General features: G+C 40.5%; 5 protein-coding genes across 5 annotated transcripts; 3 read left to right on the top strand and 2 right to left on the bottom strand.

Moving 5' to 3' along the window:
• The first annotated feature begins 6,209 nt into the window (after positions 1–6,209).
• Positions 6,210–29,683, top strand: LOC128357955 (fibulin-2-like). Its single transcript, XM_053318389.1, has 17 exons — positions 6,210–6,303; positions 8,706–10,155; positions 16,479–16,593; positions 17,021–17,150; positions 18,467–18,668; positions 19,322–19,540; positions 20,297–20,407; positions 20,970–21,071; positions 21,869–22,000; positions 24,465–24,602; positions 25,823–25,963; positions 26,232–26,360; positions 26,952–27,077; positions 27,467–27,583; positions 27,692–27,820; positions 28,207–28,330; positions 28,599–29,683. The coding sequence occupies exons 2-17, from the start codon at positions 8,778–8,780 to the stop codon at positions 28,954–28,956; spliced, it is 3,651 nt and encodes a 1,216-aa protein (XP_053174364.1). The 5' UTR covers positions 6,210–6,303; positions 8,706–8,777; the 3' UTR covers positions 28,957–29,683.
• Positions 29,684–60,549: 30,866 nt separating this feature from the next.
• Positions 60,550–67,460, bottom strand: LOC128357063 (protein Wnt-7a). The gene is made up of 4 exons (XM_053317296.1): positions 67,390–67,460; positions 66,321–66,547; positions 63,322–63,593; positions 60,550–61,244 (listed from the first exon to the last, which is right to left on the bottom strand). The coding sequence occupies exons 1-4, from the start codon at positions 67,458–67,460 to the stop codon at positions 60,762–60,764; spliced, it is 1,053 nt and encodes a 350-aa protein (XP_053173271.1). The 3' UTR covers positions 60,550–60,761.
• A 952-nt stretch (positions 67,461–68,412) lies between these two features.
• On the top strand, positions 68,413–73,247 carry fbxw12 (F-box and WD repeat domain containing 12). The gene is made up of 10 exons (XM_053317793.1): positions 68,413–68,620; positions 68,727–68,764; positions 69,182–69,348; positions 69,455–69,579; positions 70,170–70,376; positions 70,452–70,616; positions 70,782–70,992; positions 72,127–72,308; positions 72,616–72,746; positions 72,931–73,247. The coding sequence occupies exons 1-10, from the start codon at positions 68,519–68,521 to the stop codon at positions 73,028–73,030; spliced, it is 1,428 nt and encodes a 475-aa protein (XP_053173768.1). The 5' UTR covers positions 68,413–68,518; the 3' UTR covers positions 73,031–73,247.
• A 294-nt stretch (positions 73,248–73,541) lies between these two features.
• ptpdc1b (protein tyrosine phosphatase domain containing 1b) lies at positions 73,542–77,412 on the bottom strand. Its single transcript, XM_053317985.1, has 10 exons — positions 77,376–77,412; positions 76,771–76,936; positions 76,501–76,581; positions 76,278–76,396; positions 76,066–76,203; positions 74,820–75,392; positions 74,371–74,717; positions 74,013–74,195; positions 73,776–73,886; positions 73,542–73,682 (listed from the first exon to the last, which is right to left on the bottom strand). Exons 1-10 carry the CDS (start codon positions 77,410–77,412, stop codon positions 73,542–73,544), a joined length of 1,896 nt encoding a protein of 631 aa, XP_053173960.1.
• A 6,331-nt stretch (positions 77,413–83,743) lies between these two features.
• Positions 83,744–128,627, top strand: LOC128356803 (protein bicaudal D homolog 2-like). The gene is made up of 10 exons (XM_053316933.1): positions 83,744–84,285; positions 102,576–102,788; positions 112,103–112,255; positions 113,161–113,375; positions 113,456–113,702; positions 115,441–115,698; positions 115,865–116,068; positions 116,158–116,706; positions 117,237–117,388; positions 122,655–128,627. Exons 1-10 carry the CDS (start codon positions 84,043–84,045, stop codon positions 123,007–123,009), a joined length of 2,589 nt encoding a protein of 862 aa, XP_053172908.1. The 5' UTR covers positions 83,744–84,042; the 3' UTR covers positions 123,010–128,627.
• Positions 128,628–132,068: the final 3,441 nt, after the last annotated feature.

The following is a 132,068-nucleotide window of genomic DNA, read 5'->3' as shown; positions in this document are numbered from 1 at the left end:
TCAGGGTTAAAAGTGATGAAATATAGGGTGGCAGAAACTGTAACAAAGCTTTATATATGAATAAAAACCAATATTGATCTTGCCTCACTGCCAGTGATGGCCAGCCAACTTTCTGGTACAGAGTACAGTGGTGAGTACTAGAATGAACAAAATTGAATTGAATTGAACTGAATTGAATTGCAAATTTGTTTGTGAATATTCACCACTAAATTACAAAATCAATTGAAATGATGAGGCTCTTGTGTTATGACTTAATCTTGAGACCTTCTTGTCAAAAGTTTGTCACAGAAACTAGATTTTCAATATTTGACGGAATGTGTTTAGTGCATTTGTGAATTAATTTCTAGTTTGCTTACATAAGAAGGACATAATAAATACATGTTGGGGTGGTTGGCAGTCATAACCCAGTATTGCATCTTCATTCCCTTTTGGCACACCTAGCGTAATGCTTTTAAATTTCTCTCACAGTCCTGTTGAATCAATGCCACAGAATTACAATCTAGGCCAACCCAAAGTCCATAAATGTATCCATCAAGTTTAATGTAACCTATAGTTTTACTGACACTATTTCAGAGATGTGGACATTCATTTCTATTGTAGGTTTTAAGGCTATAATAGTGACGTGGTATTGTAGGCTATATCATAATAATTTTGTGTTTGTTTGTTTTGTAGTGTACAAATGGACAAATTAACAAAAACCATTAGAAACACCTGCCAAGATAATGTTAGCTAATACAACACTTTCACTAAAAATGTCCAAAGTTGAACCAGCACTGCTGATATAGTGTCAACAAATACTATTTGTTCATCCACTCAATGGATTACCTGAGTTTGATAACTTTGTATATTCTTGCTCTTGTGTTTGATTAATCCTTGACATGTCTTGTAGTCAATAAATCTACCTGTTCATGGACTACTACTGTATGACAAATGAAAGTCATTAGGATAGTTTTTGAATATGACACAAATAATTGAGGAAAATCTGTGCAACATGAGTTTTTTGTTTCTTTTTATATAAATCTATAACATTTAACTGTATTATCAGACAGCAGATCATGAAGAAAAGGTTGCGAGTCATTCTAGGCTTGCTGAGATTGGCTGTATTGACAGATTTCAGTCAAATACATGCAGTGCACAAATTTTCACCCCTAGATGTCACTGTATATTATTCTCACCCAAACATGGATCAAGACAATGTGTAGGAGGCAAGTCCATATTGTGACTTGATAAAGAAGGGATATGTCATCAATGCCCTTTACACAATGCTGTGCTTAACAAAGAAAATATAGATTAGAGACCATGGCTGCAAATTTGCTATTAAAAAAAACATGTTTAAAAGAACATCAATCCAAATTTTCCCCTTCTTCTATTTATGTGTGAGATCATTGTCTGGCATTAAAATTGTTCCTGAGATAAAACATGAATTGGTAACAGGATGATAGTCTGAGTTCAGTTGGCTGTATTATTTCTGAACTCTCATCTGCTTTGAAGTTATTACAGCAGTGCTCCTCCTGGATTGTGCCTCTGGTTTTCTAGACACAGAGAGATGCACAGCTTGATTAACAGATACACAGTGGTTTTGAGGTGTTTTACGTAATGCTGCTTTGTGCCAAAGGTGACAAATTGTTTGAGTCAGAATACATTAGCAATGAAAGCCCATCACTGCCTGGCGCTGTGTTTTAATAGGGTGACTTTAAAGACAACCATATAATTGCAGCAGTCAGAGATACATAGTCTGAAGCATTGCTCTTCCAACAATCAGTCAGAGTTTTTCAAGCTATTTTGGGTTGAAATTAAATGACATATCTTTGTTCAGTTCAATGACAGTGGAAAAATGAAACCTGAGAAGACAAGAGTACAACTTTCATTTATTTTGACAAGGCCACTCTGTGTGGGTGTCGCTCTACACTTAGTTTCATCTTTGTACCCTATCCGTGAGCAGTTCGTGTACAAGTGATGTTAGGAGTGAATGATGTAATGTCTGAGACTTTGGAAAACAATACCTGAATGTCATGCTTTGAATCTGTTAGCACTTCACGTGGAGGCTCAAGTCTAGACAACACAAAGTGTGGCACCAGCCTGAACTCATTCAAAGGGAAAACTGCTTGTAATGTAAGTTGTTTCTGAGCCTTGGATAGATGTGATGTGATTTCCTCAGCCCGGATCTGGTAGTGTTGGAGCACAGCAACCATTAACAATATCCAAGGACAAAAAAGGGGAAATTCTCAAATGGCTGGAATTTTTTTTCCTTAGATTGGCTGACTTTAAATGGTCATAGACTTTCAAAATAACTGACTGCAGTCCAGTTAATCAACCATTGTTTTTTCAAGGTTGTCCTTTCAGATTCCAATGTGTTGTAAACCTGCCATCCACTTTTAATATTGGGTAATCATATAAGACAAAGGAAAGCAGGAGATCTTAATATTTGAGAAGCTGGGGAAGATAATTTGGGGGCTTTTTTTTGGCTTGAAAAATAGCTTGCATGATTAATCTTTGCAGCTCAACTAAAAGTATTTCACCATAGACTACTCACACCCACATGTTGTGTGTAAAATATTTTCCTATATCACAAATGGCTGCAGCTGCTTTGCAATGCTGCCTAGCATCTCCTCATCTGGCATGCATCAGCAGTCACATCCTTCCTGGTGTGAAGACGGGAACTTTTCTTGGCCACCGTGCTTGGCTTGGTCCAAACAAGTGGGTGCAGAAGGCCATAGCAGTTACGCTTACTCAATGGCTATGTTCTCAACTTGTGGCTCAGCTTCCATCAGAAATGTAATAACCTTTAGAAGGGTCACTGCTTCAAATCATTTGGGAAGTACACAGCTTAAAAGACCCCAAGGTGTGAGACACAGTAAAAACTGCTGTAGGTAGGCATAATAAAAGATGTTATAATCAGCCTTTGCCTCTATCTTGTGTGTTCCCAGAAATCTAAAAAATGACTGATGATGAGGTGGGACTAGCTCAAACAATTACCATGGTCTGATAATTTTGCAGATGTCCAGAGGGTCTTGACTTTTCTCTGCAATCAGTAGAATTTCATGATGTTTTTTCTCCCTTCTATAAAAGGGAAAAATGTTTTTTCTTAAATATCAATTTTTCCCTTAAGAGGTAATACACCTTTTCAAATTAGATGAACCTCCACCACATAAAATAAAACAAGAAGAACAGGGTGAGTCTACAGAGGTGTACTGTAAATGTGAAATTGCTTTACACGGTCCTAACTACATGCTTTAAATTCCCTTGCCATTTCCCTGGCATAGGGATTAGGTGGATAGAGCGGAGTAGGTTTGTATTTACTCTATGCATTCATGAACATGGACAGTGGAGATGTAATCTTTCCTAAATGCTTCCACATGTCCCACATTTAATGCACTGTATACTTACTACCCTTTATTCACAAGTTAAGAGACTCATTTCTCATTTCAATTAACACAAAGAAACATTGCACATATATAATGAAATCACACCTGAATCAAATATATTAAGTATTCAATGCAGGAATGTTGCAGAATTCAAAATTTTGCAACGCCATAGCTATAAGCCAAAAGCTGTTGTACTGTAGGGCTGCAAGCCTTCAGCAGACACACCATTTAACCACACCCTGGAAAGATTTTACAAGACACAGGTGGGGGATCACTTTCACCATACTGCATTTGGGTCGCAAACATGTAGCCCCCTGCGGAGTCACAGCACCCTGCCTTTGCTGCTTTACTTTAAAGACTTCCTCTCTTCACTATATGTTGTGGACCTGCAGCAGTGTGGTGATAGAAAACATATTTGAGTTAAAAGAAAATTTCATTTAGAGAAGCTCCACAACATTTATTGGTCATTTGCCACATGTGACGTATGTCACTGCTAAAACAAATTCACAAACACTCATTGTTAGAAGACTGAAAATGAGAATCTAACAAATTGTATTTGTATATATTGTTGCTGGGTTTCTTGCTGATAATGTATTCCATAATGCTGTCATAGGATGATTTCATATTCACATTTCACATTCATTCTAAGTCCCTGTAAAATTACTCATGAAATGAACAGGCATTTAATATATTAGTTCAGACCATCTCACACATACCTATGTGAACTAATAAAGGTCCCAACAAACAGTATGAGACTCAGTCCACCTGTTTAAACAAAGGCAGAAGATCAGGACAATGTATCACACAATGGACAGATAACATTAACGCCAGCTGCATTAGGGGGGCCCAAGTAGACAATGATGTCACTATCATTGGCATCAGCTTTAATGAACACCCTGCAGAATACTAAGTCTATGCTTTTGTCAAAAGAACTGAGGCAAGAATGACTTCACTCTGCTCTGAGAACAAATAATAAACACAATGTTTTATACTTTAATTCAATATTGCTAGTGTGAAATGGAGAAAGTGCCCATTAGGTAGATTATTGCGCGGCAGGGTTGCAGTCAGTGGGCCTGGACAATTAGTAGTGGCATAAGTCACCATTCAAACATGCATGAATGAGAAATTACAACAGTGTGGGGTGAAATTACTTCTTCCAAATCAGTGTGTGTCAGATGACATTATCTCGCAGGCTGAGAGCCATTACTGCACTGAGGGTTTCTTGCCCCAGAGGGAGAAAGGAGAGGTCAACTACTGTGGGGGAACAGGCCATTTGGTCTGTGCCTGCAACATGAGGACATCTCTCAAGAGAGGCCCCAAATGTTCTAAACCTGCGAGGCATGAAGTGTAGGAATTCATTTCTGTTCAGTCACTGATTTTTAATTACACAGATGATTTATGTTTTGTGCAGAGACTATTGTCAGAACTGAATGCAACATGCATAGTTGTTAAAATGACACAATAGATAACTCACTTCTGAACTTGTAATTGCCAGAATATTCCAGTGCATTGCGACAGACATGTCACTGCAGGTGGCCATGGGTTATGTGTGTTATGTAATCTTTTTCATCTGTACAACATCTGTGGAAGATGTCATGTATTTTTTTTTTTTTTCATTCAAAGTGTTTGTACTTGGTTACCATTCTGGGGGTCAGCAGCTTTTATGGGCGTTGCTTGGTTGTGTTTTAGGGCTACACAAAAGAGTGATCACAACCTCTCTGGGGATTAGCCAACTCCAGGGCAACTTAGCTCTTGTTATTAATGATGATATGAGAGGGTCAACTGCAAGCTGAACTTGTGTTCTGTAGGCCTGCGTCATACATTTGTCTCCTGTAGAGTAACACAGCCCAAATACTAGGCATAGGTCAGGCTGGGGTAACATTTAATATAGAGAGTTGTTAGATACTGTATGTCCTTTTTTAAAACTGATTTGATGTATATACTGCACATTAATATGAAAATAGTGAGTTTTGTTTGATTTGTTTTTTGCTGAATTGTAAATTAGATTAGAGATACATATTTCATGCATTCAGGACAGACACTCAAGAGAACATGGGAGGTCTTTATATTGTGTGACTTGGGCAGCTTTGTGTGTATTTGAATATAATGAAAAGAGAAAACTAATAATGGGACCACTGACTCATCTCAGTCATTGATTAGTCACGGGAGACCCCTGAAACAAAGTGGCAAATGGCCCTGCTGCCCCTGTGCCTGTCTGACCACTCTATTCATCCACTGAGGCAGCTTTTGTCTATATCTATTCTCACTAGTTACTCAATGACGCTGAAGATAAAACTAGAGTTATTTAAAATTCACTAGTCTCTTTAGAACAGAGACTTGAACCCCTTGCAGTGTACTAAATGTCTAACTCTAAAGCTGTGACACGATTAACCTAATCACATCGATTTTTTGACAAAGATCACAGCATCATGTGATACTTAATACAACTTGATCTTAATTTATCAGTAGTATAGCCTGATAACAGCGCACCAGTCAATAATTTGGCACCTAACTGCAGTCTGTGTAGATGTAATTTGAGGTTAAACTTATCACTGTGAACATGCAATAAAAATAAACATTTGTGCGATGTTCGTGTCACTGTAATAATAATAAACGGCCTTGTAATGTTGTTAGTATCCTATTATTAGGATTACTATTTTAGTTAACCTCATGATGGTCATGCATTTCCCGCTAAAGTAGCAAAATGTCATTTTTCGTAATTTGGATGAGAATAAAGGAAGTGAAATGATTTCGAAAGCGTTTAAAATAGTGGAAATATTTCCATGGAAGTTTGTCCCGCCCTACAGAGAAAGAGAGAGAGAGAGAGAGAGAGAGAGAGAGAGAGAGAGGGCGCTCCCTGCCTCCCAAGTCGCTCTCAGAACTTTACGCACAAGTTTCCTTCAGGAGCTCACCAGCACTGCAAGATCAGGGACACAAGGTAGGCAACGTGATTTTCTATAAATAAATTATTCGGAATCAGTACACGATTTGATGCGTTGAGCAGTTTGGTTTTCCCCTGACATATAACAGAAGAGGGACAATTATTTAAATTATGCGCTGAGAGATCAGTGATATTATATTTGAAATCTTGTTTAATATTTTTCTAATGTATCGTATAAGTGCTTTTTCTGGTTTAAGCCTGACAAAAAAGGGGAATGAAATAAGTATGTGTGCCTTTACGACAACTGAGTTCAAATGTCGAAGTTACCTCTAAGGCAGTCTTGTTCAACACGCTGAAAAAAATGACTGGTTTGATCACAACAGTTAATTAAATTATTCATTGATGCACTTTCAGCAAACTTTCTAAATATCTTCCTCAAATGGCAACTCATTCTTTAATTCATTTCCCATCACTGAAGTTTGCAAGGACTCACGTTTCAGCGTGTTTGCTTATGGGTTGAGGAATTAATAGATGCTGAAAAAAACAATGTTTGCACGTGTGTGTGTGTGTGTGTGTGTGTGTGTGTGTGTGTGTGTGTGTGTGTGTGTTTGTGTGTGTGTGTGTGTGTGTGTGTGTCATGGTGGGCAAAAGGATAAAGGTCAGTTTTTGGCTACTGGGATGACAAGACACACAGCCCCTGTTTGAAATGCTTTGAGGGACATTCCCTGATAGCTGAACAAACAAGCCTATTTTTCATGCATAGAAAACAGCCCTATCAAGGCATGTAAAAGGTTCAAACAAATGGGTTTCATGCTCACACCACCTGATTTCATTACCCACCAGCCTCTCTGTGTTACATTTTTTTCCTTTCACTTGCTATGAATGTTGTATAAAAACGCAGAGTTTGGGTTTTGGTGCTGTTTGGGATGAGTTCAACGCTGTAAGTTACCATAGCAGTGGGCCATGTGCCAGTTAAAAGACTGCAAGATCTGGTAAAATGATTTTGTACCAACAGCACACAAAGACATCATTGATTCTCTAAATGGAGCTGCAGTGCACTTTGTTCCTCTGTTGTTTTGCCTGAGTTATGAGAGAAGACAGAGCTACAGATGTTACATTTATTTTGATGACCACCAGATTTTATTGTTATAACTTACTAAATTGATGCATTACGTGTTTTACATGGACTGGAAATAGATTTCCCAACATCAGCACACAGTCAGGCAGATGCGCCATCTTCCCAAAGGCTGTTTTATTTCCCCAAAAGATGATAAATAATACTGTAATAACTATACCTATAGATGCTGTGTGTTGCAGCAAGATCCCTAGACCCTCAAGCACCGTTTGCTGTTTCCATTGAAGAAAAAGTAATATGTAAACATCTACCATTCTTTGCCTTGTGTAGCAGCCCCTCTTTTGATGGGAATCTATTCCAAGGACATGTAGTTTGGGAAAAATGTGATAACAAAACAGGCTGTGGAAAGTGAGTGAAACTGGCTAGAAACACTTCAGGAGGAAATGTCTACAAACAAGTTTGTCATGCAGAACGACTTTGGGTTAATCTCTGATTTTGAGCCAGACTTTTAGCATGAAATGTCACATAAGTCTCCCGCAACTGGCACAAATGCAAGCAGTGAAGAAAAAACAGGAAAAGTAAAATAGAAAACACCTGGTTTTCAATATGCTTTCTGATTTGAAGTCAGATCACTTACTCCACGGATCAAGCCTGTCACATTCTGACTTGGTGCTGCCAGTCTGTCTCTATACAGTGTGACATGCAGTGAAAAGCTCAGAAATATCATACAATGTATCCATTCCTATCATTATATTACAAATATAAATTACACCATGTCATATTTTCTGATAAAAGTACTGCTGCTACTTTATACAGAATTAGTTGTGTGTTATTCTTACAAGAGCAGCGTTTACTGAAACAGTTTCTGCTCCACCAGTTATTACAAGGAGAAGTTAACAATGAACTCTGACTTTCACAACATTCCCACCATATTCAGCAGAGGCAGTCAATTTTATGAGAGTGAAATTGATAACTCAGATAAGCAGTTCTCTATGAAACACAATCAACACACTGTTTTTGCATGCCAAACTGTTATATTATCATAAAAGGGGGTGTTGTTATTTCAGCATTGTTTTTTCAACAACTAACAATTTTTGTTGGGTTCTAATTGTACATATTTCCTTCAGTCAGTGTTACCTTTGACCAAATTTCCATGTGCAATCAAATATAAACCACAGCCTACAACCCCTGTGGTGCCAAAAGAGTAGGCATGGAAAAACATATATTTGGCAGGCAGTCAAATGTAACCAGACAGGTAATTAAGTCAAAACATGTGTTTTGGATCATAACTGTGAAATAAAAAAAAATAAGAGTAAAAAATGATTGGTATCAAGCTGAATGAGTGTGTTATAAATATATCATTAACCAGTGTTTACTTTCACAGGCTAAAAGACACAAATTCTTTCTCCTCTGGACACAAATCAAGCCTGACGAGAAGCTTACTTTGAAGACTGAAATGTTTCAATTTTTTGGTACTTTTTCATGCAAAATGAACGTTCAGAGGGCAGCATTGTTTTTGTGTTGGATGATGCTGTGTGTGGACATCTGTCTAAGCCAGAAAGACTGCACAGGTGTGGACTGTCCTGTTCTGCAGAACTGCATCGAAACGGTTTTGGAAAAAGGTGCCTGCTGTCCCACCTGTACACAAAGAGGCTGCGTCTGTGAGGGTTACCAGTACTACGACTGTGTCCAAGCAGGCTTCCAGAAAGGGAAAGTCCCACAGGGGGAATCTTACTATGTGGATTTCGGAAGTACAGAATGCTCCTGTCCCCAGGGAGGAGGGAAGATAAGCTGTCGTTTTATTCCTTGCCCTGAAATTTCCCCCAACTGCATCGACATTTTACAACCTGCAGATGGATGTCCGGAGTGTGAGCGAGTTGGCTGCTCCCATGGCAACAAGAAGTATGAGGCGGGACACTCCTTTCAGATAGACCAGTGCCAGGTTTGCCATTGTCCAAATGAAGGTGGAAACCTAATGTGTTCCCCCATCCCCGACTGTGACCCACATAGTGTTAATAAGCCAGTGTGGGTTACAACCACTGAGAACAACAACCCTTTGAGAGACATTAGCAGCCATCATGACAGCCGACAAACGAGTCCTGGACCATTTTCCAAGCTGGCACTGGGAAGCACTCTACCACTGTATAAGCCAGACCCACCCAGTTTTGGCACAGAGGATTATGACTATACATTGTCGGAGCCGACGTCTTCCACTATCCAAGATCTGGCCCGACCACTGGAATCTACTACAGTACTACCAGCTTACCCAGAGTCAATCTCTACATCTTTCAGCTTGTATGATGACAGAAAATATGAGCTGCGAGACACACAAAAAAGCTCTGATCCACAGAGGAGCAGCAAGGATGAGATCACACATAACATGGATCCAACCACTACTGGCGCTCAGAAAGAAACATCAACATTGTTAACGACTACAATAGCACAGAAAGTGACTACAGGGAACCACAGGCCCCAACAGGAAATTGGAGAAAGGACCATTAAACACAACAGCAACAGAAACAGAGTGGTACAGGACACTTCTTTAAGAGACTCAGCATACACTACCCGTGTCAACACGGGGAGCAGGCACTCTGGTCATCACAGACATAGTCATGGAAGCAGCTCCCACTCTGTAAACCGTAAGGGACAAGAAAAAGTCTCAATGGAGCCAAGACGGCCTCACGGTAAAGAGGAACAGGCTTTATATCCGACTATCCAGTTCAGTCCCACTAGCAGACCTCCAGTCAGGATGAGGGATGATGGAGAGCAGCCTGAAAGACAAGCACAAACCCTCCATAACTACCAGTCTCAGGATGAAGAAACAGTTGCAGATGGTAAGTAAAATATTTTGAGTCTCTCTTAAAACAAACATCAGATGCCCATGTGAACACTGAAACAGACTTGTATTGCTTGAATCATTCCTCCTGTTCATACCGACCATTAGATGATTCCAGCCAAATGTGCTTACAATGTAAGTGATGGGGGACAAAATCCACTGTCCTCATTTTGAGCAGAAATGTACAAGATAATGTCGCAGCCATCTGAGTTTGTAGTAAAAAATTCCCTCATTGTATCCTGATAGTGTTTTCCTGTTTAACTGCAGTGGAAGGATCGTAACAAAAAGAGGGAATTTGGACAGCTGAAGTTTCATATTAGAGATCTCTTAAAGGGCCAGTATGAATGAACAGGAGGAATGATTACAGCAAAAAAGAGATATCACATCAACAGGTCAGTTGCATTAATATGTTTTCAGGAATTCAGAGTTGACATCAGAATACATAATAATGATTTATAGCACACTGGTTACAATGTTAACTTATTACTTGTTCATGAGACATCTCCGTCTTCCTTCTCTCACATCCTGTTTTATGAGGAGGAATTCATAATCACTCTATTCAAGCTGGCAGTGGTCCAGGAAAAACAATTGTCCATGGAAAGTCTGTTTTCCCAAGATAGCATTTATCTACCTTGCTCAGAAGAGGGAAGCCCTCTACATAGTATGTATTTGTTTTCAGTTCATGTTGAGAGAATGGTTTATTTATTCCTCTAGAGATTTGCAAATAGAGAGTAATATTAAGCCTGGTGCCATATATACAATATTAAACTACAAATATAGCCGATATATCCTGTAAGAGCAGATGAAATTTCAATTTCTCTCTCTACTTTGCTCCGATGAGAGCCCTGACGTTATGCCTCCTGCCTGTAATGAACATGTTCTCAAACAAATCAGTCTCCTTTTAGGGCACATAGGCCAATCTTCTGCAGGCACTTGGATGGAAAGCAAGTGATGAAGTGATTGAAACAATGTCTAGATTTACACTGCACAGGAAAAAAGAAGAAAAGCACCATGGATTGTAACAAAAATATGAAGTTGTTCAGATCCCATATAGTAATGTATAATAATCCAAATTTGTGTTGCTTTACCTTCAAAGAAGAAAGTGATTTTAAGCAGGTCTCTAAAAATAATAATGATTAACAAACATCCTTCCTAGAAAATCATAATGTTGATCATCATTTTCTCCACATTTTATAGCTTCATGACACAATATTACATTACCTAAGTGGTGAATGAATTAAGTTATGCCTAAATTAAGAAACTGGTTTAGTATTCAGAGAGTTCTTCCTTCTTTTTTTCCAGCAAACAGCAATCTTGAGGTGTGTAGTTAACCTACTTTAAAACACTATTATTTTCGTTGAGACCTGTCAGGACTCTTCTTTCCTTTCAGCACCTGGCCTCCATAGGTATGTATAGTATATGTTGAATGCATGTATGGGGTGAACTCCGTTGGTGCCTGTCAAGTTCATTCATCAGCCTAAAGTTGGAGAATATATAACAGTTTGCTGTTGTTGTTTGGCATTCACAATTTTGTTAAGTGCTGCTACAGGGGAAGGTCAAGTCTGGGTAAAATGTAAAATTGTTTGTGAGATGTGATTTGAATGATGTCCTCAGTGTGAGTAAATAGCTTCATAGGAGAGGGTTTGAGTTGAAGTAGGAGGTAGGTTTTTTTGTCCTCCTTGCAGCTTGATGTAGTTGTTCTGGCTCCTCGGTATGTTGGGAGTGAGTGACACTGACTGAAGGTCATTGGACTAAGAAGAGATTTCCAGAGCGGTGACATGTTAAAGCCCAGACAGGAAAAACCCAGCTGATAAAGGCCTTGACTAATGCCTGTTATCAATGCAAAAGATTAGCAAAGGATACCGAAGTTTGAGGAGGGAAAGAACCAGCATAACAAGAACACAACCATTTTTCACTAAACATTCATGGTCTGTCTTTGCTTGTGGAACACATCCCAAAAAAATGTTGTTCTTTAAACTCTCAGTCAATAACTCCTGCTCATTTGCCCTCTCCCTTTCAAACCAGACATTGTGTGTGCTCAGAAGGGGGAAGGGATTGTTTAGGCTTTCCAATACTAGGCTGGACCTGGTATAGGATTTCTTGGGGGTTGTACCTGTGAGCGGCATAATACCCATGTGATGAATGAGACCACTGTTGTGGCTTGATTGCCAGACGCTACTCACTGCTCCCTCATGAGCCAGTGTGATTACCCGTCTCCCATTAGGCTGTGGGCTTCCTAGTCCTCCCAGTAATCATCTCATCTGAAGCACACCTCCACTCACGCTCATCTCAGTAACTCCCCTTCCAAGCATCAACCATAATGTTGAACTAATGTAGAAGAATGTTAGACATGGATACATTGATAGGACAGTTGTCTGAAATCACCTGGATTGAGGAGATAAACACTGCAGCTCTTGTTTTTATCAACAGCACTGTCACAATATGCAGCATATGAGAGTGGGCTGAACAGATATATAATTTTCCCAAGCATGAAAAGGAGGGTGAATTCCAGAGCTGGCCATGTGAGAGTTCAATCCTCATGTAAAGAGCAGATTGAAGAAGATAGCTGGTTAATCTAGGGTGCCTTCTTGGTCATTTCCATTCATTTTGGCACATCTCCCATCCTCAAACCCGTTCTTACTGAACCACATGTCACCGATGCTGCTCAGAAGTCAGACTCAAAAACATCTGCTCCAGATGCAGGAAACCACTCATAAAAAAGACCTACTGTATATGTAAAGGGAGATTGGTGATAAATCTTAACACAATAACAGATCTGTCTTTGCATTTCTATCATTAACATATGAGCAAAGTGCAGCTATATACAGATGTTCAAACATACAAATATGAAATATATTATTATGATATATTATGTGTATGCTTTATATGTAATCATAGATGCATGTTTATCCATCACTGATATAATGATTTCCAATCCTGAAAATAGTCCAATAATTCTAATGGGACTGCCAATTAGGTAATATTTCTTTGGGATCAGTGTTATTTTTGTCAATCAGATCCAAATTCAGGATTTGGATGGATTTCCTCTGGCAAGAAATGAGCACATTTCCTGTGTTCTGGTTTGTGAACACACCTTGGAATATATAAGGAATAATAAGGCAATGGGAAACAGGTTCAAATTACAGGACTGTGGTTGATATTTTGTCAGAGACATGTAGCTGAATATACTCAACCAATTTACTCTAATGCTAATGTTGCAATGTAAACAGTTTACAAAACATTGTAGGTGTGTCCATGCTTGGGTGTGTCAGGGAAACACGTGGCAACTGTAGGAAACGCAAGCTATACAGTATACCTCAATAAATCAGTTCATCATTAGTGGCAAGTCCTGGCAGTATGTATTTTAGTGTTTCGTTCAGGTTATCTAACCACAAGGAGGTGTAATTGGATTGGAAGTTACTGTGTGAACCCATCAAAGACTAAGGCAAGCCCTCTGGGTTTACATCAACTAACTTTAAATCCAGTTAAGACTACAAAAAGATGTTGGCTCAAAGTCTCAGGGAGATTAAGACAAAAGTCGTCAATAATTGAAACCTGAATTGGCCAAACTAGAAATGAAGTCATGGTGACAGCAGGAGAGTCCTCCCTGTTATGTCACAGCCAGCTGCTCTTGGACAGTGATTATTTGTTTCAAAGGCAAGATATCTCTCCAAGTACTCATGTTGAAGGTGAGAAGAACATTGTGTCACTCCTTGAGCTTAACACAGGACTGCACACTCACACTCACACTCACACTCACACGCACACATACACACACATTCAAACACGAACATGCTTTTAAACTTTCAGCATCAATCATCTCACATGTTCAACCACATGAGTTCAGATGTCATGGACCCATGGCATGTGCTGTTATTCACATTGTTGGTCCTGTTCTCGCCAGCCCTCCTGTATTGTAAATCACTGCCAAGTCCACAAAAGAAAAGACACATGAGCTTTGATTAGTGGCAGCACACTGCTTTATGATACCTCCAGACATGTTGAGAGTTGCCCTTTTTGGTTGTTATTCTAGCTCTATATTTTCAGAATGTGATGTCACCAGTTTTGGATTTGGACAAGAGCAAAGCATCTGGTGTTAATGCTAGTCTAATGGACGGATATAATGACAGGCCTGGGAGAGAGAGAGAGATGTTCCTCAGCCACCTTTCAAGCTTGTATCTGAGACCTCCATTGTGCTAACAGGATAAATCAACTTAGCTAATTACTGCACAGCTGAATGGCACAAATTGCTATATAGGCTTGATTAGAAGGTATGTCAAAGAGACAGGAAGAGACCTGGTTAGAGATCAGATATAGCTCAGCTAAGTTTATCATTGTTTTCATACCCAGCAGCTATTTTGGTGAAATGCACCCTCTCTCCAAAGTCCTCGCTGATTCATTTACTTAATCCTTAGTAAACATGGCCATGAACTGTATGTATTCTAACTGTGTATAGCTACATCCCACATTCTTGGTAGACATATGGAGCAAATTTGAGTAATGTTCATGACAAGTGAGCTGATTACACCTGGAGAAAATGAATGGGTGGCAAAAAGAAGAAGGATGAATAATTATGTTCTGTCTTTTAATATACAATATATCCTGTCAGGTTCAAAGAGACTTGTTTAAATGTGTGGCTGGTGAAGATACTGTAGTTTTGTATCAAAGAGTCATTGTACCTTTCAAGGTTTACATTTTCTCATTTCTAAACCTTTAAATTATGCACATCGCAGCTGTCACTTGCTCTGTTCTGGGTAATTGCCTTGTTCTTATTATATATAGGTAAGTCGAGGAGAGGTATTTCAACAAAAATAAAGTGGATGTGGAAGTTCAAATGCTAAAATGGCCTTGGGCAGTGTCTGATGACTGTGCTGAGCTTCATCTGTTTAGAACTGCAACAAGATTTGTGAGTGGTCTTTCTTCATTATGACTTCCACCCTCATGTAAGGCTTAAAGTGACCATCCTACGAGAAATGTGTTATTTAATTTTAGATGGCTTCTCTGATGTTTTTTTGGAGTATAAAGATGTTCGTAGTTCCCGGAGGATGAATCCTTATCCAAATCTGAGGTGATCCAAACCGCTTTCCCTTAAGTTGACATTTTGGTTTTTACTGAAAAGTCTTGACAATTATTAGATGGATTGCCATGAAATTGGGTTCAGTATTTATGTCCCTTTGGTGATCCACTAACTTTTCATCTAGTGTCGTAGTGTCATAATCAGGTTTTTATTTTTATTTTCTTCGGTTAATAACATTCCCATTCGACTCAGCTGCACTTTTAGTACTACTTAGCATATGTGAGCATGCTAACATGGTACATATAATACCTCTTAACAAGTTTGCATTGTCATTGTGAGCATCTTATCATTCTTCGCATTTAGCTCAAAGCACTGCTGAGCCAAAGACAGTACTGCTGTAGACTCTCTTAGTCCTATTATCATCAGTTTCCATCTGTCTTATCTTTGTGTGATGTGCCACAGCTAGAATGACGACACACACTTACTATGCTATACCTCAGCTTGTACATGTAATCAAATATACTGTATATTCACTATGGGCCTATCACTCTAGCTTGACAAAGCAAAGGTCAAAACCCAGCAGTAACCTTAATTATACTATGATCATGTACTATAGTCATAAATCCATTCAGTGCCAGTGTAATCACATAAAACATAACAATAAAAACTTAAGATGATTATGTTTTGTGTAAATCCATTTTTACCTGTATAATGTGACTAACTTGGAGAACATACTGTAAATGTCATGACTCATGTCTTCTACGGTAACACAGGAGCCACAAATCAAAGCTGGAATGTGCTGCCCTGTTATTGAAGTAACATGTATATATTTTCCCTGTAAACTGGATAATGTGTTTTTGCTCCATCTGTGCCATGACCCAGTTTGAGATGAAGTGCTAATGTGGTACTCTTTCCTTTGCTCCAGCTCTGATTAGCCAGAATGTAACAAAAAAAGGATAGTTTTACTCCAAAGGTAAATTTTTTTCTAGAGTCTAGGGTTTCGTGCTCCTCTCTGCCAATGAAAGTGAAAGCAGAGTCGAGGAGTCTGAAAAGAAAACACAGATTGTACTTGCTATTCTCAGGGTGTCGTCACCAAAGCCAGCTCTAAGTCTGTTTCTATGAGACAAGCGTTCCACGAAAGATGAAATTCAGTTCCACTTCAAATACACATTAAGCATCTCTGTGATGGTACATGTTAACCAACCTATTCCAGCTGAATTCACATAGCAACCATTATTTCATGTAAAACCCTGGCTGCACTTGGTGGGATAAATCTGGACGTGGGTGTTTGTGTTTCATTACAGTGTCTGCCAAGGAGCTGATGAAGACCTGCTGTGAGACAGGGGAGAAATGGGCTTCAGCTAATGGTCGTTGTAACAACATGGAGCCACCCACTAAAGATAGGCACTCCATCTGCTGGTAAGGCCATTATTAAACGCCCATTCATATCATTTAACTTAATTCTTATAATTAAATTCATCACACTGCAAATCATCCTTAATAGCCCTCTGTGGAAAGGTAACATTAATGAAATGTGTAAAAGAAATAAAGACAAAAACATTTTAATTTTGAAATGATGGTGTGTTTTCTTACAAGATCCATCACAAAAAATAATTTTTCCTTGGAATCACTGAATGTCTTCAGGGCTTTGACTGGTAAATGGTCAAAAATTCCACAGCACAGCACCTTCTTAAAAAAAATTAAATCAAATAAAGAAACATAAAAACACAGTCATCTCTGTAGTAGCTCTTGAGCGAAGAATAGCCAGCCCACTCCTTGCTGTAGGGCCACAGTTGCAGTCCAAACACTTCTGCAGTCCATTCTCCTGTGTGCTTTTCTTTGCCAGGACTGCCCAACAACAGTGCTGCTTTGGTTCCCTGAGAGAAAGTCGGTGTTTGGCTGGAATTAATGCAGCCAGAGGGGGAAATATCTGCGAACAGGATGCCAGCGATAAATGTGGGATCGATTCCTACAAGGCAAGTATCTATGACCAGATACAACAGGAAAGGGCAAACACAGTTCACTGGGTTCGCATTCAAACCTAATGACACTGTAAATTTCAAATTAAGCTTGCATTAGTCACAGTAGAATTGAAAACATGTGTTGATGGCACTTGTCTGCAGTCAGGAACAGTGTGTGTGCAGCATCTGAGCAACTTTATTCTTCTTATCTCCTCTGTGGTTTACTGCTGTGGTGCCAATTCCTGGTCATTCAATTACCTTATTTAATTTAAGTATATGATTTAGAGCCAATTACAACTGAAAGTTCCCACTGTCCTACGAGCTTTCCCATCTTCCAAGAAGACTTGAGCAATTGGAAATGTCAGATGTCAATTGTTTTGACCTTTCTGAATTTGTGGAAACATGTTCTGATAATTGATGTGGTCAAACAGTAGCAGTGGCAGACATTAGACTATAATGGCATTCTGCGAGGGTCAAGTCATGGTGTAACTGTATTGTGTTCATCCAGACTCCCAAAGCCACTTATTTGCCTCCTGACCTGCATGTTGAAGGAAACTTACTTACCTACTAGGAGGCCTGTAAGCCGCATGGGGCAATTATCGACTCTTTGCGGCAGCACAGCTGTTAAATTTTGGTTTTAACCACCATTTGTAGGACCCCTGTAGATTTAGTAATATTATGCCCTCTACAACCACCAGGTCATTACTTCAGTTTAATGTTTCAACATGCCCCCATGCACTCTCAGCTGAGAGCTACAGGGAAATAGAGTGAGACTCTGTGAGCAGCGGGAACCTAAATTCAGACATCTAACTATCAAAGTTCAATTGCACAAGACTAAGACAGACTAAGAGTCTGCAGCCATACTAATGGCTCTGTTAGGCTATTTAGACACAGAGTTTTGAGATGAATGCTAACGTAAGCCTTCTTATGTGCCTTCTTATGATATTGTTGACATGCTGATGTTTAGCAAGTGTGTAGAATGTTCAACATCATAGTGTGCATGCTAACATTTTCTAAATAGCACTAAATCCAAAGTGCAGCTGAAATGGATGGAAATGTCATTAGTTTTGCAGGAGATATTACTACAATTCATTCTGTGGTGACTGTGGATTTGTGCACAAAATTTCATGGCAATTCATCAAATAGTTGTCAAGACATTTCATGTCATCACAAATGTCAACCCTATGTTGGTGCTAGAGGACATTTTTTGATGATTAACGTCAGTACGATTCTTCCTCTGGGGAAAATGAATATTTGTACGAAATTTGTGAGTGAGTGCAGACTTTTTATTTCTTATTTTATTTATTTTCACATGACTGTTTCACCTTCAGGAGTGCTGTGGCTGCTGCTCTCTTGGTCTGCAATTCCGCCACGAGGGGCACCGCTGCGAAGCCCACCAGTACCTGGGCTACCATTGCAGACACATATTCCTCACCTGCTGCGAGGGAGAGGAGAGGCGGGAGGGGAATCGAGATGACTTGCACATCGTCAGAGAGAGGCCTGCTCTCGATTCCACTCCACCTCCTAAAAAAGGTATTGTCAACAAATTCACACACAAATACACAAACCCTGAAATGCATTACAAGCTTCTTGTCAAGGGAGGGGGTAGTGTTGGGTGGGGACATATAACTGATGCAGTGCCAGTAAGAAGTACAGATTTAAAGCAAAGACAATCCATTTTCTTTATGGTCGCTGTTAAAAGAAGCATTGTAGTAAGCCCCCCCACCCCCTGCCCTGCTGAAAAATGATGCTCCTCTGTCACCTCCCAGGGCAAGGTATAATAGCCCAGTTCACCCATCTCTACTATAACTCTAAGAGATGTAGTACCTGCCTGCTTCACATTGCATTCATTTCAAGATTTGGTTGACTATGAGACAGAAAACTGGGCTCATTTTAAATTCATGTTTTTATGAAAGCCCATCAAGGGCGTTGCAACTTGTTTAGGATATGAATGATGTGGTATATGGCAATAGTTGATGCCTTGTACTTATCTCTATAAAAATACACATTACAATAAAAACAAACAAAACAAGAAATGATCCTTGGCATTGTGAACTCTAATTATTATATTTAAAATGTGTTTTCGTTTAGTGAAATGTATGTTACTATTTTAAACTTAGTTATTCATATCATTATACAGTTTTATTTCCTGTGAGAACAATAGCCACTCTCTTCTTGTGCTGTAGTGTCTGACAGCCTGTATCCTAATGAGGCCTTCTCCATCGGTGAGGAGCGGGACGGGGAGAATGCAGTGGAGGGTCCTGTTGAGGTGGAGGACATGGATGAGTGCCTGATATATGAAGGCAACATCTGCCACCACAGATGCATCAACACGCCGGGCTCGTTTCGCTGTGAGTGCTTCCCTGGATACGTGCTGCAAGAGGACGCTTTCACTTGTGCACAAGGTAAAGTGAAGACCAGCAATTTTATTGTGTCATACAGTGCTGGCAGATATTTCCAGTGATGCTAGTAAACAGGGACTCTCTTGATCTTTTGAAATTTACAGTCTGCATTCCCGTCAGGAAGACCCCATTTATCGTAGTTTGTCTATGCATTCATAGTGTATTATTTTCCTGCTCTCTCCGAGTTCCTTCCTGTCTGCAAGCCCTGATACTGCCTAATAATAGTTATTCAAATCACACACTTGCATCCCTTTCCTGGACTGACAGCGATGCTCAACTTACCACACCTCTACTGTTGTTTAAAAAGCTTTTCCAGTTTAACATTTTCACTGTTTGAATAACATTCTTTGCACAAGCTTAAAACAGGAGGTCTGCTCAGATGTACAGTATGACATTTATTTTCTGGTAATACTCCATGACTTTACTGCAGTGTACCAGACTTTAATCAACAGTGGCTTTCACCGACGCAAGCCTGTCTCAACAGGATACTAAGAAAGCCAGAGCTCTCCGCAAATTACAGTGAGGGATGGGGCTCACTAATAAACCCAAATGTTTGTCTGCAGGCTATGTTTTTTCCTGTCTCACCTTCACTGCTGTTACAACTTTCATCTAGCTGCTAGCCTCATATCGTTAGATGAAAATGCAGGAATTGCACACGGTTTAAGCCTCTAACTAAGGCTGCAGTAGATGGCAGAGGTAGAATTCTTGATTACAGTGTAATGCCACGCTCCTGTGATGAGATTATTTGTGTTTCTGCAGAGACGGTGGAAGAGGAGAACAGACTGAAGGAAGATGACAGAGCAGCGGTGGAGCCCATCTCACCCCCTCCAATCCCCACCCAACCCTCTGTCCCACTCAACCCCTGTGAAGGTTAGACAAGTATGGCTTAATGAGGGGAGCGGGAGCTACAGGCCTGACAGCTCACTATGAGCACTTTCATTCATCGTTACGTTTAAATCAGTGACTGGAACATGCATCTTGATGTAGTTGAATATATTTAGAAGAGAAGCCGCACAGGCTGCCATGGACTGATATGTTATTATTTCAAACTCGTCATTTCCATGAAATGTTATTGTGCAGCAAATGTCAAACAAAAGCAATGAGATGGTATCAAAGGCTGGTTTGTGTTCAGCATCAACCACTCATTTTCATGAGTTTGCCATATCATCATTTGTGCAGGGTCGCATTTGTTTCTCTTGTTTGGTTTCCATGACATTAGGGTGGAGGTCCACCACTCTGTGGGCCAAAAGTAGGAAATACAATATGACCAGGTCAGGGATCAACCTGGAAAAAGGAAATGACCAGATGGAAATACAGAAAATACTGCACTGTCTCCAACGAAGGCCCACAAAGCTCTTCTCTGTTTCACCCTAAGTACTGTATGGAGTAGCACTACAGTATATTTCATTTGAACTGACTGTGATATTTGCAGGAAACAGCCCCTGTGAACAACAGTGCACCCCAGTGGGCGGAAGGCCGCAATGCTCCTGTTTCCCAGGATTCTCTCTGATGTCTGATCAACGCTCATGCGAGGGTAAAGAACTAAAACTTAGATATAATGCTGAAAACATTTTCTTACATCACACCATGGTAGCATGTGGAAAAATTTGTGCAATCACTAAAGTGAAGAATGGGTTCTAATTTCAGCTCAGTTTTCTTCTATGGCCAGAGTTTGGTTCCAGTCGAGGAGAGTTTCTTGGCAAGAATGTGTGCCACTGATTTGTCTCTTTCTCTCATCAGCGCCTCTAGATTTGCAGAGGAGATATGGTCCTAATCCCCTTCACTGCAACACACTGTGATGCAGACCAAAAAAAAAGAAAACTGAATCTGAAGGGTTTTTTTTCTACCAGAGGGATTATCCCAACAATCCATGCATTATCACGATACATCTTTCCAACTGCATACTCTATACCTTTTATTTCCACTCAGAGTGGCAGTGGATCTTGTGTTTTATCATGTGGCTGATCAGCAACCACTATATGTCTGTGTCTGTGGGGATACATCTTTAAATAAGCCATATTCACCAGTCTGTCTCCAGCTTGACAGCAGCCAACTGTGGCGGTGACACAGAGAGCAGCTCAGTGTTGGGACAAATTTCTCACTGTGTAGATGTTATACCCAGTGGCCTTTCCCCTATTCTGTCTCTCAGAAGAGGGTCTGACCTCTGCCTCTAACTTCTGAGTGTGAGACACACATCAGGGCTCAGATGATGGTATTTTTGTACATATCTCCTTATTTATGCAGCATCTTCTACTGTGCACTTTTCATTATTCATTATCTTTCTTTGCACTGACACATTTCTCTTTTATTCTTTCCTTTTCCAACATCCAGACATAAATGAGTGTTTGTCTGCACACGCCTGCCAGTTGAATGAGCGCTGTGTGAATACTGCAGGGAGCTATATCTGTCAGACACTGATCAGCTGTCCCCCAGGATACCAGATCAACAGTGACATTTGTGAAGGTACAACACACCTTATAAGTGTTAAGCAGCATCAAAGTGTTCACTTCCACCCACAGTGAACATGTTGTAAATAGCAGCAAGAGACTACTAGTACTACTACATGTTCACAATGTAAGGAAAGCACATTGTTCAGGCAAACAATCACTTTTTCCACCCTTGAGAGTAAGTATTGAAAATTAGATTTTTTTTTAAATTCTTCACATCCAGTGATTATGTAATTTCACATGTGAGCGCACACACAAGAGGGAATATTAAATAAATATTACTCGGAGCATTTGCTTGTACGAAGAACTAGCTAGCTCTTCTTTCTGTAGATGGTGCCCAACTTGCAGTAATAAACCTCCCAATACGTCTCATTATTTCCATGCATCATAAAGTGGGCCTGCAGCAGCAATGTTCAGGAAGAAGAGCCCTTAAGATGAGTATTAGATGTGCTCTAAGTGCTGTTTGCTACTGCAGATCAGTTTCTGTGGGCTCAGGCAAGGAGACCCAGCTAATCGTCAGCTCCTTATGAACATAAAAAATGTTCACTCATGCAAAATGAGCATTTGACAAGAAAGTGTGTTTAACCGTGAGCCTCCAAACAGCTGCCACATCAACTCCTTGGCATAAACGAGGAGCCAAAAAAACATCTTTGTGCTGTGCTACCTATTCCCTATTCATGGCTTACTAAGAGCCTGTAATGAAACTCTCCTTTAGTCACTTTCTCACAAAGTCACCACACAGGAAGAAACTGAATTGTGTTACTCTCCTCTAAACATAATCAAGTTAAGTCAAGACAATTTTATTTATATAGCGTCAAATCCCAACTGAAGTTATCTCATGGCACTTTTCACATAGAGCAGGTCTAGACTGTACTCTTTCATTTACAGAGACACAAAATTCCCTCATGAGCAAGCACTTGGCAATAGCAGCAAGGAAAAACTCCCCTTTAACGGGAAGAGACCTCGAGCAGAACCAGGCTCTAGGTGGGCGGCCATCTGGCTTGACCAGTTTGGCTGAAAACAAAATGACTCAGTTAAGACCAGGAATTAATTTTGATATCTTTAATACTCAGCACCAAGATGTTTGCATCAAAAATCACACTGCTTCTTCTCAGTGTCATATTGAGACATCATCCACATACAATGTTAGCAAAACTCACTCACCAACTCCATGCACTTCCTGTTAACATCACCCAAAGCATGGCAGTAAGGGTAAGGCCAAAAAATGATCATTAAATTATAATAAAAAAACCCAAGAGTGACAAAATGTTTATGTTTTCTTAAAACAATTTTTACCCATAACAAGTGTGATTGATCTATCTATCTATCTCTCTATCTCTCTATCTATCTATCTATCTATCTATCTATCTATCTATCTATCTATCTATCTATCTATTTTGTTGTATTGTAATTTTTTATGTGTTGTTGTATACACCTATAAATTATAAATTCAGTTATTTGGCAAATGTCAGTTTTATTGAAAATCCACTAAAAAAGAAATAAAATATAACTAAATTGTTCTGAAAATTACAATGCATGACATGGCAAAGATCTGTTGTGACTTAAGTCTGTACAGAAAGGGAGTGAAAACAGTGAAACGAAATTAAAGATTCTCACATACTGTACAGTAAGTGAACTATTTGACCTATTTAGGCTCTTTGAGTCCTTTGGCTTCACCGACAGGGAGGTCACTGCAAATCTCACATACATTTATCCTGCTTCCTGGCTTTTCTCTCTTTGTCTCCGTCTGTGTTAGATATACTCAGCCTTTGCAGACTTTGCCAGGCTTGTGTCAGGAGCAAGATGGTCAATCACTATCTGCTGTTTAGAGATTTACCCTATATCCACAGGGCTGCCTGCCAAAGCTGGTTCAGGCCTCTATATAGCAATTATAATGGTGAAATACTGCAGGCCTGTTTGAAAACATAGCATGAGACACAATATGCACTCACACACCTACCATGTGCACCACAATTTGTGCTCTTTTGAGATTGTGATTTCCCTCCAGCTCTGGTTCTTACTATGGCAACAGATGTGGAGGGAGATGATTGATAGGAAGTAAATCCCTTTGCAGACAGGTGTTACAGGACTCTAGGGGCAGATATTCTCTAACATACGACACAGGAGGTCCTGCTGGTTTTACTCATTAGAGATAACCTTCTCGTTATAATAACAAACTGTCTGACTGATTAGTGATTAGTTAAGATAATATTCCTAAATCGTAATACAATTCTTTTGTTTTTGAGTAACCACTACTATTGGCAGCAAGACTGAAATACTGGAAGTGAGTCTTACAATCTGCCGTTGCACCACAGTGCCATCCAGTGGTGAAATACCAGATTACATATATGCAGCATGCAGTGTAGTTAACACATCCAGTGGACTATTAGACTGAAACTAATGATGTTTGATTTGTGTGTTATTTGCAATTAATCTTTTCTTCAGTCCTCATTAGCTCACTTATTCATCCTCTTCCACAGATATCAACGAGTGTGAGCAGGGGAGCCATAACTGTGGGCTTGGCTTTGACTGTGTGAATACTGAAGGCTCATTCAGGTGTGACCCAAAACCCAGCTGTCCTGTGGGCTTTAACCAGGACACACGGGGCAACTGTATTGGTAAGATACCTCCTTTTTTACTGACATTATTGTTAAAAGATATGTTCACATTTTTTCAAGTCTGTCCCACATGCCTACATGGACATTTAAAGAGTTATTAGTTGCAGTAATCATTCCTCCTGTTCATAATGACTATGTAGGCATCCCTTCTTTTCTGTTCCTCCATCATTGCTCAGTATGTAAGCAATCACCCTCTATGAAAGTGAAACAGAAAGTAGGACTCTATATAAAAAGAAAAGTAACTTTGAAAAATACCCATTTGTTTTGGATCATATTAGCTTAAGCCTCATATTATCCTCCACTGAACTTTGGGATGCATTTGGATTTTGTCTTCCATTTCTTACAGTTACATTAGGCAGGGATCTTTTTATGGCCCATTTAACGAAGTAGGTATGATTATAGTGACCAAAAGCTATTTCAATGTACATATGGGCATGTAAGTATTAAAAAAAAACTTGGAAAAGGTGAACCAATCATTTAATGTCTATTCCAGTGCTATTTCCCAAGGGCCAAAGATTGAGGGGGAAATTTACGGTAGTGTAAATTAAATAATTATTTATTTTTGAATTTGCGCCAATAGAGGGAATGAGCTGTTAAATGTTTGTTTGAAATTGAAAATCTTCATTGAGTTTATTAAAAATATGTAATGGTTAAATCTAACATAACATGCAACCAAGGTTCTTTAACCTTGTTTTATAGAACAGTCAGTAGTAGTTTAGTCTTGTTCCTAAACACAGATGATTAAGCAAGGCCAGGCAGAAAATTTCCCCACAGATGAATCATTGTCCGTTTGGACACATGGTTGTGCATCGCGCAGGTGAATCAGCAGGGTGGCAGTGACAGAGGGGTTAAATGCCACACAGACAGGAAGATCAGAGTGGTTGCTGTTAGGGGCTGCAGAGGGGTGGATAAAAGCCAATCCTCTGTCCTCCTCCAGTACAAACTGATGCTGTGGAATTAGCCCCCAGGGGCAGGAACTGGGGCATGTCGAGGCAGCCGACGCCACTGTAAAAGGAGTGTAAAAGAAATGCTCTGAGAAATGAGAAAATGTCAGACACACACACAACAAAGTTATCCACGGGAATGCCACTGTGTGATGTGTGTTTGCTTTGATATAGCAGTGTGGCTAAAGAGCTGCCCTCTGGTCTCCCATGCCTTGCCTTAGTGCCTTTGGGTCTTCCCTCTATCTCTCTGTTTTTCTTTCTTTCTCTCTGTACCAGACATTGATGAGTGTGGTGCTGTGGCCCAGCCATGTAGTTCAGGATTTAACTGCATCAACACAGTGGGATCCTACATGTGCCAGAGAAAGATCATATGTAGCCGTGGCTATCATGCCAGTCCTGATGGAAGCAGATGTATCGGTAAGATTAGTGGTTGTTACATATGAAGAACATGCAATCATATTTGATATATATAAACATATTAATAAATATATTGAAATTGTCAACACGAGATGTAATGCATGCAGACAAGAGACGTTACACAATGACAGATATTTTGATCATGTACACAATTAAATGGATAATCAAAAAGTGGAGAGTTATGTAAAAAATTACATTGATGAATGTTTTTATTATTTAGTATATATTATTTTATTTTATCTCTTAATCGTTTCTGTGTGTTTTGTAGATGTGGATGAGTGTCAGAGCAGTCTGCATCGATGTGGAGAAGGCCAGCTATGCCACAATCTGCCTGGTTCCTATCGTTGTGAATGCCAGACAGGCTATCAGTATGATTCCTTCAGGAGGATGTGTGTAGGTATGTTGGAAGTCATACGCATCATCATCACCATCAAATGGTTTTTGGAGCTTTTCATGTTTTGTCTTTCCCTAAACGGTCACTGTTTCACTCTGCTCTCGCCTTTCCTTCTTCTCCCCATTCATTGCTTTATGAATCTCTTGGACTACTGTACTGTGTGTCACTCCTCTTCTTTGTCTGCCTTCTCTGCTGCCCTTGTTTATTATTCTACGGTGGGAGAGCTGCTGCTGTTTCCTCGGCTCTGCTGCTTGATCCTGCGGTGGCCACTGGGTTACCGATCATGTCTCCTGCTGCAGAGTACTCTGTTATGCCCCTGCTGCTGCTCACTCTGTTTGTGATTCACTGTGTTGTGACTCTCATAATAATGGACTCTGCTCAAGTGTTTAGACTATCAGCAAGCAGCTGGTCGCCTCACATCACACTGTCGTTGACATACACACAAACACGCACAGGCATGTGCACGTACACAGTCGTGTAGGTCATTGAACCCACACATGCTTGGTTGCACACTTGCGCTTGCATGCATGGATGCAAACACACAAATGCAATACACACTCATAGAGGTCTGATGACACTGCTTCTTCCTCTCAGATGTAAATGAGTGCTGGCGCTACCCAGGACGCTTGTGTGCCCAGACCTGTGAGAACACCCCAGGCTCCTATGAATGCTCGTGTACCTCTGGCTTCCGCTTATCCGGCGATGGCAAGAACTGTGAAGGTGTGTGTGTGTGTGTAAATGTCTGCTTAAGTGGGTGTGTGTGCATCAATGTGTGCGTGCTGGTGCTTGTCGTTGTATGTTTTTGTGAATTTGTGCGTGAAAATATGCCTGTGTCTATGTACATTATGTGTTTGTGGGTGGACCAGGCTTGTGTGTGTGCATGAACAGTGCAGAAAAAGCTGGCCACTGCACAGCATATTGCTGAAGAGGGATGGCGGTTAGTGGTATTGATCTATTATACTGTATATCATGCAATGCCTTGAAGTACAAGCCAGTAAAACATAATTGGCTTAATAACAACATCTTGTTTATATGTTAGGGTAAAAATATTGAAAACCCTTTGCTCAAACAAACTGTGACAGTAATGAGCTCTAACCTCTAATCTCCAGATGTGAACGAGTGTTTGGCCAGCCCATGCAGTCAGGAGTGTGCCAACATCTACGGTTCCTACCAGTGCTACTGCAGACAGGGCTACTACCTCAGGGAGGACGGGCACACCTGTGAAGGTGGGGCACGCTCTATTACACATCACAAATACCATGTTTATACCATGCTTATGTTCAGACAAGTTAATGAATCAATTTCACATGATTTACCTCCTTCTTGTCAACCAGATATTGATGAATGCTCCCAGAGCATTGGCCACCTGTGTACTTATAAGTGTGTGAACGTTGCTGGCAGTTACCAGTGTGCTTGTCCTGAATATGGATACACCATGTCACCAAATGGACGCTCCTGCAGAGGTGAAAACATATATATGTATACTGTACTATAGTTTCGATACTGCAAGTGTGCCTCATTGAGCTCTGCTCTGAAGTAGATTTTAAAAGGACTCTGCACCCATTTAACTCTAGAGTGTACAGTAATAGTTATGCTCTGATAAATATAATTGGTACTTTTACACTGGCTCAGTAATTACACAGTCTATAAAACTTTATTGGCCTAAAGATCTTGTCATGCTAATTTGAATTTTATACTTGAGCAATTCTTTTCCTGTAGAAGGACAAAATTTTGTCTTACATGTTTCAGCAGTGAGGCTTTTCCCCCCAAGTTCAATTGTCCTGTGACTAACACATTTCCTCTTCTCCAGGCAGTAAACCAGCCTTTGTGCATTAACTGTGTGTTTTAGATATTGATGAGTGTGCCACAGGGGCCCATAACTGCTCTCTAGCTGAGACATGCTACAACATCCAAGGAGGGTACCGCTGCCTTTCTCTCAGCTGTCCACCAAACTACCGCAAAGTGTCCGACACGTAAGTGATAAAATCATTTCAAAAAGCACACCAGTGTTCAATATGATGCTTCACTGATCTTTCAAGGGGTTGACATTCTGTTATGTTTTTGTAATGGATTTGAGATTGGATAATTATACTATCTAAGATATGCTTTATCTTTGTTTTTGGAGATTTGATTATGTAATGTTTCATAATTTTCACAGCACTTCATACTGTAGCCTTAAGTGTTTGAAGATGTTGGAGGATTATCTCTTAACATCTCTGACCTTTCCTGTAACCTTTGTAGGCGCTGTGAACGGATCAGCTGCCCCAACTACCTGGAGTGTCAAAACTCACCTCTGAGAATCACCTACTACTACCTCAGCTTCCAGTCCAACATCGTCATCCCTGCTCAGATCTTCCGCATTGGACCCTCCCCTGCCTACTCTGGAGACAATGTTATTGTCAGCATCACCCAGGGAAATGAGGAGAACTACTTCAGCACCCGCAAGCTGAATGCATACACGGGCGCTGTGTACTTACACCGACAGGTTGACGGTCCGAGGGATTTCCTGATTAACGCAGAGATGAAGCTTTGGAGACAGGGGACGTTTACCACTTTCCAGGCCAGGATTTATGTCTTCATCACAGCCAGCTCACTCTAACAGTTGGCTCATTTGTGGCCACTATGGACCAGTTCAGGATGACTTTTCATATCACTATTTAACTATGTCATAAATATACAATTGTCTGTTATGATGGGGTTTAGTAGTTAATCCTGCATATGTCTAATTGAAATAAATATCAAAAGACTGCTGTAAGAGTAGTAGAATATTCAGAAAGAAGCTGTCTGCTTTGTGCCAGTTTTAGTAATGCTATTATTTCTCATGGCTCAGAAAACACAAACACATTCAAAAATCTGAATCTAAAATATAAACTTTGATAACACCATAACGAAGATACCCCCATAACGAAGCATTTTGCCTTTGTATTATCTTAACCATATGTGAGAAAAGCATAAAAATGATAACAGGCATCTTCTACCGTACCTTCTGCCCAGCTCTTCTTGTAGTATCCTGGTTTCCTTCTCATATCGTCCAGTTATCAGATGGCGATGTGTGATTTGATAACACTGTGGTGAAAGCACAGTGAAATTGTATTATGAGAGTTTCCATGTCTCTTTTCTGTTACCCTGCGCTGCTGTTTTATTTTGTCTTTGAAGTATTTTTATAACTAATTTAATATTACTCTATATAGTGATTTTTTTGTATCCTTGTAATCAGACATATTATGGATGGATGTATCATATTTTTTATGCTTGATTAATAAGCAGCAAAGTATTTTAGTAAAATATTAAAACACACCAATGTGGTTTGGTGAGTATTGACTAATTATATTTATGAAGAGGAATATTATTTCTTGAGGAGTGTGGTGTGTGTTTTTGTTTTATGATCAACCATTTTCTCTTGACAAACTTGTTTGATTTTTGTTTTTTATGTACCAAACACACTGAATTCCTGCTGATGCACTTAATATAGTGAACATTATTCTTCAGTGAAGCTGTTAAAGTATATAATCCATTCTTGTCAGGGCATGCCACACAGTAAATATACATGCCTATTTACATACCTGTTCACACCTTGCTTGTGAACTCAACATAAGCGTCATCCATCAACACACCTCAATGTGACGCACACACATTTTATGGCGGCTGATGAATTGTATATGTTCTAAAATAAATAATTATAATCTTCATATATTTATGTGTAACATCTTGTGGGCACCACACAGAATAACGCCATCTGCTCTAGCAGTATAGAAAGAGTTACACTCCCACCTACAGGATGAATGATGTCCTACACTCTTATATTTTGCCTTTCTTCCTTGGCAACATTAGTGTATACAACACAATAGTCTCAAAAAATACCTGGAATGGTTCACAAATCATTTAGAAGAACTTTAAACCCAATTTAAATATAGAAACCATATGTACAAAGGGGATGAGTTCAGTGAACCTCTCAGACCTGCTGTAATCATCGGAAAGGGTGTGTGTGTCTTCATGACAGCAGTATTAATGCATGTTGCACATCCAAACAGAGCTGCTTGCCAGTTTTCTGTTATCTCAGATGAGTTATACTGTCGAAGGTCATTTCAACAAAAGAGACTGATTTCTCTGATTTCGTCACTAATTTTAGTCCTCTTACTCCTTGCATTGTGTAAATGGATAGCAGCTGTTTAGTCCCAAGAAAACAATCAATACAGCCCTCAAAGTCTGAGATGTTCCTCCTGACATAACTCATAATAATAGCTATGTGTGTATGACTGGCTCAAGCTTTCAAACACACCCAATGACTGGGATGCCACTGTTGGTATGTACAATACAGAACAAGCCCTAGAGCTGTGATTGATGTCTCTTTCCCCTAATTAGCTTTATCTGCTCTTCAAGATTAGGTGGTGCTGTGTTTCAGGGACAGTGAATCACGCATCCCAGACAGGGGAAGATACACACATCTATTATGGGTTTAGTGACACTGACAGGAAGTTATGAAATGTCCTGTTGAAAGGAAGAAGGGCTGTTTAGAGAGTTATGGGATTGGCCAGTCACAGAAGAGACAGATATAGTACTGCAAGGTCACTGCACGAAAGAAGAGCAGGTAGCCTGTCGTGTAGCCTCAGAGTAATCCCAAATATCTTTCTACTGATATCAATTCCTATTAAATAAATCTTGACAAAAGTAAATTACACATGGACGTGGAATTTTGACTTTAAATTCATTCATCTTTTGGTTTCAGTAAGGGACTATCTAGTAAAATCTGGGTCAATATAACACCTACCCAAGGCTGGGTAATCTTTAACTAGTGGGGAACTAATAGAAAACCACCCAGGACGTAAGATTGTTTTTGACCCAGCTTATATTTTTTAATGTTACTTTTGGTTTATTTGCCTCAACTAAAATATGATAAAAGTGTGGTTGCAAACAATTTTTTATCTTTTCCTAATTAAAGATCCCCTCCAGACACGTGGTAAGCTTTATAAATAATCCTGTGCTTGGTATGATAATATGTGTCAATTACCTCATTAAAAACTTTAAAATTCCCTGTGTCCCTTCTGCCATGGTCAATGAATATTGTTGATATACAAAATGTAACAGCTGGACATAAAATGTCTACTACTCCACTGAAAAGTCTATTCTCAGTGTATGTGCACTGGAGACTTCAAGTTTCCACATCAGCATACTGGACCACGATAAGCCTCCAAACTAGTTACGGTGTCACAAATCATGCTTTTGGACACCCCTCCTAAGCTAAAATTATTTAATGAGCACAGAGAAACTTTCCCCCTTCAGCAGACGAATGTGAGAACAGCCTTCTAGTTTCAGACTCTGCACATACATCGTTCTGCACAGCAAAGCCCAAACATTCATCTGAAGCAACAATGAGCAAAACACATTCTAAGTATTATAACAATTGCCCATAGGTGTGAATGGGAATGGTTGTCTGTCTAATCTATGTGATGGACTAGCGACCTTTCCAGCAGTTTGGAAAATGAATGAATGAAAACGAATAATATGTAGAAGGAATACAAAAATACCATTTGTGCTACACTTAACTGCCGTCAATCCATACCACGGATAAAAAGGACGTTTTAAAAAATATGACAATGATGGTGATGGTGATGATGATACACAAAATATTTAATTATTCTTAAAAGGCCACATTTGAAGGGACGACAAGCACAATGTATTGTGCTGCTGACTGTACAGCATGTGTCTGGGTGGAGGTCGGAGCAAGGCGGGTTGTGGATGGAGTGTGTTGAGGCGGGGGGTGGGGGAAGGTGGTGTTACAGACACACTTGCCTTTGATAGCTCAGGTGGTCATCACCTGAGGGGGAAAAGAGTGTTAATGGGCATTCTAAGCAGCAGACAAGCACAGGCTAGCGCTCCCTCTTCCCTGGCTGCCATAAACAGTGGGAAGTATGCATCATTAGATTAGGCTGAGGCTAACTACCTGCAGTTAAGCCTGCTTCATACAGTAGCTAGCAGTGCAGAGTGCACACACTCAACTTCCCGCCTCCCACTCCTCAGTATCATTGGCTGGGCCAGATGTGGGTCTTGAAGGACTACAGTGTGATTGGTCACTGTGATTACCTGCACCTGAGAAAGAGTCATTATTGTAGATTATGTTAAGTGTTGACATTTCTATTATAACCACTTATACAGACAATAGGTTATGATGATTGATCATTGACAAAGCAATTTAATTACATTCAGTGACAATAGAAATTCATCTGAGAGCTCAGTCTTTGATGTCCTATGCTGTCATTACTACAAACCCCCCAAAACAAAGAGTTTATTAAAAGGTTAAAAAAAAGGAGAGGTAGAATAATAATTAGAGGGGAAAAAACTATGGGTGGGACACAAATATTTGGCCTGGGGACCAACTATGAAAAGAAACAGAATGAGCACAGAGAACTTGTCTGTAAGGTTATACATCACTGGTTTAAAATAAATTAAAACAAAAATAAAGACACAGGATAGAAAAGCACATATAAAGATACCAAGATTTGTTTTCAACTCATATGGAAAAGGAAGAAGAACAAAAAGTGAGAGAAGAGTTGAAGCACATGGAGAGACAGCGAGAGAGGAATTTGCCTGAGAGGAGAATGAAGGAAGGTATGTAAGGTTGTCTGTCACTCTGAGGCGCCTGATAGCTCAGCCTGAGTGTCATCTTATCACATTTTCAGCAGATATTGCACCATATCCCCAATAATTCATTTTTGAGAATGGAATTGATCATACTGATACTGCATGTAGAGAAAATTTGAACTAAGCCCTTAAAACTATAATATTTAGCCTCAAGTTGGACCTGTGAGGCAGCCAAAAGGAGGAGATCCAGGTTAGAATATGAGATTTATCCCCAGGGGCAGAAAGAGAGGAAAGAAAAGCTCTTCCCTGCAGGAGTGTATTGACCAGGGGGGAGAAACTCCTCTCAGATGCTCTCTGGATGGGAAGATTTACTGGAGCCTTAATCACAGGTCGACACCTTGGCAACAGGTTCTCTGACCAATAAGAGAGGAGCCACAGATGATGCGTTGTCTTGTTAACCGCCATTTTGACAGAATGTAATGCCAGACATCTTTGGCATGTATGACCTTTGACACGACAAAAAATGTTTTCTACTTTATGGATGTACTGTACTGATTCACTCAGGCTTGCATCTGTAAGACTGTATGATATATATGTATACACACTATATATATATATAAATATATATATATATATAGTGTGTGTGTGTGTGTGTGTGTGTGTGTGTGTGTGTGTGTGTGTGGCTACATATGGTTATGTTTGTCAATTTTTGAGATGTTTTTATCTTTGATTTATATCTCCAACCTCTATTAAGTGGAGGTGAGCTACATTTAGTTTGTGGTACTCTCAGCACTGTATAAATGACTTTAAAAACTTCCACATCGACATTCTTGTTAACTTTCTTTCTACCAAAGTAATATAGTCTAGATTAAAACTGCTTACACTGAGTCCCTCTAATTATCTAGATTAACAGGGATATTGCAGTTTTAATGTAATTTTTAAAATCAAAACAAAGCCTGTGAGTGAATCACCATATCCAAATCCAAATATGAATTTTTTAACTCAACTTAACTTTTATATGTTTCAATTCAAAAGCTTGGTAAATAAAAAGAAATCCAACAAATCTGCATGGATTAACCTCAACAGAGGAAAGTGAGAGTCACCATACCAGCGGCTTGACTCTATAGAGTCTCTATGTCTGTCAGTTTTAACACAACTTTAGCCCAGACTGAATTAGCTATTAGATGGATATCTAAACTTTTGCAGTATGTATAATTTAGTGGCAAGTGACTATTCATAAGTATATTTTAATTCATATATAATCATCCAAAAATAAGAATTGTTGTGTTTTTGTTGCCTTAAAATGAGCCCTTTATATGAACATAGGGTGTGGGTCCCCTTCCTTGGAGCCCACCAAACACTGGCTCTAGAAAGGACTTTTTGTGTTTTCCACCAGTTTCACAGCCACTGTAGTTTCTCCTACACACTTAGAAAGGGAGGGCGGGAGTGGTGAAGGGGAGTATTCAGTTTGTTGCAATCTGCGACCTTACTGCTAGATGCCACTAAATCCTACACACTGCACCTTTAATTGATTGACATTTACATTCATTGTTTCCAGGTAATGCATCCTGATGATTTGTTTTTGAGTGAAATGTCTCTATAGCTATTGGTTGGGAGGCATTCTCAAATATTGTCATCATCCACTCCATCTGTCCATGAAGAACATGGTAAACATCACCTGCTAAGCATCACCATGTTAGCATTACCAGTGTGAACATGTTAGTATGCTGATGTTAGCATTAGTTAACACTATACAGTATTTGTTTACAGCCTTTTTTGTAGAAAAAATATGATTTGATGTGTACACAAGCATATTCACATACTAGAAAAATACAATTATTTCTTAGCCTCAGTCAACACTGTACGTGGGAGATGTTTGTTTAAGATGTTTCTTAAAAGCAAACAAAGATCATGACTAATGGAAAAAGTGCAAGTTTCAATTCCACAAAACAGCGTCTCTGTGTCTAAATAAAACTTCAGTTACATTACTGGAACATAAATGAAGATGACGTTGTTTAGACTGTCTAGTAGAATATGAAAAGTACAGTCTGACAGACCACTAGCTTAGCATCTTGTTTGTTATTTGTGTGAGTTATTTAACAACCAGATTACTGTTAATTTGCAGATATGCGACCAGGGTTAAGCTGAAGTAAAATCTGAAATTATTTTATTGACAGTAATAGGAATAGAAAATAAGCATTCTGGGATTATATAGTGTGTATACTTTTGTTCAAACTTATATTTACCAGATTCCACAGAGAAATGATTGGTGCCATTTTACAGATTTAAACATTATCATTATCATTAAATGTCTTTGTTGGCTCTTTGATGATGATGCAGCAGCAGTAAACCAGTGTATATCAGAAGATCATCTGTAATCCAAATCATATCATGTTTATCTAACCGTACCAACAATTCCTTGACTTGTGATTAAAAAAAGAGGGCCTCCCCAATTTAAGCGGTGAAATTTCACAATATTCAGCAAATGAATTTGCAAGATGCAACAGGTACTGCACTGCTTTCATGACTGTCTGCATACCAATGTGACCGCAGTCTAACTATTACTCTCTTTATCTCTGCCCCCTCCGGCACCAGGTTAGAAAACCCTGTGTTCTCTCTCCAAAAAAACTCTTTTTTAAAACTTCAGTGGTATATGTACAGTACATTTGTTTGTGTTTACCCCTACAGCAAAGTCTTTTTTATGACAGGTCTTTCATTTATAAAAAAGCAAAGTGCCTATTCTTTTCCATGTACTGTAGTCTATCTGCTGTTGTACTAAAGACAACATTCTTACTCAGTTGTGCTCTCTTGCCCACCACCTGAGCGCTGGTAGTGTTTTCTTAAAAAGATTGATGCCTGTGTGTTTATCTGGAGTAAATCCTGTTGTATGAGGCAGTAAGCAAGTTCATTCTGACTGACAGCTGCTCAGTATTCTTATTCATAAACACAAGCAGCAATCAGCATAAATCATGTCATTCACAGCACTTTATACGCTTCAAGAAATATTTTTTTAACGACAGGTTGATTTGTTGTTATTTCTGTCTAATTGTCTAACTTGTCACTGATGCACACGCTTATTACTCACAAGCAACACGCCCAGATAATGGTCTTGTTGCAGTGGGAAATTTCCCTAACTCTTCACTATAACTCGCAGCTAGCCCTGGGATGTATGTGTATGGATGCCCATTTGTACTTGCATGTTTAAGAGATTTCCATTTCAGCTTCACCTGACATGCAGCTGTTTCTCTGGCTGACAGAAGAAGAAAAAAAGAAGCCACAGAGCACTAGTGGAAATTCTCATCATGTTGAAACAGTGTCACTGTAAAGGTTTGACAGAGAATGAGTTCAGAGTCTTGCCAGATCTGTATTCCTCAGGCACAGAGTGGACAATACCATCAGACGATGTATGTGTGTCGTTTAAAACAAGTCATGGCTGATGTTGACAAAATTAAACATAAAATCATCATCATAGGGTGGAGCTGTGGTGCAGTGGTTAGTACTGTTCACTCACAGCAAGAAGACTCTGGGTTCGAACCTCTCAGCTGGCTGTGTGCAGTTTGCATGTTCTTCCAAGCATGTGTGTGTTCCCTCCGAATACACTGGCTTCCTCCCACAGACCAAAAACAAAAAAGTCCTCTGTAGGTGTGAATGGTTGTCTGTTTCTCTATACTGTATTTTAGCTCTGTGATTGACTGACAACCTGCTTACCCTGCCTCTCGTCCAAATGTTAGATGAGATTGGCTCCAGCCCCGTCGTGACCCTCCAGACAATAAGCAGTAAAGAAAATGAATGAATGAACCTTCAGTAGAGCCAAATAACAGAATCATTTTGGGGTTGTTTTTTTCATTTATGTTTAGTGGTATATCTAGCAATACATTTCTCAGGTTTCATAGAGAGCGATTCCTCAATAGAAAGTAGTTCCAGTGAAAATATTTGCAGTGTTTGCAGTCAAACATCAGCATTGTTTCTAGAAACAGATGCTGATTTGATGAATATACTCTTTCAATATTTTAAGCACCGCAAACAAAATCTCATTCACCTCCATTGTATTGTGAAGGCAGGAGGAAGCTTACTGACTGATATCTTAAAACCTTGGTAAATAAACCAAAACTATTGGCATGAACAAGATGCCACTTGACAAGAGTGAGAAAATGTTTCTTTGTAATTTGAGTGAGCACATTGAACTGTTTAAAGGGCTGGTTCAAAAATGTTCAAGTCTGTCTCAAGACAACAGTCAGATGCTGATATGAACACCATTAGAAGATCATGTCCTAATGCATTTTCAATGTGGATAAAAATATCCACAGCCCTCATTTTGAGCAAGTTAATCTTAAGATAATATCAGGCTTGAGACAACTAAGTTAGTCAAATAAAGTGGGTTTTTTCTCCACTGTTACAGTCATTTTAGTATTTATTGTTTAGCAGCACTGGAAGGATAATAACAGAAAGAGGGAATTTCTTTACTAGAAAGACAGTGACTTTGAAAGATGTTGACTTAATTTGACTTATTCAGATGGCTAACACCTCATATTATTTTCTAATAAATGTATATTTTTTTATGAAAAATGTATATCAACCTTTGGAAAACTGTCATGTTTCCAAGATACAACTCCATATCTGTGTTTCAAACCACTGAGTCGCTCTTATTTCTCTCTGTGAGTCCCGTCCCTGCTTATATCTCCACCCCTTGCCACACTAAATCTAAGTTACAGGTGTGCTTTCTCACAACCTTGGCACATCACCATCCACCTGACATCTGATCATGAATTGACACATAAATGTGCCACAGACAGCAAACAGCGCCAAGCACACTGGTTATTTCCATGTGAAGATGAAGACTTTCTTGGCCTTACTGGTTCTCTGCTACCTCTGCAGAGCTCAGAAACACAGCAGTGACATCAATGTCTTGCTTCAAGCTCCTAATATCGACAGCAAGGAAGGCGTGACTGAGACACAGAAGCCGAGCACTGAGGCTTTAGCACTGAGCTCAACCCAGGAAGATATCTGGGTTGAGCTGAGGAATCTGAGAGACATGGTGGTGGAGCAGAAAGTAGAGCTGAGGCACCAGAGTAACAGCTGCTGAGAGCCAGGTGGAGACCTTGCAGGAGGAAAATACAGGTAAACTGTAAATATAGACTCACTTGAGAACCAAACAGAAGCACCTGAGCTTACATGAGCACTCTTGTTACAGCTATGGAGGCAAGGATGACCGCTGCAGAGAGCTTGGCAAAGGAACTGCAGATGGAGAATGATGGTAAACACTGTAACCTGACTTGTAAATGTTTCCAATATATTTCTACCTATCTCTCACATTTACTGTGACTTTTAGCTCAAGCTACTGAATTCAGCACTCTGCGTCAAAGGCTAAATGTCAGTGAACATCGTGTGGGGGAGCTGGAGACACAGCTGGAAGGTAAAGTCTAAGGTCTTATAATTTCTATAATAAATTGTATGCATATGGACATGTGCGACTTGTGATTTCAGAACAAAAGGAAGCAGTTCAGGAGCTTCAAAATACCAACACAGGTAAATAATTTTTCCTTCTCGGTATGAGTGTTATGCATTTGTGAGTGTGTGTGTATAGGACAAACAGAAAGTAATTCAGAATTCATTGTGTGTTCTTTAGATTTGCCACAGTGATAAAGGTGGCTTTTTCTGCCTCCCTGCTGACATCTGGAGCAGGTAACACAGGAAATGGAGATGTTCAACTTATCTACAAAAATGTCATCAGCAACATTGGAAACCGCTACAACTCACACACAGGTAGCTATATATATTTTCAAATTTAGCTCTTCTTTCTAAATATAGAAATTGATTCATTTAATTTTATCAGATGTGACTGTGCTTTTCTGTCTCTGTTTTTGGTTACTTCATTGCACCAGTAAGAGGAGTGTATTACTTCAGATTTACTTCCCATATAACACACTCTGATTCAAGTTTGACGATGTTTCTAATCAAGAGTGGAGATATGATGGTTACTTCAGGTGACCGTTTCACCACATCAGAAGATGCTGAGGACAGTATATCCAATGGGGTTGTGTTAGAAGAGGGAAATGTTATTTCAGTACATACATGGGGAAAGGTTTGGGATGACCATTACCACAGAACAACCTTTAGTGGCTTTCTGCTCTTTCTTTTGTAAGTCATTACAAACTGCCAACATATATGTAGGGCCCAAGTGTCACATGATAAAGATCTGGGTAAAGTCACTGCTCCTAATGAGCATAATGCAGAAAACAGACACTCCACACACTGTTCTTGTTTAAGCACAATTAAACATACAAACAATTCATGTAATGATATGATACATAGCCTTTTGTTTTCCCACACTTCATTGTTTGACAGTTTATTTTCTCATTTGAGTGCTCATTTGCTTTAAATCATTAATGATTATTCTTTTACATGGGTCCCAATTAAGTCATGAATAAAAAAGCAGTTTTGCTTTTCTGCTTGGTCCCTGACATCATTTTTTAAAACTTTTTGACATGACTATTCCACAATAGTTAATTATCAAAAAGTGATCTATGAATGTGAGAGCAACCCTCCAACAAGTCCTTATACATAAAGGAAATAACCAATGCTGTTGTTTATCTGTACAGTAAGTATCCAACCTTTACTTATTTTGGCCCTGAATGTAGAGATGTGTCATTTTAAGCTGTTTGAACATGGTTATTCACTGCATCACATGACTCTCAAACATTAAGCTATGAGCCTCTCACACTCAAATCAATGCAAGTGAAGCACTATAAGCCAATGTACAGGTAAGGAAGGATAGTCCTGTAGAGGTAACTGACCTGCACCTTATTAGTGAGAATGAGGTCAAGCTGCCTTTTGACAAAGGCCCACTTTGGGTAAGGTGGACACATTACGCTATGAAAAAAAACCCAACAAATTCCTCAGATAAAAGTGGAAGAAAATGACATCCTATGAATGTGATCATTGTTTCCTTCCCTTTGGTGTTTCACATCATAAACCTCCCGGAATGCAGCTGCATCAGCGTTTGAGCTTTGACTAAATCCATTCAGACTCCTTTGTTGTGCAGTCATTCAGATCGCATAGGCACACACACACACACACACACACACACACACACACACACACACACACACACACACACACACACACACACACACACACACACACACACACACACACACACACACACACACACACACACATTTACACAACACCACACCTAAGTTATCAGTCATCTACTATGGCTCTGATAACCATGATCAACACACAACACAGAGCAATGCGAGCTACGTATACCTCTTTTCAATGTCAGTGTCTGTGATGAAGTCTTTCTCTCTCGCTGCTGCTCTCTATGCTACCTGTTGTATCCCACAATGCACAGAGAATTGCTATCAGTCACAATCGAGTTACAAGCTATCAGATGCCCTCACGGTAAAGTTTCACACCCTAGCTGGAAGATATGACAGTGACAACCATGAAACACTGTGGGCAACATTATTTAACACTGTGAGGTTTGTTATGATGGTTGTTCTGCCTTCTTAAAGAAAAAATGGAGGCCAGTAACAAGCAAGGGTGCTCAAAGAAATAATTCAGCTGTGTTTATGGAAAGAGCCTGGAGTGCATTGGAGATGCGGTGTCTCCTTTGAATCTGATGAGGAGTTTAGATCAGACCTGCAGCTACGGTACAGCTAAGGAGCGCTGTTAGTCTGATCAAACAGCTGCCAATATGAAAAGGACTGCCATATCCTCTCAGCACCTGGGGCTGTGTGAAATGAATACAGCTTCTCTGGTCTCTCTCTTACATTCACCTCTTGGGTTGGAAACATTTTTTCATAATTGCATTTAATTCTATGTTAGGTGTCCCCACAGTGCCACTATTAAGGTTAATGCTAAGCTGAAGAAGCTTTTCAACCTTTGTCATCAGGGCTTTTGCTCATTTAGGGGTTGTATCATTGATCCGACTCTAAGAACGCAAGAAAACCCACAAGATATGAAGTTGTATCCCTGTCATTGTCAAATATTCCAATTATCCCCATAGAAACAGTGCTTTTTAATTGACTATGTGTGTGATATTCTGAATTCCCCTTTGTTTTGGCATAATTTAGTAGCTGATGATTCGGTCGGCTTGGGAAATGGATCTTGGTTTTGAGTCTTTAATGAGAAAGGGAATTCCCGATTTAAAAACCTTAGTCATTGTTTCATTTAGGTCGTCTTTCATTAGATTTTTTTCCTTTGGGAAGCTTAAAGTGTGAAGGCTCATTAAATCTATGACAGCGCTGGGAAGGTTGCATGCCTCCTCTATCTTACTTACAGCTTTTACAGGAGGATCAATTGAATTATGTATGTTTTGGTTAAGGCTGAATTCACCAGAAAAGGCTGCGTAAAGTATCTCTGATATAACTTGCGGGCATCTTCTTAAAAAGGTCGGGATTTTTGCAGGATCCTCGGGAAAAAATTCACACAAAAAGCAGGCAAAGCACAGCAGCATTTTCTCAAAGTTGGTGAAAGTGCACAGAAACACTCATGCCTCCACTTGCATGCATGTGTTCTCTCTCACACACACACAACACAGTACTTCTTTTCACTTTAAAATTAAAGGGGAGATTCATTATAGGATTAAAAAGTCAGCTCGGGTAAAAGAGAATCAACATTTTGTGAGATTACCAGCAAATCTTCATAGAGAATTAAACTTCAAATATATTGTCCATCTAACCTTATTTTCTACACGTTCACGTTCAGATGTGTGGTGCTTTGGAGATGTGGTGGCCATGCAGGTGTGAAACAAAGTAGCTTAAAAGCAAATAAAAATAACCTGATTATGGTGCATTTAAGTGAATCAAGCCTTTTATCATCTTTATTTAATGCCTTACATTTGTTAGCACATGTAAGGCATTCACAGGTTGTTAATCATTTATATATGATGCCATAAAATATAAATTCATTCTTATGGGAGTACTTGGAAATGTGCCATAAGAGCAGTTTATGATACACCTACCCCCAGTGGGTGCTATTCTTCTTTTCTCTACTCCGAAAACATGTTTGGTGCAGGCTAAGGCCCCAAGGCAAGCTGAGAGTAAATGTGCATTCCTTTCTGCCTGATTTAAAAGAGTCTAATCAAAAAGTCTCATCTTTTTTTATGCACTTAGCTGATCAGAGACGAGCAGGAGGCATTCCTTGATCAGAACCATGACTACAAACTGTAGCGGTCATGTGACCATTCTTGAAATGTACCTTTAATTTCCAGGGCAGGAAATTAGAGGACATAGTTTAAGACCCCCGTTCAGTGTAGGGGACTGGAACATTTTATTGGCAGCAGTGTGTGTTGTATCTTATGCATGACATATTTGCATATAGCAGAACATTTTCCAGCTGTACAAAAGGTCCTGGCACTAAATGTTCATATACCGCCACTTCCCTGTTTGCATGGTGCACTTCTTAAGCTCTGTGACTCAGAAGTTATGGTGCAGGCAAGGTGTGAGCCAAAAACACACAAAGACACACACACTCATGCAGAAACTCATGCAAAAGCACAGGTATGCACACAGAGGGCAGCTCTGAGCCAACAATTCAGTCGAAATGAAGCCCTGCACCCTGGCCAGAGCCTACAGATGCATATCTATTCAGAATCCTGAAAACGCCTGATTGTACTCAGGCTCAAACGCTGAACATTGTAATTGACCAGACAACAGATGGGCTGCATGAAGAAAAACACACGGGAATGTTTTCAATTGCTCGAGAAACCAGAAATAAGTTGCACTATTAAGTACAGCTATAGTACTAAGGTTCCAAACTCCTTGGAAATCATGACACATATTATAGTACTGACTGTGAGTTTGTGCAGTTGTTTTGGTTTATGATATTGCCTGAAACAACTGGGCTGAGCCAGTATCATCCAGTTGCAGAACTGCAGTGCCAGCAGTTTCAGACCTGCAGTTCTGGACTTGCAGTACTGCTGAGACCTGGTCCACCTTCGATAAGAAAAGTAACAGCAGCAGCAGTTCACACCTGCAGATGCTGATGTGCCAACATCCACCACCTTCAGGTAGGGAGAGTAATAGCTTTTGCAATTTTTAATTTCCTGCCACCTGCAGGCAATGAGCTGCAATATCCCTCTTGTTTACATGTAATGTGTATGTATGTATGTTTATGTATTGCATATTGCTGTCTTATTTTCAGCCTTACACTGGGAGTAGGTCGTAATGATCCGGTAAAGTATGAGTGACTGTTTGTCCTAGATAGGTGGAAATCCTGGCCAGAGGTTATTACTGAAGTAATTTATTTTTTCTAAAAAATATATATCATTTGTTGTTACACAGGTGGGCTGTTTTTACAAATTAACACTAATATTCACATGTCTAAAATTAAGTTTAATGTACTGACTAATTAAATGTGACATTTTAAGTATAAACTATAAATGATATGTAAAAATTGATTGTTTTACAGCCACAAACTGTGATTTCTATTTTAAAATTAACCTTTATATCCATTTGTTATTCGATTTTAAATATTTTTTATGTAGTACAAGCATTACATGTAAAACCTCCACCAGACAATAATAATAATAATCATAATAATAATAATAACAATAATAACAACAATAATAATAATGATGATGATGACAATAATAATAATTGTAGTCTTGGAGTCATTGTGAGGTTACTAGGCAACCAGTGAGACTCCATGAAGTGACTGCACCTACCCAAGAAATAATTCTACTGGATAATCAACTGATACATTTTTTAATTTTCATACTTTTTACACATTTTTGTATGGATCTAACAAACAAGATATTATTTAAGGGGCTTTAACATTTATAATTTAAATACAACAAGGTATTATTTCTGCACCTGCAGACTGAACTGCTGCTGATATCACTCTGCTTTCCTATAGTTCATCCTACTGATGACCAAACAGCTCCTCTTTGTGGAGAATGAGCAGCCTGCTGAATGTGAATGAGAGGGTTTGTGAGTTAGACTTAGGATTTAAAAGCAGTGATGCAGTCTTATTTACTTTGGCTTGGTGCTTATCTTTGATGACATTTGTTTGATGAAGCACACTTTTCTGGGTGGCCAAAGGTTCTTGAGAGTCAAAACCCTGGATATGAAACTGTGACAATCTACTTCATGTTAATCTCTGTCAGGCTTTGATGTTGCTGCTAACTTTTTGTTTATTATCTTAGGTTAAACCTCTCTATTCAAATCAAGTGACTGTTGTGGATGACGTAAACTCATGATGGGAATAGATCTTTCATCCCCTAACAGCTTGTTGAGATATATCATATATATCACCCTTGACACAGGCCGTTCAGCTTGGTTTGAATGATGAAATATTTATATCCATCTCTCATCTTGGAAAACTCATTGTGAGTCGTGCTCCAGGTGCAATGACTTCTGCTCACATAAAATTATGCATTTCTTCCTGTTCTGTAGACATTTAACACCATGGCCTTTTCCCTTTTTGCACAGAAGTCTATTCAACCAGTCTGAAGCTTCCTCTTTACATGTTCATGAGTATTTTTACCTGCAGGGCTGTGTTTTCTGTGTTTTTGTTCTACTCTGCCTCATTGACTCTAATATGGGCTTCCTGAATGGGTTATCTTCAGACTTGTTCCCACAGGAGCTGATGACTCAAAATGATTTCAAAGATGCATGATGAGAATCCAAATCTTTGTGGTCTGAAACAACCGTGTTTGTTGTGATTTAACCTACAGACCCTAATCAAACTTCAAACACAGGTAAATGTGGCAAACGTGGAAAATAGAGGTCTTCAGAAAGTTTACAGCTGTGTTTCTCTCATCATCACTTTGTGTTTGATTTGAAGCCCTTGGGTCATAAGGCTAGTCCACACCCAGGCATGTTCCCTCCCAATCAGATAGGTTATGCAAACAACACAAGCCTCTGAACATAACTATAACTAACATAACTAAATTAGTATGCAAATTAATACTATACCATAAAAATGTCAATATTAGCAAACGCTGCATTGTCAAAAATATGTTGTCATATGGATTTGAACTTTTTGCCATGCTAGCAAAAATTGGTCAGCCCATTACTTTGCTCCAGACTGAAACATCTCAACAATTATTGGATGGATTGCCATGAGGATGTATGCAAATGACTTTGGTGATCCCCTGACCATTTCTTCTGTGCCACCATGAGGTTGACATTTGTAGTTAAGTAAAATGTTTAACCTCTTAACGTACGCTGTTCCGTCTACGGGACGGGACGGATGTTAGGAGGTAGCGACACGTTCTTCTGAATGTTTTAAACAGCAACCCTTAAACATATATATTCATGCCGTACATTGTTGGAAAGCTTAGATTCTCCTGATTCATTCAAGACCACTCACGACTTATATGGTTGCTCACAGCCGTAATAGTATTAGCGATTAGCTCGGCTAGCCACTCAGCTAAGTGAGAAAAGCTATTATGCCTACATACCTTCAAAGTCTTCTCTTTATCCACAACGATCATCTTATGACTCAGGACTTTCTGTACAGTTCGCCAAGTATCCATTCTTGTGAAATATGAAATCCGTTTCCATAAAACCGAAATACTTTCCTCAATATGTCCATGTATTTAGTCCAACACGTAACGTAATAACACAAATAACAAACCATATACGGTCCGTTTACGTCATTTCCTGACCTGCGCGTCCATCTCAGAGTACACGTGACTAGATGTTTACGACCGTGAGCCTCTCCTGCTTCTGACGACACCACACACAAACCAATCGGTGCTTTAGATTAGGCAGTACATGTCTCCAAAGCCAATGAGGACATGTGACCGACAACAATGACGACATGGCTTTGATTGACAGCTGTTCCAGCCTATGGAAATATTTGGTGAAATGATGATAATCATCACATAAAGAATGTTGATAATCTTTTAGCCAATAGTCTGAGGTTTCCAACGGCGTATGACACTAAGCTATTAAGTTTGGCTGTCCATAAACAAACTCTAAGCGTAACCGGCGTGCGCCCGGTGCGTAAAAGAGTTGAACCATATATCATTACGCACTCGGCATTTTGGTACACGGTTGGTTCTTCTTCGACTTGACATATGACTTATACCAAAATAAACAGATAGATAGATAGATAGATAGATAGATAGATAGATAGATAGATAGATAGTCAGTCAGTCAGTCAGTCAGTCAATCAGTCAGTTAGATAGGTAGATGGATGGATGGATAGATAGATAGATAGATAGATAGATAGATAGATAGATAGATAGATATGGCCAAACAAAAAAAATGGTCATATATAATAATATAATATTTAATAATAATAATAATAATAATAATAATAATAATATGGTGTCAGACCAAGATTTTGATTGTAGGCAAAGGGGTTGTAAAGTTATAGGTGCTTGATTGTGGTTATACAGCTTTGGTAACCAAGTGTCCATTTGGAGTCTCCAAAAAGGACCTAAGGAAAACACATGGACATACCTGTTGAAAAATAACTCTGAAAAATTCATCTTTTGGTCTTTTGACTCCAAATTTGGACTGCATGAAGCCAAGACCTGTGGCTGTGGCCTCATTGTGTCTATATCCTGCTGAGAGGTCCCTGAATGTCTGTACACATGTCATTGTAAAGGCAAACCTATGGGCGAGTAAACAACCCCATCATTGTAACCTCTGCCACTCTTTGTCAGTAAGTCACAGAATCACACAGACACTTTTACAAGAATCCTGAGAGTGTTTCCTTCCAATGATACCAGACACATCTCTGAGTCTCAAACTATGTGGGATCTGTGCTGCTCACAACTTGGGCATGTCGTTTAGGCTAACAACATAAAAAATAGGGGCGTATGTTAAGTGTATAATTAATTACCAGTGCCATTATGCAATAAACAAATAGATAAATAAATAATCTAATACTTTGTTTTACATCCAAATTGCAGAAAAACTAATACATTTTCATCAGCTTCCGCTTTGCTTTGAGTTTAGTGTTAATTAGCAAATGTTAGCATACAGGCATTAACCACTTAACACACGCCCCTGTTTTTTTATGCTATATATATATAGATTAAGATGAACAAATTTAGATTTTAATAAAGAGCTACGTTTGGGATTGTCACTATTATATGTTATACTTCATTATTATGATAATTTTTTGCTATATTAGAACCCTTTTGTCTGTTAACATAGCATCCCTGTGTTTACCTTTTCTCTTGCTTCCCTCTGTGTTTAGAACAATACTGGAAAAGATGGGCATGGAGGGGAAGGTCCAGCCCCACCAGGCGAAAAAGAAGTGGTGATTTTATGTTAATGTTATAAAATAAAAAATATTGTCAATTGTTACACGTTGTCTATTCCATTTAGTATTTACAACTTAAGTACAATTTATAACAGGGTTAACAAACGGCATAAAGTGCTACTGTTCAGGAAGAACAAGGGATTAAATATTTTCTTTTATTATCAAGTGATGAAAAATGAAACATTTAACTATTTACGAAAATTACATCAGGAATAACTATTTACAGATTATTATTATTTTATTATTCTTTCTCTTGTGTGTTTTCCTTCTTTCTTCTCCTTTCCTTTATTCTTCTCCTTTCTTCTCTCTTATAATTTTGTCAGCTTTTTCACCTTATTTTCGGTCGTGGCGTCTTTCTCGTCTTATGGGCGGGAACAGCTGGTGACGCAACCAGGAAATGCCTCGAAGTCTAGACCGTCTCATTTAACAACGGTTGATGCGTCCTTCGGAGGTTCCTCAGAAGGCTGCATCCTTTGAAGGCCGCAAAGGCCGCGTACTTCGAGGATGCAGCCTCGCAGTTGGGTCGGAATTGAGACACAGCCCTAGTCACGTGTACTCTGAGATGGACGTGCAGGTCAGGAAATTACATAAACGGACCGTATATGGTTTGTTATTTGTGTTATTACGTTACATGTTGGACTAAATACATGGACATATTGAGGAAAGTATTTCGGTTTTATGGAAACGGATTTCATATTTCACAAGAATGGATATTTGGCGAGCTGTACAGAAAGTGCTGAGTCATAAGATGATCGTTGTGGATAAAGGGAAGACTTTGAAGGTATGTAGGCATTATAGCTTTTCTTACTTAGCTCAGGGGCTAGCCGAGCTAATCGCTAATACTATTACGGCTGTGAGCAACCATTTAAGTCGTGAGTGGTCTTGAATGAATCAGGACAATCTAAGCTTTCCAACGATGTACGGCATGAATATATATGTTTAAGGGTTGGTGTTTAAAACATCCAGAAGAACTTGTGGCTACCTCCTAACATCCGTCCCGTTCCGTAGACGGAACAGCGTGCGTTAAGTGGTTAAAATAACATAGTGCTTAACTTTGTCATTATGATATTAACATTGAGCTTAAAGCATGACTGTGCCTAAGAACTGCTTCACAGAGCTGCTTGCATGGCTGTAGACTCAGCCTATTCAACTAGCAGCCAATGGCCACCTCTGGCCCACCAGTCAAGTCACACCACCCATCATTCATTTCGGTTCAAAATTACATCAAATGTAAAAGCTTAAGAACAAAGTTCACTTGAATAACATTTTTGTGGCCACCCATCACACCTGTCTAATGTAAACTACACCCTGTTCTGCATATTCTGTTATGGTAGGTAGTGGTATGCAAACAGGAAGAAAACAAAGAAGCACTCCTAGCTAGCTATTGATTTTGGATAACAGGTGGCACAATGTCTCTATCAACTCTTTAAAAAAAAAAGTTGATGTCGAAAATCATTAATGTCACAATGTCACTATCAACACTGAACAAAAAAAAACTTGATGCCAACCCTAACCCTAACCTAACCCGTTAATCAGGCAGTGACTGTACTGATGTAAATACATGTGTACATTGAAACCGCTGAGGGCAAACCAATATGTTCTGGTGGTTATTGCTCTGCAATAAGTGCAGCTCTATCCATCCAAGAAAGAAAGATTGTTATAAATGCTTACAGAAAATACTGTGATGTAGCTAGAAGAAATGTCCGAATTTACATATTTATATGTTAAATGTTTCAGTAACGTTTTGAAGCTACCACAGTTTGCGTTTCAAAGAGAATGTAATAAAGCATTTGGCCTAATTAATAAAAAGTGTCTCGTGTCTTGCAGAGATTCCACTAATGAATCTGTAGTATTTGTGGTCAAAAGTACTGGAGGTGTGGCTTCATACCTGACATCCGCTCAGCTGGTGCAGTGCATTCCCCACAAACTGCATGGCTCTCAGAGCCAACCAGCTATGGAATGCATACTGTCTGCTCTAAGTGGATTTGAGTGAGGGTAATACATTTTCTGTGGGTGAGCAATGGGCAGAGTTGTATAATGATGAAGAGTTGAGGCTTGCCTTGGAAGAAACAATGTCACCCGAGTAATGAGCTGGCTTCAAGTGTTTGTTATTTCAAAAGACATTTTTCCTCTTCAAGGTGCAATCGTCATGCAAGTTGTGAACTGTGCTGTGGCATGTTGTTCTCAAAAGAAAACGCAGAGAGGGATTTGTTTTCGGTATTCCCAAAATGCTGCCAGCCTGTGTAAAGGGCCAGAATCCAAAAATAGTATGACTTGATATGAAGGTAGAACATGATGAAAGATATATAGAGAGTGATTTGCTTCAGATTGACAAACATCCAGGAAAGATATTTACATAAAAATCTCACCTCAAGTGGATGAAGTTGACAGTTCAATTGTTCAAATTCATTCAAAGTAATGAATAATTATAAAATAAGCCATGCAGTCACCAACCATCTTTAATTTTCTAGCAATTATTTCTTACAACAAGTAACTTATACTCTGACTGCTGAAGTACAATTTGGCAGTTCTTGTTTTTAAGACTATTTCATTGGTTTGATGCAGACTTTAAGTGACTGAATCTGATGCATTCTTTATATAATTTCCTTATTTGCCCATTCATTACTTCCTATATAATAGACACTAAATAGTTTACTCAATAATGAGCAGCAAATCAAGATTTCGGATTCTAACTATCATTTTGTGTCATCACCATCAGCTGTAGAGTCAAATTACAGTAGTCTTCATATCTTTGAAATATGGGGCATTGCATTGCAGGATTGTTAGCAGAAAGTAGTGTACATGCCATGGATGCTACTTTTTCCATACCACTGTTTGAGAGGAATATATAGTGGATATATCTCAGCTTTTGGACACTCAAATAAAATGAGGGTTAATGTAGTGCACTCCATAGTAAATAGGGAGTGATTTCAGACACAGCCATTGGCTCTTTAAAATGAAGATGTTCCAACACACAAGAACAGGCAGGAATCACCACATGCAGTGAAGTTAAGGCATGCAATATGACAACAGATACCTTAAACAAACCTGCTAACTGCTGTTTTCATGAGTGAGAAGGGGATAAACAATTATAAATAAACAAAGGTGTTTACCACATTTTAATTAGCATGTTTGAATGTAATGAGCAGCTGTCAGTTCCAGCCCCCCCCCCCCCTCCCCTCCCCTGCATCTTTTAGTCTCCCGCAGTGTGCAGGATCACTTATCCTTCCCATAAAACACAACAGTCAATGTATCTAAACACCTGGAACTATTTAAAGCACATTGCTGCATTTTGGCACGTTCCCTGCACAATGTGCCTGTTGACTGTTGCCATTAGATTAGTTGATTATAGCATGAGACATACTTCATGGCTCTTTGTATAATCAGACAAGTGTAAAACAACACGAGTTACCATAAGACACTTTGTTTACTTAAGCCAGAAAGTCATCAGGCAGCTTGTTGACTGTTTCCTTTGCTTTTACCAGCAGCGAGCATCTGGAGTTTTGATATTAAATCATTGTGTTTTTGGGTGTTAATGTAGGAGGATTAACCTGCCATGATGGCAGGCCATTTATTGCCGTTCTCCTCCACGTGAAATGAGGCTTCCATGTGCAAATACAGTTATGCAGGTTGGCACAGAACTCTGAAGGAATGTGCTGCTCGTCTTTTTATTGAATGCATAAATTCAGGAAGTCCAAACATTGGCCGACAGTGCTCACTACGCAGGAGAATTCTCAGAAAGCGTGTTACCAAATGTAAATGTGAGTGCTTAGTCAATCCCACTCATCCATGCTGGGATGATACTGTACCTCTGTCAGTGTGGCCCTCTCAGGTGGAATTACTGTCATAGTTGGCAGGATGACTCTCTTCAAGTGATAAAAGAGGTGTTGATACAGAAGCATCTGGCAGGCTTCTGAGCTCCAGACAGATTCTGCTCTCACCCAAATCTATCAAACCACAGACAACATCTGTTTGGGCCATAGATTAGCCTAGTTAGCTGATATTGTGAATTTCAATGAGCTTGTGGCATGTGCAGAACAAAATATTGATTTTGTCGACATGACTCAGATTAATCATAAATTTCCAGGGAGAGGAGGGTTCACACTCGCCTATCTTCAACATCCCCTCCACACCTCTCAAACAGCAGGGTTTTTCCTGAATATGTTGCCCAAGGCTTGTTTTCGAAAGGTTTTGATTGATCACCAGGATTTAGGGAGGAATCTCACACAATTTACCACAAATCATGAAAGACTTGGAAAATAAACCACAAAGATGCTCAATGCCAGTGGCATTTAGAGTTTTACACAGTTTGAAGTAGACTGTAACATTACGTCTGGTCTTATTCAGGATGTTGACAGATCTGTTAATTGGGATTTGACTGATGTCGGTTTATAAACTTTACTGACAGTAGTGTAATTTCTATCAAAAAAAGGCTGGCAGGCAAGTCAAATTAAATTTAAGAGCTTTCAAGCACAGGTATCAAACAGACAGATTAGAAAATGAGAGTTAAAGTGAAAGGGAAGTATTTTTCAGCCTGGACCTTATTTCCCATCTTTTTGTGTCTGTTGAAATCAATCAAATTCAGCCATGATAAAGTTGGAGAGAGGAATGCTGAGAGGAGTTTATTGTGTACAGAAGTTTAGTGTTGGGTAAAAGAAGTGTAGCTTTGTGTTATCTGAAAGATCTTCAAAGTCATGACTAAATATTTAGCTGACAACAACAATTCAACTCTCGCATTGATTTCAGAACGAGACTGCTTGAGTAAGACTTGGTTAGACACAATAATAAACTTATCTGATCAAGCAAAAAGCAAAGAGAAACTATTTCTCTGTATGGTAATTTCCATAATGTTGTCAGAGACTTGTAATAATCTTAGCCTGTCAGTGGCAAAAACAAGCACTTTTAGTGGACATACATTGCCATCAGATTACATTACAGCCCATTCTGTAGCTGCCAGCTGCAGTACTCTCGCCCAATACTGGACCAATTTCAAAAATTGTTGTCCCCATTAGTCACTTAGACACAAACGTTGGGAAAATAGGTTCCATTTTGAAAATGGAAGTTTCCCTTTAACGATTCATTTACTGTCTACCAAAACATTCACATACTGTATGAACACCTCACTTTTACTTCCGTATGTCAGTGGTTCTCCTTTCTCAATTACACACACACATGCACACAGGCACACACACGCGCGCACAGATATAAGCACGCAAAGACACTTCTTCTGTCTCAGATCTGGCCAAAACCCCGGAGGGACAAAAGCCATTTTTCATGTAATTACAGAAAACCTGCCTGACTGGCTTTGAGACAGCTTGTGAAAGGAGGGACCAAGTCTTTCTTACATTGTACAGTACATCTAACCAGTTACTATTTTAGCAAAAGGTAATTTCACTTGTTTCACTTTCAGTCATTATTCCAATTTTTCGGCACATCTAAGAGCTCTTAGGTCTGTCACAGACAGTAAACTGGCTGGTTGAAAAGCACAAGTGTGAAAATGAACTGCCAATATCCATCACCTGCTGATGCCGCTGTCTTACATGAAGTGTACTTCATGCTCTAAAATGTGTTCTTTGGCAAGGAAAGGAGTTGAATAGTTGCCATGGGTTTCAATGGCATAAACCCTATTTGTTGTTTGATATTTTAACAATGCACCAGGCAGCTCCCCTAAGCTCGGTGTTCTCTACCTAACACACCTTGTCTGGTCCCCATCTTAATCCTGCACGTGTCTCCAGTTTGAGCTCTCAGCCACGCTGCTTATGCATGTGTTAACGATAGTGGAATTTTTCCATTATCGAAACACACAAATATATCATCATATGACCCAACACTGACAACTACAGTCTGCTCAGAGAGGGACATTAGTAGAAAGGAATTTCCCCCAGGACAGATCAGTACAGACTCAGTGAACTGACACTGTCTTTGGGGTGTACAGCAAGTCTGCAGCAGGGCTAGAAGAGGCAGCTCTGAGGTAATGTTTGTCTCTGTCTCTCTTCAAGATAAACCTGTCATTAGAGTGCTGACGAACTTGTCACATTCTGACGGTTTTCCTTTTTTTATTTCTAAATCAGTCAGGCAGCCCATCAGAGAGAGAGAGTGCCAAATTAGATGAGAATTCAGACTGTTGTTGTCTGATGTTGCACTCATCAGGAGCAGCAGAGGAAACTCTTTTTCATACTGGTCCCTGACTGTAGGGGGCGACTGTTACTTTAGATTTTCTCCTTTAAAACATGACCATTCCTCTCTTCTCTGATGTCCTTCATCATAAATGTTCACATTAGTTGATTTTCAGGTTTTATAATGAGAAAACACTCCCCTCTGCCTTGCTAAAGTACTGAGTTAGTGTTTCGTTTACCATGTGTGCCCCCAGGTTGTCTGTTCATTACCTTTAATAGTTATAAAACTCCTAAATGTCACAGATTTTTGTACATAATTATGTAAAGCTACGACATTACAGCTTTTCAGCTGTCTGGACCTTACTGACCCTGTGGGTGCACATGACCTCACAATGGCAGCATACAGCCTGCCTATATGCTGCAGCACAGTTGTTTGATGTCTTAACATGTCTCCCGCTGTTGGCTTTGAAGGCCTGCCACCTGCAGCAAGCTTCCACCTGTTAAAGGCTGCACTGGTGTGGACGTCTCCAACTATCACCTGTCAAGCTTCATCTTGTAGCTTTCTTGCCAATTTGGTGGCATCAGCATGAGCATCACAAGTCTTTTGTTTATGGTTTCTTTAGTATGATTATTCCTGGCATTTTGACCGTTATTAGGTGTGCATCTTACACCTCTAGGCCATGAAGATAATATTCTTTTATACTGAACAAAATTCATCTGATTGGGGAAAAAAATAAGAATCCAGTAACCTTTTTAGTTTATTCTGTCTACTTACTGAATTTTGTATCAACATTAATATATTACTATACATAAAAATAATAAATTGCAATTTGTGGTCAAATTATTTTCAACAATATGAAAGCAGATCATTGTCTTAAAAATTCAAAAAATTATCACTCCCGGTATACATGTCCTTTTCAGTCATTGATACTATGTTCAAACTTTAAGATGAGGAAAACTTTGACACAGTTTTCGAAGAACGCCCTCATTGGAATGCAACCTCATTCTCCCAGAGTGCTTTGCAGGTTTCCTCCCAGCAGAAACCATCAGCTCAGGCATTACGAAGAACTGCTTCCACTTCATGTGAGTTTCTGTCACAGCAGACATCGCTTTGTTCGGCCTACTCGTCCTGTCACCAGACACCTATCCTTTTGAAGAGCCGTGATTTATGAAGGAAGCGATCACTGTGGTATCTGTGCCAGCTGACAATACTCCAACTGCTTTTGTTCCCTCTACAAGAGTCACAGGTGACATCAGATCATAGTCTATATCATGTTCATCCTTTTCCCCTTGTGGCAAGTGTAGGCGATACACTTCTACTTTCTAGCTGTGATCCTCATTGTGCTCTTTTCTTTCTACATGTTTGACTAATGTCACCGTCAGTGCACGACAGGGTCATTTCTTTGGCTCTAAAGGCTTCCTGCCAGAAACCCTTTAGGATGTTTGTCACTGTCTGGCACAGAATCAGGAGTTGCTGCCCATCAGGCTTTCATAATGGGTTTAACTAGGCCAAGAGGAGACACTCACTAATGAATGGCCAGCCAAAAAAACGCCACTTCTATTGCCTGCGCTCAGTATTTTAAAAGACAACAACAGCAATATAACATTACAATAACCATAAATCAACATACTGTAGGTATAAAGCCTCTGTAAAATCATTAAAGGCGAGTATAAGTGAAATTCTCTCCCCTCCGTTGCTCTCTTTATCCGTTTTCCTTTTGTCCTATTCTTTATCTAATTACCATCACTGAAGCTGACCTCAGAGTAGAGCATCCAGCTGTGTTCCCCTCCCCACTGACAAACCTTTGACCTTGTGCTGAACTGTAGGATCATCTACCACTGTCACAGCCTCATCTACAACTGTCACAGAATGACCTCCACATCTCTGAGGTCATCGGGTGCACATTGCCTTCTTGTTTCAATGCAGATTTTTTTTTAAAGCATATTAGAACTTAATGGTGATTTTGCATGTGTTGTAAGACTGTAAGTGAAGAGTGGAAAAATTATGTTTAGAGGAATTTCGTTTTGTGAACAGACTGACCTGAGATACCACCTGTCAGACATCTCCACGGAGGCCTTTACCTTGTTTACAGCAAACACTGGCTATTATTTACAGGGAGCCAGAGACATAAAACTTCATACAAGTGGTTATTACAGTTCATGACATCAGTGGTGTCGCAATTAACCACATGAAAAGGCCAGTTTGTGACCCATGTACACAAATTGTAATTGTGCAGAACATGCATGTTGTTACAGCAAAACCTTTTCCTTTCAAAGTCTTTTCTGGGATATGCATTTCAATCTAACAGCGTGGTCTGAAATGAAGATAACATGATTGAAAAGGTCTGTGGCACTGACTTCAAAACACTTTTGTCACCGGCATGGTGGGATCCATTATCAAAAGAAGTACTTTCAGGTATCTCTTTACTTCTTTTGGGTTGAAGGTGAGGGTGTTTCCATATCTTGGCAAAGCATGAGTGGAGAGTAGGAGAAGATTAATGATATAATAGCTCTGACCACACGGTTTAGTTATTTAAACTGGCAGCATCAGCTCAAATTGTTTCATGGCTTTCTGCAATGATACATTTAGGAGCGTGTCTGGACAGGTTACAAGATGCTAGAGGAGAGAATTCATTGCAACTCCCTCTGAACTGTTCAGCCGAGACAAGAGTTTGGAAGCTATGACACCATCAGTAAAGTACACGCAGAATGTTTACTTCCCAGCAACTTGTTTGTGCACCTTTCCTTCTAATACAATAGATGACAAAGATCAGATTTGGCTGTATTTCCAGTTTCAAGTCATTTTTGTCTCTCTACCCCTTTAAAAAGCTGTTCTTTCAGTAATCAGTGTGATTTATAATGAACCTGCCATCTTGTCAGACCAACAAGACACAATCAAATCAAAGACAGAAGATGCCGGGTTCTTCTTTCTAAGAGCAGAGAAGGACTGTCAGACTAAGAATCTGGCTGGCTGGCTGGCTGGCTGACTGTCATGATGCTGGATGAAGATCAGTGATATTTCCAAAGCGTCTCTGAGTCTTATGGGGTTGTAGTGAGTTTGGTGTTTTTATTCAAAACATCCCGTGTCAGGACGCCTGAGACGTCGGAGGATTACTGTAAGCTTAGCTCAGGTGACGTCTTCTGTCGGGGAGCAGGTATGAGGGCCCTCCATAGCCCTGTTCCAAACCACACCAGAAACAAGGAAAAGTATCATATGGGGTACTCAGATCATTTGAAGATACAACACAACAAACCATCAAAGGCAGCTTTTAACATACGCTCACTCAAAGTTCTCATTACCCCACTTCTCAGATGCATTACTGTTCCATGATTGCATATTTCAAGAGCTTTCAAAGGCTGCTTAAGCAGGTTGGTATGTTCATTCAAATCATTGTAAATGGCTCCTTCAAAATCCCTCCCAAAGAGCTGATCCAGTCGGTGTTCTTTGAGATTATCTTAATGCCACTGACAATGCCTTGCAGCTATTTGACCACTGTGTTTACCTGTAAAATCAGATAGACCATGGGAAGTCAGATAGACTTTGTGAGGGCCAAACAGTTGTGGATCTCTCTTGTGGGGAGTGGATATTGTCTGCTATCTCTGACTTCCATCACACAGTCTCAAACAGCCTTGCTGTTAAGAGAGTGCATGAATGAGCTCTGCGCCCATACAGTATCTCTGGAATCACATAAAGACAACTTTGTGCTCTGCAATTTACTGTGCAGCGCTCAGGTGCTTGTGCATGTCTCAACCAGAGGAAAAACAAAAGTATGACTGACATAATCATGTGTCAGAAGATTTATGGTCAAAGAGAGCGAAGGGTAGAGAAAAACTGGAGAGCACATTTCCCCGCTCCTCCTCCTCCTACTTCAAATTATTGTCTTTAGTGCTGTCCACTTGTCTGGGTGAAACATTGGAAGTTGTTGAAACGTAGTAGTTCACACACAGAGAGCCTTAACAACTCTTTTAAAGTGAAATTATGAGTCACATCGTTATTCATCTGTGGCATTTAGTTTAGTCATCCTGGGTTTTCTTTGGAAAAGTAAACAAAAGACGTAATCTTTGTTTCATGGGTCATTTTAATTCTACAAGTTTCCACCATGCAGACACAAAAGAGAACAAAACAGGTATATAAAAAATCTAATCACTAATTTATGAATTGGAATCAAATTCTATCACCAGTTCCAACAAATGTCTCCATCATCAATTTTACTTTCAGCAATAAATCTGATACCTGGTGCAGTCGAGGCCGATTTAATGATAAAACAGATAACAGGACGGGTCTTGCTTAAATGTCTTTTAAAAGACTCATTGTTGGCATTGACGCTAATTGCTGGCTGGAGCACACGGCTGAGCTGCCCTGATGTTACAGGTCATGGGAGCAGATAGGGAAGCTGTGGCAGGCCTCCAGCAATAACACAGGGAGTGAGCCAGACTACCAACCATAAATCTGCAGCTACCACCAATTTCCAACTACCGCAGGTGATAGGTGAGTGCGTGTGTTTGTGTGTCGATTTATGTGTGTCTGTGTGTGTGTTTTTATAAACAAAACTCCAAAGGGTATCACAACCCCACTTCAGAGCGACATGGATATTACACCCCTGAACATCTTGGCATGGGCCTGGTCCTGTTTATGGAGAAACACAGCTAAGAGTATAATTAGCATTTCAGTGATCCTGCAGGGTGTCTGACTTAGGCTGCAATATCAAAGAAGGTGGTATTTTGTGCTCGTGACTCAATGGCGATGAAGTGACTGTGGCCTTTTGTGTAGTGGTGTTTTGCACCTGACTAGAAAACACTGCTGGTGGATTATCTTAAAGAGTTTGTAAGGTTTTTTATGTTGTAAATGATAGCATCAAAGCTCTGACTGAGTAAATCCTCATTAATTTGGATTAATGGATTTTAATTGTGGAGCGCTACATTCAAAATATCTACACAAACCTCGGATTTTGCCCTAGTCATTCAAATGTTAGATTACTGCAAGTGAAAGTAAATAAGTGACATATAAAGAGCTCTAAGATGTAAGTGTTTTGTTCATGAGATAATGTGATGTGCGTCTCACGCACAAGAAACCCTAGTTTAGGTTTAACCAGACCTTTTTGAGCAGCTGCCTATTCTTATGCGTGAGTCTTTTGTATCAATATTATGAAAAGCTTTTGTCAGACAGAGACAAGCCTCTGCTATTATCCGCTGCACGCCCTTCTCTCTTTATTCTAGGTGGATTATAACTGCCAATGACACATGATACGGCTAATATACTGTAAATTAAACCTGAATTCTCATGTGTCTTAACTTTTTCAATAGGGAGGGGAGAAAAAAGTTTTTACTGAGAAAATGCCCATGTAGAAATACTCTGAAATGCAGCACAGGTGAAAAACTTTACAGGCAGCATTTGTCAATCCTAGGAGATTATTGGGAGCAGGTTTTCCGTCATCACCTTGGGTCCATCGCCTCACTTCACTTCCAGGCCAATGAGAGTGGAATCTGTAACGACTGTGGGCTTTAGCGTCGTTAACATTTCCCTGACATGTCAGCCTGCCTCTCTTGAAGACTGCCCTGCATTTTCTTGGCTGTGCTGTAGTTGTTGTAGCAACTAGTGGCCCAGGAGTGAATGAAGCAGATGTGCGAGTCATCTATCACCTGACAGCTCCCACTCCCCCGACTGAGCAAGCCATCACCGTGACAGTCTGCCCAACCGGCCTCATCAATTACACTGGTACCCTACTATTAGAGCACAAACACTTTTCTCCTCCGACACATTCAACTGCTTCCCAGTCTGCAAGATGGGCCCTCAATTAAGCCTGAATAACTTTCCCCTCTCAAAGAACGTCTCTCTTTCTGCTGCAGAGCACTGCACACATTGTAGTTGTATATGAGAGCTTTGAGCGCTGATTCATCTCCACAGTGACTGTATGATATTTGAGAATATCTATCCTTAACATATGACACTTTAATGAGTGCCTGATGAAGATGTAAATCACAGTATAGAAACGATTAATAAAGATGTGCTTTCATGTTCATTTGAAAGTAATGACTCTAATGGGTCATTGATTCCTATTTAATGAGCAATTAGGCTAATTTATGTCATAAAGGTTCAACCACTCCACTGCTTCTCTGATTAATGGCAAGAACATTTCGTAAATTTTTTTATCCTTTTCATACACTAGGTATTTTTTGACCGTTATCTGGACATTTACAGCACATTACAGCTGCTCAAGTATCTTTGCAAAATTTCTTTATGGTGTACCATTCTCTTTTGTGCTTTTGTCTTTTAATGAGAGTGAGACTCGATGTATGAAGAAGCAATAATGAAATCATGTCTTGTTAGTATTATTTTGTTCCTGTATTCCATCAGTAGTAGTCATGAAACGCAGTAAACACAGACGTTTGAACAAAGACACGTATAAACAGTTTCTCTCACTTACAATATACAACTATGGCAGTGACAGCAGGGGCCAACATATATCAGCTTTTAAAAACAGGTGTCAGGGTCGCAACTTGAACATTGGAATATGCAAAAGATATAAATAAGACATTCATATAAAAATAGGCTTTTACAAAATATACTCTATTAACCAATATTTACCAAAAGTGGAAAATGTGCCCGTGTTTTTGATCAGTGAATAAGTCCAGTTAAGTTAAATCAGCTTGAAGTGAGCAATACCATTGAAGACAGTCAGCAGAGCATACAGCCTCCTACCTTAACAAATGGGATTCTCTAGACTAGCAGCAAACAGAGGGAAGACAAACTCATGAGAGAGTCAGAAGGTCAATGTGAGTAGCCTACACCAGTTTCATCTGGAACGACATTATTCTACAACACAAGACATTATTCCAGGCAGATTCAAATCCAGTGTGTTAACAGTTTTTGATTGCTTTAATAAACTAAAACCTCCCAACATTTAGTTATTTTTGGTCCATAATGGACAAAATCAGTAGTTTTTTTAATAGAATAAATTAATATTAATTATTTTCATTCTCTAAATACAGTATGTTAAATATTCCAAATGGCTGTATCATTTCATCTGTGCACAGGGAGTGAGAACTACAGCAGCATGTACTGCCTAGAAATCACATCCACCATAATTCATTTGCATTGGCAAAGTCCATTTCCTAAACAGTCAAAATGTCAGTAGTTGTCCATATAGCTTAAAGTCTTGACATTTTGCTTCAGTGACTCACACTGTGGTGAGTCAGTCTTGTATGTCAGGGTGCTGCTTTTCCCTTAACGGTGTTTTGTCACATTGCTTCGATGCTGCACCCCAACAAACACAAAAGTCCGCAAAGAGGGTTGAAGAGCTTTGTGTGCAAAAGTATCATGACGCCCCATCTTCAGCTCACTGTATACACAGTATAGTAGTTCCTCATTATGTATGAACAGTCTTTTCGTGAAGTTTAACTGTTCCAGTTTGTCTGTGAAAATGAGCACTCATACATCTCACACACACAGGCACGCACCATCCAATAAATATTCTCATTTGCATGTGTACACCTCTGTCCTCTCACTGCAGGTGTTGCACTTGACATAGCAGCACCACAAGAACTTGCAGTTGCACTGCCAGACGCGGGAGTACTGATGTGTGTTGTATCCCCGGCCACAGCACATCAAGTCACAGCCACTGATATGCTGCATCATAGTCTTGTTACACACCCTGCCCTGCGTCCCCAAGCTTCCTGTCACAGGGTCCGCCTCACAGTAGTTAGGTGACTTGTCTATGTACACCAGTTCTGTATCCATGGGCTTCCGGTAAGAGTAAGGCTTCTTGATCTTGAGGAATTTAGGGCGCTTGTTGCGGCTGGCTTTGACTGGTTCCACGTGTACCGCATGGGCATACTTCTCCTTGAGAATGTAGCCGAGCTCGCGGAACTTGGGAAGTGTAGTCCAGCAGGTTTTGGTGGTGCAGGAGCCAGAGACACCATGACACTTGCATTCCAGTCGCATGTTCTTCTCCAGGACCTAGACACGCAAAAACAACTTAGTAACATAGTAACAACCAGCAACTGGAAAAACACTCCACTGATAAGTGATACTAATACTCTCTTCATAAGTTAATAACAGACTATTTAATCAATTATCATCATGCAGTCAAAATTGTTGAGAATTAGTTGAATTAGAAATTCATGCAATGTCTACATAGTCTAAAAACTGCCTCAATTCACATTTCAACTGTTGCACGTCAAGGTGAGTGACAAATGTGCAACTAAATGACATGTGACTGACAAATAGATACTAGGGGATTAAATACACTATACTTGGGGATTAAATACAGCCACACCACACTGCTGCATGATACAGTATACACAGAAGGCAAAATAATGTATTAAATTTCAGGCTCTGTATGTGTAGTTACCACACACAACACACGAATGTCAAGAGTGACTGTACAAAGTGCAGTGACTAGGATTACTGCTAAACCCTGAACTGATGACGATCAGAAGTGCCATTGACTGAAACTGGAATTTTCTTTAGCAACAAGGTCAATTGCAATTTCCTTTTTTGTCAAATGCTAGGAGTTTGGTATGCAATATGGTCTCCTGGAGCCATTGACAAGTTATTTATGCCTGTGTGTTCTTGGCAAGTAAACTGTAACAATAAAACCCAAATACAGACGTGTGAACAAGAACTGAAAAAACAACTTTTTCCCTGAGCAAACCACTTCATAAAACCCTTGGCTTCAACTCCCTAATCCATCAGTTGTTCTGTGACCAACACTTGTGACAGCCTTTGTCTGGACGTCTTCGACCAGGGAGCAGTGAATGGAGCTCCTGCTCAGTGTCACTGCTTTTGATTAGCATAAATAAAGGAGGCGGGGGGGATAACCATCAAAACAGAGAGCCCATTTATTAGTGCAGAGAACGGGAAAGAAAGAAAACTGCTCAAAGTTTGAATCCACAAGTACAGTCCTGTTCCTGGGAGGCAATTTAGCTGTCCATATAAGCCAATTTGAATTTGTGCTCCTAAAACTCGCGTAGAAAATGATCTGTGTGGTACAATTGTGTGTGCTTTTCAGCCAGTGTGGGGATGAACGTGTTGGTTGTGTGAATCAGGCTTTTCTGGCACGGTGTGAGAGAAAGAGCATATGAGTTACCTTGGGCAAAGCTGGGTTTTTTTTTTATCCTTCACTAACTCCAACCTCACTTTAGTTGTTTGGCACATTATTCCACTCAGTCTTTAACCTCTAGACTTACTGGAGTCTCTTTGTCACCCTGCACTGTTCTGCAGCAAAGGATGCAGAGAAAGCCATTAAATTAGCAAGTGAGCAGTAAATTTGTCTTCTTTTTCTTTTCATATTTTTGTCTCTCTTTCAACTTTCAAGTTTTTTTTGCTGTTGTCGTAAATTAAAGTATTTTATTTCTAAAGCAAGTAAGCATGGCCAATTGCATGGTGTTTAAACTTTGAGTTCTACCTGATAAAAATCAATTTTGGATTGAAACAACTAAATGCCAAATGGCTGAATAAAAATAGTTGATTGAAGTTGGCATGCAGGTGTCAAGTGCATGTAACAACAATTGCATACAGAAACAGAAACACATATTACTTGGGGACGATCAAACGTAGTAACTAAACAGTAAACACCCCTGTGGTGCATGTACAAGCACATTGCGCCTGATGTGGGTTTATGATATTAGAGAAATTTTGGAAGGGGATTGTGATAAAGGAAACCGTATACTGTCCCAGTGGTGCAGAGCATGGGGGGACTGGGCTAATGCCTTTTTGTACAGTGTCAATCTGTTTTCAGCACTGTGATCTGGGCTGTAATCAAACCCTGCCACTTAGACAGCTCTTTCCCTAAAAGCAGCCCTTTATTCTGCTGCTTGTTTAATCTTGGCTCTGCTGCCCAGATCCTTGGCAAGATTTACCCACACAACAGCATTGAAGACAATGTCATGTCGCCACAGTTACTGGGACCATCCTTTGACTTTTTAGCCAGCATGTTAAAGTCTGCAATTATATATCCTCAGTGCCTTGAAAGAATCTTAGAAAGTTTGGATGTGGATGAACATCTTTTGCAACATCTTCTGTGGTCACTTACCTTGCGTCCCACCTCATTATTATGGAGGTTCATGAGGGTCCTTGCATTCTGTTTGACCTCTCGAGCGTCGATAAATACTTTGGAGAAGTGCAGGCCGTAGCTGATGTCTGCAGAGCAGCCTCCCCACTTCCAGCCTTGGTCTTTACTGTAGAAACCCTGCTTCTCTTTGTCACAGCTACAGTCACTCAGGTTACCCTGTGTGCAGGCGGCAGTAATGGCATGGGCCACCCCTGCTGCAATGATGGCATAGGTAAATGCAGCCTCCTTACTGCCTAGGGGGGCAGAAGAAAGAGGTATTCAAAATAATGTAGCAGGTGTTTTGGTGTTTTTAATTGTGTAAAATAGAGAATGTCATGATGTCTCTCCAGTCTAAGGGGAATACGATAAGTACGAAAGAGGATTTTTTTATATATAGGAAAAAGAGATTAATTATTAACAGCATGTGTGCTTACATCACTGTCTTACTGACATATCACTCAAGGGCTGCAGTGTTTTGAAACCTGACCTGGAAACTGTCCTGCCCGTGAACCAAAATGGCTGCTGGCAGTATAGTCAACAAAGCAGTATGAATAAGAGGGTTGTCGAGAAGGAACAGCTATTGATCCGCTCAGAATCTGTCACATTCTGTGTAAACTCATAAGGCAATGACATCAGAATCTTCTTCCTGGCGTTATCTCCCCCGAAGTCCAGCTAACAAATCATTTACACCCACACGGAAATATCGATAAATAACTAAAGGCTAATCTGAAGGAATCATAGGCAGATCCTGAAAGTTTCTCAGTCGAGTTATAACCCAAGATTAAGCAGTAAAAAAAAAGTCTAATATATATATATAATATTTTATTTGAAACCTAATGGGATGTGTTGTCATGCAAACAAAGCCAAACATTTTCCTCCTTATACAGTATGAAAATAGTCTATAATATAATTAACCAGCATATTCATCAATATGATCAACAGCTGGCATGTTTGAATTTTCAACCCTGTGATTCATATTAATGCAAACAGGAAACGGCTAATTATAATATCCATCACATCTATGTGTAAATAAACTCTTCTTGTCTCGGTTCAAAACAAACATAATTTCTTCTTTGTCCTTCCTCCTGCCACCCGGTTCACTAGGTAAAGCTGGCATGTTTTTGATAAACATCTTGGATGTGTGCCCTTGCCATTGAAAAAAAAAAGCTCATATTGAGGCATCAATTATGTGGACGTTTTTATAGACTGGATGGGCTCCGAGCCAAAAATGAAGGTGTGTCGGTGCAGTCAGTCAGTTGTTAATTTTTCCCCTGCAGTTCTGAGTGCATGGGTTCACCACAAGAGATGGCATGAATTCTTCACGACATGTAATGAGAGGTCGAAGATGTTAAACAGAATAGACTAAAACATTCAAATTCCCAAAAAGCTTGTTTTGGTTTAAGTAAGATTACTATCAGAAAAACTATTTAACTGCCACGTTTATTTCTCTCTCACCTCTTAAGTGTCATATACCTTCTTTATATGAACCTCATCTGTTACAGCTTAGTGTAACTATAAAGTTCAAGTGCTAACATAGGCCTAAAATACTAAATGGGTCAATGCTGATGCACCTTGCATCACCCAAAAGCATTATGGTAGTTCACCGGTCATTCTCTTTTTGCTTTAAGAACAATTGTGATCTTGATCGCCCCACTCAGCCTGGGCATCAACAATGGCATTCATTTACAACCATTTGGCTTCTATGCTAATCTGATCAGTGAAACCAATCTATTCGGTACGGCTGTCCAAGCCATAGAAGTAAACCGCTTCTCTTGGAAATGCAGACCAACACTCTTGATGGGGTAAAACCACTCATTCATAAAGGAACAGATTGTCAAACATCGCTGTTTTCGTTTCAACAGCATGAAGAGATAATCCTTTCTCTCCAACAACAGCAGACAAGATGGCCTCAAACAGCTGGTCCAAGCTACTGACCATTGTTTAAAAAGATATTCTGTGTTTTTGTATTGTTTCGATAACTCTGGCTGGTGGAAATGAAAATATATCTAAATACTTTTAAGATTTTTATCAAAACTGTTTTACAATATCAAACCTGCAGCTATCAACTCCTTGCACTGGCAGTATAGCCATAGTTAGAATTAGACATACTATCATTATACCTTATCATACATTATGTCTACCTGGTCTTGGCATTCTCAACATCAAATAGTCCTTAATCTACCTGATCAACAAATGGGCCTATCTAACAAACTATCAGCCATAATTTCAGCATCCCTTGAGTTTCATCCCATCTGTAGTGGAGACTTCTTTCTCAGCAGTGGGAACACTGATTTGAGCTAATTTGTTTCTCTAATTTAGTACTTTCAAGTCTTGCTTTCCTCTAGGCTTCTCCCCACTGTAACTTATACCCGTGGTAAGATCTACGTTCTTACAGTTTGAGCCACAGCACCCATCACTAGACAGGATAAAGACCAGTGAAAATGTGTCTCCTGAGACTCTGCCGGGATGAAAAGAAAGGCTGCCAACTTTCACAAGAGCTTTGTTACAGTGTTGGCTTCAGATACCTTTTATACATGCTCAAAAAGCCCTGCTCAATGAAAAGTCTGGAGCAAAACTAGGCCCAGTGTAAGTGACACTAGCTCCTTATGTGATGCTCCTTATACTATAGATGCAGAGCAAATTATCTTGCAGATTAAGTTTGTCTGGTGCAATTTTTGATTGGAAATCAAGTGCACCAGCTATTAGATCATATTTAGTGAGGTTTATGGAGGATGTAGCATGTCAAGGGCATTACTTTATAGAAATATTATTTTTCAACAGGGCAACAGGATATAATTGAACTGTTTGATAAACCCAAATATATTTAAATTTTGCAATTAGGGTTGGCACTGGTTTAAAAAATACCGATATTTTTAAGGGAAAAAAGTTTCGTGCACACAGTTACACACCGATATGAGAAAGGTGTTCATTTCTGAAAAAAGATTCTAATTGAAAACAAACTTTAGCAGACAGCAACATACCCACTTTCAACTCTTTTCCGAAGACTGTCCTCTCTCCAAGCGCAGAGCAGTTCCACCGCCCGTTTTTGAACTGAAACTGACACTCGTTGATGCCCATTTGGGCTCCCTCTCCGATGACGATAATGGCATCGGGGCGACTCTGGCAGATAATCCGTTGTCTGGGGGCCAAACCGGGGATCTTGTTACAGATTATACTCGCACCTAGGGCCACCACCGACGAGAAGCCACTGCGAATAGAAGATAGATAGGTCTCAGAAAAAGTAGTCGTCAAAGCTTTGTTTTCCCATCCTAATAATATTGGCTGTTAATTTATTTCTCAGCTCTAATAGTATCAACCAGATGCATTTCCACTGTTTGGTTTATTTGATAGTAGCTAATAATAATCAACAAATTGAAAAAAAAAAAAGTCCACGTGGAGAATGGACAGAGATAATTGCATTTTGACACTGAAATTAATCAGTAAAAGTTTCACTATATTGACGATATTTTATAAAATGTGCGTACTAATGTGCACCTTTACAGAGTACAAACGAGTGAGGTCAAACTGTTCCGATTCCAATAAATTATTGGACTCTCATTTTTTAGATGAAAAAAGATTACATGATTTATTGTGAATTTTTACAGTGCGCAGACCTTTGTACCTACTGCAATAATATTTGTCTTGCACCTATAATTTGCCTGAATGTGTGCGTTCTTCTTAGGTGCACCATAAAACATATTTATAGGCTAAATTAAAAGTTGCAAATACCGTTTATTATTATACCAGTATGATTGCTTCCAACATTTAAAGGTCTGGTGAAGGAAATGTCATTAAATGATAAGCGCGCAGTGGTCGCGAGTCTAACTGAGATAAGTTTACGCACTTCCTAAATGTTTTCTTCATTGTTCATAAAATCAACATACACATTTTATTGTTCTATACATATCTTTTTAACGTTTAATGGACTCAACAGCGTTTTTGAAGTACCAACAACAGATAAAAGTCTTACTATCACTCGTCAGTTAAGTATTTCGTGTTTGAGAATAACCCACAGCAATCTAATGTGGATTCAATCAAAACGCAACTCACCCAATTTTCAAATAAACAATCCCTAGACAAAGTAAAACTCTTAAAATCCAGCGTCGTGTTCTCCGACTCATTGCGGCGGCCCCGCTCTCTGTTTCATGCAACGATTTGTAGAGCTGATGAGTAACTCGCTTCGCTTATTCTCCGATCGATCACAGCACAGGTAACTCCAAAGGAACTCCAAAACCACGGGAAGCATCAAAAAAAGGGGGGGTGGGGGGGATAGTAAACTCGGGAACCTTTACAAATTGCCGGCTAATGTATCATCCAAACTCCCTTTACATGGACCCCTTTCGCTGGGCCCTCTTGTCATTGCGAGGGTGTCACAGGTAACCCTTGAGGAGAGCAAGTGCGATTATCTCTTTCTCACAGTTCCTCTGCTACCCGCAGGACTTGGCTATATATCTGGCTCATCTATCTGGGGCGTGTTCACAGAAGACATGGGCCCCTGCTGAAGAATCCCGCCAGGGCTGAATCTCAACACACACACACACACACACACACACACACACACACACACGCACACACACTTTTATTATGTGAATTCACCTTGACTGATTGGGATGGCTATTTATCTGGTTATTAAGTGGGTCAGGGCTCAGTTTAATGTGTCTAACAGTCTATTTGTCCCTCCAGATGCAGCCAGTTAATTTCTTAAACTGAATTGAACCATATCATTTATCACACCTGCCAAGAGAAGCTCCAAAAAAACAGCTGCAAACAATATTAAAACCAAAACAATACATTTGCATTGATATTAAAGAAGTACACGATCCACGACCTCAAAAATATGCTCAAACTGAGTGATACTCTGCCAAATCTATTAGGTAACACGTGGCAAATGCATTTATGACATTCATTCATGTCCTTTTTTTATATTCAAAAGTACAAGTCAAAACATATTCTCAATTTAACATGGTGTTTGGTGCGCGCTACTTGTAGTGCGCCTCCGTCTTGGAGAGCCTACCTTTTACTATGGCGACATCTGGCGGCGTAGTGGAGACTGTGCAGGCTATGAGACACAAAACTACCTCTTCTTGTCCCTGCAGTCTTTCCGTTGCTCAATCTTGGTTTCGCTGCTTTTAACAGATATTAAAATTGTGAGAGGTTGCAACATCATTGATAGGTGAATATGGATCCTCCTCATCATCCGCACTTGATCAGTGATTGCCTAATTCATATTTTTACTTTCCTGAGCGAAGAAGATTTAATCAGCGTCTCCAGTGTGTGCAAGGTAAGGGGCATCCAACTTGCGGAAGTAGCCATAGCAATTGCTACGACCGAGTGAATTATGCATAAAAGTGACTTGTGCTTGATATGATATTAATATGTGTTTTCAGGAGTGGCATGAAGTTACAGAGACTCCTTGGTTGTGGCGGTAAGCTGTGTTTGTACATGTTATTTCCGTATTTTCCAATTGTATGACACAATTTAGACATGTTTTATGCAACCCCATAAATAAACCCCCCAACAGTTGCAAATGCAATGTAATGCAAATCAAAAGGTGAGGTGAAATCCCATGACTGTTGATTCTCTTTTTATTTTCTTAAAACAGATTACTCTGAAAATTAAAATGCTGTTCCTGATGCACAAATAAAGATGGTCTATTGAAGTTCGGTACAAACCAAAATTAAGAACTTATTGTCTGATGAAAAGCATTCACATTGTGCAGTCTGATGTGAAGAACAATTCATCCAAAGGTCAAAATTAAGTTCAGGTACATTGCTATTAGCTGTAGAAACAGGCACATTTACTGGTCTCCTTGAGGAGGAAATACTCTATGTGCTTTCATCAGGAGGATGTGTCTGCAGCGCTGGAGCTTCTGTAACCTTAGAGTGTTGGGGAGTGAACAGGTGAATCACTCATGGAAGAGATACTTTTTGCAACGTTGCCATTTAGAAATGAAGATGACAAAAGGCAGAGCTGGAGGTTACACCTGCAAAAGCCTGAGAGGTCACACAGGTATGCTGTCTCTTACTCTCTTTTCCCTCTCTCTCACTCTCTGGAATCTCCTGCATGATTGCTTGTAAACTCATCTCATTTTTGTGCCTGACATGTTGTCCATCAGGCAGGGTGGTAGGCTTGGTATACCTGCTGGCAAATTCAGATGAGCTTCCTGAACTCTGGAACAGCAATGCTATGGTCTGCAGTGCTTCTACTGATGGTACAGTCCGAGCATGGAACGTCCAAAAAGTAAGTGCAACACCTTCAGCATATTGTCATGTATGCACAGTAAGGTCTCGTCTGAGGTTTCTGTAGCAATGCAAAATGTTTTCTTGTATTGAATTTAATATAAGATGCTATTAATTAATTAATCTACCGAATCCAAGCTGAGTGAACAATATATTTACACATGTAGGTTTCAGATTTATTTTTCTCCCTTTGTTTTTTGCATAAAAGTCTCAGATCAGATCATACGACTTTCAAGCAGTGTTTAACGATATACTTCAGAAAGCGTGCAAGTTTCACATGCTGCAACTTCTTATCAGTCCGTATCGAAAAACTTAGACAATACTTTTCCAAGTAGTGCTTTGTTTTTCATTAGATCTGATGAAGTGAAAGTGAGAGTGTTTGAATGCTGGCATCATACTGAACTTTTTATCTACTCTAAACCAGTGCATACATGCTATAGTCGTGTGTCACTGTGAGCCTCGTGCATGCAGGTTTCATTCCAGCTAAGCCTCACAGAATCTAACTTTCTCCCATAGTTGCCCCTCCCTCCAACCCACTGGTATAAATGCCCCTCATCAAGGCAATTACCTTATGTACTTTTCTTCTTTCAGGGTGAGCTCCTGTGGTGCAGTCCTGTGCAGAGTCCTTTGACAGGGATTGTAAAGGATGAACAGCATGAAGTTGTGATCACAGCAGACTCGACGGGCCTCATCAAGACCTGGCAGTGTCAGACTGGCCAGGAAGTGGCCTCCTTTTCTACTGCATCCCCACACTGTACATTACTACAGTACAATATCAACAATGACTGGTTTCTTGCGGTAAGTAACTTCAGGATTTATTGGTTTGTAAATCTGAATTTATATAAGTTTTTAACAAATCTACATGTCTTCTAGGTAGGAACCAGTCAGGGATCTGTGTGTACACTAGCTGGCTCAGCTTTGACTAAAAAGTCCAGTATAATGGTGCATGACTCCTTTAAAGTCAACGTACTCCTAGTTTCACCTGACAAGAAATGGATCACTGCTGGAACCAAGGACAATGATGATTTAAGTCCAAAGGTATGTCTTGTTGTCTTTGACAGCCTGACTTTATGTTTGTGTTTCCTGCTCATGTGTTTTCTTTTATCACATTACCTCTGTGCAAATGACAGTGTTCATAGATAAGCACAGTGGGGAAACAGTAAAACACATTTAGTAGATTTCTGTTGTTTGGTTTGTTGGCAGGTGATTTTCACAGAAAGTTTGACCTCTCCCTCTGAGGACGAAGATCCTCTGTGCCAGTCCGTACCAGTCATTGGATGCCAGGCTGCTGTCTTCATACCCACCCAGCCTGCCAGACTGGTCATCATTCACTGCAGTGAGCACCTGAACAACAAAGCCCTCACTGTCTTTGATGTCAGCATTAAAAAGACTAAGTACAAGTCAGAGATCCAGGGTGAGAACTGAGCTATGTGCTTATTGACTAGTAATACACATAAGATGTGCTAATACTGTTTCATATTAGCCAGTAGGAAATTGAAGACAAGTTTGTGAGGGATGCTGAAAAAATCTGCTATTAACTGTAGATACTTTAAGAAAAGCTGCTTTTATGGAAACTGCCAAATTGGATCCATTTGTCATTTTTGCTTATTCCTGTGGATGACTAGCATGGCACCACTTCAAGACATTTCTATCAGATCAGCTTTAGTGTCAGCTACTCTGAATTAGACAGCAAGGGCTTCTTTCTGGACTCATTATTAGAGCCTGACCAATATTAATAATAACCAATAATATATCAGCCGATATTATTAACCAATATTGGCCTATCACAGATATATCAGTTTTGGCATATATATTTTCCAATATTCACCAATATATATATTTTTCATTTTAAAAGTTATATAGGCAGCATTTTATATATATTTATATTTTACTATATATTATAATATAATATATTATAACATATATATTTACATTATACTATATATCAAGTTTAATATATACCTATGTTTTGTTTTGTCTTTTTTTATTTATAGTTATTTAATTAATTATTGAAATTCCCAGTGATGTTTACTGTTTCAATGCACTGGTTCCATTTTTATCTTTGTCACAACCACAAAAAAAAACACATTGGAGAGATCATAGTGAAAAATGTGTGCTTATAAGATTATCAAACGATATATCACTATCAATATGAGAATTGCTATACTGCTTAATATTGGTATCTGCATTGGCCCTAAAAATCCAGTATCCGTCAGGCTCTACTCATTATAATGCAATGATGCTTAACAGATTTACTGGGAGAAATTTAACTCTGAGAGCAGCTCCAACAGACCAGAACACAGTACACTCACAAAATGTGTTTTGAACACATGGCAAGTATTTCTCAACTGGAATACTGCTAGTGTAATTACTCACTCGCAATATATATTAGTTAAGAAGTTATTGATTGGAATGCATTAAAATAACTGATAATAAAATGAAAATAAAATAAACTGATCTCACAGTTTAGGGGTAGTAAAATGTGGATTTCTTTTCTAAATAGCTAGTATACCTAGCTGGTGTCATTTTTAATCTCTTCTTATTTTAGTCCAGCAGATGGAGTCCTTTCTGTTGACACCGGACATCAGGTCCTCACAAATCCTTCTAGAGGCCAAGGATAGCAACTGCATAGTGTTAGCAGCTGACCAGCAGCTCTGGGTTTACTCTCTGAAAGGAGCCCTGGTTGCAAGCTTCAAAGAGCATACTATGCCTATATCCTCCATATCTGTGGTAAGAAGTTTTCTAATTTCAAATTCAAAGAACTATCCACCTGTGGAAAGATTTTATACAGTACATTACACTGGCAGATCTTTTTTTTTTGCTCAAAGTGACTTACAATAAGTGCATTCCCCATTCAAATGGCACAAGAGCTAGATGTCATCAAAAAAAGCAAGTAGAACCCTTCCACATAAAAAGCTAAAAGCGTGTTAGAGAGCTACATCACAAGAGCTTTAAAAAATATCAGTACACTGTACTCACTGTTTAAAAATTGGCAAAATATAAGTATGTACATTTTTTTTCCCTTGACATTTTACAGGATAGATTTCGAGTGGTGACAGCATCTCGGGATCTCTCCCTACGAGTATTGACATGGAGAAACAACAGAGACGATGGATTGACACTGGAGAGCCAGTACCACTTACTGGGAGGCTCTCACACAATGTCCAGGTAATCTATGACATTCTAGTATCTCTGCTGCATCAACAGCAACCACTGTATCAGAATTAATAGTTCCTCGTAGTGCATCTCATCGCTAACAGTACTACAGAATTACAGTTTTTTTTTCTCTGTATTTTCACCTTCTTTTGGCTGTGATTTCCTAATCTTGTTACTTTGTGCTTTTGTGTTTTAGAGGGTTTACTCATGTCTCCTGTGACTATTCCAGCATTGTGGCCTCAGTAGAAGGGAAAGATGGGAAAGACGTTTTAAAAGCTTACTCTTTCACTTCCTGAGCTTCACTGCATCACAAGAAAAAGTGCCTGCATGCAGTTTGCACAACCCACTTTAAGGAAGACCATTGCTTTTATTATGAACTGTTCATCATATATGCTTTACATTATGTCTGTATGTTTACAATATAGAGAATGTATTACAGATAAGAAACACTGTGTTGTGGAAAAGGCTTTGTATTTTTACAGTGTGTGATACAACATGCTTGTTAATAAATTAAGAATCTGTACAGGTATAAGAATATTTTTTTACTATACTTTTGAAGCTGAGGCATGTTAGTATTGATTGTGACCAGTCTTAAGGCATAGTGTATCGCAAACAATATTTTGGCCACCTGTTCTTCATGTTCTTCAATATGTTACCTCCACTGTACTATTGCAGTTATTTAAAAACTCAGGCCAGTTAGTTATGCATCAATGATAATAAATTACATAACTTTGTATTGTTCCCACAAAATAAGTTATTATAAATGTAATATTTTCATCACAAGGCACAAAAACATATTTTCTTCTTTCATGCATCGATCTGGACGGAGGGAAGGGGAGGTTTCTCATCTTCTTCAATGGCTATAAATCTCAAGTCCTCAAGGACGCACCTTAGTACTGAAGTCATGGACTCGTATGCATTGTACTCATCCACTGAGTTACTTTCCATCTGTTTAAAGGCAAACAAGATTATTTAGTGACTGAAACAAAATCAGTGATGAAGAAATTCATTTTAAAAGAAGAAAATAATCAGTTTTCTTACCCAGGTGAAAGCCTTGATAGTACGATTCAGGAATGTATTTTCAACCTCTTCAGGTATTCTCAACATATGAGCCATGCAATCAAGTATGCATGTTAAGGTTTCTTTAGGGGCCTGTGAAGGCATGACAAGAAGGGAAAATCTTTAAAAAATATATATATTTAGGAGCTTCATTGTTCAGGAAAGTCATTGTGATGTGGCTGTTGTGTAAAATCTGATTCAGCACAGTGAATGTCTGACCTGGTCAAGTGTGTTGAGAACAGTTTTAGCATCACCATTATAGGGTTTCAGGGCTTGGACATCCTGGAGGCCAATAACTGGCTCTTTAAGCTGCTCCAACCATGCCCACATCAGCCCAGTGAGGATGAAGGGATCCCGTTCCATACACAGCCTTTCCCACGCACCGCCTTGGTTCATCTCTGCCTGCACACATTTAGGAAGTCATGTTAGACCCTGTGTGTCTGACACAACTCACTCACATACATGGTCCCGTTATAGCTGTATTAACATCTTTTATTCTGGACATGGAAGGTCTTTCTGATACTACTTTTTGGAGTTACCAAAGTCAGAACTACCACACCACTTATTGATCAGTTACCTGCCAGGATAAGACTCTGCTCTTGTGCTCTTCTTCCCCATCAAGAAAAAGGTCCACTGCCAGGGCTTGTGCCACCAACAACCTCCTGGCATCCAGGGACAACTCTGACTGAAGCGTGATAAAGGGAACCTCTGATTGCTCTTCCTCTCTCCAATGTGACCTCTCCCCATTTGTTGCTAACTCCTCCCTCTGTTCTGCCCTCCACCTGGACAGTATGCCACCCTTTTTGACGGGTCCTTCGTTTCCCACAGACTCACAGCGTTTGATGGTTTTCTTTTTCACTTTCTTTAACAGAATGGATACATCTTTTTGGCTTCCAACATTCTTGACTTGCCAGAGTGAGCTTGCTGAGCTGTGTGAGATGTCAGATATGTTACTATTACTGTAACTTGGAGACTGGTGTGCAGGGAGAACAGCCTCAGATGGAGAAAGGTCTTTGACCACATTACTCTGCGAGAGAGAGCTGAGAGGTTGTGAGAGGATGTTGAGCTGCGAGCCCAATCGCGTCAAGTCTGACTCACTGTAGCTCAGACTTTTTCGATGGTAGAAAATGGGTGGCTCATTGAAATGTCTGGGCAAGGTGGGAGAACCTGGTAAGCGGGGCTCCTTTACACATAAATCAGAGCCCATCTTCTCAATGATGCTGAGGGTCATTTCAATGTCATCAATATCGGGTGCCTCCAAAATGTCCTCCTCAATTACCTGTCGATTCTCTGCAATGTCCAATAGCAGCCTGGACACTAGTTGGACAATTTTTGGTAGGTACCTCAGCTCTTTCCTCTCATAGCCGTGCAGTATGTGTCTCTGGCGGTTTAGGTACTGGGACAGGGTGACTGGATTGGATCGCGGTTCAGCACAGGAAAACACACTCCTCAAAGGGGAAAGGAACTGGACAAACTCTCTGACACAACGCAGTTGACCTCGGGTCTGGATGGAGCCAGGGCGTTTAGCACGCACATATAAGATAGCCTGGTTGGCAGTCATCCTGGTGGTAAAGGCTAAGAAACATGCTAACAGTACACCTGGAGGGATAAAAGGAGAAATCATTCACTGTGTGTCAGTTTGCACAGATCAAGCCAACTGTCAAAACACTTTCATAATTTTTTAAGCGTGTCTTAAAGCAATAGTCAGGTTTTCAAATGAACACTGAAAGAGGTTTTGCTTTCTGTAACCATTCCTCCTGTTCCTTCCAAATTTACAAACAATGTAAGTGGCGGTGGACAAAATCTACAGTCCTCATTTTGTGCAAAAAGTATTAAAATGTGTATCTGAAGCTATGTGGAGTGGGAGGAGGACTGTAGGGGGCATTTTGTCCCCCATCACTCACATTCAAAGTGCATTATGCAGGTTTTTCTTCATGGCCATAAGACCAGCAGGAATTATTACAGTAATAAAATCTATCACTGGGAAACTGAATCGAGAGCAACTGGACTAGTAGTAACTTGAAGACGTTTCACCTCTTATCCAGGAGGCTTCATCAGTTCATGCACGTCAGACTAGTCTGAGCTAGTCTGACTAACTGGTGGAGTAACCCAGGTATTAAACCTATGTGGTGTTCAGCCACTTGAGTGGTCCTACGTTAAGTAACGTAGAGCAAGAAAATCTGTTTCAATGTTCATTTGGGCTCCTGAATATGGTTTTAAGACAGACTTGAAAAATTGTGAACCTATCATTTAATATTCCTTACAAATCTACCTGTTCTGCCAAGACCAGCGTGACAGTGGACTGCAATCTTTCCCTCCTGCAATGCAAAGGCCATGACCTTCACCATGTCCAGCACAGCAGTGAGGTTTGCCACCCCATAGTCACTCCAGCCAAAATTGTAGAAATAAACTGAAATGGAAAGATACTTTCAGTTAAACTTGAGCAACACTACAAGCTTACGAAGAACTGCATAAAGCCCTTACTGTTGTTCTCCATGAAGGCCTCTGGGTTATATGAGAAGCCACTGCCTGGCTCCAGAGGGTTTCCACAGCTGGCATGTTCACCAGGTATCTGTAGGTTGACCACTGTTTTAATACCATTCCTTGACACAAACACACAAACAGAGAAGTTTACACTTCGTTATAATAATCTCCTCAGAAGCTGTACTCATGATCATAAGCTGCTGAGAAACACAGTTTTGTATACCTTTTGAACTGATCAATTATGTTATATTTTTTAATTAATTCTGTTGATGGTCTGGACATAGCGAGAAGATGATCAGTAACCCTGAAATAATAGGAAGAAAATGTTAGTGGGACATATAGTACACGATACACATTTTTTTCAGTTTACTATCATGGCTACAGAGAAAATATGAAAACATATGACTGAAATAGACAATTTGGTAACTGTTACAATATGTTTTGTATTATCACTAATACTACTACTAGTGCTAGGTAGAGCGAGCATGTGTACCAGGATGAGTAGAGGCCTTGTATAGCTTGTTGGTCTTCACTCCAGTAATTTGGGTTGTCATACTTGCAGGTTTGACCTCCACAGCCGATTGAACATTGCATATGTCCAGGGATGACGTGACGTATAGCTTCTCCTACTATTGTGTATTTTGCCCTTGGGGCTCTGACTGGAGGTTTTTATAAGAGACGGAAAAAGAGGGAAAATATAATATTACACAAAATGTTTAGTAATATATTTGACCTTTTAATAGTACATAATCTGTTCTTAAATTCTTTAACTGAAGCCATGAGATCAGTGTTTTCTCAGCAGAGATGTTTTAAATCCTCTGAAGCAGTAATGCACCATCAAATGTAGGCCGTTCTGTAACTCCTAAAGTAAATTGTTAAGATCATCAGTGGTGAGTACTCACTTAGAGGTGTCTAATCCTTATCTGGCATTGCAAGTCTGTCATCAGGTAATTAGAGTAAAAATAGCCACTCTTCTGGTACATTTTAAATGCATATTAATGTAGTATTGTGGTACAATATAAACCTGACCAGCTAATTTACCTCCAGCCATTAACATATACATTTTATGAATGCCTAACCCCCCTCATCTTTACTTACTGTATTCCATCAGAGCTCCACCTCTTGACTTTGCCATATGAACTGTCACTCAGGCTGACATCCACAGTCATAGCAGGTCCTGGATACACATATATTTACCTTATTATATACACTCTGTCAAACCTTAATAACTGGTGCTATAGGCCTAACTTCAAGTCTGAAATACATAACCGGTTCCCCTAATAGCATCTCGAGAGTGTCTCTCATGAATGACCAGTCATCTGCATTCTATTAAAAAGCCTTAGTTTGAGACTATACATGACTAGGCAAGTTGATAGATATATAGATATATGATAGATTTATTGTCCTTGAAGGGAAATTTGTCTTGGACTCCCAAGTGCTGAGACAAGCTGCTGCCATAGTTAAAAAGAAAAAAGAAAAGCAAAAAAAGTAAAGTTGCACATTTGCACAACAACAATACAATATAAATAACAGAGTTGCACATTTGCGCAACAAATACATAAACAAGTACATAGATAGATAGACAACAAAGTTGCACATTTGCACAACAATAAATCAATACAATACTACCTATTGCTCCAATAAATACATAAATATCATAAATACACATATTGCACATTCCCACAAATTTCCGTACAAGGTACAATAAGGGGATTAGAACCACTTACATTGATCAAAGACCAACATCATAAATCATATTCAGTCAAATATAAAGCAGATATAATCCTTCCATCTAATCCACATAACCCATCAAAGGATTGGCAAATTGCTATTCTTAGCTGGTAGTTTTGTCTCAGGATCTTAATCATTGTACACATTTTCTCATCACTCTTCAAGATAAATATGTAAAATAATCAACCTTGAGTTAGCTAAAAAGGAAACCAAAGCAATCAATCTAACAGTAAATAGAAAAGAAAATCAGATAAAATAAAATAAAAACGTACCTGTAGTACATGAGACAAGGAGTTTGTAACCACCTCAGAACACAAATGTTCAAAAGCTGCAATCGCCAACATTTCTGACATCAGCCTCCACAGCTCTGACGTTGCCTTTAGCGCTCCAGGTCCAGAAAGTCAATCCCATGTCCTCCGTTGATTTGATTCACCTCAGATTATCTCTGTGTGGTGTGGTGGGGTGGGGTAACTAGAACATCCATAGGATCTTGGGCTCTCCTTTGCGGCATCTTATCTAAGATTACCAAGATGACAGATCAAGTATGAGAATATTTTTCAAGTTTAAGAATGTGTTGAAAAGTAGCAGGGATTTGTGGCCCTTTTAAATACTTATCTGCACAGCTTCCTCCCCTCACTCTGTTTTCTCTTGGGGGGAGTGCAGAGCTATTCTTGACTCCTCCTGGATTAGACTACTAATCTTATTACTGTACTAGTATAAAATAGAGCACCCACTACTCAACAAAAACTCTGACTATGGCCTCATCACCATAGCCTTCTGCTGGACTGTTTGGAGATAACAACAATCTAGTATATATTGTGTTTGTTAATACATATGAAAGCAAGCACATGATCAGCCGACCAGATTCTCAACATGTATTTGCTCAATGAATGCTTGTCTGCTATTGTGAATAAGTACAACTAGATTATGGATTTTTGTTATGCCAAGCAGTTAAGCTTTTCTCCTGCAGCTACAAATAGTGGGGCTTGAGTGACAGCTAGCAAGTAGATAAAATCTTATTGGCTTACCTTGCACCTTGCTAAAGCTGGTTAGGTTTAGTTAGGTGAGGAGAGATCCGTTTATGATGTACATTTGGAGAGCACTCAAAAGCCAATTAACCTAGTGTAATGTTAAAATGCTGTACCTGTCTGGATTTATTCATATCAGCTGATGTACATATTGTTTTTCCTTGCAGAACCATCGTTTTTTGCAATACCCGTTATTGATAGATTTCAGCTTGTATTTATGCCACCTGCAGTAGATTTGTGGTCCTTTTATCCTTGCATAGTTTTTAATATCCTGCGTTATACTTCTTTTTTATTTGTGGCTGTATGGCCAGCATAACTGTTTAATTAATTATTATTAATTAAGGTTCCATTCCATTTAGGTTTAAGAGAGCCAGGTTCCTGCTATTGCTCAAGTGTAAGGGAAGGTCACACTAAATACTTGCCACTTTAACCAATAGAACCTGCTTTCTTTTCTTTTTTTTTTCTTCAGTTCTGTTAATACTGCATAAACATTTCCTGTATTGTGTGGTTGTATTCTATTAAAGAGATTGATACATAATTATATATGTTCATCATAGCATTATTAAAACAACAAATCTAATGGTGGAGATTTTTGCACAATACTGTATATCTGCGGTCTATAAGCAAAGTGATGAGGGACTTTGAGGTGTGTCAGCTGAAAAAGATGATGTGGACATTTTTAACTGAATTTGACAGATTTTCCTGCTATTTACAGATAAAGGGGGCCGAAGACACAGTCCTTTCTGACAAGTCTTAGGCTACCATTAGATTTGTTGTTTTAGCAATGCTATAATGACTATATATAATTATTTCTCAGTCTCATTATTAGAATAAAACCAAAAAAATACAGGAAATGTATATGCAGTATTTAAAAATAGAAAAAAACAGCTTTTATGGGCTAAAGTGTAGTATGAAGTATTCAGACCTCCCCTTACACTTAAGCAATAGCACAAAACTGGCTCTCTTAAACCTAAATGGAATGGAGGCTCATTGAATAATAATATTAAATAATTAATTTTAAATTTTGTGTACATTTTTACTGTTTGTATGATGGTGGTGGCCTAAGACTTTTGCACTGTAGTGTATTTATATATACATATCTATATATATAGCTGATGTGATATGAAAAAGTCATAACTTTCTGGTTAGCTTAAAATGCATAAACACTAAATTCTCTAGAAGATATTTGATTACACTTTACAAATCCAGAAACCTTGATTGTGACTTGAGTTGATAAGAAAGCTACCAAACAACTATTCAAATATATTATATATTGTCCATTATCTAAAATCATCTATTCAAAAAATTAATTGTGCAGCTCAATTTGATCATGATGAGGAAAATACCAACCAGCAACATGATGCATTAAAAGATAATGGTTACAATTCTACCATTCTTATAATATTAAAGGGTGCTGGAGTCACATTGCATGATAGTACAAAATCATGTTAAACAACTTTATTTATGAGAACAGAATTTTGAGGAACATTGTTCTCCCTATGAATTAAAGTTTAGATCTCAAAAAATATACTATTTTAAACTATCGGAGAGAGAGAGAGAGGAAGATGTGTTCAGAATTTTTTTCCCCAGTCTAGAATAAATCTCTGCTCTGCACTTTGCCTGATGGTGTCACACATTGGTGAGATCTGAAAATTGCTGTAAAGGCCCTTTACTTACTTTACTGGACTTAAATTGCTCCAGGAGTACAAATGATATTACAACACAGAATACAACTTTGGAAACACAAATATTTATGCATGTTTGAATGGGATCTGTAGAATAAGAGACGAGCACTTGAGTTTCAAAGTGACGTGACATTTGAATGTTTGTTCTAGCACAGTATGCAGTATTGAAATGGTACAGCATTAAAAAGGCTTCATATTAGCTTCAGATAATCTTTTACATTTTTGTACAGATGGAAGCTTGTGGATTTTGCCTGCCATCACATACACTGTAAGTGCATTATGGAGGGATCTTCTAATGTCCAGTGTGAACAGGAGGATTGATTATGGCTAGAAAAACTTAATTAAATGTTTGCTGTAGGATCTATTGTTTTAAGAAAGCATTTTAAAATGTGAACCCATCCTTTAATTCATTTCCCAGTGACAAAATTTATGAGAGAAAAAAAGGTTAATTTATTAAATGTACACTCCCTCTGCTGGTGTCCTCCAGTAACTACAGCTACCAGCACAATATGCTGGTGTTAGGCATCATCATACACCTAAAACATAAGGAAACACAGAAATAACTAATATTACACTGCCACAGTTGGCACAATAACATTTTAAACACAAAATCTACTACAAAACTATAACCAGGAAATACTAATACTAAATATAATTCAATCTGTCACACTAACACAATGTAGTGTCCAACTTTAAACTTGTCATTCCCTGGATCCTTTATATTTCAAACAAATAATCTCATACAATGTAATTGTGTCTAAGAAATCACCAGATCAATCATGCTATCAAGTGGTATTTACATATTTATATATGATTAATAAGGCATGAACATTTTATAGAGAAACTTGTCACATTGTGTCAGAAAATGTAATTAAGAAAGTCTGTCTCATCACCTTGTTGCACAACACAACTAGAGGGTGTTGTTTCTTCAGTGCACAAATCTAGTCAAGTTTTATTTGTATCACAAACCACAGAAGATCCTCTACCTTTAGAGCAGGGAAAAAATGGAGGACATCTTTAGGAAGAGCAACAGAAGGATAGAGATCTTTGAGATTCTCATAAAAGCAAATATTGGTTGCAGTGCTTATTTCCCAAAGGACCAAAAAGGAGCAACTTCCTGAATGTGGGTTGTCACCATGGAGACATGAAAGCGAGTATAAATTTCATTGTTATATTTGATGTGAATATTGCTCATTTCTCATGCATGTCATACAGTAGAGCTCATTCTTTCTTAAGCTGATAACAGTAAAGTAGCAACTCATATAGATCTGGGATGATATGGATGATACAGCATATATGTACTGGGCTGGGCAAAGAGCTGTTTCCGGATGAAAGGCCAGGAGGCGGCAGCAACTGGTAGGAGACTTCATAAGGCCATGACTTAATGCATGGACAGTGATAGGTGCGAGGCATCAATTTGAAGCTGTAAAGAAGTTATTGTGGATGTCACTGAAGGAAATTTCACAATATAGAGCAGGGCTGTTTCAGTGAAACCTGTTTGAATTACAAAAGTACCTCTGATGTCCAACATGGATTGAAAATATAGTTTTTATTTTAAATGCCACACCTACTGTCACACCTTTAATGTCATGTATATGATTATGTGGATTATTTGATGATGTATCTGGTCAGGTGAACCACAGGTGACGGGAGAATTTAAGGAGCCTGTGGTCATTTTAAACATCTGATTGAGGGAGATCAACTGAGATAAAAGAGAGAGTGAACACTTGATGATTCTTTAAAGCCTGAGTGCATTTTCACATTTGTACTGTGACATTGTCATTGTGTATGTTGAGGGGTCAGGATTGCCAGGCCCCTAACCTGCAGAGGAACTGAATGAATATACTTGCTCAAATAATTGTCTTAACTTCTTTTTAACCCAAATCTCACTGATTTAGCCTGGCGGAAACATTGCATTTACCAGGTATGCTTTTTCTTTGGACGAATTAGCTTTGTTAGCCACAAACTACTACAGAGTAATAACTTATAAACCTCTCTCTCTCTTTCTCACACAGGCATGCATCTGCATTTATCTTTTGCACACCGACAGTCCTGTCATTGATGTATTTCTGTAGACACAACCTTTTGCTTTAGATATCGTCTTAATTCAGACTGTGAGTTACTGATTTGACCGCCAGATGGCGACGCATAACTATAAGAACCAGACCCGACTCTACTATGACGTTCACTTTAGAGCAGCCATTAGCCCCATCTGTTGCCTCCATCTCTATGACAACAAACGGCTCGAACAGATTTCCGTGCTCCACATAGGCAAACAAACAAAGCCTAATGGGAAATGAGTTCATTTCTTGGCGTCTGCTGACCCCTTTGGTTTCCTTTACGCACTACAAGTACTACATTTCCCGAGAAGCACTGCAAAAGAGCTGCCCAGGTGGTTGCGTAGGTGCGTCACATTTCAAGCAAACTGGCTGTTCAACCAACTGGTCGTGGCTAGAGGGTAACCCTATATTTGCGAAAGCTCTCGCGAGAGGCCCAAAATCATGCTCTAACCCTAGCCCTAATCAAGTGTTTTTGTGCCTGAACCTATCAAGCATTCAATCAAAGCATCGTCACGTCATAAAACATAATTATTTTTGTGCAATGATAAACAACCTGCTCAATGAACAGAGAAACAAATCTCACGAGAGTCTCACAAATGTAGGGTTACTATGTAGACACGATCCGTTCAGCTGTTTCAAAGAAGTCGATTTTAATCATAGACTGTACCGGTTTTAACGGCATGGAAATACCGGAAGTCACTCAGATTGTCTTCAAAATAAAAGGGAAAATTTCTGATATTTTGGGATAAAATATATACAAATAAATGACTTTTCACACTTTACTCGTTAACTGCTAAAATTGTGTTTTTTTCTGACATTAGTCCATAAATAAGTTAAAATTAAAGTGCAGCCACGCGTGATCTGAAGCATATTTGTGTGGACAGTTGTTTTATTTTGAAGTGAAAACCGGAAGTTGTATATCCTGCCTCCTCTCTTGGCAATTGGTACTCCTGCTCCGGCGCCACAGCTCCGACAAGCCGGGGGAGAGCAGAAGGAGGCACAGGACCACAGCGATGGAGCATTTCTAGAAGATAACGGCGAGCTCCCCCGTCGGAGATAATTGAACAGAGTCATCTACATGACCAAAGAAACAAGACCGGCAACGAGAAACGCAAGCGTAACAATCATGCAATTTAAATACAGACGAATTTAAAGCAACCGCTTGTTCTTCAAGGTTACACCGCTTGAAGACGTCCCCTCATCCCCCCCTTGTCGTAGATCAGCTGGCGTTAACGTTGGTTGATCGTCACCGGTACCGATCATGTCCGTAGAAGAGCAGCAGGGCTACACCGACGCTATGCTGTTGCTGGAGGCCGGGCCGGAGTGGATGCGGGCCGAGATCGAGCGTCTCTCCCGGGAGCTGAGTGAGACCACGAACGAGAAGATCCAGGCAGCGGAATATGGGTTGGCGGTGCTGGAGGAGAAACAGCAGCTCAAACAGCAGTACGATGACATGGAGATTGAGTACGAGGCCGTCAGGCAGGAGCTTGACCAGCTAAAAGAGGTAGGTTGTGTATGAAAAATCACAGAAAATGCCTTAGAAATAATACCTATATCATCTATTGCCTTTAGGATTCACAGGCGCTACGTACCAACCCTTCAGCTAAACCTAAAGCTTAATTTGGGGCGTATACCCATTGAGTTTCCAATGACCTTGTAATTAAAAAAAAAAAAAAAAGTATTTATATGCGCTCATCATTACAATATTCCGTGCAGGGACCAAGTATTTTGAAAGGCATCAGTTATAAAATAGCTATCTGATTTTCCTCCTACAAGGTCAAAACTGCAAGATGAGGAGAGTGGTGGGGTGCTTCATCATGCTCCTCACCCCACCCCCTCTCTACTCAGGGTGTCCCCCCATTGCACTGCCACCTTTATTTATTTATGCCTCCTCCTTCAAGGCATTCCTGTTTGACTCACATCTACTAGGCCCTGTGTGTTTCATATAACAGGCAGTGATCTCCATATGAAACACTATGCTGTGAATGTTTAACAGGACACTATAAAGTGATTATTCATTTGAAACCTCTTTCAAACATTTACAGGTAAAAATTACTTTTGAAAGCAACACTTTTACAGGTTAAATGGGCAGTAGATATCCTTTCAAAGTGTCTCTCAGCTCAGATGGGCCCTCCTCTGCCAACAGGAATTACTTGTTAAACTTAAAAGGGGCGGGAGTATGTTTTAAATTTTGAACCTTCCCGCTCAGAAGAGAGAGGGATGAACAACTTTCAGAGGAAACCAGACTTGTTACGGTCCTGTGGGAATGGAAAGAATGTAGAGAGAGTGACGGTTCAAGCTTGGCTAGAGCGTTAGATAAAGGACGTGTCTGTTTTTCTGAACAGTGGCTTGACTTATTCCCCACTGTTCTCCATCTCAGCAGCAGTTTGTCACTGTCTTGTGATTTAGAGTGAGAGAAGTACGGCTTCAGAGTGACGTTATGCAGTCAACGGACGCTGACCCACAACGTAGTCATGGCAAAAAAGCAGATTCCCGCTTTGACACAGCCTTGCTCACATCCTCATTTGAGATGCAGGGTTCTTCCTGTGTCCTCCCACCAATAGCTGAGAGTGTGTTGACTTCATGGTAAACCCCCTTTTTGCCATGCCAGATTCCTGCTTATTGCTCCCTTGGGTTTTTGTGCTTTTCAGTGGAGAGACACACACAGAGAGGTTTTCAGCTGTCTGTTTTTCCTTCTTCTTTCTGTCTGTCTTCCCGTGGTCTTCTAATGTTTAGAGGAGACGTTTTCCCATGCACTTATTTGGCAAAGGGTGGCCTAGCTCTGTCACTGAGGAATGACAGCAAAAAGCTCTGAAAAGAAGAAACAAACTGGAAAAGAGTCTAAAAGAGTAACCATAGCAGCAAATGAGAAAAAAAGGAGCAGGGACATTTGTGGAGATATTTCTTGGTTCTTGAAAAACATGCCAGCTGAAGCTCTTTGTTTAAACCAAAAAAAGAAATTCACATTGTGAGTCTGCCTGCACTCTTAGATTGTGTCTTTCCTTCTTTTCTTTTCATAATAGGATACAAACATCCATCTGTGTGGGTAATAAACTCAATTGCTGGCTCACAGCTGTAGCAAAGGTTCTGTCTTTTGCCTTAGAGGATGGGTTATGCTGGTTGTAGATCACTGGTCAGATGGTAACCTTTGAAAGTCTGTGGCTATGATCCTTTTATCACTTTGTCCAACAGCCCCCCTTCCCTCCCCCTTCTCCCACTCAGCCCAGCCACTGTATGAGGGGCAGTGATGCTATCACAAGAGAAATACAAGCACATTCCTCTGATATCCCTCTTGACTTCCTCTTTATTGTCTGTTGGAGACAGACAGTAGTCAGAGGAGAGCAAACACAAGATAGGCTACTGTCACAACAGGGGCTTAAATTAAAGCTTATCTCAGCAGTTGGTTTCCACTTCAAATTCAAACTCATAACTCAAACTGCCATTGTGCCTGAAAAAACCCCCCCAAATGACATATTAATCTTTGCTTGCTTGCTTTGTGCTGTTTTGAAGTAGATGGGGCAAACTAGAAAGTGTGGCTTTGTCTGCAACTTTTATGAAAGTCATTTCTTTGTTCGTATGTATAAATGCCATGTTGTTTTAAGTCGCTGCTACTATTTACACTGATGGCAGCTGTTTGGATGTCCCTTCTTTTTTTCGAGGTCTCAGACAGACTGGAGTAGATTGTCTGGGAAATTTACAGTGGCCCTAAAACTCTCCTCGGTTGCTGGCCTGCACAAATACAACACAATAAAAAAAAACCTCAGATTTATGTGCATTCATAGTGATTTCAATGTCCAGACACCACTCATTTGTCACAATTTGGATAGAAACAGTCAATCAGAAATCATTGTGACAGTGGGCAAACTTCCGCTGCCATTTAGCCAATCCTCCCATCCTCACACGCTTGGGCAGGGTACCAATATTAACACCCACACTCCCACTGTACTCTTTAGGCAGGAAGATGGAGGAATTCTGTGCGCTGCTGTTGCTTAGTAACGGCACAGCTCCGTGCCTTAATTTGAGCATCCGTGCCGCTTCCTCAGCAGGTGCTGCTTTTGAGTGTGTTGGTATCACAGCTAGCCAGATTAGTAGACATGATAATTGGCTAGAGGTATTCATAGGATGTTCCAATCTGTTCTCTGATGAAACTATCTTGTGTATGTATAATATATCTTATGGTGTATCGTTGGCATCCATCTGGGAAAGTGTCAGCCCCTTTTCTCATTCACTTCATAGCCCTCCAACCACAAAATTATTGTCAAACACTGGCCTCTGTCACTGGGGATACACTGTCATGTATATGTTGATGTCCTCTAGTGAGGTAGATAGTGATTATTTTCTCATTCCCCCACTGGCACCGCCTGCACCTCACTAGCCTGACAGAGAGATCCATCTGCAGGCACATTATACTGAAGGTGAGTCACTTGACCCTCAGCTCCTGTGCTACCTCCTGGACAGTAGCTAACACTGCTCAGATTTTATGTCTATTTGTCTGATCATATATTGCCTTGTGATAATGCAATTTATTTGTTTTAATCAAGGAAATTTTATCAGACATACAGAAAATCATGTCGAAAATCAACAGCTTTGTTGCTCACTCCTTAAACAATGCTCTGATAAAGACGCCCCTGCATGCCAGGCAGCTAATAAAGATATGATTGTTAGCTACGTGGACTTTTACCTACACAGATCTCAGAGTGCAGTTTCAGTCACACGGTAAAGTAGCTGATATTATACCACATTGTAGCAGGGTGTTGCCTCAGCTGTTGTTGTAATTCTTAAGTTAAGCCACTCACAGGTAACATCATGTGCCACACCTCTGACTGTTAATGCAGTTTGGAGGGACTTTACCTGTAAGGGAGTAACTGGAGAGTCTGTGGTGTGCCGGGGCTTGATGTTTAGCCTCTCGACTCTTCTAAGAGAAAACGCAGCTGCCACAATAACACCATCATCCATCTGAAAACAACAGAGCCACAAAACATCCCCAGAGTTCTCACTTATTATTATATCACTTTATTTTTTTATTTTCTACAAATACAGGTCATTTTATTTTTTTCACACTATTACCATTTCAGGCGACTTAGACCATGGCACTTTGACAAAGACCAAGAACTCTTCTGATCCTTGAAGCACCACAACGAGCGTCAGCGACCACACTGAAGTCATTCAGTCACGCGCAGACCCCAGTCCTCCCATGCAACACTGCTATCGATGTAGCACCAGCTGTGTACTGCGTTGTGGAATTCAACCAGACAATCAAAACCCTAAATATTGTTAAGCTCAGTAAAACCTGGCTGCTCTGTGCTAGGTTCACCAGGCCTTTGTGCATTTGAGTCCACTGGGGTTAACAGTTCTTGGATGTCATAGACGAAGAGAGAGTTAAATGCCAGCGGAACACAGCGTATGACAAAGGAGAGAATTGAGAGAGGCGTCCCATTGTGGTTACATTTGAAAGGATTGGTCACTTTTGTCCCTTTTGAAATGGCTGATTACTAAAGGATATATCCCAATGTCCTTAAACAAAGATATCTGGTGTGACTCTAAGCCCTTTCTGTGGTGTTAAATGGGTTGGATGCTGATTGGACGTCAGTAGAAAATACGAGTAGAACACAAAACCCATCTGGTCCCTTATATGAAGAGTCATAAATAAAGCCAGTCTCATATTATTGGATTGCCACGCTGTGCTACATTTCATCAACAGCTGCTCATCTCTCATAGTCTTTCATATTTTTCTCTTTTCTCACTCACTTTAGCCATTCTTGTAGCTTATCGCAAGCGCCCAGTGCTTCCTAAACGCTCATTCAAGACAACTTACTCAATCACTGTCTTACTTCACTGGGCTTCCGATATGTGTTCAGTGTGCTTTTGCATCTATATGTGACCTAGGATGCACTAAACTTTCAGCATTGTTTGGGGTATTCTGATCAGCCCTTTTATCCATAATGTCTTTTGCTGGACGGCAAGTCTGCAGTTAAGGGGTAATCTTTTCTAAATGGCACTAAATAAAGTCCCAAATCCCCTACCCTCTGGGCCTAAGAGGATGAATCCCAGCCGCTATGCACAGGGCTTACGGAGGTCTGGGAGTCTGCCAGGCCCTGCCACATTCAGCAGCCTCCATAGCCAGGGACAGGTAGGTGCATTTTGGGTTAATGCTGCGCTGAGACTGGCAGGTGCACTTGGGAAACTGCCCTGTTCTTCCTATCCTGGTCCAGTAGCCTAGTCAAGTGCTTGCCAACCCTGTAGAACCCTGTTCTCCGAGCGCTGTCAGGCCTGCACTCTGCTATATGAATTTCAGCCACAATAAGCATGTGGAAATTGTGGTTAAAGTCTGTGTAAAGTAAGAATAAATATATGTTCTGAGTTTGACATACCACAGAAAAAAGTGTTGTTAACCACCCTGCCACATTTGAATGATTAAAAAAATCGCCAAATATATGAAATTAGGCTTCAAAGTTGTGTAAAAATCAGCCAATGCTGTGGGCGTGCCCACCGAGTTCGCTGAAACCCCGCCCCCTACCAAGTGTCACCTGTCAATCAAAATCACCACCTCTACCAGAAACATGGACGCTACGTCTGAGAGCTTTCTGCCGCTAGTTCAGCCGCTAGCCCAGTGGCTAGCTCGGTGGCTAACTCAGCTACCTGGCTAACTGTAGACTGTAGTAGTAGTAGTGTGCGCTGAATGTATTTATACCTCTGCAGCAACGCGCCAGTGATTTTCAGACTCGCCCACTAAATCCTGAACACAGAAATCTTGAAACACAGTTTGTAGCTCCACAATTCAAATCTAAATGGTTGAAATGCTTTTTACACCTTTTTTAGAAATACATTTATGACCTATTTAATGTGTTTAGAAGAAAATGTCTGAATTCACTTAACATGGTCTTTAATACCACCCACGCATTTATTGTGAAGAGAAATTTTCACTGAAAAATCTTTATTTAGGATCCAGACTGGTAGGTCAATCCAAAGAACCACTTACATGGACTCATGTTGCCGTCTGTGTCCCAGAAGGATGGCCATATGGTATCACAAAGTAATGAAAGAATCATTCTGCCCAGTTTTAGGTAAAATGGCCCGCTGCTAATCCATAATGATTTAAGCGCTTTTGTCTTTAATTCTGCTAAACTAAATACAGTCAGCACCCATCTACAGTTTAAGTTGAGGTCGTATTTACTCTTGGAGCATTAGTGGATGGCTGTAGGAGTCCTCCAGGTCTCAGTGGGCGGACTATTTGGGCTGCTTGTGTAAAGAGTGGAGTGTTTGTGCAGTGTGTTCAAATGAAAAGAATCCCACATTTGTGAAGACTTGCATTAGCAACCAGGAGTGTGGAAGTGGTGCTTTAAATACGTCTGGTATGAAGCATTTTGTTGGTTGTTAAATATAATTTAAGGTCCCCAGTCAAACCTGCATCAAGTTCCTCCTCAAGCCTTTCAGAGGTTGCTGTTGCCTACTGACAGAGGAGCATAGCATTGTGACTGTTCATGGGAATATTGTATGATCTAATTGTGTGTGCGTCATCAGGTCACACTCTGAGATACTTCCCTCTAGCTATAATAAATATGACTGAAGTTTTTACATAATCCCAATAAATAGTGTCCATAAAACTTAACCTAAAGAAAGCTCAGCAGCAATAAAGTAGACATTTTTTATTTGAGTATTTACAGTACTTGATCCTTCATATTGTAAAGTTACACTTCATATATATAGTTATATTTATACCTTTTTTAATACTCTAGTGATTAAATATTTCATTTTCAAAAGTCAAAAGTGCATGCAGAGAGGTGGTATGGCAGCCCAGCTGGGTCATGATTCAACCTGCTGTGTAATCCAATTACTGAAGACTAGTCCAGGCTAAAAGCAGAGAATGATGTCATAGTAATGGCTGTGTATCTCCAACAATCCAACATTTCCCTACTCCTCCACAGCATAACTATAAACTATTGTAAATCTCAACAAAGAAGCCAGTGTGTACACACGTCGACACGTGACTGAGTTACATTTGTATGTGCGGAAGAAACACAAGGGCTTCTTATCCTGTGTCTCCTTGTCCAGTTTTCTGTGTTGTCAAGTTTTCACCAATATTCACCAGTGAGCTGATTAAATCTAGACAGGCTCTTTCATTTTTCATTTTTATCACCTCAAATAACCTATTTTTCATTTGATTGTGTTCTTTTTAAATCAACATAGCCATTACCTGTATTGACCAAAAAAAACCCAATATCCTGTGTGTTAGGTAAGTTTGTTCCACAGTAATACTACCTCGCTGTGTTCTCTTTTGGTAACTAGAGATACCGTGTTGCATAATGTCTGTGATAGATACTCTAGTGTCCTGTTTATACATGGTCTAGGCTTAACTACTATTCAGTTTAGTTAAGGTCAATGTAAGCAGTTGACAGCAGGGTCATATGTATTCGTGTTGAGACTCCATGGTCTTATATAAACAGATGAATCAGCTAGTCATGTGGGTAGCATTGTGTTGTGTGCCGCCTTCGTTTCTCCTTGAATAGAGTCTGTAGAATAAGTCTGTAGGCTGCATCATGCTCCCCTCAAACTTTTCTTTTCTGCCACCGAATCCAAACATGATAGACACAGAATGACACCCTCATGGCGAGCCCACGTGTCTAACGCCTCTACTGGATGCTTGTTTATGGCTTTGTCTTTTCATAACTGTGACCATAATCACAATTGCTGTCAAAGCAAAAGTTCTACAGCATCAAATCTTTCTTCAAGCACAGCTCTACTCCATCAAATCTTTGTTCTTCCTTCCATTGAAATGAAGTCAGAACTCAGCTGCCCTGCCCCCCCGACTCTGCATCCTGTTTACTTGTGAGGGGGTCTGGCTTTTTATAGCGGATGGGAAGTGTATGAAATGTAGCTCTGTATGAGTCCGGATATTTTTTTGTACATCAGAGGAAATGACCCCATGAAGTCCATAAGTCAAGTCACTTCTCTCACCTCTGTTTTATAAAGGAACAACAACTCAACACTTATTATGCTGAGTTTACATACAATGTTCTGGACATTACTAATATTCATATTATTAGGAACCTTTTCAAACTGAACAGAGGTCGATTTATTTCCACCAATAATCTATAATCTCATTGAATCTTCAAGCTGGTGTTGTACTTTGTGCATCTGTGAGTATGCAAGGGTCGAAGGTAGAGTCCACGTGTTGTAAATTTCATCATCAGAGGGTATGCGTTAAGGCTCTGTATACCTCCAATTCTTTGTGACTGCTTGGCCACTACGCTACAGTCAATAGACGCTGATCTACTGTACATATGTGGAATGTGTCCTCCAAGCAGACTCCAGAAAGTTGTACAACAGATCCTCTACGTGTCCATCGTGTCCGCAGCTGTCCGTGTACGTGTCCGCTTAGGAGTATATTGGGGCTTAACCCAGATAGCAAGAAATCAGAGGCAAATGTTAATGTCCCTTTAAAATCAAGAATGCTTTACTCCCCTGGGAGTTGAGGGGAATATTCCCCAATGAAACAAAAGATCGGACATGGGACGTGCAACACCCCCACACTAATTAGCATATATGACAGGCAGGAATAAAACCTGCAGTAGCTATTAGTGGACAGATGGTGGGTGCCCTAACCCTGCCGAGAGAAATAAACACTCACACGTGCACACATGTCCGAAGGCGAAGGGTGTGACTTACTCCACCCAATCCCTCCTGCTACAGAGGAGTTATTGAGTTTTGTGTGTGCAATTTCTTGTCTGTAGTTTGTCTCAGGGATTTTGTGGTTTGGTGCACAAGATGAAGAGATCAGGGGTGAGATGTAAACAGATAGTGTCCTCTGTTTATACAACTGCATTTTGGTATACTCCTGCCTGGTTCCTCTGAAACTGTACATAGTCCACTCATTTCATTTATCTCCCGACTGGAAGGGTAGCGCCTCCTATCTCACCGGAATTAATTAAACCAGAGGGCAGACTTTGAAAAACATCTCCTCGTTTTAATCGGTTATCTATTGAAACATTAAACCCATTTCAAAGGGTCGTCCCTTTGCCCTGGGGGTCCTTTTAAGTTTAACACCACAGTTCAATCAGAGCACAGCAGTATGTCTACATTCTCTCTGCACTGCATACCCCACTCCCCGCCACCTCCTCCTTCTCATTCCCCAGGCTCCTATTGTAAATAGGCTAGTGGGTCTGGGTCCCCCTGTATTGCAGTGTGTCACACCCAAGACTCATGTAGCCCACGCTTTGAAACCCTCAGGCATGGCAGAACATAGGAGCACAGGAGAGAAAGAGGGAGGAATTGAAAGTAGAAAAAAAAAAGTCTGGTTGTACAGCACTAACAACATTAAGAGTTTGGGGGAAAGAAAGGGAGGGGTTTTAATTGGATGTGTGCCAGTCTCTCAGGGGTCCTTGAGAAATGGGGATAGGAGATAGAAAGGAGGAGAGTGGGAGGGGCACCAGGCAATGCATGGGTTTCCTGTGGGAACCAGCTACCTCTCCTTTTTAGACTGCAAGAAGAATAGGGGTTCCTCCATCAGCTGGCTTAATGAGTTTAAAGTGCTGGGAATTCAAATAGAAACTAAACAGCTTTTTTTTTGTACTAGACATATATGTATCTCATGAAAGAGCAGTAGGCTGTTTCTAGAATATGTGCAGTGTTCACTTTAGGGCATTGTGTTTTAGCTTATCTTTCATCTTTTTTTCATTATTTTACTTGAATGCTCTGTTGTTAGAGAGAGGTTTAGGTATTGTACAGTCAACCCAAGTATTGTTTGAACATGGTATGAAAGAACGTTTTGTTAAATGCAGACCAGAAACAATCATGTGTCCGCTGCATTCAGTTACTGTATTGTATATAACATAGTGTACTTTATTTGCGCACAGATACAATCTATTATGTACTCACTGGTGCTGAATTTACCGAGCCCCCCACTTCATTCTTTATAAACTGACAGGGGCCTCATGTGGTTGGCTTGCCACTCTGACCCAAGATTTAACCTCACTGTTGGAGAGTATGTGCACACAAACAGGCACATACAGAATTTAATTACTGCAAAGGAAGAACGGAGGTCATTAGTCTCTGTCTGGCTGGGAGCAGGGGCTGTTCCTGCCCAAGAAACCAGCTTCTAGGTTTGGGAGGGTGAATGAAGAGATAGGAGGGGGGGCAGTTAAGGACAGCACTTGGAAGAGATTGGGAGATAACTTTAGTAGCCTTGTTCGTGAGTGGTGGAAACATTGACAAAGTAGGTCAGGAGTGATGAATAGTTGCATTCAAGTGGTAACAAATGAAGCACCTAAAAATGGAAACCTCAGGAAGAAGTCAAATGTAGTTACTGCAGTCCCTCCCCCATCCTGTCAATGCTCTAACCTGATTGATTAGACATGTTTTGCCACTAATGGATGAGTCCAGGATGATGAGGGGAAAATGCTTTAGGGTCTCATATACAACATTAATGTAATAAATGATTATTGGTCAGGTTAAATGGAGGTTTGATAAAGAAAACCTGAACAGAAACACAAACAAATAGATTCAGCATCCCCTCCCTCCTCCATCTTCATGCAAACCTGACCTCGGACTTTGGAAAATGCAATCATGTGTGTGTGTGGGTGGGTGGATGGGTGTGTGTGTGCCTGAGTTCACGAGCGTATGCATATATGTATGTGTGTGTGTTTACATGTGTGCCTGGTCCCAGCTGTGGCCCCAGCTGCTCCCCTCCTCTGTCATTTATGTCTTTAACAACAACGGGCCGTTCAGCTGTGGAAGTCATATGTGAATTTTCCACAGGGAGCAATGTCTTCTGGGAAATATGGTGAAACACACACTAAATAGACTGAGCCTGGTTCACAGCTTGTTTGCTATGTTGTAGGCACGGCCAGATAGCACAGGGCAAAAACAGAAATACTTCAAAGCAACCTCAGACCAGCAAGCTTTTTGTGCAATCAGATCTTGATTTGGAGAGGCACAGGACGTGGGTGAAGACTGTTGCCAGAGAAAAAGGGTGGAGAGCAAGCTGTGTTGTTAGGCTTAGCCCTGAAACAGCCATCTGTGTCAGTGGCACCCTCTGCCCTGCCTTTATACTGACCGCTTTTCGCTCTGTCACTGTAATTGGCATAGTAACCATAACGACGACTGTTCCCCTGGGGTGCAGGCGCGTGGACCTGGGAGATTTCATCTAGGCTCTGAGTGTCAGGCAGAAAGGGGAACTGACAGACTGACTCCAAGCAGACACAGATAAGGCAGTCTTTGCATTGCAAATGACTGAGGTAGTGAATGCCCAGATGGTATGGAGCACTGCAGCGATATGAACGATGATAAGGAGCTCCAGACACCGATATGGTGGTGCAGTATATCAGACCTATTGAGTGTGCGCTCTCTCTTGAGACACCAGCTTTTTTCCTCCATTCTGTGGTAGGTTTAGCAGCTGAACAATAGATGCACTAAACAGCCAGGAATGAACCAGATGCTCCAGTGTGATTAACTGGCTGCTGGGATAAAATAATGAAGACAAATGTAGATTTTAAAACCTTGTGGTCTCTCTCTCCAGTTGCACAAGACTGAACAGACATTTTTTCATTGTGGCAGAAACAAAAACAGCAACTCAAGTCAAGACAAACCTACTCAGGAAACACTTTACCCCACAGAAATATTTTCTCTAAATGTTGATCGTGGGTCATGGTTTGTTTTAAGGCTTAGCTTGTATTTCACTCATGAGCAGAGTTGACATGACCTCTTCTCACTAAACCACAGATTCCACATGGTGTAAAAGCTTCCCTCATCTTATATATCATATACTGTGAAGATTAGATCAACGGTGCTCAGACCCCACCTCTTTAGCTTACTGTCAAGGGGTTTAATGACTGTTTTTACCCTGTAATAACAGTCTGTGAGCCCCCCACAGTATAGAGCCTTCAGGCTGACTCTGACTCAGACACTATAATGGCAGTGGAGAACATAGTTGTCTTCCTTTTGCAGGTGTTTCACCTTTTTTATAAAGGAGATATATTTTCCACAAGCTCCTGTCTTTGTGGATGTATGATGAATATAAATCAGCGACATGTTTGAACATGAGGTCTGATCAAAAACAACAAAAAAAAAACCTGACTTCACACAGAATCTCTAATGCTGAGTTTAGATTAGTGGCCTTTTGGAATAAAATATCAAATGTAGTTTTCCCCCCATCTCCCAGATTCCCCAGATCTGATGAAAACCATAACTAGCGCTTTATCCTTACAGCCTGATGTGAGCAGGGAGGATTTTGTACAGATTTTGTATCACTGAGCTTCTGCAGCCCAATTAGGCTGCTCTGATATTTTTTCATGTTTGAGAGGGACTTTTTCAGTCAGGCGTGTAAAGGGCCTCATGAGTCTGATTAGTACATCGCTCATACGCAGAGACCTCTGTGTGTGTGTGTGTGTGTGTGTGTGTGTGTGTGTGTGTGTGTGTGTGTGTGTGTACTTGAATTACCTTCTCCCAATGGCTCTCCATCCCCTCTGGCGTTCTCTATTTCTCCGTCCTGCCCCGCAACTCAGGAGATCCACAACCTGGTATAGCTTTGCGGGTTGTTTTAGGGAAGTTCGTGCCCCTTCAAGTCTCATGCTTGGAGTATTACATTTACAGCCAGTCTACTTGAGGCTAAATAGTTTATTTATAAGGAAATACGTGCCTCGTAAATTCATATGTGGGTATGTTTCTCTAACCTCTGCTTTCTCTTACTCTCTGTGGTGTTATTCTTTGCCTTTGGCATACAGTGCACCGCCTCTATCTATGTGTGGACAACATGAATTGTATGCAGTGTTGTCTGAGCCCCTATGAGGCTTTAAACTCTTGCCTCTTCCCCCCCAGTACATCAGAAAGGAGAGCAAGCCTCTACATGGCTTCAGTACCAGGTGCTGCAGTATGGGTGACTGCAGGGCACACAGGGAAAATTGGAAATGGGACGTGTGTGTGTGCGTGTGTGTGTGTGTGTGAAATTGTCCAGGCCTGTTGTGTGAATAATAGCCCAACGGCTGTGTGCTATGCAGTGAATCAATGTGGCTCTGTGCCAGGCAGCCACTAACTCTCCTCGTTCGCACCCTCATGTTTTCCTCTCCTTCTTTCTCTATCTGCTCGGCACAAAAAAAAAAAAAGCCTTGCATCGTACTGTTTAATGTGAAAGCTTCTTATAAATATATACTCTAATTACTCCTGATATTTTTTTTGCTCATTTGCTTGTAGAGAATCCCTTTTTGAAAGCTCCTAAATTTTGAGTTGCTGATGTGGTGAGAAACTGTCAGAAAAGTGAAAAAAGGGGGAAATTCCACCCAGCGGAGAGTTAATCATGAACTCCAGATTTGTCAAGGGATGATCGTGAATCTCTGTCTCTCTCTCTCTCTTTTTTTTTATTTCCGCCCCACCCCCACCACTGAAGAGTAGCCTTGAAGTCTGAAGTAATCATTAGCTTCTCTGTTACTCATTATAACAAATGACATTGGCTTTGGCTGAATGTACACTGATCAGTTGGCTCTCGTTTAATTGAGTTAACTAAAACAAACGTACACTGACACGTGATGTGACACAGCTGGATGATGCAGAAACAACAGGATGAGCTATTATGTGCCAGGGAAATAGATAAGTGTGGTGACCCTGTTTAGTAAGGAACTGTGGGTCATCCTGTACACTTTTTAACCCCCTGCCTCCAAGAGATCTGTATTATGAACAGTTAATAGCGGATGGCTAAATATAGAATCGACACGCATCTCGAGGCAATCTGTCCCTTTCGAGGCTGCAGCGAAGCGGACTGTGAATGGAGATGTAGACACAGACAGAAAGAGAAGGGTTAGGGAGGAGGGAGAGTCTTGTTCATCATCGCAAACTGTGACTCCACGTGAGCTGTATTCACGAGGCAGGAGAAACCATTCAGTGTTTTTTTGTTTTGTTTTTTTTCCCTCCTCCCTCCCCCTCCTTCCTGCTCCCCCTTGCTCTCTTCCTCCGCAGCCAGCCGCATACAGCGACAGCCCTAACACTGACCAGCCTACAGTTGTTGCTGAGACATAGCTTTGGCATCCTCCACGACTCAACCTTTGCACTCTCTTGAGCATCTGTATGAGTGATTAAAACTGATATAAACGACACTGTTCAACATTCAACACAGGCTGTCTTTGTCATAGCGGAAGAATGCTGACGAAGAGACTAGAAATCTCAGCTCTACATCAGCCCACTGACTCGTGCTCCGGGTCTTGCCAAAATGCATTCTCATATCACATATCTGCATCTAAAGGGTGTGTTGTTTTTGGCGTGCCCTGATGTACCCTATCTGTGAGATTAGTGAGATTATCATATCAGCATTTTGCTTTAAAACAATGTTGGGAGGTGGGAGGTTGTTTTTTTGCTGTTCCAAATAAATTCTCACTGGATGAGATTTTTGTTGAGTCCTTTTCTTTCTATTTTTGTTCTCTCTTGCTTTTCACTCTCACTGCTGGTCCAAATTTGGGTTGTACACTCTGCCTGCGGGTTTGTGTTTGGGCATGTCTTTAATTTAATTTTTTTTTATCTTTTCTTGAGGATGTTTATCAATAAACAGATGATCATTGGGTTCCTGAGACTTACTGAAAAGTAAAGTTATAAGGGTAATCTCTTCAATATTCTGTTCACATGTGGTTGCAGGAAGTAAAAGGTGCAGTTTCTTTCAGTTTGGCAACACAACGTCTTGCCTCTCTCTTTGTCTCATCATGTTTCCAATTCTCCATTTTTGTCTGCCTCTCGTCCTGGCCTTTGTTGCAGCAGCTTTCCTTTCCTATTAGAGCCAGGATGCGAGACCACAGGGGGCTAAATGGATACTTTCAATGAGATGATTAAAGCTGGACCAGAGATTGGAGAAAGAGATCCAAATCCAGAGTTTTTAAGTGGGTTTTTTTCTCCTGAGGGAAGAGTTTTCAAAAGGACTCACCAGTATTGATTGTGGGGGGATTGTGGGGGGGTTGGATTGGGGGTGTATTAACTTCAACATACCTATTGCTTTTATTCTTATCTCCAAATGGTCTGCAGTAACTATATCTCCGGAGACATCTCTGCCCACTCACTATTTTAGCTTCATGCCAAAGAACCACTGCTCTCTCTATACCAGCAGGTCAGGAACTGAAAACAGGATTGTTCATTCAGTTAACTTTAGCTTGGTAGGGCCTCTGAGACCAGCAGTATTGATCTGTTTTCTACTTGTCAGAAGCCCAAAGCCTGTCTCCCTTGTTGCTCTTGGCTCAAGGGATTAGAGAAGCCAGTGGAGGAAAGACCTGAGTGAACTTTACGACCTATATTCTCTCTGCTTTGCCTCTCTATACCATGTAAAGAGTATAAAAATTAGTAGTAGGGCTGTAGCCTTCAGAGCCTGGTGTTAAGCATTTTCCTGTCTATCACTGAGCTGGGATCACGTTCCAGAATAGTGTGATTGACATCAGTGGCCTGTTTGCCTTACCTTCAAATCAGTGGACTTTGGCTTTTGAAGGCCGTTGTTTTTTCGGTCATATTAGAAGACAAAGCGATGTTCACACTGTGTTCCAACATGTTTTGAACACAAACACACAAGCAGTCGCCATTTAAATTAAAGACTTTGTGTCGTAGCAACGTTTGTTAGCAGGTGTTGGGTTTAACATTCTGGGTGTAAAATTAAACCGTCATTTCCAGAGAAACCTATGTTTTGATATAGACTTTACTAAAGACGGATAAAGCAGGCACAGCAACATGATCCTTCCTTAAATTAGTCAGTGTTAACGCACCCACGCATTTATTTATACCCTTGAAGTTTCCATGTGTTAATCTTATGACCAGAGTAGTCAGATCCTCTGTAATGGTATGAGAAATGCATGAGGAAGTAATGAAAATAATTGTGACTGATTACGGTTGAGTGAAAAGGGGAACCAAGATCGTGGGTTGACTGTCTCTTTTTATTAACTCCTCAATCATGTGTTGCTTTTGAGAGCAGTGATTATGTACTTTGATCTCCACATGGTAGTCTATAGTATGAAAACCAGCACGGCGGGGTTTCTAACCTCAGCCCATAATGTATGCACTCATCTGGAATCAGCCGTTGGGTTGTGTGGAGAGATAAATCTGTCACATTATTGACTTTTCATCATGTGGCATCATAACATTGGCTATAGTCTTCTATGAGGGAAATCTGTCAGGAAATCCAGTCCAGACAGCGTGCTAATGACTAAAGACATGCTTTTGATTAGCTTCACAGGAGATTAATAATCTATGCTCACATGTCCAATGTAAAAACTGCAACATATGGCAAGCTAAAGATGAATTATAAATTGGGCGGGCTGGTCGCTGTGGGATTATAAGCTTGGTCGCGTGTGTCTCCAATTTACCCTCCTTTTAAAAGTAGCCCAAACCCACGCGTGGGGATTGGAGATTAAGGGTCTTGGGTCAGTGGGTTTTGGGTTAGGGGCTCACACTTTGGAGAACAGGCCTCTCAGATTGGATTGATTGGCGTCCCCCTTAAATATCCACCACACATGAAGATTATGATGATGGGATTCCCCTGATTTGTGATAGGGTAATCCTGTCTCTTATGATGACTCTGTCCTGTCTCCTGCTGATTGATTGTGTGATGTTTGGAGGGGAGGGAGGTAGTGAGGAATATATGATGATAGTTTTTAACCTTATCTGTAGTAACTGACTTTACTTCTTTATTGAGAGATATGTTGGCTGTCAATAAACACTCGTGTGAACCTTGGCTATAAGATTACTGGAAACACAGTGTGTAGAGCACCTTTTATTACTTGTTTATCTTCCTATTGAAGATAGTAAAAACATAACTTGTGTTCAGAGCTGTACTAAATGCAACATGTGTTGTAGTGTAGCAACATACATTATCTCTGGTTTCAGTGTATAATAATATTATGATAATAAAGATACTATGCACATGTGCTTAGTATCTTTTCAATTAACTGTTTGATCCATAAAATGTTGGATAATAGTGAAAAATGTCCATCACAATCTCTTAAAACATAAAGCGATGTCCTCAAATAGCTTCTTTTTTTCTGCCAACAATCCAAAGCCATAAGATTTACAGCGTATCATCTCATAAGGCAAAGAACAGTAGAAAATACTCCTAATGAAGTATATAATATTTGGCATTTTTCCTCCAAAAAATTACTTAACTTATTACTTATTACTCAATCCTCAACATAGCTGCAATTTTTTTTTGTCACTGTACTAATTGATTCATCAACCAGTTTGAGTACTGTGTCCACTTGTTTGGTGTTCAGTCTATCTGGGGAAAATGTTGGCAGTTATCAGGTCATCTGTAAAGGAGTTTTCAAGTCATTTATGTCTCTTTGGCTGTCCTTTATTACATTAGCACAGTCAGTTATGTGCAATAATGGAGTTGTTTCATAGACCTTGGCCCATAGAAAGTCTCGCTGTCAAGCTTTTAAATAAAATGTAATGTGCCTCTGTGTGAGAGTTTATCTGTTTATCGTCACTGCCTCTCTGTTAGCACTGTCATCTTTCCTGGAATGTGAGAGATATACTTGCCACCAGGCACGAGACATGATGTCACGCACTTCTCTAACCCATTAAACTCGTTTTATACGGTCACACATTCGTCCAAGTCCTGCAACTAGGTCAGTTCGACTTAATACAAATTTCCAGATTTTCCTTTCTCTAAAGGAATTACTGGGATTAATACAATACGCAGCAGTCAAACAGAGAAAATCCTGCAGTAGTCAGTCACGTGCAGATGTGAGGGGGTAGAAGGTCAGAGAGAAGCGAGTGCGCAGTGCAGCTGCAAACAAGGTCAGATTCATACGCCTCAGGTGACTCCAGATTACTGCCTGCACTCGAGCTGCGAGGCGAGATGAGAATCATAATTTCCATCGGCTCACTGCTGGTTACAGGACTGGAAATGAAATCTGTAATCAGGGGGATCATTATTTAGAGATGGAAAAGGGTAACCTAACCTAGATTTTGCTGCAATAAAGGTCTCTTTACTCTATCTCTCTTCCCCTGGCATGTTTGTGTTTGTCTCTCTGTACACAGTTTTTTTTTGTCACTGCCTTCAAGGCATTAACAAATTTAAGACAAAAAATGAAAGCAGTACAAATAATGGTGAAACAGATAATGACTGTTAGCAGCCTCTCAACAGACAATACCTCCCTACCGAATGTAAAAGCCTTAGCATGTAGTTATTTAATCTTCATAAACCTCGTCCCCTTCAGTTAATCTGTAAAAATCAAATAAAACTGCGAGAGTCTCCTAAGGTATTAAGAGCATGAGAATACAGGCCTCTCGTGATCGCACAGACATTAGTCCGTTTGCTCTACTTTTCCTGTTTGGTTTTTCCATCTGTGGAGCCACAGCAGAGCACGTGCAGAGGAGGCCAATGTCCTACGGGTAGGGGAGGGAGATGTGGAGGAACAGGGGGGTGGGGGGGGGTGAGAGTAGGGATGGGATGATGTAGCCCAGATGGAGTGTAACTGATTATCTCTACTGGGTCATGGCAGTATTTTGGGAGGTTTTTGAGCCCCAGTCCTTAACTGAACCACAGTGAAAATCATCAGCGTCACCTTAAAATGGCTGAATCACAAAATAAGTGTTCGTCAGTATCAATCCTAATATTCAAAATTAGCCAGTTAACATTTAATCTGCTGATTATATCTCTTGCTTGGCCACTGCAATAGATAATACTGCAGAGCACGTGCAGAGGAGGCCAGTGTCCTGCGGTTAGAGGAAGTAGATGTTTATAATATCTGCAGTATTACAAATAAGCAACAAATCCTTCCATGTTTCCTAACACAATAGCTTCTAACCAAAGGCTCTTTTCCTCCATCCATGTGTCTCCAGGCCTTTGGACAAGCCTACTCCAACCACAGGAAGGTGGCAGCGGATGGGGAGAGCCGTGAGGAGTCTCTTATCCAGGAGTCAGCCTGTAAGGAGGCCTACTACGAGCAGAGGGTCCTGGAGCTGCAGACCGAGCTCCGCCAGGCCCGCAACATCCTCACCAACACCCAGTCTGAGAATGAACGCCTGAACACCATTACCCAAGAGATGAGAGAGGTAAGAGGGGCACACCCAGAACCTGAACCACACCACAGTATCTGTTCCTAGTTTCAAAAGGAGTTAAATTCAGTTAAGTATCATAGGATGCTACTAATGCACACTGCAGATATTATGTTTGAAGAGGATTGCGTAAAGTTACTGAAAATATTATTTCTGTCTATCAGACAACAATGTGTTGTGGTTTGTTTCCTGCGTCAGTACTTTGAAAATGAACTCCTCAACTTCTGAGTTGAAGCAGATGGTTGTGTAAACTCTTCCTTGCCCGCAGCTATTGAGAACAGCGGGTTGCATTTGTTGACGCTTGAGTCGGATATTATTTATCTGTCTGAAGCTTCAGCAAACACAAAACACATTCATCACTAATCGATGAGCATTTTTATGTGGGAGGAATACAGTTTTAAATGTAGATTCACAAAAAGTCGTCCTCGTAAAGCCTCGTAAAGTCGTTCTTAAGGCTCTTGTGTAATTATTACAAAACTAATCATACTGTAATGAATGTTGAACGCAGACCAAGCTAACTGAAGGCACACCTTGCCTTCAAGCCTTGTGATGTCCACCACCCTTTTTGCATGTTCAGTGTGGAATTATAATTATGATAAACAGATGACAAGAAACACACTGAGACCGTGAGAAATATATTATAAATCAGATCTTTTATTTGTGTGAAGTGTTGCATGACAGTATTTAAACCTGTTGGCCCAGCTGTGGCATGTGTGACAAACCTCATTATATAAAACTTCATCTTAGACAAGCCAACAAAATCAGTTTCATTGAAGCCATTTTTCTAAATTGCTGCTTATCCTTAACACATTCCACCAAACATACTCATTTCCTTCTATCTTAAGCTTTCCCAAACTTCATAATGCAAACCTTTATTGTCTGCGCCCCACTTTGGACAATGTCTGACCTCTTCACTGCTTTCATTTACATACTTGCAGTTAATTGACCTCATTAGAGGAGACAAGAGCACAGTGCAGAGGCAGAGCGTGGGGCTGTGTGCATTTGCTCGTGGCCATGTATGTGTAATGTGATGTGATGGAGCTGGTGCTTTACCAGTGCAGGTTGACATCACACGGACTGAGAGATGTACAAAGCTTTAAGGAAACCTGTTTGACACAAAGGTAGGGAGACATAAAGGGAAGAAAAGAGATGAACAGAGTCTGACAGGAGGGTAGAGAGAGCCCCCCACCTTTTTAGATGTGTTTCTTTGATGCAAAGGTCCATGCTCCCTTGACTGCCAAGTAAAGGCTAGAGTGATAAAGGGGGATGTTGGGGTGGAGGGGGGTGGGGGGGTTCCTATCTGAGGAGAAAAGGAACCAGCTATTCATAGATTCTAGATCTAACCTAATGTATTTGACACTCAAAGCTAAGGCTGGGTTATATGGACAAACTCAAATATTTGACCAAATACCTCAATATTGATATAGCAATAATATTTTAGGGACAATTGTTATTATTATTATCACTGATGAATAATCATCAGTAATGTGGATATAATGAATAAGTGGGTAAAAGCAAATAATAGAATAACTAGAACAGTTTGGTAAATTCAGAAAAGTATATCACTTTACTGTAATGCAGTATTTAAAATCAGAAAAAATACAACAATTATGCCATATTACAATATCCAAAATCTAAGACGATATCTAGTCTCATGTCATGATATTGATATGATATTGATATATTGCCCAGCCTCACTCACAGGTCTATAGAGATGCTTTGTACATCACAATACCAGCCAGGAACTTGTTGTATTATATCAGTGTTTTGTATCAGCCCTGTATTAAACCTGCATACAGTGTTATCATACACATCTGAAGCATACCTCTCCACCCAAGAACTAAAAAAACATTAGCACAGTTTTCTTTAACAAATCAAGACCTAAATGCTTTTGGGCTTCCCCTTCTGCAATATTGACAATGAGCTTTTTTACTAGTGTTTCTTTATAATGCTCTCAGTATGTGGTATTTAAACCCATCAGTATCCCAAATCTTCCATGTTTGTGCACAACAGATTAGGCAGTCCACTGTTTTTGCAGGTCAAGTTGATAAAGTGTAATTTGGAGGGGGATGAGTATAAAAAAAAAGGGCCTCCCCTCCAGTCCTGAGTGAGTCTAAAGCTGCGGGAATCACTACTGTTTTCTATAAGTCACTGATTGAGACAGATGTCAAGCAGTGTTTTTACCGAGATTAGCAAGTCTTAAAAATCTTAAGTTCCAGAAAGCTCCCAATTCCTCTATAATTAGGTCAGCTGCCGCTCAGCTCTGCATCTACGTTGTTATAAGTTGAGCATTATGGAAGCCAGATGTGCCTCACCAGACATGTTTCACTCATGAGCCAGGCTCTGTTTTAGGTCCCCTGTACAAGATTTTACTGCCTGCAGTATTTCGGGATTCAACTTGACCGTAATTACTTTCTACAATGACATAATACCTCTTAAATCTTCCATCAGAGGTTATTTACTTAAAATATCTTAAAGAAATGAGAGTGAAAAGGGACCACTGTAGTAGACCACTATTCTCAAGGGTTTGCTGCACATCTGAGCAACAGCACTGGTGTAACTGGTGTAGTACTGGTGGCCTGCATGATGGTCTTTCTGCAGGTGCCATTCCCATTACAAACACCCCAATGAGGCACCATTGGACCCAGCCAGCTCTAATTGGCCAGATAAAAGGGGCTGGAGTGTAAATCGCCCCATGTATGGGAGATAATGACACCCTTCTAATAGTACGTCTGTGGGTGCTAGGCGGAGTGTGTGTGGCAGGCAAATGGAGGGAGCAGGGGGCACTGAGGCTGGCATTGTGACCAGACTGACTGGGCTGAAAGAGGTCTTTGTCTCCTGGGTTTCAAATTAGCCCAAAAGCTCAGGCCGGGAGAGAAAAGAGAGGAGGTGGCATGAGGAGACCACAAGAATGGTAGGGAAGACAAAGAATAGGCCTAAAATCCATCAGGGAAAGAGAAAGAGGTTTAATGAGAGTAAACTCAACACCAACGTTAAACGATGCTGCTTTTCCATGCTTATCATATTGACTGAATGATTCGGTTTAGTGGTTGAAAATTGCCTTCACATATCTAAAAGTTTCCTCTGTGACGTGCCAATGTATTTAGTGGAAGAGCTTTCATAGCATCGGTGCAGTTAAATGAGGCTTCACTATTCAATCTCTAGATAATGTCATCATCCCACCATTACACAGACATGGAAGCTTCACTCAGTGTGAAACGGCTTTTGTCTCAGTACAGCCCAGTTCATTCACAACCATTTAGTTACAGCATTACAGCTGGTTAAATACGTCACATTTGAACCTCCCAGGCAGTTTTCTCACACTGAAAGACTCAAATGTTCACCCCCAAGCACCGATAAGACATATTTCACTGCCTATACGATGCAGTCTACAGGATTAAACCCCCTCAAAGAGCCAGGACCATTGTAAGGAGGCGCACTCTAATAGGCATGACTTCATTAAATTCAATCTCACGTCTTGAGAGGAATGTGCCTACAGTGATGGCTTCCATTATCCACACAAAGATCCTCGTTGCCTGCCTCCCAGGAAATGATCAAGCGAAGCCGAAGACAAAAAATTGAGAAATGATATCAACATAGCTCGGTGTACCTTCACTCTTTTTACACGTTTTACACTTATAGGAAATGTAATATGTTTCCACTTAAGAATCACCATGTGACCACAGTACTTGCACTACTTCCTTTGTACATTTGCATCACTCAGGGTGCAGTGTTGACACAGTAACCTCCACTCCACAACTGTACTGAAATAATTCAGGCTCTGTCCGTCTTTTCCTCACAGACCCATAAATTATGGTGATGTGCTTTTTGTCGATCACCATTATGAGTAACCCATTCAAATGTTAAACACAATTGGGGGGGGGGTTTCTCCATCTCTTTGACACCTCCTGCTGTTTCAATTGGCTGGATTAAACACCTGACTGGGAAGTGAGGGATTAAGAAAGTATCTGCATTGACGGGAAGAGTTTAAAAGGTCAGAAGAGGGCAGAGGTGTAAACTCATCACAAGGAAGACGTCAAGGAAGATCATTGCTGTTATTACAATCAGGAGAAATAAAAAAGAAAGAAAAAGAAAATTACAGTGCAGGGCTGCAGTGGTTGAATAGTGGAGCAGATGGACACGAGAGCAGATTTTCAATTGTCTGGGCAGGATTGAAGCTTTACCTTGTCATTGAAAGGTCAGACTTGAGTGGTAAAAGGATACAAGGATGGTTGCTCTTTGTTCCCTCTTATTAGCATCTATTGAGAGTAACAGGAGTCCTAAATGACCCTGGGGTGTTGACGTTGACTGCCTTATTATTATATCCTGTGACATTTATGTAAAGATAGATCATCTCCTAGTTGGGGAGAGAAGGAGAAGGGGGGGCAATTCAACAAGACAAACAGGACAGAGGAATATAGCAGAGCAGAGGTAGGAATCATCTACTGCTACTACTGCTGCATGACTTACCCACAACCTATTCTAAACCCTCCAGATGGTATGTAGGTTATCTGGCCACAGAAACCAACATCACCTAATCTTGATCCCACTTCAGCTAGTTGCCTTATGACCCATGTCTGTATTTTTAGCTGTTAAATCCAAGGTATCGATAAAATATATGTGGAAGATTTTGCTATTGATCCCTAAATAATGTTTAGCTTTTTGGCATCAGCTTTAAGGAAGCTCTGAAAGTGTGTCATTCTTGATTTAGGCCCCTGGCTCACCAAAGAGGTTTTCCATGCCAGATCAATGGATGCCAATAAATCAACACACACAAACAGGCCTACACATTCACTTCATCTAATGGGTGTGGATGGGCTCATGTGCACGTTTCTCTATACCATCATCCAAATGACCTCAAAATAATCACTGTTAAGTGCGTGCATGCAGGCACACTTTCACCCTGTGGGCTTTTCAACCCGCTTGTCACCCACTGGGCCAACAACCATCAGCCACTCACTCGTGAGGTTCCTTTCACTTTTTAGTTTTTAATTGTCTCATTGAAACGTGTGACCTTGAGTGTGTTTTCTCCCCCTAATGGAGTCTGGCTAGGCTGAATAGAAATGACAGTTGCTTGCAGCAGAGAGGAGGATAAAAGCAGATCTGCTTTCACCCACATCCTCCACTCTGACAGTGGCAAGAGGCCCCTGAGCTTCATTATTCCTTTGCTCTGTCCAAAGCTATACTTGGTGGGGGTTGAGCTACACTGCATCTGTGTTTCATTTCTCATTTTCTCTCCTGAAGGTAATCCTGGGATGGGTTCAGCTTGGTGGAGTTAGGTTTAAGTAGAGCTGACATGACCTTGACATGCTGCAGAGCCTACAGGTCACAGCTTTTTAAAAAATTCCCCCCATCAGCTCTCTAAAGTCCAAAAGAGCTCTCTAAAGCAGAGTGACTATAAGCCGAAGTGGAAGACTACCGCTGTCTTTTTACTGCAGATGATAAATAGATATGATCGAACTTAATGCTCAGTATGAGGAAGCAATTCAACTGTGACTGACAACATGGCCTCTAAAAGCGCAGACACACTTCCCAGGAGAGGGCGGGGGGGCTGTAAAATGAGAGCAGCAGTGTTGTAAAATGGCCAAATGAAGGCCAGTGGTATTTGAAGGAGAAGCTGACAAAAATAAAAAATAAAATAAATAAAAAAAGGAATTGAGCTGTTTTGCACTTGGTGTCATGCACTTTGTGTGTGTGTGGGTGTGTGTGTGTGTGTGGGGGGGGCATACATGTGCATTTTACTGAAGTGCAAAGGGAGCAGGATGGAGAGTGAAATGGAGGTCAGTTGAGTGAGAGGAGGAGAGAGAGGATAAAACATATATTTATATCGAGCCTGTCTGTGCTTTTATATCAATAATACAGTCTTTTGCCATCAGAGTGTCTGGTCAGCACTTTCTAGCAAATCAAACCCAGAAAAAAAGTAAATATGGATTTTACAGTATTTGCAAGCTGGATTCTCTCAAGTTATTAAGAACACAGCAGAGCCTTTAACAAAGCATTAAAAACATTCCTAATCTACACTTGCGTTAAGCCTGAAACTTTGCCACCGTGGCTTACAAATTGATGGAGCTATTTCCCATAGACATCGTGGTTGTAACAGCTCAAACACATTGAGAAACTACCCAGAGCTTTGGAGAGATTTAAGCAGGCTCAGCACCACTATGCTGTCAAAAGCAGTTTAATGGTGAAAAACAGCTTAAGAGTTGAAAGAGAGAGTTCACATAGTACAGTTGGAAGACACTCTAACCCACAGAAATATGCTCTGGTGACATTTTCATTTCGTAGCCCTGCATGGCCTAGAGAGGTTTCACTTATGCATAAAAACGACCCATGCTTTATCATGCATGTACACATGCATGCTCTCGTCCTCAATATGCTTCCAAATAAAGAGTGTTTGATTTGCTTATCCTACAAAATTTATGGCAGAACTGCAGTAAAACTTGTTTTCACTGCCACCCACTTTGAATGGAAGTGACACATTTTGTCTGTATGTGTGTGGTGTGGTGTGCGGATGTGTTCGAGCAGCTGTCCAGACGTCACCTGCAGTGACAGCAGGCAGGGGGGCCTTCACCAGCCGCATTCAGGCTTATGGTCATGAAAGGCTTCTCACCGACAAACACTCCATTGGTGGGATCTCAGGCGCCTTTCATATATCACACACACATCAAAATTTCTCACAGACATTCACAGGAGAGGTGTGTTTCCTTCGCCTGATTAAATGTTATTCACGCTTTATATTAGAAAAACACATGGCCACCGCAACCCCTGGTGAATTTACTCAAATCAGTTTCTGTCAGCAGGGGCGTTGTAATCCTGCCCCCAGTCTCTCAGGGACTCAGCAGTGTAGGATATGGAAGCAAAGGTGAGAGGTCAATGCCCCGTTATGCTTTGTAATCAGATTGTAGGAGGATCTCAATCAGGTTCAGTGGTGGCCCATATTCATTAGGACTAAAAAGCACTCACCCTCCAGCTGTGACTCATAACCCTGACCCGGAAGAGACTTGAGCAACCAGCTGGCACAGCATCTCCTAGTTAAAAAACAGGAGATTAATCTATGATTATTCTCAGGATCTTTATGAATTCATAATGTTTGATACTACCAGAGTATTTTAATTTGTTAAGGGTTTTACAGATTGCAGCTCTTTTTTGCTTTTTTGCTTTAATTCAGCTCTTTCTTAGAAGTCAGTACCACTATATGGAGGCTTAGTGATAGGACTGATCTGTATTGTAAGCTTATGTATTATTCAGTAATGCAGCAGCATCAGAGATTTTACACAGCAAACACCCACGCTCATTAGACATGTGCAAAAACCCCCTGATGAATATTAATGTGCCTTCAAACGTCGGTCTCAACTCAGCTCTGCACATAGCGATTAATTATTACAAAGAGCAAACGAAGAGCATGTACTCTTCATCAGAGGGGATTTAGCAGCATAATGTTTGTCAGGGCATTTCTTGATCAGTAAGTCAAATAATAAGCAAGGAAATGCCAATTACAGGGAATAACTAAAACAAATTGTTTTTTTTGTTGTGTGAAAGTCTCCTGAGTCACATTAGTGAGATATTTTCGAGTGTAAATTATTGTTGTTCATTACTAAACAATATTACTCTGTAAAACTGCACTCAGTTGAATGAATGGTGCATGGCTCGGAAGTTAATTTGAGCATTTGATTTGGTGTTTGGGCACTGAACCACTGACCTTCTAGTTATTGAATGGTGTTTCTAACATCAGGATGTCCTGTCACCGCCTGCTTATTAGCTACTCTTTTTCAATAACATTACCAATGTGTATTCAGTCTCAAGGCAGTGCTGACAGGAGAACATAAATTGAAAAGCTTTTCAGGATTCACTTTCCGTGGTTGTTGAAATGATCTGAATTTGATTGTGATATGGCCACACAGTGGCAGCGTGAGAGCAGGTGGCCACCTGGCAAGGGGTTGGGAGGCTAATTGTCCCTCTGGTATTAGGTTATCTCTGCCAGCTCCCCTGAGAGCAAGAGAGAGAGATGGAAAGAGAGAGAGAGATGGAGAGAGAGAGAGAGATGGAGAGAGAGAGACATGCATCACACACATACACGACCGCAAACACACATGCAAATCCTAATCATACTGTCGCCACACTCTCTGTTTCGTAAATATACACACATCCTGCACCCGTTCATCTGATAATAACACAGACTGGTGAGTGTGTGGATACAAGCTCCGCCATCTAATTAATGCTGACCGAGAGACAAACACCTGCACACACACTCCAAAAGTTACATGTTCTCTTGCACACGTGAACATTCAAGGTCACTTCACACACTGTTTAATACGGAGATGTAGAGATTTCATGTGCTTTCCCTCCTCTCTCTCACATTACACACACATGTGCATGTTCCTTTGTTCAGCTCAAAAAAAGGGTGAGGCCCACCCTTCTGCAGGGAGTATCCCCTTACTTCTCAGCTTTTATTCGCTATTTCTCTGAAACCCAAATATCGGTGACAAACAGCTGTAGAAGAGTATAGAGTAGAGGGTTAAACAGGGCGATAGACGGGTAGTAAGGACACAGGTGGCACAGTAGGGCTGATCGGATCCTTGTGGCTTCCAGTTTAAGGCAGTGTCTCTACAAGTGGGGGAGGGGCATTTTTCTTGCCTCTCTCACCTTTTATATAATTAATGATGTCTTTCCTGAGCAGCAGAAGAGAGCCAGCCGCACCTATATTGTGAGCAATTTTCTTAGCTTGAAATAACCAAGTTAACATAATTCCTTTTTACATTACTTGTTTATTGCTTCACTGGCAAAAAAATCCAACATATTATTTAGCTTGTAAAGCCTGAAAATAGTCAAAGTTTCAGAATGAGTTAAATTCCAGTTGAAAATCAGACAATTTTCTAAATGATTCTTTTATTCTTTTGTACAGAGAAACCTAATGTGACTCCTCTTTAGAAAACTAAACCATTACAGTGCTTCCAAACCACTGAATGCCAGTCACCATGAGAGAGCTAAGTAGGCTTCAGTCTCTTTGGTGCCATCAGAATTGGCAAGCAAGCACACCGGTGGCCCACTGCCCGGAGAGACACCTGGCACCTCCCGCTTAAACACAAATGTGAACACACACCAAACGCACACACGCTGGGTTTGGCCAGATGGGAGCCCTTTCTTATCTAGCAAGATTTAGAGTGTTAAAGAGCCCAACCTGACACAAGCAGTTATACTAAAGCAGCAATATCCAGTCAATCGCCATCTCCTTTACACTTAGGTCAAACAAGATTGAAATAGCAGTCATTGACATCTCTTGCTCTTTCCTCTTCTCCCTCTCCCTCTTACAGAACAGCCAGATGGTGGAGCTCCAGAGGAATCAGCTGCGTGACGACATCAAGGAGTACAAGTTCCGGGAGGCTCGTCTGCTGCAGGACTACACCGAGCTGGAGGAGGAGAACATCTCGCTGCAGAAGCAGGTGTCCGTGCTCAAGCAGAGCCAGGTGAGGATGAAACAGTGCTGCAGTGCTGCAGCTCTACATGTGGAAAGACTCACTTATTGTGAGAATGGTGGGGTTATAGTCTCAAAATGAGAGCAGATCATCCAGTTTTTGGTAATTCTATCCTCCTTACTGGTTCATCATCATGCATCTCATGAGTTAGACCTAATTAAACTAGCAGCCTCAGGATTCTCATTCAAGTACTTTCATGAACTAACACAGATGCACTGTATACTATCTTACCGCATCTTAGGAGCCCTACAGGCCCTCCACCTCCCACACATCAGCTTCCTGTTTGCCTCCTTCTTATACTGATAAGACTGTCAAAAGAAGCATGAGTGCTTTAATATTCAGATTTAATTACGATATTAAAAACATCCTCTGATACAGTAAAGAGATAAGCAGCTGCCTTTGTTTTTACAAATGCCTGGAAACTGAGCTGCAGTCTGATTGTGGAAGTGTCTGACAGACTCTTAAACAGATATCTGTCTTCAAACCAGAGATTCAAACACAAAACACTTCCTGGATTTAATTAAATAAGTGGAATGAAAAATAATCTCATGAAACAGAGCCGAATTTCCAAGGAGGACATTTCCATTCAATGCTCACTTTTATGCTTGAGCTGTTAATTCTCTCCATATGCCGTCTTAAATTATGTTTCTGTATTCATCATAAAAGGCCTGAAACAAACAAAAGCGGTTCTTTCTCTTTAGTCGAGCAATATAAAAAGGATTCCCAAATCGAATTAACTTAAAACTAATTAAAGAGGGAAATTCAATGGGTATGTATGTTCTAGATTATCTTGCCACACATGAACGAGCCTGACAGCTCATTTTTAAAATCAAGCTGCTTTTAGTTTAAAAAATATTTAATATAAACTCATTGAAGCGCTTCCTTTGTCTCCCCAGGTGGAGTTTGAGGGTTTGAAGCATGAAATCCGTCGCCTGGAGGAGGATACTCAGTTCCTTAACAGCCAGCTGGAGGACGCCATCCGCCTGAAAGAGATTGCTGAGCGTCAGCTAGGGGAGGCCCTAGAGACCATCAAGACTGAGCGTGAGCTAAAAGCATCCCTGAGGAAAGAGCTCTCCCACTACATGAGCATCGGAGACACTCTGTACAACAGGTGAATAAAACACAAATAAGGCCTGTGTCTCAGCATGCACTGTAATAAATATGAAACGATTCAACTTTTTACCTCTTCAGTCCTCTTAGCATCTCTTTGGATGGTCTCAAGTTCAGCGATGACGCTGCCACCGAACCCAATAACGATGAGGCTCTCCACGGATATGAGAATGGCTTCACCAAACTGGCCAATGCCATCACCGATGACAACCGCATCTCCATGCCCAAGAAGGAAGAGCTGTTCCATCCGGCACCCAGCCTTGTGGACGATCTGCTGAGCGAACTTAACATCTCTGAGATCCAGAAGCTCAAACAGCAGTTGATGCAGGTTTGTGTTTTAGCCACCGTGGACTGAGCAAACTGTTTGTTAACAGTAGAAGATATCACTGACATCTGCAATTAAGAATCAATAAATAACTGCAGTGGAGTAGATTGTAATGTTAATAACTTGATTTAGCAGTATTTGTGTTCAGTTGTTGTTGTATTCAGTCAATATAGTATCAACACCAGACTGAAGAGAGTCAAAAGAAACAAATATTGGGATGAACTTGTGACCAAACTACATTTCCAAAAATGACCATACCATATACCATTACCATAAGAGTCATGGCAGTGGGACAATGTAATTTAAGTAGGTAGAATGTGTGTTAAGGAGTGAGAGAGTCAATTGTGTGTTTGGGCTACATCCTGACCCAGGCTGCTGCAGGGATCTAAATCCCCTTATAGCAAAGTTAATCCAGAGAGATGCACACACCCTCCAGGCTCTGCTGGTTGACAAGGCAGCGGGTGGTGGCACCGGTAGACCTGCCATCTGCTTGCTCATCACCCCAGGAGTCCAAGGCCATGCATGATTGGGTACCATGGTTACCAGAAAGCATTGGGAACCTGTGGGTAATGATTGTTTTGGGCACTGAGGGATTAAAGTTTTTTTCTCCTTCTTCTTTTAGCAAACCATAAACACGGTTGCCAGATTAATGTGTCAACTTGAAGTTACCTCAATGCTGCCTCAATATGGGCACTGCTCTGATTCTCAACCTGACTGCTGTGGTGATGAACCTGGCATACTGTTACAAAGCCACACGTTTGATATGACCCAGCAGCATGTCATACTGCCTGCTTAAGCCTCCTGCCAGGTCATTCCACAGATTCCAGGCAGGAATCAGGGCAGATGCAACAAAAGCTTCTTTAACTCCTCCTTAACCATGTTGCCTCTCCAACCTTATCTCATACTATTGATTGGGTACTCAGTAATCAATGCCAGATGTCTACTCCTCACATTCCCTTCCGATTATTCCCTGGCAATCCATAACATCCAATATGCGATCATACATCCAATATGGGAGCTTGAGGAGTAGGGTGGGCAGTTTTGGCAGCCTCTTCAAAATTGAAGTAACAGCATTCTGCGTTAGGGTGTGACAAATAATGCTCACTTGTAAGTATGTGAAGGCATCAGGGTCAACAGTGGGCTTATTTAAATAATATCTTCAATGGGACAAGTCTTGAAAATGGAGTCATGAGAAATACAGTTTTAATCTTTTGTCATCTCTATTTTAACCTGTGGTATATTAATGAAGCTTTCTTTTTAAATTTGACCTTCCTTATATATTGTGCATGAATAGATAATACATGCAAATAGGCATGACTGTGATACTTTTTTATTATTTACAGATCAGCTTCTGAAATAGATCAGTGCTTATATCAGCACAGCTGTGTGAATGTGTGTGTAAGACGACCCACCCCAGTGTCTTTGCCAGCACTGAACTGAGTCCAGCAAATTGTCAAGGTCATGTTGACTCTGATGCTCGGCTACTGAGCAATGAGTCTCACATACCTTGGCAGCACATGCCCGATAGTGGCTAGTGTTACCACATGACAGATAATCCACTGATTTAATATGAACTGCTTTCAAAGCAGGAATCATTTACATCATCAAGTTACTAAGAAATACAGATATAACATTGCATGTGTGCAATAAGCAAAGCAGATAATACTGTACTTTCATTAGAGACCTACAGTATGATGACCTCATGTCTCATTGCTCTTTGTGATTCTTTGTCTCTCCTCAGATGGAGCGTGAGAAGGTCAACCTGCTGTCCACCCTGCAGGACTCCCAGAAACAGTTGGAGCAGGCAAATGGCGCTCTGTCAGAGCACCAGGAGAAAGTCAACCGCCTCACCGAGAACCTCAACGCCATCCGCAAGCTCCAGGCCAGCAAGGAGCGCCAGTCTGCACTGGACAACGAGAAAGAACGGGATAGCCATGAAGACGGAGACTACTATGAGGTGGACATCAACGGACCTGAGATCCTGGAGTGCAAGTACAAGGTACCTGACCTCCTGGTCACAGAAGTTAGACAGGACAGATTACATTTATTTTTAATTCGGTATGCGATCTACTTTAAGTTAAAACAGAAATGTCTTTTATTACATATGATTTTTTCTTTTATTCCCCATGTTTGTGTATTCTCAACTATTGTTTTTGCTTTGGTAGGTCGCTGTTTCTGAGGCAGGAGAGCTGAAGGAGGAACTGAAGACTATTAAAACAGAATACCAGGCCTGTCAGTCTCGTTATGAAGAGGAGCGCACCCGTCTGCAGAACGATGTCACAACGCTGGGAGTGAAGCTGGCCACTCTGGAGAAGACTAGTCAGACGGAGAGAGAAGAGAAGGCTAAGCTAGAGAAGGAGCTACGCAAGGTGAAGTGTTGCTCTTGACATTGACTTCCTGTTGTTCTCTTGACACTACAAAAAGTGGTTAATTAATGCATTTCTTTCTGTGTCTTCAGGTGAGCGATGTGGCTGGTGAGTCGCAGGGTAGTCTGAGTGTGGCACAGGATGAGCTTGTCACCTTCAGTGAAGAACTGGCCACCCTCTACAACCACGTCTGCATGTGCAACAACGAGACTCCCAACCGTGTCATGCTCGACTTCTACAAAGAGGGTAAAGGGGGTCGCAGCAGCCCGGAGGGTCGTGGCCGCCGCTCCCCAATCTTGCTCACCAAAGGCCTCTTCCCTGAGCCTGGTAAGACCGACCTAAGCGACGGAGCCCCATCACCAGTCTCCTCCCTGCCTTCTCCTGTGTCTGACCACCGCCGTGAGCCCATGAACATCTACAATCTGGTGGCTATCATCAGAGACCAGATCAAGCACCTGCAGCTTGCTGTGGACCGCACCACAGAGCTGTCGCGCCAGAGGGTGGCCTCTCTTGAGCTCGGCACTGTGGCCGACAAGGACAAGGAAGCCTGCATGGAGGAGATCCTCAAACTTAAATCCCTCCTCAGCACCAAGAGGGAACAGATTGCAACTCTGAGGACTGTCCTCAAAGCCAACAAGCAGGTCAGTAGATTGATTTGATCCCAAACATTTGTCAGTTTTGCTTGAAAGACAGAAACAGAAGACAAGGGTGTCAGCTATTTCAAGTCTATTCAGCTGTTGGAGCAAATGCATTGCAGACAAGATCTATAAGCAACACTGTGTTGGAGACAGCAGCCTTATGGTGTCAGCTGCCCATAGTATCTGTGTGGTTAGGATGGGGGAACAGCCCTGCAAAGCACAAACAACCATAACCCAGAGTGTGTATACAGTTGCTCTGGTAGCCCTTTAAAGTATGTGTGTGGTTCCTGAGTGACCATTATATCACAGACATGAAAGTTCCTCATAAACCACACACCTTTTGATTTTAAACCAGCAACAAATAATAGAAGCTAACAAGGACAACTGGGCTACCTTAATGACTTACATGTGACTTACATGAAAAAGTAGGTCATATGGTCCTTGTTAGGAGAGGTAGACTTGTTGCAACAGGAAATACACCCCCAGCGCCTTCCAGCTGCTCTGACCCTTTTGTTCTTCTTATCTACCCACAGACAGCTGAAGTTGCTCTGGCCAATCTGAAGAGCAAGTATGAGAACGAGAAGGCCATGGTGACCGAGACCATGATGAAACTGAGGAATGAGCTCAAAGCCCTGAAGGAAGATGCTGCCACCTTTTCCTCCCTCAGAGCTATGTTCGCCACACGGTAAGGAATGGTGGACATCCCTGAAAAATAGGTTTCCTTCATCCTGCCTTACAAGACAAATGCACAAGCATTTATCTCACATCCCATTCCAACCTCATAAATAGACAAATCTTCTTTGTTTGCCCACATTTTTTTGGCATATATCCTAAACCATGCAGATATGCTGTGCTACTGTAGATAACGAAACAGCAGCAACACAGCAGACTTTGTGTTATTCTTAAATATACTGCATATATGGCATACAGAGACCACACATAATACCAAGATTACCAGGTAAGCTAAAGATAAGGTGATTGTTGTAATATAATCCATATTTATCATGTTGGCTGTGTCTCTGTGGTGTTATTGTAACATGACATATTTAAGGAGGATGTTGATTGTGTTCTGAGATTCATGGCGAGGAAGGGATACTGCTATCATTGACTATATAGAACAGAAGGTAGATAATCTGGGTATCATTTAAATATGTCACTTAAATTGTGTTTTCGACCAGTGTGTGTGTGTGTGTGGATCGGATGGGCAGACACTCGCTAATCTTTTCTGATTCCAAAGAGAAGCCGGTCAAAGGTTCTGTGCATAATCCCACCTCAGCTTGGTCTGGATTACACATACACCCCTCCACACATACAGTTGTAGACTAAGTGCTCACACACTCTTTGTTTATTTGTTTGTTTATATTCGTGTGTGTCTCCATGGCTGTATTTGTTTGAAAAGGGTAAGAAGATGGATGATGAATTTTTAGATACAATTTAAACGATTCTACGGGGGTTGCACAACTCACTTGGTGAGTTTTTTGGTTCTCTGTGTATTTTTTTTTCAAAATGTTGGTGCCCACTTGTCCCATAAATATCAGCTCTTACCCAGATGGCTGTGCTGAGATGCTGAGAGAGTCTTTCCTTCTGTGTTTAAGACTCCTCCGCAATCTGCAGCAAAGCTCAAGCTGTGCAAAGGGAAAAAGATGAGGAGGAGGAGGAGGAGGAGGAGGAGGAGGAGGAGGGGGAGAGACACAGTATTATAGAACGAAGGTTACAGAGGCCCCAGGGAATGTGTGGGCAACTCAGCACCCCTCATCTTACCCATACAGCAATTCAATACCTGTCTCTGAAGTGAAGTGCGCATGCTGAAGTAATTCCATATACCTGCAGTGTCTAATCAATTAGTAACAGGAGGAAAACTCCTCTGTCTGCAAATAAGAGAGTCGCTGTTTGGCGCTCCGCAGAGCCAGATGGCCAGAGGATGTTGGTGTAATGCTAAACTATGAGGACCAAAGGCAACCAAGACTGGTAGAGAACCAGATCTCCTGCTCCTAGTAGGGACTTTTTTTTTTGCTCCCTCAGCGCCCATCACTTGTTACAACATTGCAAAAAAGGTGTGAGATCATATTTGCTGTGAAGAAGCAGAGCCATTGTGAAGTGTCTGTTTCCTTTAGACTCTTTTGCTAGAGAGGCTTAAGATATTGCAAACACCTTACAGCTTGCTTTATAGTCTCAGCATCAACTCGTGTTTTTCTCCTTGTGGGCAAAGTCCCTCCCCTGATGATGATGACGACGATGTTCTTAAGGCTCCAGTCCCAGTAGCCTGTCAGAATTCTGGTGCCTATGCATGAATTACCTTCTGTTTATGGGGATTCACGTATTGGTATGTAAATTCTGTCCTATACGGCGCGAAGTTGGGTCAGGGGACTCTTTGAGAAGCTGGGGTACTCGCCTGACCGAGGTTTCCCACACTCCCTCCCTTTGTGTCCCCCCAGTCCCCCCTTCCATCCTTCCTCACAGCCAAACACCCGGTTTCCTAGTCATCTGGAAAAGAAAGGGAGGAAGGGGCAGGCTTTCAGTTAAAGCCCACTACAGGAGCCTAATTTGACAGTCTCTTTTTTTTTCATGGTAATCACCACTCTCACAAAGTCCGTAAAGGTGGATTTTTGAGACGCTGAAAACCCCTTAGATACAAATGTGTGGTCTTTGACAAAAGGGTTAGAAAGATGGAGTGAAGCTGAAAGAATGTGTATGTTTTCCTGTGTGAGTCTTTGTGTGATCTCATGCCGCGGTCTGTGCCTCTCATATAGATTAGAGTTACTTGAGATTTTCAAAGTGTGGGAATTTCATGGGAGACAGAGCTGAATGTTTTTCAAGTTTCTGTGTGTGATGGTGTGTGTGCGCCTCTCCAGCTGCAGTCTCCGGTGTCATGTTAATGGTAAAGTCCTGCCCCTAACATTCCTAAGATATACATGCCTCAACATGCTCTCAGCACCAGCTCTCCTTGTGATTAACAGTCAAACCATTAACCCAAGTCACATTTTCTGCACAAACATACACCCTCAATCATCCTGCTGTTCTGTTGTTAGTTGTATTCTCTCTCCATCATTCATTCTTACCTCCTCTCTGCGCTTTCTGTGTTATCTATCAGACCATGACCAATCAAGCTCCAGACAACACAACAGCTGAGGAGTGTGTGTGTGTGTGTGTGTGTGTGTGTGTGTGTGTGTGTGTGTGTGTGTGTGTGTGTGTGTGTTGTGTGTGTGTGTGTGTGTGTGTGTGTGTGTGTGTGTGTGTGTGTGTGTGTGTGTGTGTGTGTGTGTGTGTGTGTGTGTGTGTGTGTGTGTGTGTGTGTGTGTGTGTGTGTATTATTGATCCTGAACCATGTCTACATGAATGTTTCCATACTTGAGATATCCCTATGTGGCCTATAGCGATTGTAAATCATCACAGCAAGATGCAGATAAAGTGCCTGCTTGTCAAAGTTGTGAATATTGTGACAGTTCATCCTCAAAAGGCCAGCCGCCGCCGCCTCCCGCCCCCCCCCTCAACCATTGTGCCACCACACCCCATCAGCAGGCCAAAAGGGCTCCTATTGTATCCCCCCAGTCCCTAGAATAGACTCCTCTGTTTTTTTCCCGGGAAAAAAACACACGCCCTCTCTCACCCCCCATGCAAGAGTGACTGAACCAGCCCCCCCTTTACCGGGTCATCCCCCCATCTCATACTGGGTTTAATGAAGCAGCACTGATCCCTATTGTCTGGGTGTGTGGCCCACTGGGAATCAAACTGCATACACAAGAGGGGAGGGCATGGTTTATGTTTGTATGGTGGTCTGGCAAGGCCAGAGTTCACATGGAGCACAACCACGTGCAGCACCACACACAGCAAAAACATCTGTTTATACTGATACATTTGGTCTCAGATTCAGCCTTCAAGGCTTATTTTTCTTAAACATAAAAATAATTTCAAAGTGAAACCATTCAACTTGTTCCTAGTGCAGATTTAATTTCTAATATTCTTATAAAAATGTCTTGTAGCAACAGTGGACTTATATCAAAAACATTTAAAACAAGTTTATTTTGATTTAAAACAACTCAAAGATATATTTTTGAATATAAGAATGTATGTCTGTGATAAAGTTTTATCTCCGTTTAAGCAGCCACTAACCACGACCAAAGAGTAACATTTGATTTCTCATGTCTACTGGGAAATCGACAGTTACAGCTTGCAGACATTTGAATACAATGGTTGAAAAACATGATGACATAAAATACATTTCTACCTTGTTTTGGTTTTCTATATAATTGTCACAACAGGTTAAGGCGTCCAAAATGAAAAAAATACCTTAATACCAGGCAGAGAAAAAGGTGCAGGGTGAGGCTACCTACCAGTTAGATTATGTCAGTGACAGTCTTAGCATCGTTGGAAGATAAGACGATACAGACGACTATAGCCTACCCCTCCTTCCACAGAGGTGTGTCACTCATTACGGAAGAATGCCACACAGGTTGCTTTGTCAGCAACACAGAAAGTAACGATGAGTAAGATGGGGATCTAGAAAGTGACTGATGCAGATAGACAGATGGGGAGAGCAGCAAGGAAGAAATGGAGGGGGAAAAAGCTTTGGAGGAGAAATAAGAGCCAGGAGAGAGGACATGACTGAAAGAGAACTGAATGAGGAAGCAAGGCGATGAAAGGGGGGCTGGGAAGGGTCAGAAAAAGAGAAAAACATGAAAGGTGAGCACAGAGACAGCAGATGGAGAGTGAAGATATGCAACTCCTGCATCAAAATCCCCTTGGATGACCCAGTTTTAATACCTGTCCAGCTGTACACACACACACACACACACACACACACACACACACACTTGCAAGGGCAGACAGAGACAGGTGATAATGCCGCAGTGCAGCACCCAAGTGATATGGAGCGGTTGGTAGGCAGCTGTCTTTCTGTCATTTTGCACACGGATGGGAAATGAAGAGGATGGATAGAAGTGATATTGTCTCACTTCTACTGGAAAAGTGAAGATTAGGTGTGAACAGCCACAGCTCGAAGTGATCAGATACATTCGTCTCTTCCACATCTTAATTTTTTCTCTTCTTCAACACCCTTTCACAGTCTGTTCCTCAGGTGACGCAAAAAGGATCTACTCATTGACCCCTAGGTTAATGCGTTCATCCTTTGTGTATGTGTTCTATTCTTAACTTCCACACATACACTCCTCATGATATTCAAGAAGCTATAAGCTTAGCTCATACTGTATATCTCACCTTTTCATGAATGTTTATCGTAGCATGTAGCAGCAGCCATATAAACCCAAACCCAGATGAATTTCCATATAATTTTTGAAAATGTTTGAAGAATTGTTGAGAAATGTCACAGTTAGAAAGTGAATCATGTGTAGAAGTTGGTCTCGAGATGTTACTTTTCTCATTTCTGAGGGAGGGAAGGCTGAAAAGTTTTATTATGTTGCAATACTTTGTTAAGACATTTATTATCGACTGATGGCTGCTGTACACAGTTCATTGTTGTGAAATATCTTGAAATATCTGTTCAAGTGACTTCAGAAAACAAGTTGTGGTGTTAAGTTTGGTGGAGAGGACAGACATGGATGATGAAATCAGAAGTTAATAATGCAGGAACTCTGCCAGTCTTATCAGATCTGCGCTGTGTGGCTCAATGGCTCCTCCTGGTGGTGGCAAACCACCACTGTGTAACCAGGGGAAAGGTCATGGTGAAAGTGCTTCCCTTTCAGTGGTTTTAGTATCTGTGATTGTTGGTGTCAGCATCTTGAGCATGCAGCAAATATATTCAAGTGATTTATGAAGTTTGGTATATAATGTAAATATTATAAAAAGCCAAAGGTTTTTGGGATGAAATGAAATGTATTATTAGGACTGCCAGTGCCCCCTAGTGGTGTAAAAATATCCTGTTGATATTCTTCCGCTCCAGTTTATGGTGATCAAAAACCTGACTCCACAGTTTTCTCTCTCTGTCTTCTTTGCAGTTGTGATGAATACGTCACTCAGCTGGATGAAATGCAGAGGCAGCTGACTGCAGCAGAGGATGAGAAGAAGACCCTGAACTCCCTGCTGCGCATGGCTATCCAGCAGAAGCTGGCCCTGACACAGCGCCTGGAAGACCTGGAGTTCGACCATGAGCAGACGCGCCGAGGAGGCAGTACCGGCCGCGCCAAGACCCGCAGCAAGGCCGCCAGCAGCACCGCCAACAACCCCCACGTAAGTCAGAGTCTCACCTGCTCTGGCTCCAGCCGACCAGAGCTCAACAATGCCATGCCCAATGGCATCCTGGGAGGCCCCGGGGTCTTCTGCAGCGAGAAGTACAAGATCTACTGCGACTGAGGATAAGTCTGCAAGGAACTGCTGTGTACAGAGGGGAGGGGGCCTACGGGCCAAACCCTCCCTGCCTTAGTGTTAAGAGCCCCACTTGCTCGCTTAGCTCCCTGGCCAGCCTGCGCTCCTCTAGGGACTGCTGTGTGACTAACCGGCTGCTCGTGTGTGCTAGTGTAAACGCTTAGGGGAATGCAGATGTATGTACAGTGTGCACTAGACGTTTGGACTGTAGTAGACATATATGGCATGTGGATTATGGGGCCCCGGTTATTTTGGGGGTTTTGTGGATATTATGGAGTGTCTATTCTTTCCGCTGTCATGGTGCTGTACGTATGATGTAAAAGGTGGCAGCTTTTGTGCTCGTTTGTTCTGGCCCCCTAAGTGTATTGCCTGGTAACAGTAACACATTGTGGGGGTGGGGACTTGTAAAGAGGGTGTTGATCTGACAGTCATGTGACTTAATACAACATCCTCTGCTCCTCAGCTCGTCTGTCGGCATTGGTGCTCCTTTTAAAAAAAAAAGTCCCCTTCTCTCCTCTATGTCCTGCCCCCCACCTCCCGGCCCAGGACTGACCTGTGTCCAGCAGCCCACTGTCTAATCAGGTCACTCTGAAATGTTTACAAGAAGAAAATGGAACTAAATATGCAATCTCCCTCTGCTTTCTTGCTAGGGGAGCACAGAATGATTCTACGCAGAAATTCAAAAACTCATAATTGGGTTGGCTGATGGTTTCAAGATGGAAATGTTTGGGCAGAAAAGGAGCACCTGTGACCTCAGGTGTTTATTTCAGGATTATATTAAAGCTGTGATACTAGCACACCAATATATTAGGGTCTGTAGAATCGCATGGCTTTGCAGCTGAAACGCTTATGAGCTTTTTAAACTGTTTTTCTGTTGTCAGGTGTGTGGTACAAGACGGACTCATGTACTACAGGGCTCTACATTGTAAAAGAGTTATTTGGTGTCAGGTGAAATACAAGAGGGCTATTCAATGTGACCCGTTATGTTGGGATGGATTCTTTCAGAGCCATGTTATAAGAGAGAAAGGAAGTTTGAAAAATCAATCCCCACACCCAAATTAAGTGCACTTCAGCATAGGTGCCTCAGGTTCCTGCTTCTGTTAAAATGGATATAACGATTACTGTGAACAGAGATACAATATAGTTTTGATCAAAGATGATTTTTTAAAAATGGAGCAAATTCCAGAAGAGCACAAATCGAAAAAAGACACCTGCATCTGGATAAAAGATCTGCAAACAAAAACCAATCAACCACTTGGCAAAAAGTGCCTGGCAACCCAAACACTTGATATATTTATCTATCTGTTGATGTAAAGCCCTGTCCTTGTGTCTCAACTTGAGCTAACGCTTTTCTTTTCCTTCTCTCCCCTCGTCCTCTGTCTCCCACTCTCTATTTTCGGAAGATCACTCAGAGATCTCCAATAATCTTCTGTGTGGTTATGTGGCTGAAAACCCTTTTTCCTCATGTCTCTAATCTTTTTCTTGTCGCTCGGTCGCCACAACGACCTTCTCTCTTTTAGATTGTCAGCAGCTTGCTCCTCCAGCGTCACCACTCACCCTTTAAATAATGAGGACTTGTGGGGAAAATTGCCCTCTGAATATTTTTGTCAGGTAACGTCCTCACGTACGTTGTGTTCCCGATATTTGCCTGTGTGTATATCGCGGCGTTAAAGTGAAGGGCCCTCAAGTGTGTATCATGTTTTTTTTTTACTTTGCAAATGGAGGGTCATTCACTTCTTTTTATTTGTGTTTGGTGTGTGAGGACGAAGCGATGTACTGTTTTAGTAATCAAAATAGCTTTAACCCCTTTGCAAGCTAGCATTACGCAAATAGGAAAAAAATATAAGTGGGGCTTGTGTTTATTAATCCATGTACTGCTTGTGGATCATAGACACATTAGCTTTATGATGCTAAAAGCAGGGTTGATATGATGGATTCCTGCAAGATTTAACAAATTATGCGTTTTCTACTACTACTAAGCTATATATGAAATTCTATATTCTTAATATGATCATTTTCAGGTTGAAATCTTGCAGGATCCTACTTACAGTATTCATTCCTCTCCAATATGAAAAGAGGAAGCTTATTTGTTCCTCACAAAGTGGAACAACGTCAGCGGTCAACCCTGCTTGAGTGTGCATCCATAAGCCACAGCACACAGCATGGAGACAAAGCTATCGTACACATTAGGGAAAAAGAAGAAGAAGAAGAAAAAAAAACAAACCATCCTCCGTAGAGGTCAATCACTCTTACGTTTGAGATTTCACTTACAAGTGCGATATATTCTGTTTCTATCAGTTAGCGCTGATGGAGAAAAAGGTTTTGGGAGTAGAGAAGGGAGAACTACTCATATTGTAAACCAGCTCCTGAGAGACGAGATAAGAAAGCTAGACATGCTGGTGAAGAAAGCCAGATGTCCAGCGGAGAAATAAATCCCAGGGCTTTCCTACGGGAGAAACTCCTGGTCATTTTTGGAGGAAAACAAAAACAAAAAAGAAACACAAGACTGGTTGTTTCAATCAACCAGCGGACATTGATTCAAACTAGTCGAGCCCCTAACCCCTTCCCCTTGTACAGGCTTGGTGGAGTCACTGAGCAGTAGATAGACCCCAGGATGTGATTGTGATTAGAAAACCTTCTCACTGGATGGGCGGATCCCAACTTTGCTCCATCTAATTTGAAATCAATGTCTGGCTTATATGGTGTCATAACAGCATGCCACCTAAAAAAAAAAGCTCCTCCTACCTCTGCCTGCAGGCTCTTCCCACCTCACCTTTTAAGTTTTACAACATGTGATGCATCAAGTTTCTGATTTGTTGTAAGCCTGCATGTCACAAAACATAACCCATTTTTCATTAACTTGCATGTCATATGAGAAAGACCCATCTCCTCTGACCTGGCTGGTGGGATATGTCTTCAACTCTGTCCTAAGAATGAAAGCTCATGGTACTTGTGAGTCATTGGCTTCCTAATTGCACCCGCAGGGTAACTGATGGTGAATGTGCTTTCACATCAGCTCCTCAGAAACATATTGACAATGTCGATATGACAGAAACAGGACGTTCTTCCCTAATATTGGCTGCCTCTGGGCTCCTAACATCGGCTTCTGTCGCTTTGACTAACTACGGCCGCCGTCTGCTCTGTGTGTGTGGACTCCAGCTGCTGACTATGTTAACAGTCGCTCTAAATTGACAAATAATGCTATTGCTGATCATTTGTTTGTTTGTTTGTTTCTCCATTTTGCAGTAATTACAGTAGTTCTGCGAGGATGACGAAGTACCAACACAAGGTCCATTCTCACTGCTGATTGAGTTCGCCGAAAAAGAGTTTAGCACTCACTATAATCCATTTGGACTTGAAGACCAAAAAAAAAAAAAAAAAATGCTAAGAGAAAACACTGATTTCACTGATTGATATTCCATCAACTGTATTACTTCCTTCTTATTCCTTGATATGACGTCTATTGGAAATATACTTGGTCTCTATCTTTTTTGCGTGCTGCTACTAGAAGCCAATTTCTCACAAGTCCGATGAAACTGATTCAAACTGAACAGAGGTTGTGATTGGCTAATCTAACCCTCTAATGAGAAGTTGGGGGAGATGGGGTTGTTCCTAATGTAAATCAACAAGCTGTTTTGTCTGATTTCATCTTTTTTTTCTTTCTTTTTTTTCTTTTGTTTTAGTTTTATTTTTAATCTGTGCACTTTCATTATATAGGATTATAACAGAATATTATTAACCTCTAGGAATGCGTGGTAGTACTATGGTTTGTGAGTTATTCAGTATAAGCTGTAAGACCCTAGGATTTATACGTCCTACTGAATCGTCTGCGACTATTTACTCAAGTAAAGGCTCCACAAACCACAGACCTACTATTTTGACGTAATCCTCAAGATTTTATCCATCAAATAATCATTCTTAAATTGTTTTGTTACACCATATTTTTTGCTGTTGGTTTTCTTATATGTTTGTTCTACTGCCATGTTCTATACGAAAATCCAGGGTGATCAAATTCTGGGGTTTTTTCATGTATTTATTATTCCTAGGAATAGTTCAAAATAACACAATGAAACTTGACAACGCTCTGACTCAAATAGGTAAGTTGTGTTTTGGGAAAAATTGAGTGATATGATATATGCTTTTCCTAGCTTCTTACCGAGGGCGTTCCACTGAAACGGGATCACTGACTTTCCGAATTCTCTGCAAAGTGCAACAATTAAATTCCAAATTGGAATTGTTTCATTCTCTCTTCGTTTATCGTGCCAAATCTTGGTGCACCATTTAGGTTGAAAAGAATCAAGACTCTTGAAAGAAGACAAACCGTCGCTGAGAAAAGGTGTAGTTTGGGCCATGGCTCTCCACGCGAGCGCCGGGGTTTTGTTTTTTGGTTTGTTTAGTTCTTTGTTTCTGACCAGTAGTGCCTTTCATTGTTTCAAGGGAGAATCTTAGACTAGTATTTTATGTTTTCACTTTTTTTTTTATAGGTGAGGACTTTGGGTTCAAAATGACTGTGAGCAGCAATAAATGCAAAGGGAATTTCCCCCTTTCTGCATGAGTGAGATGATAGTTTTGAAAATTAGCTCAAGAAAACAAAAATTGCATTGAATTCTGCAGGTCAGTGATCCGCTCAATAAATTCAGGGGTATTAAGAAAAGGTTGTTTTTTTTATCAAACTTTGGGAACCAAAAGAAATCCCTTTGGCCTCCTGTTATTGAACAAAATGCTCCAAGCATCTGTAATGTGTTGGGGTAGATCAGTGTACTATTGGAAACATCTACGTATCTCTAGCTTTGTTTGGTGAAGGTAATGTGATATCAATAGTATTGTTGAAAAAAAAAATGTGCAGAGAGCGCATTTTGACTTTCTTTTATGTCCAATTTGAGTTTTGTTTGTTGTTTTCTTTTTCTTTTTTAATTTTTATTCTTAAATTTTTTTTTACATCATCTTTGAGCATTATGTTTTCAGGAAACAGAAAATTAAATTGGCATCAACAAGCTTGAATAGTGCCATTATAGCCAATGCTTGTTTGTTGAGGCGTTAAACTTACCAATATGGACAAGAAGCTAAAAAAAGAAAAGTGCAATTCTGATACTGTTTTACATTTTTAAAGAAAAGAGAAAGTTTTCTGTTTGCTGGAAGCCATAGCATTGTGATAATACAATTAGCTGTGCAAACTTTATATTGTCATATTGTGTTTCAGTATTGATCCATAATGAGAGTTTGATATCTTTATATGAAATAACGACTTCACCTGTATGTTGGTATTTATTTGAATGGTCATGCAGTACTGTATTCTTATCAATAATGTGCATTATGATTAGTGGCATATTGATTACAGCTAAATGTCATATGCATGTTTCTCGGTCATGGGACCTTTACACAGAATTGAAAACAAACACGTAAACTTTTGTCAGGGTGTTTAAAAAAAAAAAAAAAGACAGAAAAAGTGGGCCGGGGGGGGGGAATTAAAAGACAAGAGTTTAGTCTGATGTATTACTGCTGAACTAATCCTATGAAAGTGTTTTGTTTGTTTTCCAGTAGAGAGGTGGTCTATCTGTGTAAAGGTAGTCATACTGGCTAAAATCAATAAATGTGACTTAAGTTCCAAAGTGTTTGAGTGTTGTTATTTATAACTCCGCAACAGCAGAAAGAAGCCACATCAGCAGCAGGTGAAGGGTTAACCAGGGAAGTATGTGGTCAGCCCTGGTGTCTCTTCAGAGTGTTCCCAGCTGGAATCCAGGGGCAGGGGAACTTCCCAGCTGTCTGAGCAGCTCCAGGACATGATCACATTTCACACAATACACAAAACCACCTACCCCCCTCCATCTTGCTCAAACCTCCTTCTCCCTCCTCGCCTTTCTCCATTCCCCTTTTTTTTTCTTCCTCTCCTTCTGGAGATACGCCCACACACTGATCGGAGCCAGTTTCTTTTGACCTTTGCTACACCCAGCGCTTCCTGTCCAGGCTCTAGAGACCCCGCACTCTGCCCAATTAATACTGCATTTGTCTTAGCAGTGATTTAACATGGAGAAATGCTCTCTTTCAGAATACATACTTGGAGTCAGAACAGAAAAATAAATATTGGGTTGCTGTTTGCTCACACCCCAAAAATTGATTCATAATGATACACATGGGATCAATATAAATTATTTTAACTTTTAAATATTGGATGAACTATTGTGTGGATGTTTGTGAGTATCATGGGATGGAAATTAAAAAGAAGAATTTGTGGATTACTCTATGAACATATTGGTTTTAGTGACAAAGAAAGAAAGATTATTAGAGATACTGATACTGTTACATGATTTAAATCTGTGGTTTTAACCTTTTTTACTTTTTTTTTTTGGCTTATCGGATAATATCAAGTATCATTCAAAGACACCAGTCAGCATGTTGCTTATGTGTTCTTTTTAACTGATCTTAAACTAGATGTCATGTATTTACTGACTGCATAAAAGTTGGGTATGGTCTCCTTTTTTCAGTATGTTCGATGGAGTGGCAGAAGCTGAATGTTTCCGCCTTTCATCCTTCACTTTCAGCAAGCTATTTTGAATTCTCTGCTTGCTTGTTTACTAGTTTCCGCATGTTCTCAATCGCAGCATGTGGTGTCAAGATGTCACAACTGAGTTGGGTTTGTTGGAGGTGTCTTCTGTGCAGGCGGCCTACTGTGGCTGGTAGTTTATTGGGGTTTTTTTACAAAAAAATAGACCAAAGATTTAAGGAGTGTTTTTTTACTCCTACACAGATATGAGGGTTTTTTGTTTTGTTTTTTTAACTAAATAATAATCTCAGTTTTTCAATTTAGCTAAGCTACTCCATAACATTTCCACATGCTTCCTGGTGAGGTGCTCCCTCATGTGCACATACTCTCACATACTTTGGGAATCACTCACTTGAATATTATTTATACAAAAGTGAACTCACTTGCTGAAAATTACACACTACTCTGAAACAGTTCCATAATGTAAAGGGGCTAGTGTGTCATCCTGAATATGGATATGGACACGCCCAAACAGACAATCCCTGTCCAGTTCAGTGATACTATCCAAAATGACGGAATATCAACTTTATTGAGCCAAGACCTTTTGAAAGGTTGTTCAACTGAAATGTACTTAAAAGAAAGTACCACATTTTGAATGTGCTCACAAACATTTTAAAAAACCCATTTCAGATAGAGTAAATTGAACACTTATAGTCTATAATTTTACACTACTGATAATTCCACATTACATCTACAATATTAACAACTGCTAGTCCTCTCAAGATTCAAACTTGGAATCTGTTACATTCATAATCTTGTTATCCCCACACTGCTGTGGTTTAGTGCCATGAAGCCAGTTTCTGCCATGTACCATACGCCCCACTTATTGAATTTGAATGGCAGGGTATTAATGAGAGCCAAAAGGAGAGGTCAATTCACTGACAACCAATGACATCACTGTAGCAACACTGGCGCCATTGTTGGTGCCAGTCTCCTCTTACATCCTCCCAAGCCATGGCTCAACTGGCACAGGAAATATGGGTCAGTGGGATTCATTCCATGGCATCAGTCCTGCTCTATTAATAGGCTATGCAGGTGTTGTGATTATACTCTGAATGGAGGGGGATTCATAAAGCAGAGCAGCTGTTTTCTATCTCAGCTGATGCACTATTAAAATTCACCACTTGGGGTCCCTGTGGTACAGTTGTTGATTTTTGTGGTATTTGTAGTTGGAGCCTTGAACAGTTACTTCAAGGTCAAGCGCCGGCCTTAAAAGACAGACAGCATGTGTTTTCGTACATACAAAGAGTCTTCTTTATGTGTATCAGCCAGCACTGTCATGTGATAAATCCATGTGGAGCCTGAAGGAGCAGAGAGTCATGATCAGCTGGTCTGCAGGAGCAGCACCAATCAACAGCACCACTCACCATCCCGGACTCACATGGAGCTCCTTCAAACACACACAGATGCATTTTCTGTACGGCTCCACTGGAGCGGACATATTATCACAGAGGATGTTAACAAATTTATGACCTGGGGAGTGTGAGCTAAACCTCATGATGCATTAAAACATTCCTTAGTCCTGACACTGGATGCAGCATGTGTGTGTGTCCTCCCTACAGTGACTCATGTATTATCTCAACAAAACTGCAGTGGTCTCCAAATGGCAGGTTGGTGCCTTTACAGCAGCATCATCTGTGTCAAATACCAGATAAAGTGTTGATTCAATCAGTATGAAGCCTTAATTTGCACCTGAAAAGGGGTGAATGAATAAAGACCAGGCTGGCACCCCAGTCTGGAGTGTGATTAGTCATATGATTGGGGCATTTACATGGAGGGGATTTCAGATAAGTGTAAAAAGCACTAGGCAGCTCATCTCACACTTTTCTCTGTTAACTTTCACACCTAACCATCAGCTTGGATGATCATCTGCTACAACCTTCCCTTTCGATAATTGTCTTCTTTAAAAATATCTCCCTCTGTCTTGCACCTCTCCCTCATTCCTTTCCCCTCTATTCTTCCCTTCCTCCCTCTCTGTGAATGCCGTTGTTTCACTCTGTTCTGTGGTTATGAGTAGAGGAGCCCCAGGGGAGCGGAGGAGAGGATGTATCCCAGAGGGCAGTTTGGTGTTCTGCTTTCTGTGGACCAGCATGCCCCTAGACAGGCTGACAGGCAGCTCCATGCCCTCGGAGGCACTAACAGGGGCATCGGGCCCCTGCTCTATTTTAAACACAAGTTCAGTCATCCACAAAACACTTGGCCTTTCAGACTCTGCACTGACATGTTCAGAATTATTCACTAAAGCGAAGATAGCAAAAGGATTGAAGTGTGTGAAGGGTGTGTTTTCAATGCTTGCATTTGCCTGTGTCTCAGTTTTGTGATTTGAGTGCTGTCAGCGAGCCGGTGTAAATGTGTGAAGATATTATGTATACAGCATATATGGAGCTTATTATAGAGAGGACTTGTTAATAAAGTGGCCTGGCTAGCAGCCAGAAAATGAAGCATTACCATCAGAGACCCTGCTGTTGTCTGTGTTGATTTGAGGCAGCTGAGAAGCGTGCAACAG

The sequence above is a fragment of the Scomber japonicus genome, chromosome 4 (assembly GCF_027409825.1).
Source record: "Scomber japonicus isolate fScoJap1 chromosome 4, fScoJap1.pri, whole genome shotgun sequence".
Lineage (NCBI taxonomy): Eukaryota > Metazoa > Chordata > Actinopteri > Scombriformes > Scombridae > Scomber > Scomber japonicus.
The sequence above is the reverse complement of the archived record's forward strand: the minus strand, read 5'-3'. Positions and strand labels throughout refer to the sequence as shown.

Bases quoted from the DNA above. Each gene is read 5' to 3' on its own strand.
- LOC128357063 (XM_053317296.1), bottom strand. From the start codon at position 67,460: ATGAGTCGGAGAACACGACGCTGGATTTTAAGAGTTTTACTTTGTCTA. The intron at 66,548-67,389 runs GTGAGTTGCGTT...TTCTATTCGCAG, and splicing joins ATTGTTTATTTGAAAATTGG to TGGCTTCTCGTCGGTGGTGG. The intron at 61,245-63,321 runs GTAAGTGACCAC...TTGCGTGTCTAG, and splicing joins ATAATGAGGTGGGACGCAAG to GTCCTGGAGAAGAACATGCG.
- ptpdc1b (XM_053317985.1), bottom strand. From the start codon at position 77,412: ATGGCAAAGTCAAGAGGTGGAGCTCTGATGGAATACA. The intron at 76,937-77,375 runs GTAAGTAAAGAT...AAAAACCTCCAG, and splicing joins TGGAGCTCTGATGGAATACA to TCAGAGCCCCAAGGGCAAAA. The intron at 73,887-74,012 runs GTCAGACATTCA...ATGCCTTCACAG, and splicing joins TTCTCAACACACTTGACCAG to GCCCCTAAAGAAACCTTAAC.
- LOC128356803 (XM_053316933.1), top strand. From the start codon at position 84,043: ATGTCCGTAGAAGAGCAGCAGGGCTACACCGACGCTATGCTGTTGCTG. The intron at 113,376-113,455 runs GTGAATAAAACA...TTACCTCTTCAG, and splicing joins GGAGACACTCTGTACAACAG to TCCTCTTAGCATCTCTTTGG. The intron at 113,703-115,440 runs GTTTGTGTTTTA...GTCTCTCCTCAG, and splicing joins TCAAACAGCAGTTGATGCAG to ATGGAGCGTGAGAAGGTCAA.
- fbxw12 (XM_053317793.1), top strand. From the start codon at position 68,519: ATGGATCCTCCTCATCATCCGCACTTGATCAGTGATTGCCTAATTCAT. The intron at 70,993-72,126 runs GTGAGAACTGAG...TTCTTATTTTAG, and splicing joins GTACAAGTCAGAGATCCAGG to TCCAGCAGATGGAGTCCTTT. The intron at 72,309-72,615 runs GTAAGAAGTTTT...GACATTTTACAG, and splicing joins CTATATCCTCCATATCTGTG to GATAGATTTCGAGTGGTGAC.
- LOC128357955 (XM_053318389.1), top strand. From the start codon at position 8,778: ATGTTTCAATTTTTTGGTACTTTTTCATGCAAAATGAACGTTCAGAGG. The intron at 25,964-26,231 runs GTAAGATTAGTG...TGTGTTTTGTAG, and splicing joins TGATGGAAGCAGATGTATCG to ATGTGGATGAGTGTCAGAGC. The intron at 27,821-28,206 runs GTGAAAACATAT...TGTGTGTTTTAG, and splicing joins AAATGGACGCTCCTGCAGAG to ATATTGATGAGTGTGCCACA.